Genomic DNA, 123,633 nt, shown 5'->3' with positions numbered 1-123,633 from the left:
AATTATTAGATAACCGCAACTATTATCTTCCTAACCGTAAGATTTAAAAAAATTGTTTTCTGTTTGCCTTTACATCTAATATATATATATATATATATATATATATATATATATATATATAATGAATGCATTGAAAGCGCTTTCGCTGATAAAACTTCGGGCAAAACTGTTTTATATATATATTATATATAGGTATTGCCTAACATATTATGCTTATATTGTATATAATATTGAATGTAGTTTTCATATTATAAAATGAATTTTGCCGAATATATCAGTTAATTGAACTCAATTTTATATATATATATATATACTGTATTATATGTATATAAAAAAATTTATATTCAGTACCTCTAAAAAAATTAATGACTAAAACCAGCACTAATAGACTTATGTTAACAAAAGAGAGGGATAGTATTTAATAATTTATTAACAATTTTTTGTTTTTTGATTATTAAATAACTTTTTTTGTGTACATAAATATTCATATTGTTTTTAAACATACATTAAAAACAATAACAGATTTGAAAGTATATAGAAACACAAGGGTTCGCCAAATGGAGGGATAGAGAGGGCTATGTTTTAGGAAAATCTTAAAATAGTTGCCAAAAACAATCAAATTGTTGACACTAAAGGTGGACCTCGCAAACTGGTAGGTCCTATAAAATATCATATTAACCCCTCTACTATTACAATACTGTATTTTACCAAAAAATAAATAAATAAAGTATCCCTACTGTTAAGTACCACTTTGTGCGAACCGTATTATATAAAATAATAATCTACACATACAGTACATACTCATACACACCCATTATTTTATGAATGTTTAGTATAAAATAACAGTATATAAATCCATTAGAAATAAAAATGTTGGGCTTATCTGTAAATATTATGTGAAACTACATATCATAAAAAATATTAAAATATAAATCTTAACTTTTTTTTCCTGTGAAATCACATTAATTGTGAAATATTTACATATATATAGTGCGCAATGTTGTTATGCAATATCGTACTAAGTGTCTATAATTTTATAAATATATTAAAAATAAATACATAATAAAATTTTTTAAAATATTGTATTGATTTAACATTTAGTTAAGCAAACATACAAATAACATATTCAGTTATATAATTATATTTAAAACTAATATCTATCAATCTATGTATATTCATGTGTCTGTACTGAATCAATATATGTAAAAATATATTTAATTATCGATAAAAAAATTTTATATAATTATGTTATCAAATTTGAAAAGCAATCATAACAAATTATATTGAAATAAATTAATTTTGAATTCAAAAAATCAAGTAATACTGTACTTATTTTGATTAATATTGAAAAATAGCATTTTAAAAAATATATAATTGCTGTCTAATTAATGCTATAATAATATCATTAAGGGTTTCACTAAGAGTTACATTAGAAAAATAATTTTTAACTAACTAACAACCCTTACATTAAAAACATTTAAATAAACATAAAAATAATTTCCTATAAAAAAAATAATTTCATCAATTCATCGACAACTATGTATATATTTGCATGTTTGCCCTTTATATATATATATATATATATATATTAATAATTAAGGCTAACTAGACATTGACATGATAATGATAAAATTTTCCCATCACACATATTTAAAAAAATATAACATGACTATAAGCAATAAATAATCGAAATTCATTAAAAACTATTATCATGATTGTCAAAGTCAACAGGAAATAAATAATTATTATTATTTAATTTTGAGAAACAAAAAACATTGTTTATCTGTGTATATGTTTATATATATATTTATATATATTTGTCTAACTGGTTAATCTATTTCATAGTATATAACTTGTTATACATGTGTACACAGTGTACTACACACATACTGGATATATACAAAAACTTTGAGGACAAACACACACACATACACAACAAATAGTGTTATAAATATGGTATGTGAAGTGATGAATAAATTTATTCATTTAATGCATAGACTATATAAATGTATATAAAATAAATATATACATATATACAGTATATACATATATAGTTATATATAAAAATTTTCCCTAAAGTTAAAAGGTTTGTTAAAAAAGTTTTCACATATGTTTGCCAATAAATTATTTAACACTGACTTTAAATAACATTAGGAGTGTCTTCACATTTAACAATACTATGGCAGACCCGCAAAATATACTGTATATATACTGTATAATATATACTCATATATTTTATACTGTATATGTGTTTAAATTGATTTTTAAAATACCTGTATCTTACTATCTTATATCAAAAGGTGTTTGTAAACGTCCGGCCAAATAACACAAAAGATTTATAATCACTTAGAAAATGTGATTACAAACATTAAAAAATAAAAACAACTAAAATAACTAAATTGAAATCCCATTGAAAGGGTTAGTAATTCATAAGTTGTAAACCTAATGCTATAAAGAAAATAAAAAAGAGATAATTTTTTACAACTAATGCTATTTAAAATAAAAAATTTTGTTACTCTAATGTTGTCTATTGTAAAGTAATAATATTATTCAACTATAATTTAGTGAATAAAAAATTTTTTGATTGCAGAGTGAAAGTAAAATATTTGCCAATGAAATATATAAAAAAATAAATGATAGGATAAAAAGCAAATGAATCGCTTAACTGACTATAAATGTAAAGCAAATTGACTGAAATAATAGCTTTTAACTGACAAAAAAGTGTTTTAAGTAGAGTTTTACTTTTATAAAAAATAATTTTTATATTATTATCAAATATAAATTATTTTATCGCTTATTAATAAGTATATACTGTATATATATATATTGTTTGAAAAGCAAATTAGTTACCAAAATAGCTAGCTTTTAGCTATTGAAATATACGAATCTATATTTGAATTATTTTTATATAATAAAATCGTAAGATTTTCAATATCTATTGAAATATATTTATATAGATATCAATATATGCTTTTAAGGTACAAATTACAACCCATTATTGCAAATAAATTATATACTTATATATGAATAAATAGGGAAAATACCATTAAATATGGCGTTAGAAAAATATAGTCATTTTCATCATTAAATATTTTCTTACCCATCAATAGTCAAATCGAGGAAAGACATGCTATCGTTATAGAGATTAAAACGACAGTATATGCCGAGTGCCAGGTCTTTGGTTGTGACCACCAGATCGTGATGTTGTATAACAATATCGTTGATAAAGTGTCCGGGACTGGACTGACGGACACCGCAATCGTCGTTATTATATTTCATTGTTATATTAAACTCAAGACTATTGCTAATATCATTGAGACAATGATTGGGCTGATCTCTGGCGTAAATCTTGCCATTAAATAGACGACTGGTTTTCACTTTTGTCACTATTTCTCGTGAATGACATTGTATTGTGACTGATAAGAGAAAAAAATCAAAGAAAATAAAAAATAAAAAATTTTAGAGATAAAAATTTAGACAATTTTTGTTGTAAGTGTAAAATTATTATTGTTTTTTAAAAAATAATACGTTTGATGACTGATAAATATTGATAGACTTTATATCAGTCAATGCACTGATAAGTGTTAAGATGACAATCGATAGATAATAAATAATAAAAAACTTGATTGTAATAATTATAATCAATAGACAATGCAATGCATAGTAATTGAAAGTTTTCTCAAAAATCTGACAAAAATTCATTTTTCTTTGACAAAAAAACTTGTATTTATCTATTGATTGGCAATAAAATTATAGTCTTTTACAGTAAAATATTAAGTGTCTCATTGTTTTGTCGGTATGTGTGTTGTGTTATCTGTCAATACCATTGTAACACATGAGCAACTCGTATGTTGTCTGTGCAGACACTTTGAGGTACGGGTTATCCAAATGTGTCACTGAATTCTTGTCCAAATGGCTGATCCGACAGACACTGTCGATGTAGTCAAATGAATGGCACCGGAAGCGACTGTTCAGACAGAGCTCTTTGCACTGTTTGATTGAATCGACGTTTTCGTAGACTGAGTCGACTGTCCGCAAAACTTTGCCGGCTATCGGATGAAACTCACAAAACTTTTTTGGTTCTAAAATATAATAAACACAAAATAAATAATTTAATAATAATAATAATATATTTTTTAAAAATTATTATTATTACCATCGATGCAATTATTTTCCATATAATCCATTGTCGATGTAGACGCCGGTCCAAAGTTACGGATCCTCTGGTCATCGCTAACATTAATGGTGTGTCTGTCCATATCTGAAAGTGAACAGTCGTTGCTCTGGTCATCAAAGTTGACGGATCGGCACTCAAATGTCTGTTCATTGAGACAGGAGTTCATACACTCGACCCTTGACTGTACTTTTACTGTCTTTTTGGCCAAACGTTTCAATTCATAGCCCTTAACCCTTTCAAAAGCCCATCCATTAATGCAAACTTTATTTTTGTCTATAAATAAATTAATACCATATCATTAGTATCATTAACTGTAAACTGTTAAAGATCAATTAATTCAATTGCCCAATAATAATAAAATAAAAAAAACTATAAAATGGGTTTTTAAAAAACTATTAAATATACATCAAATATATTATGATAGCTTTTTTCAAAAAAAACATCAATACTTGCCAACAGTTTATACTGTATTTATTGTATACATTGATAATTTCACTGTCGGTTAATCTCTATTATACAGAATGTATATTATTTATACTATAAATTTTATAGCAATAATATATTGATAGAAATGATTTTTTTATAATAATATATGAACATTATATTATGTTTAGTTTTGGCAATTATTGAATACTAATTGTTATTGTTATTGATAGTTATCATTTTCCTATTATTATCAATAATTTTTATCATATTATTTATAGAGATTATTGAGAGAGAGAGAGAGAGAGAGAGAGAGAGAGAGAGAGAGAGAGAGAAAGAGAGAGAGAGTACTTGAAAGTATTTTCGGGAAAAATAGATGTATTTTATGATTTATTTTATATATGATGTTTCAAAAAGATATCTCTTAAGGATATGCAATACATTTAAAATGTATAAAATTATGGCTATAATTTTTAGACATAACTATGAGATGCCCATTAAAAAAGTTAATCTCCTAACATAAATAATAATAATAATAATACAAAGTAATGTGCTAGAATTTTAGATCATCAAAATAATAACAAAAAAAATGATAATTATTTTAATTTTTTTTGTTTAAAATATACCCGGCTTTGTCCATTATTATATAATATACGGTAGATTTATATATATTATATAAAATATTTTTAGATATACAGTATATAATATAGGCATTACTATAAGCACGACCCTCTAAGCGCATACAATTTCAATGCGAAAAATTATGTTAATTCAAGCGATTTATCATTTTTTATGGCCTACACTCACTTAATTACAAGTCTCGGTACTGTAACTTCATATTTATGCCCCGAAAAAAAAGTTATCCACATTTATAACAACATACACAATATACCTGTGTTTTGATATATATATCAAAACACAGATACACTGTATGTTGCTGTTGATGTAGTAAATGAATGAGTTTATCACTATTTACCTGAAACTTATCTAAAAAGTATATCAAATTAAAATTGTTGATTGAAAAATAGAAAATAAAACCAAAAAAGTAGTTTTAATTAATTTTAATGTGAAAATAGACATCAGAATTATGAAAAACAACTTAAAAAATAAGACACCAAAGTTTTAAGAGTAGTTTTAACAGTCAATCAATTATTAATAAAAACTATTAATTTGTTTTTTTACTCATAAAACTTAAATATGGTATAAAAAAGTTTTTTAGATGAAATTTTTAACTATTGAGATAAACAAAACACTTATTTTTAATATATTGTTTTCTTAAGAAAATAATAATAAGAATAATAATAAATACTGTATTTAAGAAATTATAATATAATAACCTTTTAGGCAAACTTTCTGTGCATATATAGTAAACGTCGGAAACTGTGCCGATATCATAGCTTCGGGTCTCTGATTGGCCGATGAACTGACCAAAACACACAGTCCTGTCTCGAAGTTTACCGATTTGCACGTATCGTTCAGCAGACAGTATTGAAGACAATCAGTCAGATGCATGACACCGGTGTATGACTCGATGATATCGGCCGGTGCTTTAAATGTCTGACCCGTTATTAACTCAAATGTGATCGTACTATCACTGGGACAGATGGCTATAAAAATATGTTTATTTAATTTTTAAAATTAAAAAAATAAATTATGCGACAATCAATCAATCAATCAATCAAACAAACAATAATCGTTTATTCAAAATTTACTTACATTTTTGTTGTGCGATAACATAATTATATGAAAATAAATTAATGACCAGAATTGGGACAAATATCCGTAAAAACATGTGTTTTATTAATAAATATGTGATTAGAGATTGCATTGTAATCAATGTTATGTTACACTAACAACAACAACAAAAAAATAGTCAAACAATTAATTTTGGTCTTAAATTAGTACAAAAAAAAAGTTTTAAAATTTACACCATTGAATAATTTTACTCAAAAATTAAAAATTAAATTTGATTCTGATATACAGTTTTTTATTTACAAATTTACAAAACCAAAAATTAATTGTCACATCGACGACACATCAAAAACTAAAACTTTTCATTAAAAAATATAGTTATAAAGTATATAATAAAATAATAATAATGTAAAATATAAAAATTAATCTAGCAAAATCACATTTTATAAATTAACTAGTAATCATTACGATTGGATAAAATTATATACACAAAAATTATAGTTAAATATTATTTTTTAAAAAACCACATTTAATGAAGTTTATTAGTTTTATTTATTTTGTAAAATATCACTTTTAAAAAAATTATTTAATTTATAGATAACAAACACACCACATATTTATAAAATAATACCTTTAAAATAAATTAAATTCATAATAACTTTTATCTCTATTTTCTATTTGTATGTTTATGTTTGCACTGTAAGTATGCATTTAGTTGCGTAACTACAGGTATATGTCTGCACCGGTCGACAGCGTAAAGCATACTAAAATGTATAGCTTATCATAGCATAGCCTATTGCCAGCACTGGCATTGAAATAATACATAGTGAACCTGTTAGTCTGTCTATTGAATATATATACCGGTTTTTATTATTTAAAAACAATTAAGAGAAATAGAAAATATACATTTGCTATAATCAGAGAAAAATATTAATTAAAAAATATATTTGTATAATAAATAATATACGATAACATTGATATTTATTATAATTAAATATTTATTTTAATTAAAAAAAATTATATGAGAATATTTTTTTTAATAAAATGTTATTTCAATAACCTAGATTTATTTCTAGTTTTAATCAATTATTTTATATTATTTTATAAATATTTATTTATTATAGTAATTCATTTCTAGTCTATATTATTAAAAATTATTATTATTATTATTAGATGTAAGTTTTATAAATATGAATTTTTAAATTGAATATACAATACAATTTATAAAATAATTACATTACTGTAACTCAAGTAGCAAATATTATATATATATATAATCAGATTACAATATTTAGATAAATAATATCCACGCAATAAATGCATCAACAAAAATATTTGTTTATTAAAAAAATTGTATAGAATTTCATTGAAAATTCAATTATAATAATATAGTTTGAAAAAATATTTTATTATATAATGGATAGTAAATTTGTTTTATAATTTAGCTTCACTATTTTAATTCAATAATGAATACATACATTAAAAATTAATTTGAGTACCTAATATATAATAATAAGTTATAATATTATATTATTGTCAAATTTTTTCTATATTGATTTAATTATTGCATATTTAAATTTTTTATAATGTAAAGTTTCGCAATATTTGTAAAATGTATTAATAAACATCTTTGAGATAATTTAAAATTTTAACGTAAAATAAATTTGATAATTTTAATTACCATTTAAGTTCATTCACTCAATTCAATCCACTTTCATTAAAATTTTAAATTTTTTTACTTAAGTTATAACTAACTATAATATAACTAATAACTATTTTTTATACTTTTTATTATAGATCGAAATAAAATGTTTGACTAAAATAAAAATCATTTTTAATTCAATTGTTATTATTTTTATATTTCTTTCAATATTTCATTTATATTGATATAATCGAAAGCAAAATTAATTTTTTGCTGTAATCTCTACGTCAACAATATTTTATGTTAGTTTTTTTCGACGCAAACTTGATTTTTTTTTACAATTTTATTACATTTCATAATTGATATCTACAGTAGTTTTTATGTCTGGGAGTCAAATTTATGAGACACTATTATATGTTAGTTTTTTTGAATTCAATGTATTCTTACTGTATATGAAAAAATCAATTATAAAAAGTTATATAAATTCTCTCTCTCTCTCTCTCTCTCTCTCGCCGTCTACAGTATATAATAGTGAAAATAATAATTTCTTTTATAATACAATATACATAATATTTATAATTTAATTAAATTTTTTTATATGTGGTATATCATTGCCCAAACCAATTGTGATCAGTGAATTGAATCAACATTTAAATAATTGAAACCAACAGGTTTGGGGAAGTGTTTCAATTTTTTTATTTCAAAAAACACACTTATACTGTATATATATATATATCATATATCTGTATAAATAACACATAACACATAACACATATGATATACTATATATAACAACTTATTATTTAATAAGTTTCTCCATTACTATTACTATTATTATTATTACTGGTTTTAATACTCTATTTCCTAGTTTTTATACCGTTTGTTGAAGACATGAATCTCTCATTTTTACAGTTAATGTGTTGTTCATTAAAACCTGAAGTCACAGCTTTTTGAAAAAACATATATCATATCATATATACTGTGTGTATATTATATATATATATATATATATTATTTACTATAATTGTATTTATTATTAGCATCATTAACATTATTAACCAACAAATGATTGATGGAAATTACAATTATTATTATTACAATAATATTACATAACTAAACAATATAAGCACTCACAAGATATTATACTGTATTTTATAATTAGCCGCAAACACATATATTAATTGTATAAATTTTAAATTGTCATAACATTACTGTATAATTAATATACTTTTATATATAAATTTATATTAGAGAGTCAGCTAACATTAAATTTTAAAAATTGAGATAATTGTAAGAAATTGTGCTATTATTGCTATATATGTTATTGTTTTTTATAATTTCAGTTTAATTTGTAAATAAAAGTAACTTTATATATATTGTATATATAAGTTGACTGTTTTTATATATAATTAAGTGAAATGAAAACATATCATTAGTGATAACAACATAAAACTAAAAAAGAGGTTAATTTAATTTATTTTATTTTTGTGATTTAATTGTAAACTAAATTACTAGACATTTCCTAGTAATGACTGACTACACAACTGAATAATCTTTTACAACAGTTTATATCAAACAATTGAGAGGAAAATATCTCGAGGAAGAGAAATATGTTGTATTTTACCACTAAATATACACTTGTTTTTTCAAAGTCAACATTTAATGGCTAAATGTTTGTGTGTGAGTCTATGTTTGTGTGTTTAAAAACTTTAGCAATTTTTTTCAATATCATTGAATGGAAAATAAAGAAATGCTTTTGTTTTATTTATGTTATCAATTTTATTTGCTGACATAATATCTTTAATCTATTTATCTTATCAAATTTTTTTTATATAAATATACATAACATGGAGTGAGAGAGTGAGTGAGTGAGAGAGAGAGAGAGAGAGAGAGAGAGAGAGAGAGAGAGAGAGAGAGAGAGARAGAGAGAGAGAGAGAGAGAGAGAGAGAGCATCAAATTATAGAATAATAAAAAAAATTTTTTGAATTTACAATTTAAGACTTATGTATCTATCATAATATAAAAACATTAAATTCAAATCATTCAAACATATAACTAGTATAAACATGTGAACACAATTTTCAAAATATAATTTCAATTGCCATCGATTGGTCACAAAACGCGGAATCATTTAAACATAAAAACAAAGTATATTATTATTATTATTAGTGAATTAAATAACTTATATTGACTTTAATAACAAATGTGAAAATATCACTACTAAAACAGTTACATTGCATTAAAATACATTAAAATAAATGCGATTTTAAAATTCAAAGTCAAACGCAAACACTATTTTTTTATGAAAATCTCATCAGAAGTGGTCACATGAACTTGTTGTCTACTTTGAGGAACAGTTAGAAAAATATATATATATATTGTATATAACCATTAAATATATATAATAATAATAGAGACACACTATTGTGTTGCTCAACACTGCGCTAACTGTTTTGTTGATGTTTTCTCACAATTCAAATATTTCACTGATAAAAATGTCATTTACTTTTGTTAGACAAAAATGTTTTAACAGTTAAATCATTAATACTTCCCTCTCTCCTATTCTGACTCTCTCTCTCTCTCTCTCTCTCTCTCTTAGTCTTTGTCTCATTATCTGTGAGAACCCGATCTCTGAAACTCCCAGTGCACTCACGAAAGGTCTATCCTCTCTCTCTCTCTTTTTCTCTTTCTCTCTCTCTTTCTCTCTCTTTCTCTCTCTCTTTCTTTCTTTCTATCAAATATATACATACATTGTCTATAATTGTTAATTTACCGTATTTTTGATGCTATCTAACTCAATATAAACCCAGACTGTATTATGGCAATCTGTATTAATACAAAATACAGCAATTTGTACAACAATTTAATGATTGCTATCAAAAATAGTAGTTCAAAATAATTGGTAAAACAAAAATTAGATATTTGTTATCAATTGTATCAAATATTTTAATTCGACATCACTATTATAATTTGGATGATAAAATTTGACATATGTTTAACTTATGTATTATAAACTTAGCAAATATAATGCATATAGTTTTAAAATATAATTTATTTTTAATTTATGTATCATTAGATATAATATCATTTAAACAATTATTTTTTAAATTGGTATTTTTCATGATTATATTATAAAATTTTTTATAACTTAATTATGCTATTGATAAGAAAAATTGTAATTTTTAATTAAAAATACTTTTTAAAAAGTTACATCAATATTTGCAATGCAAATTATTATAATTTGATTACAAAATTCAATAAAAAATGTTGTTTTGTATTAAAAGATCAATAAAATTATTTATAACTTTTTTATATACTTAATTTTAATATATTAAATTAATTTTAATGTCATACAAGTTTTATATTAATTAAATTGTTAAATACTAAAGAATTATATTAACATTAATTTTACATGATTTTAGCATTAATTTACAATAATTAAAACTTAGTATCTTAATTTAATTTTGTAAAACTAATGATATAAATACAAAATAAATTTTAATGTTTTGTTTGTAAATAAATAAATTAACAATATAAAAAACAATTATAAAAATTTATTCATGTATTTTATAATCTCACATTAAAGTGTGAAATAATAAATAGACATTAATATACTGTATTGTAAACAAACTATTTTATGTATTTATAAAGTTTATCAAATTATTGTTTTTTTGGAGAAGTCATTCATTTAAAACAAATTTAATATAATTAATGTTTACATTAAATATCAACTCTAACTCATTCACTCAAACATTATCACTATTACTATATATTATTAGTATTATTATAGGTTTATATCATTTCCTAGTTTTTTAGACCATTTAAGAGATGAGAGTTTTTTTGGGCTTTTGTTTGGCTAATGTGTTGCACATTTCGAGTCGTGTCTTAGCTTTCATATAATATGTATATTAAACCATAATATGATAATATTGTACAGTATATGACTTTTATATACAGTATAAAGTATATACAAAACTATATTTATTGTTAGCCACTATTAGCTCAAGTGATTGATGGGGGTCTAGTTCATAAGATCTAAACTCATTTGACCCAAACTTATTTGACCCAAATCATTAGAACCAAACTTACTTGACCCAACTCATTTGACCCAAACTCATATGACCCAAATCACTTGACCCAAACTCATTTGACCCAAATCACTTAACCCAAATCACTTGACCCAAATCATTTGATCTAAATCATTTGACCCAAATTACTTGACCCAAATCATTTGACCCAAACTTATTTGACCCAAATATTATTTTATTTTTTCAAACTATATAATATATATAAATGATACAAAACTTAATAGTTAGAAAATTTAGAACATTAATATTTATTCCATATTCATTTTTTAACCAATTGGTAATATCTCTGGCTTTTTATATAATATTTTTAAAAATTAATATGTAATACTATTTACAGTAAATAAATATTAATAAGTTCTAAATTTTATAACTATTTAGATTATTATTTTATTAATTTTTGTATCATTTATATATATTATATAGTTTGAAAAAATAAAATAATATTTGGGTCAAATAAGTTTGGGTCAAATGATTTGGGTCAAGTAATTTGGGTCAAATGATTTAGATCAAATGATTTGGGTCAAGTGATTTGGGTTAAGTGATTTGGGTCAAATAAGTTTGGGTCAAGTGATTTGGGTCATATGAGTTTGGGTCAAATGAGTTGGGTCAAGTAAGTTTGGGTCAAATGATTTGGGTCAAATAAGTTTGGGTCAAATGAGTTTAGATCTTATGAGTGCGACCGGATTGATGGATGCATTTTAATGACAAGTGAAACCCCAGACAACAACGATCTCACTATAAATACTATAATATCATAAATAGCAACACATTTCTAGTCTAACATACGATATATCATATCATTTGCTGTAAGCATTTACCAAAGCAATTGATAATCATTATAGTTTGAAAATTGGCTTAATTTTTCCTAAATTACATCGTGTATATTACCCACACAAACACACACATATATATATATATATATATATATATATAAATTATATAATATAATATAAACATATTTAGTATCATTAAATAAAAAAATAACATTTAATAATAGTTAAATAGTTAATTAGTTTTTTGTTAGGAGGAGTATAAGAGTCGATATATACAGTAAATTAGCATAATTTTCATTTGCAAAACTCATAATTGCTTGGAATTCATATATAATATTATATTGTATATAAAATTACTATCATTTTGATATTGTTAACCAAAAATTAAATGCCACTTAATGAAAAAACATGTTTCTTATGTATTAATTTTATTTTGTAACCTTTTATACATACAATCATATTTATGTAATAATTTTATTAACCATATATACTGTGTAATTTTCAATTAATGTTTGTGTATAAGATTTTAGTATTATAATTGACTACATTAAAATAAGATATATGTGTATATATATATAAATATATAAAAAAAATTTATATAGTATATTATATTGTGTTATTAAGTATAATAAAGTGTATCTATTGTTGTAAAGATTTTACGGATTATTTAATTTAATTAAATTATTCTCATATTTTGTTTCGGTTATCAATCAAACAAATGTCAACATTTTAATTGTTGATCTCAGAAGTGAACTTAGATTTACATGAATATTGTATTTCAAGTTATTTATATTAATAAACAAAAAACTAAATAATAATAATATTTTTCAAAAAGCATTTTTTATTTGGTTAGTCGTATTATAATTGAATAAAAAATATCCAAAATACAAGTGTGGAAATGATTTATTATGAATACAACGGGACATATAAGTTAAAAAAAAATATTGTTTTTATTTTTATTTAGTTTTTAAACTTAAATAAAAAAATTATATATCAAGAATATACAATTATAATATATATTTTATAAAAAAACTTTAAAATAATAATAATAATAAATATTTTTTTGTTGAAAACTTTTTTTTTGACTGAAAAAAATCATATTTGAAATAACAAAAAATATATCTATACAATGTGTATAAATACTTTTTTCACATGTTTTTTAACGCACAAATTGTGGTGTAAAATATACTGTAATAACGGTATTAATCATAAATATATATAGATTTATACGACTGAATAAATCGTGTCTCTAATGTGTTTTTAATGTGCGTTCAATGCATATATTATTATTATTTGTATTATTATTATTATTATTATTATTATTATTATTATATAATATAATCAGAAAAACTTATATAAAACGTAACCTTCATTTCCAAACATTTCTTTTCCTATTTTTGCTTTTGTTGTGAAATGTTTTTTAGTTTTTTATTGTTGTTGTTGTTGTTGTTGTTGTGATAGCATTTGCAATATTATAGTGTAGTAATACTAATAGTACAACATTTGCCACCTAAGTTTAACTATTAAAAAACTTATCTATCTTTCATTTTTTTGTTGTTGTTGTAAACTTTATATGAAATATAAACTTTTTTTTATCATTTGTGACTATTTGTGTATATCAAATGCTTAGTTAAGTTATTATATATATAAAAAAAAGATTTTTTAATATTAATATTTTTTCCATAAAACCCATAGATTTTTATTATGTAAAATAATAAAATAATTGTACAAAAATTATTATAATACATAAATTCATAAAAAATATATTTAGTCAACCATTTATTATATATATAATGTTTTGTTCACAACACAAAAGTTAATGAAATATTTTATTGTTATTTTCATATATAAAACAATATTTTTGTTTTGTTACTACACTTTTCTTTTGTAGTATCGAGTCTTTTAACTAATTTTTAAAAAAAATTTATTTGTGTAAACATTCAAATGATAAAACACATAACACAAAATTTTATAATAAATAAAATACATTTGAATGAACAACAAAAAATTTATTCAACAAATAGAGGTTTGGGTAGAAATAAAAATGTTTTGATTTCTCTATTTATGAATTCTTGATATCATAATAAATACAACAAAGTTCAGTATATATCATATATACTTGTATTAAATTATATAAATGTTATTATTATATTCAATATACAGTACACTATAATAATATTTTGCATTAAATTTTGTATTCAAAAGGCGTGAATACTGACTGTCATTAAAAAAGCTGTGCCTTTATTTAGAGAAAAGGAGTTGTAAGGCATTTATAAGATATAACTAAAAAAATTATTTATTTTTTGTAGATTTAATTTTTTTTTATTATTCTGTATAACATATATTATTATTATTATTATTGTTATATAATATTATTCAGACCCATCACCAAAAAAAGTTATTGTTTATCTTTGAAATACCGTACGACATGAATATTATTATTATTATTGGTGTACCAAATATATACTGTATATACTGTATATGGCATTACCGTTATATAAGTTCCAAGAAAAAAACATAATAAAAAAATGTCTAAATAAAAAAATAAAAAATATTTTTTTAAATTCAAAAAATGATACTAGCAAAAATAAATTTTTATTTACTCAATTTCCTATGTGTCTAAGCATATAATTGTTAATTTAAATTTTAAAAAAATAATTTATATTTTCATTTCAAATACTTGTGTTGATTTTAAGTTTATCCCATTTTTTGTTTTGTTTTGTTTGTGTCATTTTATTACTGACATAATACTTATAAAAAATGTATCTAATCTTTAAATGATATCGCATTTTACGAGGAAACGCATTGAACACACATTTTTTAGAAAGAGTTGGATATATTTTATCGTAAAATCAAATTTTATTTTTTTTATCCAACAAAAAATCATCTGTTTTACGACTATTATATAGTGGAGAGAAATTCACTAATATTATAATGTATATCTTGTATAATGTATTGAATATTAAAATACAAATATAAATTTATATATATATATATATATATATATATATATATAAACAGTCAAAATTACATCAAAAGATGTCAAACATATTTTTGATTCATTGCATTGATTGTGAAAAATGCGGAACATTTATATCCATAAATATATTATTAATAATATTATAGTAATAATATTAACGTTCATAAAAATATATGCTTATTCTGGGAGACACACCGTTTGTGTACTTAAAATATTTATTTAATTTTAGTATTTAAGAAAATACTACACATTTATGACAAATCTAATAATCTAACGGCAAATCGCATATAAGTTATTGTATAATAATATAATTACAATTGCATAACCCTATATATATATATACATTTGTATGTGATTAAAATTTATTATTATTAACAAATGTTTATACACTCTCTTTTTGAGAAAATTTATATAAAATTTTGTGTTTTCCCATAATTGAAATTGTTGATAACAATGTCATTTAATTTTTATTATTGTACTGTACATAAAAATAACTATTTAATCAGTTTATCAGTTATAAACTTTCGTCCCTCTCTAAAAAGTATACACACTGTATGAGAACCCGATCCCCGAGAATCCCAGTACACAATCACGATAGGACTACCCTCTCAATCAAAATACACACAACTTTAATATATTTAATAATATTATTTATATTACAATATTTTTGTATACATATGTTTATACACATATAAATACTAATAATGCTAATAATATATTTGTGATTCTATCTATCAATCGACGCCCAATCATAGCTTTATTTTGATATATTCACAATAGTGTGAGAAAAATATAATGTTAATAATAATCATTGTAGTTATCAATAATGTAAATAAATTTTTATATAAATAGTAGTGAATGAGTGAGTGAGTGAGTGAGTGAGTGAGTGAGTGAGTGAGTGAGTGAGTGAGTGAGTGAGAGAGAGAGAGAGAGAGAGAGAGAGAGAGAGAGAGAGAGATAACGCAATCATAATTTAAAATTGCGAAAAAATTAAAAGATGACATTTTTATTTTGATTAAATGATAAACAGTTTGAGGGAAAGGTAGGTCATTCATGGGTTTAAGGAAAAACTTGAGTCTTCCACATTCACCACAACTTATTTAAACTTAAATATGTTTATTATTTGTTATTATTCTCTCTCTCTCTCTCTTCTCTCTCTCTCTCTCTCTCTCTCTGTCTCTCTCTCTCTCTCTGTCTCTCTCTCTCTGACATTGAATTTTCAAAAATATCATTTTTCCTGATTATGCTAAACATTAGTGAACTTCTATTTATTCATGATATATACAACACATACATTAATATTATCTTAAATTATAAAAGTTATCATATATTTTATATAAAAAATAAAAATAGTATAGACACTTGATGTTTATTATATATAACACTTTTATGCCATATGTTATAATTTGTATGACTTATAATATATGTTATAATTTAGAGTAATATATAATATTTTAACTATTATATTATATTTTTTTAGTTATCATTATTTATTTTTGTTGATGATTTTATTTTCTAAAATTGATGTCTGTTTTTTGATTTAAAATATCGATAAAATGCTGAAGTGTTAGGTCAACGCCGAGATATGCTATAAAAATTTATGTAAATTAAAAATATTTATAATATTTTTTGTTTTTATTTATAAAGTGTGTGTGTTTTAGTGTGTATATACTGTATACTTGTTTTTTTTGTTTTTGTTATTTGCTGGAGATTTTGTACAACTATTATAATAATACAGTAATAATACAGTATTATTGGTATTAGTTTTTATAAATTTAGTAGAAAACAACAACACATGAAAACATCATAAAATATTAAATATATATATATATAATAAAATATTATGTATATTATTGTGTAAAAACTTTTGTTTAATATGAGATAATAATACATGATTTTAACAAACAAAAAAAAATAACAATAAAATACAATAACAACAAAAATATATATTTTCTTGTAAATATTAACGCTTCTTTATTAGTTAATATATTTATACATTATATCTGATTTTAGAAAAAAAAACTTTTTTTTTGTGTTTAATTTGATTAATAATCATAATTAGTAAAACATTTTTTACGCTCAAAATTTTTGTATATACAGTATAATACATAGACATAGTATACAGTATTATCAAGTAATACAAAAATATTATATTTATGAATTTCAATAATTTTTTCTAGTATTTTATTTTAATAGACATTTTTGTTATTTTTACTTTTGTAATTATTATTATTATAACTTTTATTAATTATTAATAAAACTTACACTTATAATAAAAAGACAATATAACAATCTTATGTATAATTTTCTAATAAATTAAAATCATTTTAACAGATTTTTTTTCTAAACAATATATTTTTTATAATATTAACGTTAATATGCTTTTCAATAGTTGTTATTTTCTTAGATACATAATACGTATACTTATTAATGTTATATATATTATTCTATATATATATGTGTGATAATTAAAACAGTTTTAAAAATATATTTCAAAACAAAACAAAAACAGTATAAACAATCTAAGTTGTCGTAAATTTAGGGAGTGTTTCAAACTTATTTGAAATTTGTTTGTTTTTACCAATACATGCATTTTGCAAAAAACAAAACAAAAATCTATAGTAAATGCATTCATTTAATTATAGACTTTAGTTAGAAGTTTTAGTTTTATTTATTTATATAATATATAATAAATATTTCATACTATAGTTTATAATACGGTAGATCAATATACTGTATATTTCAATTTATATATTTATTTTATTTTAACTGTATTATAGTTTATAATAAATATTTTTCTATTTGCTTAATCAATGATAGCATTTTAGTTGCTATTGAATAGCTTTTTAGTATAAATCTTTATTTATAAACATTGAATATTGTCTATATTGCCATACATACAAAAATTTCATCATTTATAAACATATTAACCAATGTATAGATCATTAGATACTAAGAAAATCAAAGTTAAATGATATGCTATCATAAATAAAACTACATGTGCTGTCCAAATAGGTTTATTGATTAAATATAGTACACATTTGTCTTGTAAATTAAACTTTATATAATACTTTCCATACCTTACCAATAAAGCTAATGTAATATTTAATAGATTTTATCTAACATAACATACATACACACATCCTTAATATATGATATTATAGTATATAATATATTTTTGTAATCAAACAAAAAAACCAATTGTATTATAACAAAAAACAATATCATATTATATCAAAGAAGCTATAATAATAAATATATATTGAGGCAGCCGCCTGATTCTGAGAATCGCGGCGCCAACAATCCTGAGTTGAATGGGTCATAAAAACCCATCTACTCAGGAATGTAGGTCAACTGACCCATACTTAAGGGCAGTGCACATTGCACTGCCCAACACTCACTTTAGATGCCACGTGTGACACACAAAAGCAGTTTTTGAAAAATAAAATAAAGTGTTTAGAAAGAAAAAAGTCTATCTCTTTCGCCGGTTTACGACCAGTGCTCCGCTCCCGTCGTCCGCACCGCTAGCCGCTGGCCGTCCGCTCGCCACGCACGCGATACGCACCACACTCGGTCCCACATTTGGCGCAGTCACGGTAGGATCACCTCGCAATCAATCCATTGTTGGCATTTGTGAAGACAGTAGATGCCATCACCTCCGAACCAACGACCACAAGACGCAGACGAAGACTCCGACAAAGAAAACAAAGACCCGAACCGCGGAAGAGGACGACCACCACCACCACCAACAAGACCTCCAAGAAGAGGACGCCGACACCGTAATCGACGTAACGCCTATACACAGGTATACTCGCCGCATACAACTCTTCCCCGTTAGTGAAACAAAAGCCACACCATACCGCTCCTCCGATCCGGCACTAACACCAACGATATGGCCACAGACGTCACAACGGCCGTAGCTGCAACCACCAATGGTTGTAATAACCGACAACAACTGGCCAAATTCTCCGGTCACAAAACTGTGATCCGTGCAGACCTTTGGTGTAACCTCTTTGAGGTCGTCACCAAAGGTAAGACGGATGCCGACCGCATCCACAGTCTTATGGCCCATGTTGTTGATGACGCCCTCAACTGGTACGCAGCCGACATCGCCCCAAGTATGGATCACTTGAAATGGGCAGATGTAAGGACACTACTCATTGCCCGTTTTGGACCTGCGGCGGCCAACCCACTTGTGGAAGCACAGCATCGGCGTCTGAAGCTTACAGAAAGCGTTCAGACGTACTACGATGACAAGATGCGTCCTCTACGGCAAATCAATTTAGCCGAAGAAGACATCGTGGCTCAACTCACTGAAGGGATGCCGGCCACATATCGAGGGTATCTACTATGCGCTAAGCCAAGCACATCCGTGGCATGGCTAGCCATAGCCCTTCAACTTGAGGCCACAATTCGCCGACAAATACCTCAGCAGCCGAAGGGAGCCAATCCTCGGTTTAGTGGTAGGCCTACGGTACTTACCACAATCCCGGACAAAAGACACACCAGAAAACGTGACGTCCCGCCGACTCCGTGTCGGTTTTGTACAGAAGCTGGCGAGTCTAACTATCACTGGCATCGAGAGTGCCCACGTAGACAGTCTACGCCTCAGGAAAGCCGGAACAACGTCATGGTTTCCACTGATGAGTCGGTGCTCGCCGTCGCGACCCGTACTGGCCCGATAAAGCCGTCCCGAATAGTGGTAACCGTAAACGGCATCAAAGTCCTAGCCTTTGTAGATGGTGGCAGCACTATTGATGTAATGTCGCCGTCGTTGGCAGCGCGGTCGAATGTAAGGCCACGCTCATCCACGGCTATTGTTGTTACCAGACTGGGTGGTCAAACGCGCAGTGCTGGCATGGTCAATGTCGCGTTGAGAATTGGTGACGATACCCGACAAGTCAGCGCTCAGGTCATTGCCGGCTCTCCCTACCCCTACATCATTGGCAAGGCTTCCGGACGCCTATTTGGATTTACCCAAAATTGGGTAACCGATCAGGTGTTTCGGACAACAGCCGAAGGGAAATCGGCCATCTGTTTGGCAACAACAGAAATCACTGGATCTGCACTCAAGCAGAAACAACTGGACTCACTCATCCAGCCGTATAGTCATGTTTTTTCAACATGCAGTACTGATATTGGCCGAGTAAGTGGTACTGCACACGCTATACGGCTACTACCAAACATAGCTCCAATAGCGTTACGGCCGTATCGTCATTCAGAGAAAGATACGGCCGAAGTTCGCAAACAAATTAGCGAACTGATGGCCAAAGGACTCATCAGGGAATCCCTTTCCCCATGGGCCGCACCTGTGACACTGGCTAACAAAAAAGATGGTAGCCGTCGTCTCTGCATTGACTATCGCCGCTTGAACGCCGTGACCATTGACGAACGCCAACCGATGCCAATTGTTCAAGACATCATCGATCGGTTGGCCACGGCTCGTCTATTTTCCGTATTAGACATGGCGTGGGGCTATTGGCATCTCCCAATAGCTCCCGAATCTGTTGAAGTGACAGCGTTTGTCACATCTGATGGCCATTATGAGTGGCTCGTCCTACCATTTGGACTAAAGAACGCTCCGTCAGCTTTTCAAAGACTGGTTCGGAACGTTCTCGGGGACCTCCTATACAAAGGAGTAATCCCATACCTCGACGATATCATTATATACGCCGAGGATGAAGAAAGACATCACCTCCTACTCCGCCGCGTACTTTCTCGCCTATCCGACGCAAACATACGTCTGCGGCGTGAGAAATGTCGATTTGGCCAAAGCGAAGTTGAATACCTTGGATTCACTATAAGCCACGGTCTTCAGCGACCATCTTTGGCAAAGACAGAAGCCGTTTCGTGCTTCCCGACGCCGACATCAGCAAAGGCCATCCAAAGGTTCATCGGATTGGCCAACTGGTATCGACGTTTCGTGCCAGATTTTAGTCGAGTAGCTGAACCACTAACGCGGCTAACCCGAAAAGATGTCGTCTTTGAATGGACGCCGACACAACAAACAGCTTTTGAAGACCTTAAAAAGGCCTTAACTTCTGAGCCGGTGGTAGCCATATACCGACCCGATCGACCGGTGCGCCTACACACCGACGCAAGTTCTATCGGTATAGGTGCCATACTTACCCAAACAGACGATGAAGGCCATCAAAGAGTTGTGGCATATTATTCACGGCGACTTAATTGTCATGAAGAGCGATACAGTGCTTCAGAAGCCGAATGTCTTGCCGTGGTTGAAGCAGTGGAACATTTCCACGTCTATGTCCACGGCAAACACATCGACATCTATAGCGACCATCACGCTCTCCAATGGCTTTTCAGTATCAAAAGTCCTTCAAGTCGCCTCTTTCGTTGGTCCGTCCGCTTATCGGTGTATGATTACACCATACATCACCGAAGCGGACGAAAAAATGAGGCTCCCGATGCCCTATCTCGCTCTCCAATAGTTATGTTTATAACTAATGAAGAGATAAAGGCAGGACAGGAAGGGATGGACACATCTGCCATCAAAAATGTCGGCACAAAGGATGGTTTACTCGTCAACCGGCATCGCGGATTAGCCAGAATACTGGTCCCAAAATCCCTTAGAAGCCGTGTTATCAGTCATTTTCATGACGAACACGGTCACTTCGGGATAGCAAAGACACAGGCTCTCGTTACTGGACATTATTGGTGGCCAACCGTTATTGACGACCTTCGTCAACACGTATTATCGTGTCATACGTGTCAAATGGCTAAAACACCTAACGCGGCGCCATTGGGTCAACTCCAACCGCCACCTACGCCTACCCAGCCAATGGACACTTGGTCTATCGATACGGTGGTTATGGGTTCGTCAGCAGCCAACACTAGCGCAAAGTATATCCAACTTTTAGTGGATAATCACTCGCGCTATGTGTGGGCTTTTGCTACTCCCAAAAACACCACCGCTACGCTGGTAAACATTTTAACCCAAATGTTCAATACAGTTGGGCGGCCAGAAAAGTTGGTTAGTGACAGAGGCACCAACTTGACAGCAAAAGCTTTTCGGCGCTTTCTCTCCGAACGTGGCGTCCGCCACATCATGGCCAGTCCGTACCATCCCCAAGCAAATGGCTTGTGCGAGAAAGCCAATGGTACCATCGTTCGAGGGTTACGGTTGGCGTTGATCGACAACCCTAAACTGCGTTGGTCAACCTTATTGACACGCGTCGTCGACACGTACAACCGGACACCTCATTCCGCTACAGGCTTTACTCCGCGATTTCTCCAATTTGGGCAGCCTGGCGACACTTCTGCTGACCAAACAGAAACGGAGATCGCTCGTGATTTGGCCGTATGCCGCTCCGACGCGCGTAAATCGGCACGGAAACGACATCACGACGCTCATCACGTCCCGTCTGACTTCAAGGACGGGGATTTGGTGGTGCGTCGACTGGCAACTCATCATCCCAGTCGGCACAAACTTTCCCCGGCAAACACTGGCCCGTACATTATACGCCGTCGGTTGGGACCAGAGACGTATCTTCTTGGACTAGCCGCGATACCTGAGTACGAGGCTACAGCCCACGCTTCCCAACTTCTTCGGTTTCACCCGAGAGTTGAAACCAATAACGCCGGGGGAGTGAGGCAGCCGCCTGATTCTGAGAATCGCGGCGCCAACAATCCTGAGTTGAATGGGTCATAAAAACCCATCTACTCAGGAATGTAGGTCAACTGACCCATACTTAAGGGCAGTGCACATTGCACTGCCCAACACTCACTTTAGATGCCACGTGTGACACACAAAAGCAGTTTTTGAAAAATAAAATAAAGTGTTTAGAAAGAAAAAAGTCTATCTCTTTCGCCGGTTTACGACCAGTGCTCCGCTCCCGTCGTCCGCACCGCTAGCCGCTGGCCGTCCGCTCGCCACGCACGCGATACGCACCACACTCGGTCCCACAATATCATATTTAATATATAAGAAATAAGATTTCACAATCAATTACATAACTTATGTTACTATGTTATCCAAATATGTTTTTAAGATAACACAAATCATTTATTGCATTAATATCCGAAACACTATAAGATTGTTAATACTGTAATATAATAAATATATTTATTTTATATTTTTAAATTACTTTTATTTTTTAATATCTTATAATTAACACAAAAAATTATTTAAATATAAATTACGAATTATATTGTTTTTTTTATTTCAATCATTAATTAAGCAATTTATTGATTCTTTATTGTATTAAATACTTATTATTTAATGAGATTCAATATTTATTGCCATAAAAACAAAATACAATGTTATTATAATAGTGTTAAATAATAACCAATAGATAAATTAAACTAAGTATTTAAATAATTGACACTTGATTTATAAAGTATTAATATTATAACCAGTTTATATTGTTATAAAGCTATGCAATTAAAGTACATGTAATTACTTTTGAATATAACATACATTATTGAATAAAACTTATTTTAATTTTTTCTTTATATTATATATTATTGATAATTAATATAATATTATATCACTCGTATTAAACTTAATAAAATTTTACCATTAAATATAACTAATACTTACAATTAAAGTTTGACCAACAAATCGATAGCATAAATGTTTGATTAGATAAAGAAATAATATATGATTTTTATTATCACAAAAATGAACTTGTTTAAAAACACTTTTTTTTGTTAAATAAATAATCATATCTGACAATCAATTGGAATAACAAGTTTTTTTAAATTAAAAAATAAATATAAAGTGTATAAAAAATTAATACTTAACAGATTTAAATAAATTTTATATAAAGATAAACTTTATAGTTTAATTATTGCTTTATATATAATTTTTTAAAAATAAATAAATTCAAGACAAATAATTGATAATTGATCGGAAAAAATTGATATATCAATTCAAATTTTATTTATATTTAATGTTTTTATACATATAACACTAATATAAATTCACATATTTAAATTTTATTTATTTTAAACACTTAAATGGTTATGGTAAGTTTATTATAAATAAATCTAATATCAAATATATTGATTAATCTTTGTAATAGTTTCACAAATTGCACACACAAATCAATTATAATTAAAACTTGTTTCATACACAATATACTGTATTTTTTAATAATTTTATTGTAATATCTATAGTAAACATAATTTTCATAGATTTACTTAAAAATCTATTTATTTATTATTATTATAATTTTATAAAAACTAAACTCTACAGTAATATAATGTCTAACAATAAAGTTTTATAAAATATATCACTCTTTTTCAGTCATACATAACATCTAATTTCTTTGTTTTTATAAAACTCTTTAAACATATATTTTTAAAATTAAAAAAAATATTTAAATAAAAATAAACATTTATTAGATAAAATTGTTTACATATACTCAAACTAAAAATTAACTATTGTTCTCTTATGTTAACAAATAATTAAATTTTTATGATAATATTAATAATTTATTAATCTTTATATAAACTCTAAACTTATAAATAACTTTATATATTTACTGCTATACAAACTTTATAGCATTATACATAATAAAACATCTGTAGTATATATTTTATATATTTGTATATATCTAACAACTAGTGATAATACAAATTAAGGGTTGATTTCAAAGTTAATAATTTAGTAGAGATTGTAATCATTGTCAAGATCTCTCTCTCTCTCTCTCTCTCTCTCTCTCTCTCTCTCTCTCTCTTTATCTTATTTTCATCACTTATTTACTGTTAATATATATAACAGGTATCTGTCATCAATGAGTTCAGCCATAATTAGCCGTTTCCTTTTTCCATGCCTCGATCAATGCCAATGTTGACTGGGTTTCACCTGATATTTATAAATGTCAATAAAAATATATAGATATAAAACATTATAAAGTGTGTTGAGTTTAATCAAATTATTTATATATATTATTATATGTAGAGTATAAGTAGTATGCTTGTAACTGGTAACATGTTATGCATATTTATAGGGAAAGGGATGTTCACATTTTATGAGTACAGTTAGATAATAAGCATCAAAACTAATAAGCGGTTCCTTACTTTGCAAAAGCATTTTCTGTAAGTTGAGGTTCTCTTTGCGCAACCTATGAATACCTGACTCCTGTTTTTTCAACAATGATCTCAATTTAACAATTTCCTGTTGCAGTCTAGCAATACATGTCCACTGGGACTGGTATGCCTCGAGACTCTTATCACGCCAACGCTCCACCTCATCGTCTATGGCTGTCATAACTTCCTGACGGTTCCATTCAGTAGTACCCGGTATCGGCGGATAGTGGCCATCGAAAGGCGGCAAATAGCACATTAGCTCCCGATGACCGTAGGCCAGTGAACGGGGCAACACTTCTCGCCCATTGTCGTCGAGTATGGACTCACGGAAGCGACTGTTGAGTATTATATCGTCAGTGAAATCGTTTTTACGGAAGAACTCAATACTGTCGACGTCGGCCTGTAATACAAGTGCATCGTATGGACCCACTTGTGAGGGACGCTTCAAACGCTACAATTAGTTATGCAAACATAGAAAGAGAGGAATGCCATTAAAAAAGAGGCAAAACATTAACGATTATTATTAAATTAAGGCTTTTTATTTAAAAAATTCACATTAATTAACATTTTAAATATTAAAGATAAATATAGCAGAGAAAAAATTAATTAATTATTATTAATATTAGCTTACTTTCAGTAGAAACCTCCCGATCCCACACCTCCTATAACGGGTGCGCACAGCTATAAACGGAATGCATACTACTTTAACACCGGGAGACCTGAAATATATATATATTGAAAAAAAATTGAAATGAAATATAGTTTATAATAAATATATTCCTTAATTATATATCAATTTTAACGGCTATGACTGGCAAACCATTAATTTTGAATATCATATGATTATCATTATTATTATTATAATTTAGAAAAACATTAAATACATGTGTATATTATTAAACATATTTTTAAACTATTAATAGTATGTAACCTTTATAATTCAAAACATGTAACGCTGGAAAATTTTGTCAAACATATATATAAATAATAAAAATATATACCCCGGGTGTTTTTTGTTTCAAAAAAGTTTTGGGTTAATATTTAATATATATATTATTGGAAAAGAATTAATAAAAATGTTTTCAATTTATTATAAACAAAATATTTATATAATTTTTTTTTGAAGGGAAACCAAAATCAGACTCTTCTTTCATTTATATGATACAAGTTTTATGTAAAAACTGTACATAACATGTCAGTCCTTTTTTAAACTGGATATTATGCCAATTAAATTATAAATATTTTATGCATTTTGATATCCAAAAATTATAATTTTAAATTTTTAGTAAATTAAATAAATAACATATTTATTAAGTGAACTTTTAGTATTATATTATATACTGTATAATATATACAATTATTTACTATTAATTTAGTGCATTTTATTAAATGCCAAAATATTTACTATTATATATTAACAAACTTTTTTCTCTACAAATTGTATTTTTAATAAGTTTATTAAAAAAAATAAAATGTAGGCATAATATATATATATTTAAAAATTAAGCAATAACCTATACTAATCTATAAAATGTTGAGATATTAATTAAGATAACAACAAAAACAAGCTAATTCAATCAAACTAAACAATGTTAATTAATGTAAAAAATGTGATATACTCCTCCTATTGATAGACTAAAAATATATACAAAAAAAAATTATTCACTGAATATATAGTAAAGATTTCAAATAATTTGATAACAAAATAGTGAAACATTTATTTTCAACCAATCTTCGTGTACCTAAACATGATTTATTTTTTTAGATAATAAAAATAGGAAAATACCAGAAAAATAACTATAGTTATTGCAAATAATAAAAATATTAAAATAAATTGGAAATAAAAATACCAAAAAATGATTTTCTATATATAAAAAATTGCATAAATTTTTCTCTCTAAACAAAAACAACTTATTAAATATTAATGGCATTAATAATTCATTTCAAGTATGAGATTGAATAACAATTTTTTATTATATTTTCTCAAACAAAATTTCGGTTGTTTTTGTACTTAAAAATTATATAACATTTTTGCAAAATTTTTATGTAAAAAATCAATCAATTTTTGTTTTTTTGTTGTTGTTTGCGATGTATTACACTATTCGTACATTTTATTCATATATTACTAATGAATTATTAGATTATAATTTAGCAGAAAAATTATATATCTTTTATGTAACGGAAAAAATGTATTAAATAATTATAAGTTATAGCCTTATGGCATATAATTTCAAAATTAACCGATAAATCAATTGATTTGATTTTAATGAAAGGCTTATATTCTGTTATAAAAAGAGCACTTTAAATAAGTTGACTTAATTTATAATTTTATATATTTTTATTATATATATTAATTTAAAAGATATGTCTTAAACAAAAATACTAATATAAAAAATATATTAAAACTAAATAATTTCAAATTATTACTAATTTATACAAAAATAAAAATTCTATTCGTTTGTGTTAAAACAAATAAATTAGATTTTGATAATTAAAAAAGCAATAAAAAGAGATATACTTTTAAAAAATGATAATTTCTTTCGTAATACAAATTATTATTTTATTATAGATAAGATTTTTTTGCATTTTCATGATTAAGAAAATTTTTATTATCATATTTAAGTTGATTTTTGTTTAAACTGATGCTAAATATAATAAAATCTTAATTTAAAAAACAACTCATAAAATTGGGCATAATTTGTGATTAAGACTTAACTATACTTCAATGGCAGAGATGATCAACAAATTAATGGCTAAATGTGTTACATAACTTGGGTTTCGCCCTAAGATCCATCATTTAATGGCTTAATACATACACTCACACAGTATAGCTTAAAATTTGTTAAAAGAGGGAAAAGGAGATAAAAAAGTGGAGATGTTTGACCAATAAATTACATAACTGTAAATACTATGCTATAATATAACTTAATACACATAAAACTATACTTTGTTAACGGGAGTCATATTCACATACCGATAGCTTTTGTAAAACGTAACGCAACCGATAAGCCTGTACTCGATGCCCAACTGTGTCGATGTAATACCGGTGCCGCCGATGTCGGCGCCATTGTTGGCAATATCGCGCATTTGATTGCGCCTCTGGACTACACCCCTGAGGAATGTTTCCATTCCTTTCACAAACTCTTCCCTTTCGTCTTCCTCTTCATTCATACTGTAAAATCAAAGAATTTTTTCAGAAATATTTTTTATTTTTCAAAAAAATTGTATTATATATTATTTATTACCAGAAAAAAATATAAAATCTTAAAAAATAATAAATTTCACAATAAATTAATTGGTTTTCATTTCATTTTTTTCTCATTACACTAAAAAGATTAATATAATTATTAATTTGCTATCAATTAATAATAATAATAATAATAATAATAATATCGATGCATTTGATATATTATATAAATATAAAATATTATACAGTATTTTTATCTAATGTTAGTTTCATACTATCATAAAATATATCATATATTAATACAAATGATCTAAAAATATTTGTTAGACTCATTATGACTGCCAATCACATACCTGTGCTCATCATAATCATCATCAAAGTCATCGTTAAATATATCGGTAATACTGCTAATAGAGTTGTTGTGCTTATTATGGATATTAATATTATTATTGTGGAGAAAGTCTTTATTTTGGGAACTCCTAGACTGCGGTCGACTCCGACTCGTATAGCGATTACAATGAATAACATTATTGTTATTATTGCTATTAATAGTATTATTATTATTATTATTATTATTGTCGCTGATATAGCCATCAGTTGTGCTTATAGGCCGTGTAGTGGTCACCAAATAGTCGTTTAGGATGTCATTTATGGAACGGTATCTATCAATATATATATATATATATAGTATAATATAAAAGTGCAAATTTTCAATTATTTTTTTCAATGCATCTTTTTTTGTTTATACCTGTAATAACTACAGTATAAATACCATAAATACAAGTAGTTATAGTACTATAATAGCATATGATAAAAATGATAAGTTATAATATAACTGTTATATTATATTAAAATTAATAGTCTAACAAAATGTTAACAGGCCATGGTTATTTTTTATATTAGCAAATGTGTTTTTATTAAAGTTGTAAAGTATAGATACTTTATATTTGAAATATTTATATAGAAATATTGCACTAAAATTTAACAATAATCCCTATATAAGGGTCAACACTGACCCTACATTTTATACTTAGATATACATGTGTTTCACGATTGCAATAATAACTAAAATTGTAATACAATTTTATATTAAAAATAAAATGATTTAATAAAAAAATACAATTAGTTTTTAATCTATTAGTGCGTCAAATGAGTAAATGCCGTAAAACTTAACTTATGTTTTATAAAGTGATAATAATTATTAATAATTTTTCTATAATATATATATTAATTTTTTGAAAAACACTATTTTAAAAATAACTTTTTATGTCTAAAGTTTTAATTACTTTTTTAAGAAGTTTTATAGAAATTATTTTAGTAAATATTGTTTGTGTAATAAATCTAGTAATCATGTAATACACACTAATATTTATTATCATTTTTTTGTTGCAATTTTCTATTTTGATAACTTATACAAACTAATTATTAAAATAATTTAATACTTAATTGTATTATTCAAATTGTATGCAATTTTATATATAAAAAATATATATTTATGTAAATATTTATTTGATATTTATTTAAATAGATAATAATTTTCAAAAGTTTTTCTATATATTTAATTATAATTATATAAATTTTAAAAAATAATAGTTTAATATAAATACTGTACATATTTTTAGTCATTAATAGACAATAAGTTAAATAGCAATTAATATCGCATTTCATTCAAACTTTGAAATCATTATATTATTAGTCATATAAAACATTTTCAACAAAAGTTATTAATCATAGAATAATTTTATATACAATAAATTGAAAACATGTTTACTATTATTATATTTTATTATTACTACTGTATTAATAATAAACCGATTAATCTATTAATTAATTTAAATCTTAATAAATAATCGAATAATTCTATTATAATTCTAATACAATAATATCGTTAATCTCTCTCTCTATTTATAGGACCTATAAATATACGAATCAAAAATGTATTGAAAATTCTATTGAATAAAAATTTGAAATTTTTTTCTATCTATGTTTTGTGTCTCTAATGCTAATACTATGATCACCAAATGCTTTAGTATTTTCATATAACTTATAATAATTAGTTATTAATTTAATTAACAACTAATATATATATACAGTATATTGTTGTTCAATAATAGTAAATATTTTATGACATTTAAAGTATCTGTCAATATATTTATTGAATCAAACATTAAAACACTTATATAGTATTGACAATAGCATTGATCATACATTTTATACTCTTTTTATAACTAAAATTATAATACAATGTTTGGTCAATAACTGAATAACTGTTTGGTCATCATATATGGTATACTGTATTGTATTTTATATGGATTTCATTGACAACTTGTAGTGTAAAGCCTTTGTGTGTAATAATCAATGCAATCGTCTGTTTGATTGTTAGCTTTGAATATCTGTCAATCATTGAACTCATTATACATTCAAATACATGGATAGCATTGATGTAACAAAAGAAACGGTAATAAGTTGTGTCAAACCGATTGTGACCATCGATTAGAGTGACCATCACTGACCCGAAACACTTAATATGATGTTCATACGGATCATCACTAACAGTGGACAAGTGGCCTACAAATGTTCACAATATAACTGTCACCAACACTTCCGCACTCGACCTCAACTTCAGCGACACTTTGATCGCCAACACGCCGTCGACGGCGGCAATCGGTTGACGGTTCAGTCATTGGCCGCCCGTTTTGCACATTTCAAGACTATCAACACATCAATGATTGGCAATATTGTCCACAAATGTCGCCAAAATGGTTGTCGCCGTCAATTTCGCACAAAACTAGAGTTGGATTTTCATCGCCGACAACACCGGATTCGACAAACAATTTTGATCGAAAAAAAGGTGACATTAAATGAAAAATATTATTCAGCCATTGCTATCAAACAGGAACCGATCGACAATCATGACAACAACAACAACAACATCGACATAAATAAACCGTTAGATTTACCGCCGTTTATAGATCTGAACAACGAGAACACTAAGTGGCCACTGGCCATTGACGATAAGTTGTCAACACCGAAACAGTACCAATCGTTAAAAAACAACAACAACGCTCTGGTCAATGGTCGCGGATATCAATCGTTTAAATTGATTAAAGATTTGGCCACAAAATGCGTGTTTCTTGGCGTCAAACAATGCGTGTGTAATATTTGCGGTCATAAGACATACGGTCCCCGAGCGTCGAGTCGTATCGCTGTCCACTTGAATGGTCGCCATTTGCGTCGGTATGTGTTTCGCTGTGATATCGACGGGTGCGACAAATCCTATTTCAATCCCAATTCATTGCGTATCCACAAAATGAATCACTTGTGCGGCTTCGGGTTTGGCAATGGCCGCAATATGGACACCGCATGTGGTAATCGCAATATTAACACCTATCGGGAGCATATTCTCATAGATGATATCAAGTTTTACCGATGCAGTTACTACAGTGATTGTCAATATACGACATCCAATCACAATACCATTAAACGACACATTCATTCGCATGTCTGTCCCTATCGGCAACAGACTGATCTCTACGGTAACAAATTGGCGCCCAATTCTATTGATATCATCGGTCAGTTTGATACTTATGGCCAAAAGATTGTAGCCGACGGTCACGAGATCTATAAATGCCGTTTCTGTGACTTTATTAGTGAACTAATTCAGGGACTCATAGCGCACATCAAATGCAGACATTTTCTAATTAACGATAAGAAACAGTCGATGAAACCGGAAGCACTCAAACTACTCAAGAGTCGTAACCAACAGAATCTGAATCTATTTTATAATAATAATAACAATAACAATGAGAAATCAAAGTTATTTATTGACAAACAGATTGATAGACAGTCTGATGAAAATGACAGTTCATATGATGGTAATAGTGTTGGCGATATCGGAAAGAAAGTAAGAGTCAAAATAGAGGATCAGTCAGAAGGAGGTGTTAGGAAATATAGCAAATGGTTGGCCTTTAAGTGCGACCACTGTTCTCAACGTTTCGATGACTTGGAAGTCATGCGAAAGCATCGCTTAACTCACAAAAGATTTTGAGACTAAAAAAAATTTCCGCTAATTATTATTAAATATTTTATTTTAATATTTACTTAAATTTCTGTTTTATCGTTGTCTTATAGAGACGAGATTTTTTTTTTGATTATTTACTTAAATTTATTACTGTTATTAAAAAATATTTATTTTTAATATTTTTTGTTTACTTTAAAACTATTTAAAAAAAAGTATCTACATAATATTTACAATTTTCAATAATTTATTAAATAGACATAAAAATGACTAAGTGTTTTTTGTATCAATAAATTAAACAAAAATAAACTTATTTTTTATATTTTTGTTTAATGTAAATATTTTATAGATGTATAACTACTGTTTACTAAGTAATAAATTTTTATAAGTTGTTTTTGCGTTTTTATTAATGTAGTTATTCAACATTTATTTCAAATGATTGTTTGAGAAAATTTTTTTTACATAACGCTATCAAACAATTGAATTTTGATAGTATTGTATAAATACTGTATATTTAGAAAAAAAATTCTCAAAACATGTCTCGTGTTTTTATTTTGTAGTATGTTTTGCAAATGCAATGCAATAATGATTTTTATATTTAAATTTTTTTCACTCAATTTACTGATTGTCTGTTTGGATAAAACACACACACAGACAGACAGACAGAGAGAGAGAGAGAGAGAGAGAGAGAGAGAGAGAGAGAGAGAGAGAGAGAGAGAGAGAGAGATAACATAGCGATGATAACTATTTGTCTTCAACTAATCAAAAAACTAAGCAAAACTTGAAATCTATATATATATATACTGTATATATATATTGCCGCACACATGGAGCTAATCTACATATGCTTATTATGTAGTATTACATTTATATTAGTTTGTTTAGTAAGAATACATTTTGAATGAATTGAAATTATGATTTAAACTAATTGACTGTATAATTGATGATAAATTTAAATTTTTTAGATAGTATTTATATATTATGCATGCTATAAACCATATAATAATTATAATATATCGCCCGTTAGTCCAAAACGAGATCCGGTAGACGATAGGACTAAGGTATCTAAAGGACAGTTAGAAAACAAAGTGGTTATCTGTCGTATGGAAGAGGGATACAATCCCAGTCCTGTCAAAGTTGATATAATTGGTGTAAAAACATCTCCAAAAACTAACAGTCCGAAGACAAACATTGATAATAGTAAATCAAAAACACTGTCACAACAAACTGTGTCAACAAATGTTAATTCAAATAATATGAAAATAATATGAATTGACTATCTTATTGTATTTAACTTTCTATATTAATAATTGATTTATAATACTAATTAAATAATTAGACTATAACTTTGTTAACATAACTACTATAAATATTTAATTTAAAGATAACTTAAATATAATTTAATAAATACTGTAAATAAATATATTACTTCCTAACTACAATATACTACAGTATAGTACTCATTAAAAAAAAACTTTAATCTATTGTAATAATAAATAAAAAAATAAACGATCAATAATTGATCCAATTTTCAAAATTTTTTTATTAAAAATGATTTTTTAAAAAATAAAAAATAATAATATTTCTCTTTTATTTATAATATATAGTGTTATCAAAAATATTTTGATATGAAATACAAAAATTCTCAAAACTCATGAGAGAGAGACCTAACTATTATATTATTCACAACATTATGTTGAATACCCCTTAAATTAATATTGATTTGCATATTTAATAATAACTCTCATATGACTCCATTAATTAATAATCAATTTTAACTATACGTATAATAATACTGTTTAATAATAATGATAATAAATTGATTTTATGCGCATAGTTTGCAATAAACAAACTATTATAAATAGCAAAGGTTAAGATTATCAATCAAAATTTATAAATAATAAAAAATATTTTTATACTTAATATTTTGTATTATACACTATATACTGTAGTATTATTATATTTTTTTGTAATAATGGTGAACACACACTAAATTATATAATAAATTGTTTTACAATAATCTAAATATAAATTATTTGTGATTTTTATTTTTATTTTCTTTGAAAATAATAATAAAAATATAATACTGCAATATCATAAATATAAATTATATCATATTATAAGTATATATTGATTTATAAGAAAAAGTTTTTTTTAATAATAACCAAAACAAAACAAAATATCGAAATTAACTGATTTTTTTTCAAAAAATAAATTTAATATTTTATGCAAATTATAAGTCCAACGAAGTTATTTGAAAAGACCTCAACAAAAAACAATATGAAAAAATAAAATAACTTTTTAAATATATTATATGCTTAACACAAATTTTGCACACTTTATAATTCATAAATTTATTTTTGTTTTTTTTTTAATATAATTATTATGCTATTTTATAAACAATTAGTTTCATTAACTGTATTGTAAAACTGAAAATTTTTTATAAATTCGTATTATTTAAAAATTATTTTAAATAATATAATTATAAATTACTATCTATAATATTTTTTCATATTTCTAGTGTCAATACCAGATCTATATTATTGAAAAAAATATTGTTAATTGCTTTATTAATTCAGTGTAACATTTAATTATATTTAGTTTTGTGTCTATCAAATTAATAATAATATTAATATTATATTGACTTATATACTATCAATATATTTTAAACCAAATAAATGCAAATAAAAAAATTTTAAATATTAAATAAATATGATAATGATATAAATATATCCAAAATATAAAATGTTAGTATAATTACATATACCTAAACAGTATAAATAAATATTTCATGTTATTTGAAATAAATTTCTATAGAATTAAAGTAAATTTTTTTATTGATTGTCACAATTCCCGGCAAAGATTATCGATCGTATCGTAAGGAAAGTCATATAATAGAGTCTAACATAAGTAGACTTTAAGACACGGCTCTTAAGCTATCAATTGTTTGTTTGCCTTAGAGTATAGACTTACGCTTTAGTTATGAAAAAGTATCGACATTTAAGACAACAAACAAACAAACACAAAGTCATACAAACTCACACACACACAGTACATATAGACTACACACTAAATTTTTGTTTTTCAATGAATATTTATTGATAACATACTTAAAATGCTTTAATATAAGACACATTGAAATTCAAATTATACGAAATACTGTATATTTCTAGAATTAAATTATTTGAGTATACTGGATAACATATAAATAATACAATTTTGAAAGATTCAATAATAATAATATCAATCAATATCAATGATATAACTATTTTATTTAAATCCACTCAAAGTTTTTTTTACTACTCCATAAATACATATACAGTTTAACTTTCAATATGATAATTACTTTTATTTGAATAAACTATAATTTACTAATCTATTACTTACTTTAATAAAATAAAATACAATATGTATTATAAAAAAAAATTCAATTAATTCATAATTTATACTTAAATATTATAATATATAAAATATTCTTATATCTTGAAAACATTATTTGTCAGACAATCTATAACATATAAGAAAACACAAGTAGTATATTATGATTATATTAATATTATATATAAATTATTAATCTCAATGTTCTGTCATAACAATAAAGACACGACAGTTATGTCATATTATTATTATTATTATTATTAGCATAACTATAATAGTAATGTAGTTAACATCATGCAGTGTAGCAAAAAAAATTATATAAATTATTAAATATTATAAATTATCATAAATATAAGAGATCAAGTATTAAGATTTTAATAATGTTGACAATGAATTGAGAGACAAATTTCAATATAATCCTGAATTAAATTAAGTTTCTTATGATAATAATAATATAAAAATAAGTAATCTCTCTTTATATTAATAAATTATTAACTGATATGAGAAAATACACTAATTAATATTTAATATATTTCATATACTTAATCATGAATTAACAATATTATCCAAGTTTCATATATATATAAATTTATATTCTGTAAAGTATATATGATATAAATTTATATTATACTACTGTATATAAGTTAAAGTATTGCATACTGTATTATATAAGTTACAAATATTAAATATAAGCATATAAATCGTGATTTTAAATATATATAAAATATAAAAAAATGACAACAACAAAAAAAACAACAAAAAATGTAATATATTTTCAATTTACAATACACATGAATACAGTATAAACTATATATTATAATATAGGCAAATGAGTTTAGCCATAAAATGTGTAATACGACTACTCCCGAAAAAAACAGTTATATACCATATCTATACAGTATTTTATTTATTTATTTTTTGCTGATACGGACATGAATTTTAAATATACAACTTTTTATGTGATATTGTATAATATAATATAAAATATTTCCATGAATTCAAGTGTATAAAAAAAAGAAAAAAGAGAGATTAGTATCACACAAACTTATGGTAACATCAAAATAAATAAAAAATATTTAAGATATATACTGTATATGATATAAGTTAAACAAAAATCTATTTAAATTTAGATTAATAAAATACAAATACACAAAAAAAACTTTAAAAATATAATCCATAGTTTAAAAAATATACTTTTTATAATAAAAAAAAATAAAATACAAATACATTGTATAATAAAAAAAACTTTTTTTTTTTGAATCCGTTTAATCACATCTTTATTTTTTGTTTTGTTTGGTTCACAAAACTGTTTTAAATTCATTAAAATCAATATTCAATTTACAATATAAATCTTTAAAGGATTAGTTGTGTAAAGCTATAAAAACTCAACACAAAATACTCGGATATTTTTTTTAATATTAGAAAATTTGTTGATTTAAATAATTTATCGATTTATTCGAATTAAACTTTTGTATTATATTTATTATATATATATATTATATTATATTATATTAACATATATATTTAAAAAACTTATTAATAAAATATATAATAAAACTTGTAAAACAACTATCGAAATACAACGATAATACTATAATAATATAAAAATTAACTTTATTTAAACATAAGATCAATTTTATTCACAATTCAACTGAAAAATATGACAATTTGAATGATTGCTTTGTTATGTTTTGAACAGTTAGATAAAAATGAGTACTAATCCTCTATATAATAATATAGTGTATACGGTATATGTTTGAAACATTGCAATTTCGGGTCAGTTTTTTGTTGTTGTTTAATGTCTTTCATTACTTCCATTGCATATATATTGTATATATACAGTATATATATCATACCTTTTTATCACTTTTACAAAACAATATTTTTTTTGACCACTAAATATCTGTTTGTGTATGTGTTTAGTACTTTCTATAATGAAAAGTCATTTAATGTACACATAAAAAGTAATGACTTTTATCGGCAAAAATTCAGGTCAAATACAAATGGCTTTTGTTTATATATATATATATATATATATAATTTATATACTGTATATACAGTACACACAAGAGATATCATATAGTATTATATTTTGTTAGAAGAAAATGTTTAGACAACAAACAAACAAAAAATAAATAACAGAAAAATAAGAGATAGTATAACATACCTGTGCTGTCTGAACGAAGACACCGACCAATTGTCGCTTTGATAGCCATCGCCAGACACTACCGATGCGTTATCAATGGTCTCGTCATTAGCGGTGGTCATCAATGGACTATCGCTAACATTATTGGGCAACTCGTCCGGACTCGAGGACGACGACGGACTGCTTATAGACATGACGTTCGGGTCGTCGCCAGACTTACCGCCAAATCCACTGTCTGTAACATCGTTTTCGTCGGGAGACTGGACACTATCGCCTGTGTTTTGTCCGCTTGTTTTATTGACGGCATTATTATCAACAACTGATATATTTATAACAATAAAATAATAATAATGTAATCAATTAAAAATATTATTACAACTAAAAAATAATTATCGTAAAGTATTTGCAATTAATTTCAAATGTTTTAGTTTTAGTTTTTTTTGTGCAAAAACCATAGATTTGAAAAATTGTTTTTTACCAACAAATGTTACTAAATTTTATTTATTTTTCTTTAATTTTATTTTATTTACATTGTGTTAAATGTAGTGTAGTGTATAAACATTTTGTTTAATGTATAGTTAGACAAAATTATTAGTTTTAGTAATTTAGTTATAGAAACGTTTTTATTTATTTTATTTATTTATTTATTTTTAATATAATGTAGCTGTAAATGTAGTGATGATATTATCATTTTCTCAAAGAGTTATTTTTTAATAATAAATAATAATATATAATAAAAAGTTTTTCTTAGCTATTATATCCCGGTTTGTTATAATAACACTAATAATTATAATAATGTGTTTGCAATCATAAAACAAAATTTAAAAAAAAATAAATACATAAACCATTTTAAAAATTATTATATTATTTTTTATTGTTTTTAATTTAATAGTTAGTTTGTATATAATAATTTTCAACAAAAATAAAAACAAATAAATGACATTTTAAAGCATCGACTAAATTATGATTATTATACGGATTTATAATTATATAAATATCAGCCTAACGTTGGTATTATTGAAATCGTGATCGACTGCCGAAACGGCAAACTTAGAAAATTAAAAAAAAAACTTTAATTTTATAATTAATTTTCATTTAATACTATTTGTGTTATTATTATTAAAAAAGTCGTGTCTTATTTTTTTTATAAAAAAAAGTCTCCAAATAATTAAATTCGAATTCATTTTTAAATAATAAATAATTTTTGTTTATAACTTTTTATTAGTTAATTCAATTATTTGTTACCAAAACCAGTGGGTGAGTGAGTGAGTGAGTAAGAGAGAGAGAGAGAGAGAGAGAGAAAAAAAGAGAGAGAGAGACCAACAATTGATGATTACAAGTATTATCCAATTGTTATTGATCAAATAATAAATTTAACATTTTTGTTTTTTAACTTTTTTTATATTAAATAAAAATAACATAACTTAATTTTTTTTGCACTAAACAATCTCAGAGCACAGATAGTTCATAGACTAACTAACTAAATATACAATGTGTGTAACCCATCATAAATTTATATCAAATACAAAATAACTACAATATACTGTATTTATTATTAACTCAATAGATATATTATTGACTAAATTGTATAATATTTAATTTATAATGTATAAAACAGTTATAAATCAAACATTTGTATGATATAATAGTATATATTGTATTTATCTGTTTTATGTAACACGAAATATCAATTTTTAAAATAAAATTTTGTAAAATAAGAAATAACTTTTGAAATAAAATATTTCTATACTGTATATTAAATAAAATATCAATTTTTATTAATAAATTGGCAGCAAATTTAAATAAAAAAAACTTTAAAATATTATGATTAATACAATAATATTGAAGATATTTTTGATGTAAATACTTAAAAAAAATATTTTACTATTTTATGCCTTCAAGAATAGTACTCAATATTTAGTATCATAACTATTACATATTATGACATGTTTTATAGCTATTTATATATATATATATATTAATATATACTGAATATACTTATATATTATATAGACATAACGAGATAAGGACATTTAAAACTTATCTTTTTTAGTTATTTTAATTGTTAAATAATTTTTAATTAATATGTTATTGATTTAATCTCTAATAAAAATTATTATTAGTATTATTATTATAATTATTAAAATAAATTTAATGAATATAATGCTAAAATTAACCCAAGATCATGAAAGGCAAATTATGTAATAGTTGGTACACGTATATAATAAAAAGTTAAAACAAATATATACTGTAAGTAAAATATGATTATTGACGGACTCGCCCGACGGCTATTTTAAAATAATGAGATTTTTTTTATTATTTAATTTAAGATTTTAATAAAACACTTTAACATATACTTCATGTACAATATATATATATATATATATGATATATTTATGCTGTATATGATATTACAACATTTTTACGACTTACTATACAATATCTTTATAAAAATTATTATTATTATTATATGCAGTCATTATATTAGATGTTATATAACAAAACATAGCTTTAACTATAAGGAAAAACATATATAATTTATGCGCTGTTAGCCTATCGTTAAGAATCCAAAGAGAAATGTGATGAAAAACACAGCGAAACAAAAAACTAATACAAAAAAAATCTTAATTTATTTCTACAATAACTTTGCAATTGATTTCGTGAATCACTTTTAATGAGTTACTCACTCATTAAGTTTAGACTAAAAAAAATCATTTTCAAAGGTTAGTTACATTTTAGTGAGTCTATACTATACACTATTACATTATGGTCTGAGTATGTTAATAACCATTGTTTTATAATTTGATTTACGGTATATATTTTTTTGGGCGCTCATGAATCACTTTTATTTTAGTTATTTGATATATTATCGATAACAGATCAACAACAACAACACTAATGGTATGACCTATTGTTAGTATGGTATGGACTATGGTTTGGGTTATGGTATGATAGTTTGGTTGCGACCGCTCTATCATTAATCGACTCTAAACCCGAATCTTTAATATCGTATATATGGTTATAACAATTGCCAGATGTAGTGTTTAAACATAACTTTTAGGTTAAGTTTAACTTTAGGCAACTCTCATATACTATAAGTTATAACTGACCAGATCTATATCTATATATATATATATATAGACTAAACTATACATAAGATATAAATGGATAAAACTTGAACCATTGAAAACACATTAAGAAGTAGATTTGGTAATAGTAGTAGTAGTAGTGTAGGCGAACCTACAATTTCAATGACTCCCTGATCTTTAATACCAAATAACACAGTTGTGGTACTGACACTAAACAGTGTCATTGTATAGTATTTTACTTATAAGTTTGACGCAATGATAAGCAAATTATAATTTTCAAGTCATTTTTAAAATCACTGCTAAACCAGTGCTTAAAATAATTACTGGTTTCACATAAAACTATTTGTTAGTAGTTTTATTTAAGCTTTTCATTCACTGCGATTGACGCCTCCTTTTTTTGCTAACTGACCCTACATTTGAACTATTTTATTGTCTAATGCTTTTATGCAATCACTAAATTTCAATGGATTTTTGTTGTTGTTAAATTTCTATCTAAATTTCTATCAAAATAAATTTAAAAAATCATTTATTAAATTAAAGGGTTTTTTTTGTTATAAAAGATTATATACACTAAAACTTCAAATATTTAATATTAATTAAATACTTTAAAAGGATTGTCGTTTTTTAGAAATAACATTTGATATCTGTTTCATTATTTTATTTTATATTTTAATATTTATTAAACTTTATATTTAATATATTGTATATATTTATATAAACTTTTTATTATAAAAAATAATAGATTTATTTAACTGGTATTTGATTATTTGAGCTCTTATTTTAGTTTTATTAAATATTAAATATATAATTATTACTGAATATTTGATTTAAAAAATCCATTTATTTTGCTTATCTATTTAAAATACTTTCATTTATTTATATTTAAATCAACAAAAACAACAAAATGAAATTAACTTTAATTGTTAGCATTATTAAAATCTGAGTTATATTTATCATTTAAAATGCAAAGTTTCACATTTGATAATACAGTATAATGTCTAAAGTATATACACTGTACAGTCATTTATTCCACAAATTTCTTTAGACATTATATTAAATTTACTGTACTATATATTTATGAAAAATACAAACATACCTTCATATAAATATTTTATAGTAAAATATATAATTTAACAAAATATTAGGTGTTTAAAAAAATCAAATAAAAATATTTAAAAAATAAATTATTAATAAATTATTGAATAAAACGCTAATTTAAATCATTTATTAAAGTTATTTCCTCAATATTTTATATAAAACAAGCATTTACTAAATGCCAACTCATTATTTAAATTATTATTATAGTTATTAACAAAATGAAACTAAAAATACCGACTCTTATTTTATTCAGTGTTTTATTTAGATTTGAAATGATATTTATTAAAATATTTATCAATATTTTATTCAAAATGATATGATAGGAATTTTCTAAGTAAAACTATTTAAATTGTTTATATATTTTATTTTATTAAAAACATTTGCTTATAATTTTCAATTATTATGATTTCCTTAAAACTATTAATAAAGTTTACTGACGTTATGTTTATTAAAAAACATAAATATTTGGTAAAACACTTGAAAAAACTTATTACATATCGTAGTTATGAATATATATTAAATTTATATATATATATATATAATAAAAAAAGCTTATGAATACCTGATTTTTTGCCGCAATTATTATTATTGTTGTTATTATTGCTATTATTATTAATGTTATTATTGTTATTATTGTTATTATTATTAATATTTTTATTTTTTGTGTTGCTTTTCAAATCGTTTAAGATCTCTATCAGAGTGAGATATAAATACAGTATAAATATTAGTGGAAAAAAACAAAAGTGTTATTTCAAGTCATAAGTTATTAAATGTGATGTAAAAGAGATTTAAAGGTCAGTTTCCAAAGGGATATACTGTATATATACTGATAATAAAGCGCTTACCGGTTCCGTCCCTTAGTAGCAATAGTGTACGGGAGCCGTCCCGGCACAGAGTCTTATAGATGAGATCCAATGGATATCCGGGTAAATATGTATGATATAGGGCTACGACAGCGTGTAATAGCTCTGACGGTGCCGTCAACTATAAAAGGCACGGATTTCAACATATTTTTGTGATTAAATTTCATGAATTGAAATGAATTTATTTTATTTTTTAGTTTATAATGATTTTTGGTGTGTTTTAATATTTTTGTTGCTATTTTGTATAAATTTTTTTAGTTTAGTGTGTATTCTACGTATACTGTTATTAAACACAAACAAAAGTATTGTACAAAAAAATAAAATAAAAAATTTCAAATTACTTTCATATGAAATGTGTGCTTAAAAATCGCTTTAAATAAATATTAAGGGATAAGTCAAAAAAAGGAGTAAAATTTTATTGTTTTGTTTGATGTGTTTTTTTCAGAAAAAAAGTATTTTATTTGTATTTATTTGTTACTCAATGAATATAAATCATACATAAAAACTCAGTACATATGTGTGTTTTGATGAGATATTAAAATAAATGAAATGCATTGCAATAAAAATAAATATAATAATAATAATACAAATAAAAAAATAATACAAAATAAAAAAATTAAATTTACAAACATCAATTTAAATATACTTAAAAAACTTAAAAATAAATAAATAAAACATATGTTTTGTAATGATATTTATGATGTTAACAGTAGTGGTACGCTATATCTAATATATCACTTAAATGATAGTCTCTTAGATTTTAATGAAAATTAGTTAATGAAAAAAATTACATAATATATGATAAATCAAAAGTTCATTTTGTAAATATTTATTTTTTTAAAACTTTTGTTTCAATGAAGTATTCAATTCTAGCAAAAATTAAAAGACAAAATAACTTTTTTTTAAATATTAAATTAATGACAATATTATCTTAAATTAAAATTAAGCAAATTATTTCTTATAATTAAATTTGAAGTTTTTTTTTGTTAATTCAACAAAAAAAAATTGAAAAATAATAATAATGAATAATCATTTTTTCATAAAAAATTTTATAACATTATATTTAAATTTTGTGAATTTTTTTTTGTTATTTATTTAGAAATTCACGTTTTTATATTATATTTTTTTTGTTGACTTTAAAATTATTTTCTAACAAACACTTGACAAAAATTACAATTTTTTTTGGATACGGAAATATTACTATGTATTTAATGCCAAAAAGTCTTAAATTTTAACACATTTATCCAATAAATTTTTAGTTTCCAACTTTTGTAGACATTTTATTTCATTTATTTTCTGTAAATCTGTTTAATGGATAAATTTTCGGAAATAGTCTACAAATTTATATTGATACTGTTATAACATTATGTTATTGCTGGATAATATAACTTAAATCTTTTTATTTATTTTTTTATACTTGCATTCACAACAAATAATAACACAAAAAAAGTTGTTATTTTTCTCCTTTTATTTCAATCCTATGATTTAAGTGTTTTCCATGAAAAATGCAATAATTTTTTATTATTTATGTATTGCTTTTTTTATATAAAAAGTATAAACTTTTTAAATGTAAGAATACAGTACATAGTATATGCATTTTTCGTGTCTAAACAGTTATCATATATATATAAATTTATATATACTGTATATACTATATATTGTTTTATATATATTTAGTGTTTTTTATGTAATGTATATAAAAATCGTGTAAAGAAACAGTTTTATCATCAATACATTTGTACTGTGATTATGAGTATTCACATGTGTTGGCCATTTCTTTAGCGGTAATAAAACATCAAACATATCACAAATAATGCCAATTGAAGACAACAACAACAGTATAGTCAGGAGATGTGTTTTACACCCATTTGTCTGATGCTGTGATAATAATGGATGTTATTATGGCTGTGATTATTATGGCCTACAAATTGCATGTCAGTGTTGGTGTGTCTGTTTGAATGGAGGGATGCCATCAAATATTTATATATATATATATATATATATATATATATATGTTTTGGTATTAAACAAAATAATCAAAAATATAATAACAATAGTAATAGTAATACTATAGTAATACCCTTTCTATGTATAACAGTTCAAATTGACAATACATGTAATCTTTTAAATATGAAAACTTTTAATATAAATTGCAACAAATATATAAAGTATATAACTTTAAAGAATATATTAATTTATATTCTATTAATTATTTATATATTCAAAAAACAAATAATATTTATAAGATTTGTACTTTTCATTTGTAAAATTTATATTTTATCCCATATTTCAAAGGATAACATAATCTTATGCTTGAATTTATGATAAAAATTGAATTTACAATAAAAAGATTAAAATGTTGTACACAAACTATAAAAGCTTAATAAAAATGCTAATAATATATATTTATAAAATTATCATAATTTATATATAACAACATTTTAGCAATGTATTTCAAAAAATAATAAATTAAGAAAATATCTAATAAATATGTACTAGTTATTTAAAATTAAAAAAATATATGAAAAATCTTACAAAATTATAAAATTATATTAATATATATTATAAATTCATTAAAAACAATATATCACTAATTAATAATTTAATATACTGTATTATAGAAATATTTTGTTATTTAGTTTATAATTACCATAAAATTTTAATATAAATTTTTCACAATAATAGTATATTATTGAATTGCTAATTATATGTATAAATTTTTATTAACTAAAAATAAAATTTATTAATTATTTTGAAAGTAAAATCTAATTTTCAATTTTTATGCAAATTTTTATGTTTTGTAAAACACTTTGATTATAACATAAATCAATTTACTCTTAACTTTAATACAAAATTTTCAGTTTATTCAATGAATACATTAAATATTATAAATTCAAAAAATGGTTTTTTAAATGAAATTTTTGAAAATTATTTTTATTTCTAATACCACACACATACATGTGCTCTGAATCTATACTTTACATATTATACAAACACACACACACACAAAGAGAGAGAGAGAGAGAGAGAGAGAGAGAGAGAGAGAGAGAGAAAGACTTAATAAATTAATATATTTTATAAAATAATTAATAATTCTTACATTCATTAATATTAGCATAACTTTTATATTAAAAAAAGAGATTTTAAAGAAATTATGTTTTCAATTGTTTTCATTATAAAAATGAATTATAAATCACAGTCTTTTAATGAGAAAAATACAGTAGTTTTTTAAATATTTAATTGAATTAAAATACTAAGTTATTTATAAAAATCATCACATAATATGTTATATTTGATTTTAATAGACTTTAGTATTAGATTATAACAAAATTAAAATTATTATATTAACTATTATGTAATATTTAAGACAAATGACAAGTCAAATGTAAATAATATATTTTAATTATTTTTAATTAAATTATTTTTATTTACAGTAAAATAATAATTCATTGTCTATGTATTCAATGCATTGTATACTAAATAAAACAGATTATTTGAATATAATGATATTAAAATCATTATTTATAATATTTTATTTAAAATGTAAATTTTGTAATTATTTATTTGTAAGCAAATATTTTTTAATTTAAAATAGATTAACTAGTAAAATAGTAAAATTAAATAACAATATTTTTAATAATCATAAATTAATTTTAATATAAAAGTTTTTAAAATTAACTTCAATGTAGACACCTGTCATCATATATTTATAATTAACTAAAATGCAAAAAACATAAAGTCGTCGCATGTATAATGAAATTACTGTTAATTACATAAATAAATCTAATTATTATTATTATTATTATTACTACCACTGTGTCAACTCATTCATTAAAATTAACGTCAAAAACATCGTTAATATATAAATTCAATTATATTAAAAACATTTTTTGGGATTGAATTTTGTAGCCAAAAAATTATGCATAATTTTTGCCTCAAAATATAATATACCATATAATTATCCAGTATTACCAAAACATTTTTAATATTACCTGCAAATGACATATTGTATTTTTATATAAAATATTATCCAAATATTTTTTTTATATAATGTTAAATCGATATTCCGGGAAATAAAAGCATTTTTTGTTTGTTTTCTAGTATTAAAAATTGTTATACATTGCTGGACACAAAATACTGTATTTAACACATAATACTGTATTACAATATTTTTGACAATATTTTTGTATATTTTTTTTGTATATTTTTTGTATATTTTTTGTATATTTTTTTGTAGACGTCTACTTCTAAGTCAGCAAAATATAATATACTGTAAATATTAATATAAATTATTGTTTTTTTAAAATCTAGCTATAATTTCATATTTTATTTATTTTTATTTGTTATAGTTGTAAATTTTGACATTTAAAAAAATATACAAAAAAAACTAAACTAAATCATATATTATAGTACTATAGTTGTATAATCAATAGAATTATTTTTTTCAATAATAATAATAATAATAGGTTAATGACAAAATATTGATAAATATTGTATAAATTACTAGACAAATAAATACAAATAAAATTTAATTATACTAATATTATTTGCTTATTAATCAATTTTTTCAGTTTACAAATATTATTGTAAATGAAATTGTATATACTATTACTTGAAAATATAATCCAATAAGTTAGTAAAAAATACTATATAATTGTATGGAATATCACTTATTATATTATATAATATCAATAAAAAAATTTGAGTGTTATATTGATTTGTTTATTGAAATCTAATGGTACCTCACATATGGCATATATAGAGTATTAGTTAATTTATTCAGTACTTTATTATTATTAGATATTTATATTTATTATATAATAACAATATTTATTTATTAACCAATAGTTTTGCTCATTTATTATTCATTTTAATATTTGAAGAAACAATAAAAAAATTAATTATCAAAATGAGTAATCGATTTACAATAATGAGACATTGTATGTATTAATTAATTATTATTATTGTATACTATAATTTTGAAAAATTAATTGATACAAAAAATAACTAATATTATATAATACAAATTTATTTATAAAAAACATAATAATTATTGATTATTAAATTTTGATATAATTACTATAATTGGTATGTATTTTTGAAAAAAGAAAATAAGTTTCATTAATCATATGATAAAATAAATAAATATCATATAATACTGTACAGTATTTGACATCAAATATGTAATGTAAATAACACCAAAAAAATTATTTTTAGTAATATTGAAATTATAAACACTAATAAAAATAATAAAAAATTTAATTTAAGTAAAAATAATAATAATATATACAGTATTTACTTAATGTTTCAAATAATATACAGTATATAGCAATATATAAATTGATAATATATACATATAAATATAAAACTAAAACAAATTTCATGTAAATGCTATGTCATAAACAAAGAAATTTGTATTTATTTTCTCTAATATTCTCTATAAATATACCAATAAATACCAGACAAACAACTGTCCCTCAAAAATCATTTTTATTATAAATTTATATAATATATATATATTCAGTATATACAATATATTTATTATATAAAATATATTGTATATTGAATGGTCAATAAATCAATTTTTTATGCAAAACATTTTAAAAAGTATTTGTCTATACGTTTATATTATAATTTATTCAAAGTCATTAATTTTATTTGTTATATCATACATACTGTATATACTTTATATATATATACAATACAGTTGTTGTCTATTTATTGTAATCGGCTATTTATCTTAAGCACGAAAACAAATTTATTGTCCACTTTTGCTATGCTGTCAATTGGTTTGTTTTTACAACGAAAAAATAAAGTAAAAAAAATAATAACAAAAATACACTATTGTCTATTAAAATATACTGTAAAACTAATATGTATATATTGAAAATATCACTTTAGCTATATTATTATTATTATTATTATGTATTACTACTGAACTGTTATTATTATTATTAAAAACCATTTCAATGCACTTGCAGTTTGAATGGCAACAAATAAATAGCTTTCATGGAAATGGCCATAAATTTGAAAGTTTATGGCAAAAGTGACCCAAACTATTGGTAATTCTCTTTAATAATAATACTCTTGTAATAAATCATAAATTTTTTAAAAACTTTCTCCTATTTTATGAAAGTATTTTTTATTTTCTTTGTTTAGTTTTTTCTAACCAATAATATTTCGTATCAATAATAAGAAAAATTTTAAAGATTTATCAAATATATATATAAATTATGATATAAGTGTTAAACATTTATCCATATTATAGCTTTTTTGTAAGTTAATGGGTCTAAAAGTTTGAAATAAGTATTTGCTAAATAACTTGAAAATGTCAACTTAAATATATATAATATATATACTGTATATTATATTATTAAAAACTTAATTAACTATAATATTAGGTATTAATACTCAAACTTTTATATGAACATTATATACTGTAATACAAATTGTTTTATTTTTGAAAAATTATTATTTTTATAAATGACAAAATTATTTAACAAATAGTGCTATAAATTATTATATAAAATTTTGATCACATTAAAACATATATTACATTTTATTGTGTTTGTAATTTACTGGCAAATATGTAACATTTGGATGATATTAAAGCAAAATATTTATTATTTATTTTATACATATGTATTATATAATGGTTACCAAAACAATATTTATATAGTCTATAAACACAAACATTTTAATAGAATTATTCATCAAAATAAGTGATCCATATATTGTATGTCTATGTGATCTACATTTTGTTAGTCAACTAATTTTGTCCAATAGTTTACAACATTAGACTACAGTTATGTCTAAATTATGGTCAAAACAACAGTATAATAAAAGATACATTTAGTTTGATTGACTTTATTAATGATATATACTTATAAAATCAATATCACATTGAGATGCGTATATTCAAACAATTGAATAATAAAATCAAAAATATTTTTTTAATTATACTTTTTTTAAATAAGGTGTTTGTGTGTTATAACAATAAAAGGAAAAAATTGTCAGTTTTTATGGACAGTTACGTGACTTTAGAAGATTGTGTAGTCGGACACAAACCCAGAGCTCATATGATTTATTATAGCAATTGCATTGAATAACACATTATTAAAACCAATTTATTGGTAATAATTTGACAAACAAATTGTTTATAATAATAATAATATTTATTATTATTATTGACCTATATTTTAAACAATTTAAACTTTACTATGGTTTTATTAATTAAATTTCAATAATAATCAATTAATATTTTTATATATTAAATATTAGTTTATTTCCTACTGTTTGTCAAATCTTTTGAAACCTATTTTGAAATAATTAAGATAAATATGAAAATACATTATACAATTGATTGATAAAAAATTGCTGACATTCATAATACTCTAGAATTTTATTTTCTAATAAAAAACAACAAAATATTTTTCTTACTTTTATTTCAACTATTTTTTTGTTGCTATTATTTGGTGTTGATTTGCATGAAATTGGCGTTTATTTTGCAGAGAGTTTAATATACAGTAAAATGGTTTTTTCATTTCAATATTCATTGCCCTTTTACGGCTAATCAACATTAGAGGGACCGTTAGGTTTAAAAATTAAAGTCAACGATGCGTTTTGACTCAAAACGTTTTGCATAACAATTAGTTGACATCAATTCAAATATAGTTATATTTTTGTGATAAATGTTATTTAAAAAATAGAAATGTGTTAAGAGTTAAATGTATAAATATAATATTTTTTTAAAAGAATAAATGAATAAAATATTTATTAAACTATTATGACATTTGTTATCAAAATTAAACAATTATTTTGAAACTAAATATTTTTTTCATAGAGAATTTCATGAATTTATTTAATTAAAATTTTTGTTTAAATATTATAGTATATTTGAAATAATTTTTATAACTAATGTTTGCATAATTTTTATCATAACTAATAAAATATTAATTTTACTGTAGTTTATATCATAATTATCATTCTGTTATATAAATTATTATTATTATCTTTTTCTAAAAAATTTAAAGATTTTATTGTATCATTTATTGTAATGTATTAATAAATAATTCAGTATTAATAAATTATTATATTTCCAAAAATATTTTTATGTTATTATTTATTTGACAATAAAAATGGTAAACTTTATATAATATATTGTATTTTATAGAGTTTAATATTAAAACTATAAATAAAATTCAAAATAAATACAATATATTATTATTATTATTATTATGATAAACATATAACAAAATAATTTTCTCAAATTCACCGGAAAAGGTGGTAACCTATTAAAGTATATTAATATTACATAATATCATAGTATTTATTACACTAAATATAGCCCAATAATAAAATAGCAAATGAATGAGTTTATGAATTAATTGTTAGCCAACAAAGTACTATATTATAATCACATATAAAAATATATATTTCAAACAATATAACATTTATGCTATTTTATAATACAGTATAACACTATAATGTTTGGACATTCAATTAAAATAAAAGCTAAACTGAAAGTCCAATTTGATAAATGGCTAACATTTTTAATAATGAAAAAGACATTTTATATACCATACTATTCTGTATACAGTATGTAATGGATAGTCAATGGTCTGACTGATTACCAGTGCTATCAGTTATGGCTATTGTATTGTATTATTATTATTATAACGTAATGGTCATGAAAATGATCCGCAAATTTAGTGAACGTGTTTTCGGTGCCAAACATATTATTAAATGTGTAGTAAAAATACTGTATTATTATTATTATTATGATAAATATAATTTTTTTGTTATATATATATACAGTTTATACTTGTACTGTATAATACTGTACATTAGAATAGCGATATAATCAATTCAATGCATTGGCACAACTAGTTTATCCATTGGGTATAAATGTATTATACAGTACAGTATTATATCGTATTTTATATATTGATATAACAAATGATGTTTTTAATTTTGTCGGTTACTAAATATTCACATAATTTTATGTAACATTTTTAGCACAAAATTGCATTGATTTTTGCATAACTTTCTTGATTTTATGGCATTTAATCATATTAGGGAAAAATAATTTTTGAATTTTATTTTTTGATGTTTTAGTTTTCCTAATATTAATATACTGTTATAATGTATATTATTAAAATCAAACACATGCTATTTATATATTATATTATATTTTTTTAATTATTAAAAATTGACTCTAGAGTTTATGTGAAAAGTAATTAATAAAATTTTATATATCTGTTATCTGTAATGTGTTTTTAAAAAATAAAAACTATATTAATAATGAAAAATAAATTATATTATAAAATATATAAATACTGTATTACACTAACTCTATATATTTAATATATCGTTAAAGAAATATAACTTATAATAAATTTTTTGATATAAATATTTCGTCAAAAATTTTATTATAATATTATATAAACACTTTTATTATATCTAACTTTTTATTTTTAATAATATTATTTATAATACTTTTTAATAATATTTATATGAAATTGTTATTAATAAAGTATTGATTTAAATTGTCATTTGTATTATAGATTATTTAATATGAATCATATATTAAAATTATATTCAGTCTGAAATGTAAATTATTTATGAATAATTTTAATAAAATGTTATTATCTTGTTTTCAAAAATTATTTTTTATTTATAAAAACTGTAATCATTTTAATGTCAATTAGATTATTAAGAATATATAATTTTATTATATTTATTAATATAATAAATATAAAACTTATATAAAAATTTTATATATGATAATTATCATATTATTATTTGTAAAAATAATAAATAATAACATTATTGATTGTTTAACTTTATTTGCATATTAAAAAAATTAAAATTATTTAATTTAATTATAATATTATATAAAATTTAAAAAAATGTTAAAAACATAATAAAAAGTTAACAATTCTAATGTCAAAATAATTTTCAACTATAAAAATAACATTGATATTTAATAAATACATACAATTTGCATAAAAAATATCTATAATAATGTATAAAATCTTTTTTTTTGCTTTTATTATGCCTTTTCAACTAAATTATGATTTATTTGACGCATTTCACGTAAAAAAAGTTGTTTTTTAAAAGTCAAATTAAACTAAGATTTATATAAAAATTGTTTCACACATTGTTGATAACAAATCATTGACTTATATCAAAATATATTTTGTGTGTACTATTATTATTATTATTATTATTAACATTATAAAAACCCTTCAATTTTTAGACATCAAAAATTGTGAAAATGAATTGTTAGCTATGAAATGATCCATAAAAATATTGTTGAAAAATGCGATCATTATTTCCAATATATTTATAAATAGTAAATGTATTTTTAAAAATAGCATTTAGCTATGTTTGCGATAAAAATGGCAATTTTTAAGCCACGTTAACCATAAGTTGTGGCCAATTAGTTATTTATCATAAATATAAATAAACTATATATAGCTTTTAAAAATCATCATTTTTAGTGATAATTATAATATATGTAATTAAGTTTTTTTTATTGTAAAATAATATTTATTTATTTTACTATTTTCGGATTTGAACTTAATTAAGAAATGGCAACTAATTTTTATTTATTTTATAAAATATTATCATTATTTTCATATCAATTTAAATGTCATATCGTACACTGTTTATTAAACTTCTAAGTATTAAAATACAATAATGTATTTTACAATTTTTTTTATTGCTATTGTTATTACATATCATTATATACTGTCATAAAATATTCAATTATAAAGTTTTATTCTATAAAAATGTTAAGATATGCTAAGCTTTTTGTCTAATATTTTGTTCATCTGTTGTCTCTTTTATTGTTAGAAATTTTAATATTAATATAATAGAGATTAACCTTAAATGTGATTAAAATGTCACTCAAAAGTCTTCAAAAAAGTTTCATAATAATAATTACTCGACTCATTTATAATCTATTTTATAAAATATCATATATTTCATATAAAAAAATTCATTTAAAATCTAATTATATAAATATTTTTTAAAAAATTATTGAAAAGAATCATTGAATGTAAATTAATATTTTATATTAGTTAATTAAAAATTTAATAATAATAATAATTTTTAAAATTTTTGAATATAAAGTTCATTATTTTATTATATCATAAAGTTAATTAAAATTATTAAAATTATCCCAATTTTTTCAGTTGTATAATATTTTCATCAAAATAACTTGATTACCATTTGAGGTTAATTAATTAAGTTTCATATAATAAGTTTCAATTTAATTAGTAATATTAATTAAATTAAATAATACAAATGCAAATAATATATATATAATACTAGTACACTACATACTACTTTATAGTATGTACTTTATATAAATTAGTAAATAATATACTAAATATTTACAATGTATTAAATATATAATAAAATATTTTGTAAAAATTAATTATTTTGAAATTAATTAATAAAAATAGAATTAGAAAAATTTGTTTTTATAATTTAATTTAGAAATTAATTTATATACATATTTTTATTTCAAAGATAGAAACTAGTTATTTATAAATTAAAAATATAATTTTTTATTAATATTAAATATAAGTTTACAACCTATAAGTTTTTTATTGTACTGATAATGTTATAGTTTTCATAATTTTTAACAAAATTAAAATATAAAACTGAATGTTTAAAATATAATTTATGATAAGAAATTTAAGTTATTAAATTATCCACAATTTTTTCTTATGTACAATAGTAATTGCACTTTATCAATTGTTTAGATATGACTATTATATAACATTAACAATAATATAGTGAAAGTAAAATTACAAAAAAATAATAAATTTAAAATAAATTAAATAAAATATATTTTATTATACCGAAAAATTTTTAAAATTTAATAAAATTAAATTATAAAATCTATTTATTTTTATTATAATTCTAATAGTAGTTCACAAAAAATTATTAAATTTGTTTTTAAATAAATAAATACTAATCAAGTTATAGAAGAGAAAAATTAAATTATAAAAAATATTTAAAATAACTTAACATAAAAATATAAAAACAAATACTTATATAATACACATTTAAAAAGCAAATTGCTTTATATTAATTTCTTTATTTTAGTGGACTAATTAATAATTTTAATCAATTGATAATTATTATGCTAATTTATTTTAATTTATATAAAGTATATATATATATATATATATATATATATCACAAATACATTATACAGTATCTAAACATTTCACTAATTTTATTTTTAGATTTACATTTTAATTAAAAATATGTAATTTAAAAAAACAAACCAAATAGTAATTAATTAATTAAATTGATGGAATATTTTAAGCAAATTTAAGTATTTTAAATTATAATGAAATAACATGTAATTAGCATATAATAAACTAAATTAGATATTTTTGTAATCAATAATATCTAATTATTTTCTTAAACTACTAGAAGTGATTCACATATTACGTTCCCATTTGGGGGAACTAGAGGGTGTCGAGGAGGGGAGGGGTAGAAACCTTAAGGACGTTCTCATTTAAATAATTTAATGAATTTAAGAGATTAATTTTTATGTGACACAATATATGAATCATCCCTTTATCTATTTCTTCTAATGTTTACATTTCTAATGTCTAAAACTTTATTTTATTTATTATAATTGTTTTTTGTCAATAAAAATCGATTATCAAAACAACAATAATTGATAAAATAACAGACAAAATACACAAATAGTATTTATTATTTGTTATAATCAACTAATAAACTATACCAGCATTTATTGATTGCTAGAAATACCCTTTTAATTAAATTAGTTATTATTTGTCTATAAATAAGTTTATTAATTGTATATTTCAAGTGAAATAAAAAATATTTTTGCAATAATTTTAATATTTATATAAAATTAAATTTATTACGCAATATATATATATATAATACTAATATTAATACTCGAAATGATTTATTAAATATATGTAAAATATCGTACATTATTAATAATCATGATTTTGCAATCCTATTATTATTATTATGTATACATACAGAATAGTAGATGTATTGAATTGCAAAATATTTAATAGTATTTATTTTTTACAAAAATTAATAATATATTTGGCGTACAAAGTATATCAAACAATTGAGAAATACTTCAAATCTAAAAAACACTTTTTATATCATAAGATAATTTTTACAAAAAAAAACTAATAATAATAATAATAATGTATGATATCTGTAAGCTATTATATTGTATATTATATGTTGAAATATAAACACTTTAACATTTTATGATAGCTTTTTTCAGACTATTGGATACTCTATTTTGGTAATCAATAGTTAGTTAGAAAAATAAGATAGACTTAAGAATTTTATTGTGAAAAAATAAAGTTTATATAAACTATATATATATTTGTTTGTTTCGTAGTATTATATTAGCGATTACTACTATACAGACTTTGACAAAACAAAATAAAAACAAAAATACTTAACAATACAATTCACTACATTTTGTTTCACATTATACTATATTTATAAATGTGTCACAAACTGATAGTGATATTTATTATTATTATTATTATTATTGTTTGACTCTGTATTTTCATTTTACTTACCGGATTCACACATACATAACACTGGTGTCAGATAGCGATTGTATAGTATGTCTCATTAAAAATGTCATTAAATATATCGGTAGTGCACTAAAAATATATTGATTGCACTCTTTTTTGAAACATATTTTAATTATAACATTAAACTTTAATTATGGTCTACAATAGAGTCCAAATGTGTACACTATATACAGTATGTATTGCAAATGTCTTATCTTTCAAATAAAAAACTGTCAAATAAAACATTTATATACATAATTAAAATGATAAAAAATTAGTTTATTAATCTTTAAGACTTATAACTTATAAGTTATAAGAGAATGAATGAGTGAATTGAAAAGGATTTATAAATAAATTATAACATAAATTATTACCTCGTTTTTGATGATATTTCTCTACATATGTTATATCATTTTAATAAGTTTTTATAAGCTTTAATATGATAAATACTGTACATATATATATCTGTATATTTTTCTGTTAGTCTTAATTTTGATACTTAAATATAAAAATATAAAAAATTATTTATCTAAACATTATTGCAGTATTTATTTGAAAGACTAGAAAAATCTTGAGTTTGATTTAAATTATATTAGAAATTCTGTGAATAAAAGTAATATATATACAGTATATTAGACAAAAATATATTGTAATACTATAATTCCAGTTAATTCTAACTTAAATAAAACAAAAAAAAAACAATAGTTATTTGATAAATGACTTTTAAATTGAGTTTTATGGAAATATCAATACAAAAAATTATTTTTTTTATTTAAAAAAAATATATTAAATTATTTTAAAATGACATTTCAAATTAACTTTATATAAATATTAAATAGTATTATTATTATAATGAAAATAATAATTTAAGAGCAATATATTTACAATGTATACAATATATACAGTATTTTATCAGTTATAAAAATATTTACATTATTTTTAATAATAAAATTATTATAAATAGCTGTCAACTTATAATTTATGATATTTATCTAATTTGACATTAGATGTGCTTTACATGTTTTAAATTAAATTATATATATATATAACAAAACCAAATAAAATAGACAATACTCCAGCATTTATATCTTATATTATGTATACGCTTAAATGCATTGCTTTTAAAAAATAAATTTTATTTTCAATACAAAAAACAATAAACGATGTGTGAAGTGATGTGTGCTATTGATAATGATTTGGCCGTTAAGTGTATATATCATAAAATTAATAAAATATGACTTCCCGTTCTCTCTCTCTCTCTCTCTCTCTCTCTCTCTCTCTTTCTATTTGTCTATTTGTACGTATGGTCTAACTATAGACTTATACTATAAGCATATCTTTCTATTATTTACTTCTATAGAAAAACCAAATTATGAATACATTTTATGATAGGAAACCTTATGTCTCGATGTAACTGATGTATGACTTATGATATATAAGTTATATATTTATTATTTCTGAATGGCGTAAGACTTGATAAATATCATTTCATGTCCTAAATTGACGTCAATTCACTCCACTATATATAAAAATATTCACTTTTTAATATAATCTTTATTATTATTATATATATTTAGGAAAAAAGCATTTTTACTATTTTCTGCTATAAGTTATTTCTTATTATAACTTATATATATTTTCTTTTTTGATAAATTTTTTATTATCTATTTTATTATATATATATAAAGAAAGAAAGAAAGAGAGAGAGAGAGAGAGAGAGAGAGAGAGAGAGAGAGTTATATATGCTCAGTTATAAAATAAAAATTAAAAAATTATTAATAATTATTACTACAGTATAAATAATACATATTGTAAATAATACCTAATATAAAATCTATATTTTTCAAAGTTTAAATTTAAATAAAATAGTGAACATAAAATAACTAAAATATTGTAAATTAATAAATTTATACAGTAATCAAAAAACAAAATTCATTTTTGTATCAATATTTAAAATGTTAATCTAATAAAAATTTTATATAATTTTTGCTTCTGTATAAATTTTATCATTAAATATTCATCAAAACATATTTCAGATATATTTTATAATTTATCTGTAATTTTATTGTTATAATAACTATGCAAACAATATATTGTTAATTTATATTTTATAACAATAATATTGAAAATAAATATAGCATAAAATTTATTTTAAAATGCAACAAAAATGTAAAATATTTACAATTAAATGTCATAACAATATTATTTTCTTTGAACTTTTCAATAATTTCAATAATTTTATTTATTCTAAACATGACTATATATATGGTATAAATATATATAACATTATTTTTATTTTTAACTAGAATATTATAAAATTTATTTAAAACAATAAACGTGAATATCATATTAATCACTACTAAATTTAGTAATATGTATACATCAGATATAAACATGAATTTTATTTTAAAAGATTAAATTACATAACATTTTCAAGAATATTCTTTATAAATAAAACATAATTTTTTGATAAATTTATTTTCTAATATCTTCATAGAAATATATTTCAATGTGTTATTTATGAATTTTATAAAATTTAAAGCAATACTTATTTAAATATATTTAAACATTTCTCACATCCGAATATAAAATAAATAAATGTATTTTTTTAAATAAAAAATAACATTTGATATTTTGAATGTTTAAATTATTTCAGCAATAGTTAAATTAAATAATATTTATATAAAAAAGTATACATTGAAATAGCTAACATTTTATTTGAAAATATTATAGCTTATTATATGAATAAAATATTTTATTTTATTCATATAATAAAATGAAATTATAAATTTTTAATTAATTATTTTCAAAATCAGTATTAAGTTTATAATATTATAATATATATAAATTTTTAGTATATAATCTACACAGCATATATAGTCTCTATAGACAGCATATATAAGCTTATTATAAATATAAAATTATACGTATATTAAATTAATTGTCATTTAAAGATTAGTAACATCATGGCATTCAATTTTATAACACACACACACACCTACTGTATAGTAAAGTATAAAACGTCAACATATGTTATTTATCTTATTTATATTTAATACTATTATGGGGTTAGCCTACTGAGTCACACCTGAATAGATTAAATCGCTATCTCAGCGAAACTAAACTTTTTTTCGGCAAACCATCGATTTAGTCGACAACTCAGGCATTTTAGCCAAAATCTAATTGGATTTCAATTGAATCGATAATCAAATACCGTTTGTATTGCATAACAATCACTATAAGCACAGCAAAGGGGACTGACATCTAAACATATAAAACAAGGATTCATTGATTACGTCAAATACCCGTTCATGTGTGGGCACCAGTGATCCCATCAAATGTTTTTTTAAATCTATTGACAACTATAATAACAATTTTTATACGAATTAAAATTATTTTAATAGTCAAATACAATGTAACTAATGATTTACTATTATTTCAATAAGTTGTGCGAAATATGTGAATAGTTTAAAATGTTGAATCTTTTTAATAACAATTATCATTTAACATATAATTATTCATTTTTATTTTAGTTTTTCATTTATATTTTTAAGTCTTTAATAGAGTATGTCTTTGTAAATGACATATATTATATTTTAAGTCAATATATATATAAATGTTTGCAATTTAACAAAAATTTATTTAAGGTTTTACTATAAATAAACATAATCTTAATGGGAAAAAATCAATAGTAGTTTATAAACATTTAAACATTAGACTTAAAAATAATATATATTTTAAATCCATTAGCAATAAACTTAAATATATTTTGAACATTAGTTTCTCAAGTGTTAGACTAAATATAACATTAATAGATATATTAATAACATAATACATTATATGCTTTTATATATCTAAAAACAAATGGATTTTCATTTAATTCACATATATAAATATCATATAACATTAAAGTCAATTTTATTTGTGGTATTGATATACAGTATATACAAATGCCAAACAATTTATATATATATACTGTATATATTACTTTTTTTGCATTAAATTTATATTTTATTTCCTATTATTGTAGACACGAATCCCAATTCACTGTTTTGTCTATAGAATCGGTATATAAAGATATATATATGACTAAGTGTGCCATAGATATGGTAGACATTATTGTTAGAGACAGTGATCTTAAATTTCAGACACGCTTTTCAATGACAATTACAAACAAATGGTCACCACATAAGTGACTGTAAAGTCTGTACAAACTATAAGCAATATAAGTCAATATAATACAAATGCTATGAAATGCCATTTCAAACACTAATGTAAACTATTGATGTCTTTTTTACTAAATTGCAATAAAAAATATATAGCATTGCTATTAAATATAAACTTCATTATAAATACAATATATATATTTATATATACGATATTATATTATTTAGTTATAATAGTGTGATATATTTGAGCTTTCAATGTTTAAAAATATTTTTAATTATCACATAAAGCAATAAAAAATTTTAGTATGACATAAATTTAAAGAAAAAACTAATAAATTTTTACGAAAAATATTACTCAAAATTTTATTGTATAAAATTTATCAGCAATTTTATTTATTTTTTTTTGCAAAAACTATTTAATATTTTATATTAGGTAATAAACTACAAGTAAATTGTTGGCATATATTAAAAAAGTTAAATTAGATTCTATAGCAAAAAAACTCTATACATATATTCACTGACATTATAGTTCAATAAGCCATTGGATTACATATTGATTATAATGTTGTATAAAATAAATTAGTCATTTATTCAGTGTCTTAATTTTATTGCTATTATATACATATTGTATATTAAATTATATGAATAACTCTTAATTAGGGGACTATATTTTATTTTGTCTTTTGACTTTTACATTACACAACATAATACTGTATTAATTTTGACATAATATTAAAGTATATTATGAGTGGGAATTAAAAAAAAATAATATAAAAGTCAAACAACACACAACAACACCAACACTAACAAACAAACAAAAAATTAAGAGTAACATTACATACGATAAAAGCAGTTATATTTAATGTTTGTATGTATGTATATATATATATATATATATATATATATATATATGTGTGTGTGTGTGTGTGTGTGTGTGTGTGTGTGTGTTTTGTAAGTAAATATTAGGTGAGAGATAGTAAATGAATGTAATGTTTGTTATGATAAGACATAAAAATATATAATCATTTAAACTACACATACATTATCTGAATTGATTTGTCGGTCCGCACGAGTTGTGCCGCCGCTATTAGGTGTGCGCTTTAGCCGTCCATTGGATTGGCTTTCGTGACCACAAAATTTGCCAAATTCAACTGATTAGTTAAAACAAAATTAATGTATTTAACAAATATTTTTTGATAATATTAATAGTTATGTATTATTGATAATTCAGTTTGAATTTAAACAACTATAATAAATTCAGTCATACCTGTGACCGGCAATACCGATACTGTGCCGCACTTTTTGCTCTTAAACTTAACCTGTTCTGAGACCGACACCGATAGCATTGTTTGCCGAAAAAGCTTTAACCGATTATGACTTACAAATTATATATACTGTACAGTATATTATGATATAAGTTTCAAATACAATGTATAGTAATAACTATACAGTGAATTACAGTGAACACACACACACACACTCTTTATGCTCTCAAAATCTCTTATGAATCGTATATTTTAGAGAAATTATGGGGTTTTACACACTAAACCTAAACACATACACAGAATATTCTTTAACCTACCAGTGCTTAGTATACTTGTAATGCTAACGATAGTGAGTCTGGGATTCTGACAGTTCCGACGCCGACTCTCAATGAATCTGACAGACTGTTAGCACACAATCATACAGTATTAGACACTATTATGTTTAGTCACTAAAATAGTCTAACCAATCCATGAGAGACGACCAGCTATTTGAATGAATGGTTGTTTGTATGCTTTCAAAATACTTGTGGCATAAATATAAGCCAACAAATAATATAAATATATTATAAAATCAATACAATATTACAGTATTAGTATTATATTCAATATAAGTTTATGCATATTTTATATCATTTATTAGGCAAAAATAATCATATTATATAATTTATGCATTGAAAGTAACATTAAAAAAATATTTGTCTTATTAAATATTAATGTCATAATCTATTGGAAAATAAAGTGGTGCCAAATAGACACCGCCCTCACCCCAACCACAATGACTGATCCAATAACTGTGTCCATCGAACACCACTTCGGCGGCGTGTGAGTCGATTTCACCGATTTGCTGGTCGATCGTAAAATTGGTCGGACTTTTACTACGAAAGACAGCCGTCTTGCGGTAGTCATTGCGCGGACCAGTGAACAGATACCACCAATTGTTTAAATGTACTACAAATGGTGATTCTGTGGGTCCACCCCATGTACCAGTAGTTGGATCGGTGAACGCAATTTGTCGTTCACTCCAATGAATCAGATCGGTACTGGTTCGGTAGGCAATCACGTGGTGGCCACCGGTTGCCGGATTGTTTGCGCAATAATACATATACCAAATCTTGTCGATCTTGATAACCATTGGATCGCGTGCATCGTAGCCGTCCCTAAAAAGCGGACCACTGGCCAGTCGTGTCCAATGAAAAAGATCTCTAGATGTGGCCAAACTTAGCGAATATTTTGTATGGTCAACACCGCCGCCGTTATAAAACATATAATATGTTTCGTTGACACGTATTACGTGCGGTGCCCATAAATGTGTTTCACCATAATAGGTATAGTCAACGTCCAATGCAAACGGTTGTCGAGTCCACGGCCCGGATAATTGTGGTGCAGTCGCGTGTGCCAACTCGATCTCGTGTTCCGGATCTGCCGGCTCCGGGTGTGTGATGCCATATAAGTGCCAAACCCCGGTTGTGTCACAAATAAATGTGTGATCATTGATATACCATTTTTTGGTCTCATTGACACTTGGGTTATATATTAGCGTAAACTTTCCAGCATAAATTGGTGCGATTGATATACCTGTGCCGCACCAACATTGATCAACAATAAGGTATAATGTAATTATAATTAATTGTATATACATTTTTTTAAAACTCAATTGGTAGTTTCAATTTATTACATAATAGTTTATAAAATAAAACTTAAATACTGTACCTGTTGTACAATAAATGTGATTAAAATTTCTAGAAAATAGGATGTGAAATATTAATTAATTGTATAGTTTATCGTCTCTAAAAAAATAAAATAATAATAATTTCAAACAAACAATATGTTATTGAAAAATTTTAAATAATCAATATATATACTATTTTATGTAAGTTACTATCATTGTTTGTTATTAAGCAATTTTATAATTTATAGCAACAAAATTCTGTTAAATTTGAAGTTTTTTTTTGTATAAATATAATGTTGTTATTATTACAAAATATTTGATCATTTGTTAATTTTCTCATATTAACATTAACTTATGTTATTTGTTAAATCATAATTTTGTTTAATCAGTATAATTACTGTACAGTATATGCATTTATATGATGTGAATAATGTTTATATATTTAAAGATATTATTAGTAAGACTTTATTGATAACATATAGCGTAGATAAAACATTAAAAAAAATAATGAATTAATTTAATAATTAAAGTGCAATTAATTTTGAAATTAAATCTTATTACTATATATATATATATATATATATATATATATATATATATATTATTAGATATCATTAAGCAAAAAAAAAATATCAATCGTTAATTTTAGTTAAAATGAAGTATAAATTACTATTTAGTCAATAATTATATTTTATTAAATATTTCTAACATAATTTTTATAAGTTTATATAAAATTATTGTCTGCTTTATTTACAGTAATATTATGCTGTATTACTAATTGCATATCAATAAAAAAATAGATGATTAATGAACCGGGTAATTTCCACTTTTTATAGAGTATTTTTTTATCAATAAATAATTTACATAATAATAATAATAAAAATAAATATATTTAATCAATTTTTATTTTGATAACCATATATATATATACCGTATATTCATTCAAAAATATACCCAATCATTATCTGATTTTATTGTATTTATATTGACTTTACTTACACCTGGTTTTTATTGTTTAGTTATATATTCAATATTTCAATGGTTTTACGAGTTTTATACTTATTAAATAAAAATAGAAAATAATAAAATCTATTATAGACTGTAAATATTAAATTATTATTAATTTATTGGAAATATTAATAATAAACTATTAATATAGTAGTAAAGTATTAAAAGTATTAAAAGTATTAAAAGTAATAAAATATTATTTAATTTTACAAAAAACATTCAGATTATGCGCTAAAATACAGTATAAAGTCATATGTTTTTCAATGAAAATATTTACAAAACAAACAATAAGTTTATAAACAAATGATTGTATAGTAAGTGAAGTGAATTGAAGTGACGGTACATATGTTTAGACATTTGCAGAGAAAGGTTGTGTTGGCCATCGGTGTTGCCGTCGGGTCGGGAGCCGCCACTCTTGTCACACTCAATGCCAAGTCGGCCAACTCGGACGATACGTTAAAGGTTGACCAGAAAAACGGAGATAAAGTTTCTGATGAATTGGTGGCCAACAACTTGAAGCCAATTAACGGCAACGATAATGGACAGGACGTGAGTCGCGGTCAGGACATTATCAACTCGTGTGTTAACCGATTGAGTCAATGGCGACAAATTAATGGCATTCCTGGTATTGTTGTCGGTGTTAGTCTTCGGGGACAAAATGTTTGGGTTTATTCAGAAGGTTTTGCCGATATTGAGAATGGCGTCAAATGTAATGACAGGACAGTTATGAGAATTGCATCCATAAGCAAATCAATGACATCTGCACTGTTGGCTAAGCTGTTACAGGAGGGCAAGTTAGACTTGGATCAACCAATTTCGCAATACCTGACCAAAGATCAATTTCCCGATAAGTTCTGGGACGGCAAGAAAGTGGACATAACTTTAAGACAATTAGCCTCACATTTAGGCGGAATTAGACACTACAAGAAGGGTAATAATAATAATAATAAAAACACCACCGATGACTACAAATTGGCGGAGTTTTCTGTACCCGAATATTACTTGAAAGAGACATTCCCGTCGGTAACTGAATCACTGAAGTTGTTTAAAGACGATCCACTAGTGGCCAAACCGGGAGAAAAGTATAATTACACGACATTTGGTTATACATTGATTAGTGCAGTCATTGAAAGTCAATTGAATGGCGAAAAGTTTGAGAAATATTTGGTTAAATTTTTGCGTAATGAACTCGGCTTAGAGCACACATATTTGGACCAAAACGACCCGATTATCTACAATCGGTCACATTTTTATGTGAAAAATGAAAACTCTGGTCGTATGCAAAACGCTCCGTATGTCGACAATAGCTACAAGTGGGCCGGCGGTGGACTTCTGTCCAATGTCTACGACCTGTTAAAGTTTGGCAATATTATGCTCTATAGCTATAAAGGAGGCACTGCTGATGGAAAGCCGGGTTTCATCCGAAAAGATATTGTCGACCAAATGTGGACACCTGTAAGTGATTTGTATTGTTATTGAAAGAGTCTGACATTAGATGACAATAAATTGTATTGGGGTTTATAGAAAAAATAATATTATTATATCAGGCATTAAATTAATGATTTTTTTGGTAATACCCTTTTTTTGTTGGTGACACCTAACATCTTATAGGCAGAGAATACTACTGCTCATCGACAGTATGGAGGATATGGTTGGTTTTGACACTTTATATCTATATATAAATTACCTGTAATTTATTTTGTTAAATAATATTTTTATTTGTTATATTTTTAGGTATAGGTTGGGGTGCAGTTAGAAATATTGAATCAGAGTTTGCCTATTGTTCAGAACCACCCTTTCCTAACATGATCTCCCACTCTGGTCACGCTATGGGTGCCATTTCTATACTATTGATTGAGCCTAAGAGTGAATGTGTTGTCACCATTTTAACCAATTATAATGAGCTCAAAGAACTCGGTCCGATGGCTACATATATTGCAAAACAATTTACACAACAAAACATATCGACCGAACAGTTTGAACAACTGTTGTTGTCATCCCAGTCAACAAATCAAACAATCAATTAGTTTATACATTGAAATTGATTTTCAATCAATGTATATAAATTAGATTATTGATCTTATATTTACACAATATTTTTAGTAACTAATTATATTTTATAAATTTTGGGTCTAATGTCAAATTATTTATTTCTATTTTTCTACACATTTTCTACAATAATTTATTTGAATTTATAGTTAACAAATACGAGACTTGATTGGGACACCCGTTGGGGTGGATATGGTATGTCAAATGAGACAATTGATTTTTAAAAATAAAATTACCGGTAAATACATTTAATATTACTGTAATTTAAATAGGTTTAGGTTGGGGTGTAATTCGAGGCACTCAATCCAAGTTTTCCTACTGTTCCGAACCAATGTTTAGCCATATCTTCTCACATACGGGCGGTGCTATCGGTGCTTCATCTGTGATATTAATTGAGCCAAACAACGAGCTGGTCGTTACAATTATCACTAATTTACAACAAGTCGGTGCTATTTATGAAATGGGTTTATATATCGCACAACAATTTACTAATTGATACAAATCTAATGCAACAATTATCTCATCAAAAATATCAAAGTTTTTAAATGATATATTTATAATTTTATTGATAGTTTTAAAATATTGTATCAAATTGATATAATTTTCTAATTTTGATATTTTAATAATTACCCTAAATTAAAATTTTATAAAAATTTTTCGATTTTTTAAATTAATAAAACCATAATAAATAGCTATTTTCTGATAGTTTTGCAATATTTAATAGTAATAATAATAATAAACAATATATAAGTATGTGTGAGATTTACAAATCTTTATTTAATTTATTTAATTATTTAAAAAAATTAAATATCGTAATAGTATAATAATATATCAAATAATAGTCTCATTCATTGTTATTGTTTATTTTTCATGTATTTTAAATATACCGGTAAATGGGTATGTATTTTTATAAAACATGAAATATATTATGATAATTTATTTTCTATAAATAAATTGATTATAATTTTTATTCATTATTAATTACTGGTAATTACTAACATTTAGTGTTGTTTACATTAATTTGATTCAATATAATAATTATAAAAATATAAATTATTGTCAATTTTATATCACTATTATTCTGATAATATTGTTATGAACTTTAAGATAAAATTGGTGACCTGGATAACAATTATACTGTTCTACCAATTTATACAACAAAATAATTTATTAATATTGTATTATATAGTCTTAATTAAATTCTATTCAATAATAAGTTAGTTTCACATTCAGAAGTGTTGTAAAAAATACAATTATCAGTAATAAGTTTTAATTTATTAAATATAATTAAATATAAAAATCTACCGATAATGATAAAAATCATTAATTAAATTTATGTAATTCACAATAATATTATTTTTGAATTTTCAATATACTTTATAATGTATTAATTTATTAGATGAAATCATTTGAAACATTAGAGTTGTATTATTTCTGGGATTTCATCGACACTGTAATATTGGTGTTGAATACTGTTTTCATAAACTTTGACAACTCTGAGTCCACTCTGATCGGTACCCAATTGTCCGCCGAGTGCAGAAGTGACCACTTGTTCTAAATCTTTATACATACCGCCGGCATTACTGTGATAGTGGCCACTAAATACATATCGGGCGCCCGATTTGTGTAATTTATATAACATTTTGATCCGCAAATCTTCTTTAATGCAAGTTTTAAAGCGATCGTCTTTTTCGTAAACTTCTCGCAAAAAATACGGGATGTGTTGGAAAACTACTAAATGTTTATAATTATGTTGTTTATAGATATCCAGGACTTCATCCAACCATTTATCCTGTTTTTTGGTCAAATCTTTCACATGTGTATCGTCTTTATAATACTGAGAGTTTAATACAATAGAAAAAACTCCGCCACAAGTAAACCAATAATAATCGTCTCCAAAGTCTCGTCGATATTCATCAATGGTATCATTGGTGGGACAGTCGCCTACATCATGATTACCACAAGCAAATACCAGAGGAATATCTTTGTCGAGTTGGTCTAAACACATTTGAAAGTCACACATTTGTTGATTTCGGTCAGCATTTCCGGGCATTGAGTGCACGAAATCTCCGCCGACGACCAAAAACTTGGGTTTCGGTTGCATTCGGTTAACGGCTTTAATGGCATCTCTTGTTAATTGTATTTCTTTATCCCATTTCAACACATGTTTACCGGCCATCCTATCAATCAAACCAAACTGTGGATCTGTGCTATGGATGAACACAAACGGTTCAGTCCATTGCGATTCTTTGTTATCTATTTGATGGATAAATTAGTTATCAATTATTAAAATATTTTTTTAATAAAAAAAAATACAAACTTTTCTTAAAGTTGTCAAAACATTGCATTTTGTTCTATGAATCAGTTATTTAATATATACTGTATATTTAAATTTATATTTAAATGTTAATTGAAATATACAGAAATTCAAAATAAATATAATAATTATGATAACATTGTAAAAATTTATGTATTATTATTTTTTTTAATTACATTATATAGTAAAATTTGCAAGGATGGGTATATATATAGTGATTTCCTCCAATAGAGGATATGATAAAAGGGTAAAATGCGGGGGAGAGTCAATTAGTACACAATATACTACACAATTTGTCTATCATTGATTGCTCAATAACATTGAAATAAAAATTTTATAGTAGCCAACAAAAATAAAAAATAAGGAAAAAAGTTTAATGATATAATTTTGATTTTTATGTTATTATTTTTTAGTAATTCTTATATTTTTAAGATTAATAGTTATTTTAATTTTTATTTAAATCAAATTATAATAAATTTATATTTAAATAATAATTTATTTTTCAAAATTTGTTTGTAATTTATTTATACTCTAAATATAATATAGTTTGGTCACTCTAGTTTTTAATACTATGATATATACTTATACTTGCAACACATTTACTAAGTAAATGAAATGTCTAAATAATATTTTCATTTTTTAATATTGCATTTCTAATTAATTATATACTGTATTTTTTAAACAATGTAATAACAATCATATTAATCGTATTAATAGCTAAATATTTCCAAAATAATTTCTATCATATATTTTATTTAATATAACTAAATATTAATTTTTTCAAAACAAATTATGTTATATTGAATTATTGATCTAAAGCTCTGATTATGGTTTCGTTGGTCACATTTACATAGTATTCATATACTTATAAACATATTTTGTTAAAATTATTGTTAAAATGTTAATTGATATTTTTTGATAATCATTAATAGTTATTTATAATATGCTGTAAATTATATTAATACAAAATAAAGATATTTGATATTTATTTGATATGAATAAATGAGGGAATATTCTGTGATACTAGTGCTGGGAACTACCCTTTTGAGACATTTGTAATGAGACACCGTTTTTTGTTTGTTTGAGGTGTCGTTTCTATTAAATTTATATCTTAATTAAAACTAAATAATTTAAATAAAGGCCACCAATTGTTATCCAAAACTACAAGATATCAAACTGTTGTTCATAAATCAATTGGTAAACAAAATTCATAACTTACAAAAAAATTAGATAAAAACTAATTTTAAAACAAAAATGTTTGTTATCACAAAACTAGACAAACAAACAAATTAATAATAACTATAAATAAATACTTGTAATTTAATATCAAAATATGAAATTAACAATTTAAAAATAAAATTACATATCTGTTACTATATTGTAAATTATATAGCAATTTGGTTATACCCTAGTACAATTTTAATAGCAAATTAATTGCTAAAGTTAAATTAGTTTACTAATATTGTACAGTTTATAAACTTAATATATTAAATAAATAAACAAAAACCAGTGTCAATAAGTACAACAAATATTAGAAACAAATATTATTATTATTATTAATCAATTTAAATAATTTTAATTTAATTGTGATTATAAATACAATTCAAATGAGACAAAAGTTTTTTTTTCTAAATAAAACTTGTCGTTCAAAGTTAACCCTAAAAAGAGCTGATAATAATTTAATAGTTTTATCAATAATCACACAATAATTTCGGGACGTATTTGACTGATCCCATAACATAACACGTGTCTCATTGTAAGCCCCCCTTTACAGCATACGAGTGCGCAAACGGCACACAACTGTGCGGACGACCCTTCACTCCATGATTACTGTCTTTATAGACATACCTATCCTTTTTTGTTGCCGTCATTTTTACAGTACAGTCCATATTAATAATCGCCCCTAAAAACTGTTTTTGTGTGTGAATTGATTCAAATATAATTGCAATTCAATTATCCGATTCAAAACTATATAATTTACGGGTAAATATATTATATAATAAATATAGTATTTTTGTATATTAAACAAAAACAATAGTTTCTATTAAATTATTTATATATTTATTATCGTAACAAACGGTCGCATAGTTTATCCAAATGAGTAGTGAAATAGTAATGCAATGCTTGTGTAAAGTGTTTTAACTCTATGGTCGATATGTCCCCCAAAAAGTCCCCCAAAAAAATGTAGCGCTTATTGCAAAACGTTATCTTCAAAAATGTTTGACTTTTCATAAAAAAATAGTTTTGAAAACTTTTTTAATTTATTTGACTTTTAGTTAAAATAATTTTAATTGATTTTATTTTATCAAAAAACTTGTTTTGAATTTAAATTTTTGATTTTATTTGACTTATTATTACAGAAATCTGTGGCAACTTTTGGTCAAAACCATTACCGATAGTATACTATGGATTCGTCGGGTGAACAGCACTTTGATTTGAGTGAATATCGGGTGATCTCTATAGAGGACAACCATAAGGTGGCAATGATTAACACAATGAATGGCATTGTGACTGACCCGCCGGTCGTGGACTTTGCCGATATAAAGTCGATGATCTATAAGTTGCGGGCATTGATTCAGATGTTTGACGACTCATTTATCACTAGTTGTCTGAATGATAACAAATTGAAGACATTCGAGTCGGTGACCGAAGCCGACCTGACAGACATTAGTCAATATATCAGAAATTGGTTGATCTCTTTTTATAACGCCGAAAGTCAAAGCCTTATCGGTAAAACTCATTGATTGTCTTTAAAACAAATAATCTATTGATTAATATATTGTTTCCGTTTATAGAATCACTTAAATTAGAGGACGGCATACAAGAGGTGCTATCGATGGCCGCCTTATTGATACTAAATGTGTTTCGAATGATGAAAGACTCGATACCTGATGTAAGGGAAGCGTTGGACGAGAATTGGATGTATTTGCAAGAGTTTGACGACCAGTTAGAAGCCATGTGGAAGAGTGACAAAGCGTTTACTCTTTTGCAGACAGAGCTCGAGTGCGAACGTATACAACGGTTAGCCGATCGGCAAAAGTTGACAAAATTAGAGAAAGAGGTCAACACTTATAAGAGAAAAGTTCAACAATCAAAGGAAATGCTGGAAAAGTTGAAAAAGTTTGCCTCAAAACCGGCTCCGAAAAGCCGCAAACGTGGCGGAGGTGTTCAAACACCGTCACGAAGAGGTCGACGCAAAGGTGAACAGGGATGGGGTACGAGAACTGAAAGCGAGATTGAACCTGATTTGCCACCACTGCCCGGCACACCAGTGCTTTTGTCGTCATCAGGAACTGGTTCGTCGTGTCGATACTGTGGCAAATGGTTTAACGATTCGGCAAAACTCGCCAAACATATCATAATACACGCGGGTAGCAAACCATTTGCCTGCGATTGGCCCGGTTGTGGCCGACCATTCGACTCCAACTATAAACTACAGCGACACCGGAGATGTCATACTGGGGAACGACCGTTCGCTTGTGAGACATGTGATAAACGGTTTACCAGATCTGATAAACTACGAGAACATCAACGACTGCATCTCAGGGATAGTACAGTCGCTAACCAAAAACAAATAGAAATCAATATTAATCCTCAAGAAGTTGAACAACAAGATGAAGACGATGGAGAAGAACAACAACAAGAGGTAGAAGATGGAGAAGAAGAACAACCAACACATGACAGTGTGGAACACATTCTTATTAATACTGAAGAGATGGTCACCAATGAGTAGTGAAATTAATTTTCTAAATATATTGTAAATCAAACCTATTTTTAATCCAATTGTTTATCACATTTTTAACTATCACTTCATTATTAATTGATAAAAAAAATTACTGTACCGTAAATGTTGTTAATTTTATTGACACAATGTTTCGATTTTTTTTTTGTTTGTTTAAATAGTTTGTATTTTTTAAAATGTTTTTTTCCGAAATTGTTTTTTAAAAAAAATGATTCGTATATATTATATACATATGTATAACATGTAGAAATATTAAATATAATTTTTATAAAAGTAATAATAATAATCACTACAATAGAGATATATTATAATAGTACCGCTAATTACGATATATTTTTTCTTGTATAATGATTTTTTTTATTGATTATTATGAATCATTTTTTCATAATTTATGATAATGATAACCAATTTAATATTAGTTTGAAAACTAAACTAATGGTCATCATATGACAACCAAACAATTATAGATATATATATTAATAATAATATATAACTACCGGTAATTATAATAGATTTTATAATCTTATTTAGTTATTTGTTAATTACTGGTAAAAAAGTTTTTAATTAATTTTAAAATTTACTGAAATCGCGCCCACTTTGACTACAAGTGCCACCCATTGAGTGATTGAAATATAATTTAAACTCCAAATTATTCAGTATCTGTAGTACAATAAGGTTATCAATTATTGCAAGTTTCAGTACCTTTAGATTACTAATAAAATATATAGTCGAATAATGTAAAACATATAATATAAAAACGTACCAATTTGTTAACAATATATTAAAATAATATTAACAAAATAAATATCATTAATATCTGTTATAATAGCAGTAAATATACAGTGAATTGAATGCAAATCATAAATAAAACAACAATTGATTTGCAAATTCACAACACATTTGGTCATCAATTGTGTTATACGTTGACCACAATTACAACAACACTGAAGACATAGAGAGAAAGATATAGGAAGACAATGTCGGACAGCGAAGAGTCGACCAGAGATTCAGACAATGAGGTATTACTTGAAGTGTTTTTTGTTTAACAATTGTTTGATTGATTACCGCTTTGACCACTGCTGTGGTGATGACACCCGTGAATTGCATTGAAGTGCTATAATGTTATTTGACTATTAATAGGCCGAAGAAGTTGAAAGAGAAGAAGAAGAGGCTCCCGATGAAGAGGAACCGGAAGGCGAAGATTTGGATGATTATGACGACGAAGAGGATGAAGACGACGATGACTATAGTCGTCGGCGACGCAAACGAAAAAAGCCAAGACATGGAGGGTTTATATTAGATGAGGCAGAGGTTGACGACGAAATTGAAGACGAAGATGAATGGGAAGAGGGCGCCGATGAGATCATCGAGAAAAACAAACATCTCGACGATGGCTCACAGCGTGAGATGGACTCACATCGACGGTTGAATATGATATGGAATAGTCAAAAGGAGGACGAGATTGAAGACTATTATCGTCGTAAATATGCCGAGTCGTCGGCCGCCGAACGCGGAAACGATGGCGATTTGGATCTTCCCGACGATATTACACAACAGGCACTGATGCCTGGCGTTAAAGATCCGAATCTTTGGATGGTTAAGTGTAAGATCGGCGAAGAAAAGACCACTGTTTTGCAACTCATGCGAAAAGTGATTGCTTTTGCCAATACTGACGAACCGTTGCCTATCAAATCTGTTGTAGCACCGGAAGGTATGTCATGATTATATTGATGGCAATTAATTATCTGATTATATCTATAATATTCTGTCGATAGGTATCAAAGGTTATATCTATATCGAAGCCTTTAAACAGACTCACGTGAAACAAGCCATTCAAGGCTTGGGTAACTTAAGACTTGGTCTCTATAGACAGACAATGGTTCCCATCAATGAAATGACAGATGTGTTGCGCGTCACTAAAGACAGTCAACAGATTAAAGTGAATCAATGGGTGCGACTTAAGCGGGGTCTCTATAAGGATGATTTGGGACAAGTGGACTATGTGGACACAGCACAGAATCAGGTTCATCTGAAACTGATTCCGCGCATTGACTATACCCGACTGAGAGGTGCTCTACGAGCCGCCAGCAGTGAGAATGAAAACAAACGGAAGCGCATGAAACGTCCGCCGGCCAAACTCTTTGATATCGATGCCATTCGTGCAATTGGTGGCGAAGTGACTAACGACGGAGATTTTATTATATTCGAAAGCAATCGCTACCGACGAGGCTTTCTGTATAAAGCGTTTGCCACGAGTGCACTGCTCATCGATGGCGTCAAACCTACACTGTCTGAACTCGAAAAGTTTGAAGAACATCCCGAAGGCATCGAAATACAATTAAGTGAGAGTACTATTGCCGAGGATAAGGGCCACAGTTTTGCACCGGGCGATACCATTGAAGTGTGCGAAGGCGAGTTAGCTCATCTTCAGGGAAAGATTGTAGCCATCGATGGCAATAAGATTACAATGATTCCGAAGCACGAAGATCTAACTGATCCGCTTGACTTTCAGGCGCACGAATTACGCAAATATTTTAAAATGGGTGATCACGTGAAGGTTATCAATGGTAGATATGAAGGCGACACCGGACTCATTGTTCGCGTTGAAGACAATCAAGTTGTCCTCTTCTCGGATCTCACAATGCATGAACTGAAAGTCTTACCCAAAGATTTACAATTATGCGCCGATATGGCCACTGGTGTCGATTCGATGGGTCAGTTCCAATGGGGCGATTTGGTCCAATTGGATGCGCAGACGGTCGGTGTAATTGTGCGGTTAGAGAAAGAAAATTTTCAAATATTAAACCAAAACGGAAAGTTGGTTCACGTCAAACATCAGGCGGTCTCAAAAAAACGAGACACTCGTCGGGCAGTAGCTCTTGATTCTGAACAAAATCAGATTCAAGTGAAAGATCACGTGAAAGTCATCGATGGTCCGCATTCTGGAAGACAAGGAGAAATCAGACATCTTTACAGAAATGCAGCGTTTTTATACTCGAGACAAATGTTAGAAAATGGTGGTATATATGTCTGCAAAACACGACATCTAATTCTTGCAGGCGGTAGTCGACCACTATCTGCGTCGGGAGTACTCAATACTAGTTCTGGATATATGTCGCCCCGCATCGCTGCATCACCACAACATCCTTCAAGCGGCGGTGGAATGACTCCATCCAGAGGTGGAGGAGGAGGAGGTGGTGGTGGTCACGGCGGCGGAGGATTTAAAGGAGGTCGCGACAGATCTGATCTTGAATTGATTGGAAAGACTATTAAGATAACTCAAGGAACGTATAAGGGATACATTGGTATTGTAAAAGATGCAATCGGCACCACAGCACGTGTCGAACTACACTCCACGTGTCAGACTATTACTGTTGATAAAACACGTATTGTTGTGGTCGGTAGCGCTGGTGGCAGCAGTAACACTGGCGGAGTGTCCACTTATGCTAGAAACACGCCTATGTATGGAAGTCAGACACCAATGTATGGTACCGGTAGTAGAACACCAATGTATGGCGGCGCTAGTACTCCGTTACACGACGGTTCACGAACGCCAGCTTATGGTGGAGGTGGCGGAGCCACACCTATGCACGACGGGTCACGAACTCCAGTGCACACATCTAGCATTTGGGATCCAACTGCTTCCACAACCCCGCGTCCAGATTTTGATTACGACGAGCCGTCGCCATCGCCATCAAATCCCTATCAATTAAATCCTCCGACACCTGGCTATCAGAATCCTGAAACACCTCCGGGAGGGCCATACACACCACAAACACCGGGAATGTATGCTTCTGCAGATCATTCATATTCACCTTACAATCCAGCCGGCACACCATCACCAGGCTATGGTGTACCTGGAGCACCCAGTCCTAGCGGTTATATGACACCGAGCCCGGCCTACAATGGACCTCACAGTGTCGGTCCAACTCCTTCGCCCTCTGGTTACGGTTATTCACCGATGACACCGGGCAATATAGCATCACCCCATTTTAATCCACAAACACCAGGTGCTGGTATGGAACAGTCGTATTCGATTGAGTGGCAAACAACCGACATAGAGGTCCGCATCAAAGAGAATCATGACGACAGTGACCTGATTGGCCAAACCGGTATAATTAGAAGTATATCGGGTGGTATGTGTTCAGTATTTTTGCCGCGAGAAGACCGTGTGGTTAGCATTTTGTTGGACCACTTGGAACCAGTTATGCCACAGACTAACGATAAGGTTTGTCTCACCAGATAATAGTGAAAACAATTGAAAAATAATGGTATTATTTGTTTTTTTAATAATAGGTTAAAGTCATATTTGGTGAGGATAGGGAACAAACGGGAACATTGCTTACTATTGATGGTGCCGAAGGTGTGGTCAGTTTTTCGGCCGAAGACATCCGAATGTTACCATTAAGACATTTGTGTAAAATGAAAAAATAATTGCAACGATTGATGTTTACTATCATTACAAAGTGATTATCTTATTAGTTTACCGAATAATTATCCAAAAATATTGGTTATAATTTTTTATAATAATAAATTATGTTGTCTTATATAATAATTTTTTATTTTTCAATTTATGCTGCATTTTCACACAATTTACCCAAAAAATAGTTATATTTTAAAAATTGCTTTGCATTTCATTAGAATTTTATTATTTTTATTATTTTATAAATAAATAATATGTTTTTATAAGTATTATAATAAGTATTAAAAAATAATTTGAATCAAATGCTAACTACAATTTATATAACCAATTGATGAAAAATGTAATAATATTTGATTCAACTCTTGATTGATACACAATCTCTTTAGATTCTTGAGATCAGTTCGACAAATGGGACATCTTTTGACTCCCGAATTAAATGACTGTTCCAGACATGACTGTCAAATTGAAACAAGAGTTGAAATTAAATATTAAAATTTTTTTTAATTGAAATAATAATTATACTTTGCATATATTATGTTTGCACTGAGTAGTGACCGGCTCTCTGACGACATCCAGACAACAGACACACTTGAAGTTTAACTCAAGAGTTTCGATAAATTTCTGATATTAAACAAAAACAATATTTTTAATTATTAGTACATAATTGATAACATTTACTATAATCACTATAACTGATACCTGTTTGCCATCTTTAACATGTGTTATCACTGTTTGCCATAAAGTCTTATTAATTTTATCACATTTTATTAGATTCAAAATATTCTTTGGTATTGAAAATGACAGCAATTTGTGTTTCTTATTTGGAAACGCTTTTTCGTCCATTTTATACGACCTCTTGGCCGCCGTCTCTTTAGACCAGCCGTCAGGATATATGATTGTCAGTCCAAGTCTTTTGCATCTATTTTTGCCATCATTAGTCCAGGGAGATGGTGTCGGATCATCTCTTCTCAACAGATACCTCCACACCAGGAAACCTGATTCTCCAGTTTGTGACCAATATTTAACCACTTTATAAATGCCGTCGTAACGAACGCCAACTTTTGGTAAATACAATGACTTTTTGGCGGCGTTTCTGCCGTTACCACTTCTTAATACTCTAACCGGTTGTCCTAATTGCCAATCGGTTCCAGCATTTGCACCGGTAGTACCATTGAATGGTGCGTAACAATTAAGGGCCAGAGCTTTGTTACATCTTTTTAATTCCTGATCTTTAGTTTGCGGTCCTCCCACTCGACATTTGTTAACTGTTTTATCCTTACCACCCGATGCTGTATAATAAAACTCATTTCCTAAATCGATGTCTTCATCATAGGAACAGGAGAACACTATAGAGTAGGCGCCACTGTTTTCTTTGCCGTGAATTCCAGCAACAAGTGGTGTATGGAGACCAGCTTCAGAGGCTTGAAATCGAAATCGCCACCACATTCCTACTTCAATACCGGGAATGGGACCGAAGTGACCTTTGGGAACAGTTTCGCACACTTGTGTTCGTCCGACACAAGCCATACCGCGACCCCATTCTTTAACTCCGACCCGATTCAGACCTTTCTTGCGTTTCTCAAGTTGATTGGTCTGAATGGTCAACAATTTGTTTAGATCAGTGTTGACACAGTCATCGCAATACCAGTCTTCGTCGGGTATGACTGTCAACGGTTTCTTTAGACACCAGATATGATAAATAGCGTTACACTCGTCGCATATGATCTGCTTTTCCGGTTCAGTCTTAAGACCGCATCGATTGCACGAACACTTCTTGCATGTCGTCATCTGGTTGTCCATACAGTCCGCACAATCGGGTGCTGTATTACCTATAGTTTCAATATATTTAACCAATAGTTAGTCCAATTGTTTTTATGCATTTAAAACATTATAATCTATTATTGTCTAAAATATTATATATTGTTTAATATTTTTTAAACAAATATTTTTTAAAGCTTTTAACGATAAATATAATAAAAGCTTTAAAATTGTATTTGTATTATCAAATTATTTGTTTTTAATCAAACATAAAAAACTATTGACTTTTATTAGTTTTTCTCAATTTTATGTTTATATATGTTTTGTAGAATAATTTTCAAAATTTGTGTTGAATTGTTAATATAAGTAATTTTTTTCTTAATAAAACACTTGACATTAAACTTTATATTATAAATAAATAAGGGTTTCGTGTTATTATTGGCAATGAATCTGTTATTTTCTTGTTGTATTTGATATGAAAATTGTATGAAAAACTTGTTTCATATGGTATTTGTATGACAAACATATTATTTATTATTTAATAAAAAAAAAACAACTAAAATATTAGTTTTTGTTTTTACTATAAATAAAACAACAACAAAAAACAATAAAACAAAATTATATAGTAATTTTCAATTGCTAGACAATGGGTTACCGGACACAAACACTACATGTGCTAAGGGGTTGTTGCTGTGAAAAATGGGTTATTGGTTATGTAAGTGGCAAATACCGGTGCTATTGATATCTGTATAAGTTATATACGATAACTCAGGGGAAAGAAACACTTATAAGAAAACTATTTTTTTACTTTTTCAAACAAAAACTTACAAATAATAATTAAAAAATTAAATCCTGTTTTTAATGCATTAATTTATAAATTAATAATATAAATAAATAAAGTATTAGTAATTTTTGAAAAATAAAATAATTGATAACTATTAAAAATTAATAATACGAAAAAATATTACTGTACTAAATTAGTACTGTACTAAGTTACTAATAATAATACTGTAAATAAAAATAAATTTTTAAAACAACAAAATTTTGGTTTAATTATATTATTAAACCATTTTCACAGTTGACTTACGCTTAGTTTTGGTGCCACACTGTATGAGATTCTCTAACTCTGGGGACCGTTCGATGATCCTAACGGTGCTCTCGATTTGGTATATTTCGTTGACATACCTTATCAATTGATGTTTGAGTACAATATCCGACACATATATAGTAGAAAACAGTTTTCTCTTTGGTTTTGTTAGTTTTTTCTCGACCCGACACTCATACCAATAACCCCTTTCCTCTGGAGAATCGGCATTAAAGTTGGCCAGTACTCTCTGTCCTGCCCTGAGCTCATCAAACGATATTATTACCGATGCTTGTGGTCTAATATATGACAGTTTTAAATAAATATTTGTCCCCAAAGATTGTCTATAAAAATTAACACAATATCTATGCTCTAATGTTGAACTATTTGATAAAATTTTGCTGATCGTAGCCTCAAACCAGGCACCGGTATCAGAGTCGAGCGCATCCACGTGTTCTCCTACTCTATAATAGTCATCTGATTCTAGAGATATATCATAATTATTGTGGTTTTCTTCATCACTTAAGTTGGACTCAGTTTGATTAGTAACACCGGTATCGTCGGTATTGTCGACTTTTTTCGTGTCATAATTGAGTTGAAGATCCTGTAGTCTCACCAATACGTGTATTACATTATTTAATTTAATATTATACTCGTATAAAGTATAGCCATTATCGAGCTATTGTTATAGACATGAAAATGTATTCAAATTAATAATAATAAAAACACTCGCATTAGTTATGATATTATGTTAAGTCAATAATAATGCCTAAACATATATTTATTATTTTTTTCATATTTGCATTGTTTGAGTTAATTAAATGTTAAATTGTCGGTAAATTATTAATATAAATATGGTTTATATTTAATACTATATATGGGTTTATAAGTCATGGAAGAGAGTTTTGGGAAAGTTTGTGGGAATTGGGATATGGGTTGCTGTCTATTATTATTACTACTACAGTATTACAGGTGTATGGTATACAACAATATATTTAAGTTATTTGTATTATTATATACAACTGTATAATACATACCTCTTTGCCATCAAAAAACAGTCTAACAAGTGCTATGGTGTCACACATCCATTTTTGGGCCACTTTTTCGCGTAACTCATCGATAGTCTCATTAATAGAGCGACAATTAATGTGAAATGTCTGGGTGTCTGCACTACCCAATTGGCGTACCCTTACATACATATCTTCTATAATATTATTGTTTCTCAATTGTTGTTTTTATAATAGTAGTAATAATAATAATAATATAAAAGTGTTGAAATCTATTTAAGTGTCGGACCTATTATTTAGTTGTTCACGTGAACCGAATACACGAAAAATTATTTTTTTATTAACAAAATAAAAATACAATTGAAAAGCAAAATTTCACATTCAATTTGAAAGCACTAATTTATTTCTTTCACGAATATTTAAAAAAAAATAAATTATTTCATTGTTTTTTAGCAATTGACATAATTTTTTTTATAAAAAATTATAAATGATATTACATGATTTTTATAAATTAATAGTATAAATTTTATGCTATAAATATATATATATTTATATTTATATTACTACATGCAATATAATGTTATAAAGTGTTATAAACCATAACCATAGTTATACAGTATATCATCTACAAAACTGATGGCCAAAAAGTTTTTCACACAAAAAAACTTTTGCCATATGTTTGGCTTAGTTGTGCCCGAAAGCAAAGCGTTACCAAAAACCTATTTGATAGCTAAGGGAACTATAGCTTTGTTAAGCAAAAAGAGGGGGGACTGGAGTTTGGTAACAAAAAAAAATGGTTTGTGCGGAAAAACTTTCCTAAACTAATACCAGTGCTATAGTCAGTGCAAAAATTCTGCACAACTATCAATCGAATTGTACCTATTTTTTCCAACGAACTGTTCCCCTACTCTTCCGTCCCCCCTCTTGTCGACAACCAGGTGCCCAATTGAGGCCCTACTCCCTCAGCTGTTTTCAATGCCCAATAAAAACCCAATGGCACATACAGTACAGTATATTCATTCATCAATTATAATGAAAAACCATAAAAGGATTCAAATACAAGGACAGACACTTTTTCCGTCCATATAATCAATGGATTTACACTGGAGTTGTATATTAGGAGAGAAAGGCTTGGCCTACAAAAAGCTTTCATTTTGACTCTCAAATACAATATTATAGGTAAATGTAATCTCATATAATCTTTATTAGCATTTGCCGATCAATAGTCTATGACTATGAGTCTAATGTAATACCTGTACATAATATACCATTACTTCTATAATTAGAAACAATACTGTATTCAATGTATTGTCAATACATTAACATAAGTTATAATTAGAAATAAGATGTCATTGTTTTGTTGAAATAGGAATTTCATTTTAAAATTTTAAGTTACTATTTAGTATATGTTTAATAAATTATAATTTAAAATTTACATTAAAATAGCTAATTATTTTTTTATTGAAATAATAATATTAATTATTATAATTGTCTAATTTAGTTTAAAATTACAACAAATAATTGATCGTATCGTTTGCATAGCATTTTTATCACATAATTACATATATTTTATAAGAAGTTTTATTAACATAATAAATGAGTTCTGGTTAGTCATCACCAAAAGAGGTGATAAAAATTTGCGGATAAAATAAGAGATTTGAAATTTGATAATTTTTTTTAAAAAAAAGCAAAATAAAATGTTTATAAAATTTTGCATCAAAAAATCCAATTTAGCAAAATAATTGACTTTTAATACTATATAATTTTAGTTGTGTTAGAAAATTAAACTAAACTTTTAAAAAAACAAACTTAATAACTATTTTTTATAATCATTTAATTTATGGCATCAGAAAAAAATTAAAGAGTTAAGAGTCATGTCTATACTATACTATACCTTATATTCTGTATTTAATTTGCAGTAATATAGTATTAGTATACAGTTTAGTTAGCAAATGATTATTGTTATTATACTATAAATTTGATGAGTATTAACTAAAAAATATTACTTTATATTATATAAGTTTACTCAACTGTTCATCACAACATTTATCAAAATATTGTTTTTTTTTTGTAAATTTTATCCAAAACATTTAGCCAAAAACATATTAATTTTAACTTTAATTTAGCAAGATAAACATTTTATGTATTAAAATAAATTGTTTTTAAGTTTATTAATAATTATTTTTTATATTTTATTATTTAATTTTTTATAAATAATTTGTTATTTAAAAAAATATAGTATAAAATCAAATAAATCGTTAACCTTATAAAAAAAAAGTTAATATGAGTTTTAGTGTTTTTATAAAATACTTATCGTTAATAGTAATGAAAATATTTTGTACCAAACTTTTCAAAAAATAGTTGAATCTCATAGGAAACACAGTCATAATTTATATGACAGTAATATTATATAAATATATATTAAATTATATTTAATGAACTTTGATGTCAAATCGTATACCAGTTATCGGTCGCATTCAGAGAGTATCTTAAAATTTTTAAAAACTCTTTAAAATACAGGTACAGTCTAGTAAAGAGAGAGAGAGAGCATCAAAGGTGAGGTATATCTCAAGTAAGCGAGAAAACGGTACAATCGGTGGCACTGAAGGGCCGACTATGCAATTCAATGATCGGTATTTCTTCAATGATTATTATTATTGTGCTATTTATTTGTTAGTATCCACGGGGTATATGAAGGGATGTTACTAATTAACAACTATAAGGGTGTAGATATTGTATATATTGTATATAATTACGATATTAACCATTAATAATATTTAATTATTTTTAATAATACTACTACACTATTATTAAAGAACTGTTGCTATAAAATAAAATTGTAATAAATATTGTAAACTGTTGTATATTTCGAAAAAAGATTGTTATAAAATTCAAGTAAATGTTAAGTAGATATTGATAAGTAATATAAATTTGATTTGAAAAAGTTTTATATTTTATTTTATAAATATATATATTTTTTAATTTTGTAAACTAAACCTGTATTTTATTGACTTTTATACTCTTGAGTAGACAACTAAGTACATCTGATACTCGTAATATAAGCCTCTCTCTCTCTCTCTCTCTCTCTCTCTCTCTCTCTCTCTCTCTCTCTCTCTCTCTCTCTCTCTCTCTCTCATTGATTCAATTGATTGCTACTAATTTATTTTGGTGTACATAAACTAAACTGTTTTTGTCGTATGTTTGTATGGGTAGAGAAGTGCCTCTCCTCCAGTTCCTACCTCTCCCTTTTGTATCAGTGCTACCTCTCCTCTGCCATCCACATACCGGAACTGTTATGTTGTATAGTCCTGTGTTCGAGTCAGTACCACTGGTTTTATACTACTAGTGCGCCTCATATAAGAAATAGCCATCATTTCAATCTTTATGTAGGTTTTGTTGGCACTGAGATCTCCCGAAAAAAAACTTCAGTGAGAAAAAGACAGGAATACCAGTCATTCCGGACAGGGATTATCAAAATGAGAGGAGATTTTCAATACATAAGTCAGGGATGTCTTGTTTACACAGATATACGCTATATGTTTAGTATACCCGGTTTGGGGGTCACTGTGTGATCCATTCAAACATTGTTTTCCAATGAAAAAGTGATTCAATGACTATAATAATGAATGACTTGTTTGAACCAAATCTTTGAAAACAGCTTTACTTAAACATTAATACAATGTTATACAGAAGTCTTGAAAATAATATTAATATTATATTATAATCTATTTTAGTAACAATTTTCGCAACAAAAAAAACAAACACCAATTGTTTTCACTTCAATAGCAGTTCATTAATATAATAGAAAATGTTTTTGTATACCTATTTCACATGTTGTTATTATTTGTGTTCAATCAATTCAATTACTTTTTTTAATACATTAATTAATGGTTCAATATATTATATAAATACAGTTAGAGTATCTAAAAATTAAATTGATTGAAAAATTTATTTACACTTTTAATAACTAGTCGACAATGATGTGCTTCAAATAATGTTTAATTTAATTAGTTTTTAAAATAAAAATTTTAAATACTATATATAAACCTTTAGTAATAATTGCTATAAATAAGTTGGGATAACTTATAAATTGCATGACTTGATTGGCAAACAGTGCAATTTTTTAAAATAGATTTTTTTAGATTTGATTTTATCAATCAACCAAAAAAATTAAGTTTATATTTTAACACACGATTTTTAATTGATTGGAAAGTCCTGATTGGAAAGCAATTGCAAATGAAATGAGTTTTTAAAAAATAAATGATTTAATACATTATTTGAGATTAAACGCATAAAATGATTGATCAAAAAGTATTTTTATGTAATATTTTAAGTTCAAAAATTTTAAAGTTTGTTTTAAAAATGATTTGCTATTAATTAAACTTATATTCTATAATTTATATATAAGTTAATATAAGTTATATACATAGAAATAATGCAACTTATTTGAAAACAATTATTCAAAAACATAAATAATTTATTTTTAGTTTAATTAAAATATATAAATTATATTAAATATATAATAAGAATAATTGAAAGATATATAAATTATATATATCTATACAGTAGTACACTGTATATTAAATAATATAAAAATATTTTTAGTTGATTATTTTATTATAATTTTTATCTGTATTATTAATTGCAATAAATATTATTATATTAATTTTATATTAATGCTACCCTTTTACTGTTTGCTTGTTATTTTTTGTGTTGTTTTTCACCGGGAGCTTACATATTAATGTTTTAGGTTTAAGGACACACATCACGCGGGCATGTCTTAGGTTTGACATATACCAGCAAATTTGAGAGCCATTAATACAAATGTTATATTAATTTAATGCAATAGGAAATGCATTCAATGGATGGATGTGCACACCATTACAATTCAAATTATTACCAATATTACTGCCAATACTAATATCACTACTACTACTACTACTACTAAATACTACTTCTCTCTTATCGTTAAATAATAGCCGAAAGCATTTCCACTGATTTTTCATAAGTCATATAAACTTAATCTCATAAATAAATAGTTTTTTTCTCCCCATTTAATCGATTTTCTCAATGATCTCACCAAATATTCCTATTACCTATTACTGGTAATATAACAAATTGTTAAATTATTATTATATTATATCCCAAAAAATTTATGTATTATTCACAGCTCATGGATTAGGATTATTTGCTGAGGTTTACTCTCAAAACATAAATCAAGATATTTATAACTATTAATCAATAAAGTATTTTCTCGAAATAAAAACTTTTTGAAAAAATTGCATTTAGTTCTCAAACTACCAAAACATTTAAGTAATTTATATGTTTAGAAAAAAAACTATTGTTATATTTGTTAATTTTTTTTAAATTTCTCATTTTAAAAAATATTATTTTTATAATATTTAACCAAATTTGTAAAATGAAACAAAACCTATACAGATAGATAAATACATGACAAGAATTTTGAAGTGCAATCATATAATTATTTAACGAGAAAAATATAATGTAAATTAAATGCTAATTATTTTTTCAAAAAAAATTATTTATAATCAATTGTAAGGAAACTATGTTACATTAGGATTGATATAATTATGGGGATTAAAATCAGAAATCTCATAAAAATTTAAGCCTTTTAAAAAACATAGTATGCAATACTTAATACCTCTCACATATATTCACAAAAATTAATGTCAATGTCAAGGATAATAATAATAATGTTAAAATTATATTCAAGTATAAATGAATATATAAATGTATATATAAATGAAAACACCAGTCATTAAAAATGATTGTTAAGCAGTTGTGGCACCTATTATATTGCCCCTCAAGTGTATTACATTTTAAAGACATTATTAGATAACTGTCTGTACAGTATTTGCATGTCTTTCACTGTATTTAAATTATTATTATTATTATTAACATACAGTATATAAATAATACAGTAATATTGATTAATATTAATAAAAAAACAATATTCATAATGTATACAAATGAATTTATTTAGCATACAGTATTTTTTTAATGAGAAACTGAGACAGAAAAATAATAATACTATGATTACAATTATTGTGCGATAGTTTGAAAATTTTTGTTTTGTTTTACTATTAAGCATTTGAAGCCTAAATAAATGGTACAAATAGTTTTGTTTTGCACAAACACTTAACATAAACTTTTTAAATATTTCTAATAACTCTAAACTATAATAACAAGTTACACTTGATTTGTGTGAATATCTCACTTATATATATATATATATATACTGTATATATATAAATAGTATATATGTATCTGTATTATATATATAGGTATATATATATATATATACATATATATTGTGTATATTTGCAGCTCCGGTATGTTATGCAACCTGACGTCGTGACCCCTGTATATATAAATGTGCTCTTTATATATATATATATACGTATATATAAGATATACCGTTATACCTGTATTTGGTATACACGTGTATTTATATATAGTAAGTTAAATAACTAGTGACTGAGCCCTCCCACAAAATCGGGGGTCGGCAATACTTAATGGGGGCTGGTAAAGCAGCCTAGTTTATATATATTACAGGACATGTATTGCGGAAGGTAAACTTATTTTTGAACTTTTATATAACTGGTGGGTCTTTTACAACAATTTTTTACAAATAAACAGTTAGTTATCATTTGTTGGTGAAAGAGACGAAACAGAGAGAGAGATAGAGAGGAGAGGAGAGCACTAAAAATTGCTATAAGTTTTTTGTGCTATATTTACAACCATTACATTACATAATAATAATACAATAAGTTTTCAAAATTGTTTTATTTTATATATATATCTGACTAAACAGTACAGCGATAATAGTAATATTCATATATTAAAACTTCAATGTAATCGTATAAAAGTTTGTCTTCACTTTAATAATAATAAAATAAATCTATTTATTATTATTTCAACGAAGAGTTGTTTTGTATAACTAATTTAATGTTTAAATTATAGTACAAAACATTATTTTTTTATTAAATTATTTGTATTTCGTATCGAAAATTTTTGTGTATTTTATAAATTATTTATTTTTTAATCATTATTAACTCAATTGAATACTTCATTATAATGGATTTTCATCACCTAAAATATGTAAGTATTAAATATATCTTTTTATATTTATACATATAAAATATGTAGAAATATTAAATATTATTTAATATAGATTATTATTTATAGACCTTGTAATAAGTTTGATATGATTAGTAAAATATTTATAAAAAAATTAGTAATTTTTTTTAATCAAAAATGACAAATTAAGACTAACCATAACAATAATTATTTAACCATAAATAGTGCTTTAAATGATTCATTAATTTTTTTGAAAACTAATTGATAATTCATGTTAAAATGACAAAACAATTTTTCACATAAAAATTAAGTCCATATAAAAAATGTGTTAAATAATACTGTATTAAATTAAAGTCAGCCATACATACATACATACAGTGCATTAGTGTCGACCTTAACCTTAAACTGTAGAGCAATTAGTTTTGGTGTAACAGTTAGTTCCCATTTATAGACTATTCATTGACTTCACACACACACACACACACACAACATGTTGTCTCTCTCTTAACTAATGCCACACAAAAATACTGGTATTTTTTGTTGCAAAAGGCGTACTAAACCAGTAAAAAATTATTTTCAAATCTCTCTCTCTCTCTCTCTCTCTCATCTGTTATAATGTCCTTTTCTTGCTATTGAAAAGACATGCGACCGAAACGGAACCGGCGCTAAAAAAACATTAAAAAGCTGTTGTTCCCTAACACATAACATTGACCTCATTTCCAGAGACTACTTGATCTCAAAGTCAAGATTGGTTTCCATATATAATAAGTTTTTATGACATGTGATTTGAATCCTAAATAATGACCACATTTTTTGCTTTTCTCTCTCCTCTTAAACTTAATTCATATAATATTTTTTATTTTTCCTGTCATTTCTTTCACTCAATGGTGTTATTATTATTATTATTATTACTATCAGTACAGACATTAAGGCACTGGAAATTTCTTGCGTGAAGTTATTGCAGACAAAATTTTTGTTGTTTTTGATTATTGTCATTATTTATCAATCTTGAAACTAGATTTCAGACTTAAACACAAATAATAAAAACATTAAATAACATAAAACATATAATAAACTATATATAAAGTTTGTAATGCATAACAAAACAAAATTATCGATAGGTGTGTTTCTTATTGTTGGCCTCATTGGTGCTGACACTGGCCAGTGATCAGCAAAACCCAAATATCAGTGAAATCGATGATAAAATACCAGAGAAACCTGAACCACGACAAATAGGAGCTGCCGTTCCGTATGGTTGGTTACAACCAGCACAGGCAGTGGCAGCTCCAGTACCACCTCCAGTGTCCAACTCGTGGGCCTCATTCTCGCCATCGTGGCTTCCAAGCGGACAGTCGTTGTTAGCATTGTTGAAGCCTAATGTAATCGGAGGTCGGCGGTCATCCCTATCCAGTCGACTCAGGAATTTGATGAATGCCTTGTTTTATAGGTAATTGATTTTGTAATGTATTGCTTATTGAAAGTGATTTTTTTGAAAGTCATAAATAACCGTATGATTAGTTGTGTACAATAAATAATCGGAAACTAACTCTTTTAAAATATTAAATTATTATTTTTTCAGACGTGAGACTTCATCGCCATATATGGGTTCCGGTTCAAGTTATTCGTATGCCTTCCGTCCGCCACCTTTTGGCTTCAGCAGTTCATTCCCTAACAGTGCTCTAACCTCAGCCCTGGGAGGCAGTGGCAATATGTATGGTTCAGCCTCGTCGTACCGACCCGTAGTGTTACCCAATTATGCGGCGGCAGCAGCAGCGGCATCAGCACCAGCAGACTCGTGGAATAACTACAAACCGTTCGGACAATCGAGCGGACAGTCGTCATACTCTGGATCGCCGTCTAACTTGTACTCCGGCAACAGTGGCTCACCGTCACAGTCGAGCGCCATTTGGCAGAGCGGTTCCGGTTCTGGCTCTGGCTCTAACTCTGGCTCACAGTACTCATCGGCTTATCCGTCCTACTCGAACAGCGGTTCCGGTTCATCAAACACTGCTTATCAGGCGTCGGCCTCCAATGTCTATCCTTCCAACACATCATATCAGCGCTCATCGGTTAGCACATACAGCAAACCACAGACCAGTGTCAACACATCAGTCTCATCGTCGTCGGTGTCATCATCGGTCTCATCTGTGTCTTCATCTGCGGCCAACAATCCAAAGTCTGCCGCCGCCACCGCTTATCAATCGAAGTGAGATTCAACCGTAACCGACAAAATCCATAGCTAATAGCTAACAGCCCTCCTAATAGAAAAACAACGACACATGACATGACTTTACTTAAAAACATAAACACATATTACATGCGATAAAACTTTTCTCTTACATCACTTCAATCAAAATTTAAATGTATTTTGCTTTACATTAATTATAATCACATTTTTAAGTAATTATTATTCAATTCAAATCAATTATTTAATTAATTTATGTTAATAAAAGTTTATTTGTTATATTAATAAAAATACAAATTCTTGTAATTTTTCTCATAATTTTCCTTTAATTAATTTATTTAATTTCTTATTTTTATTTCAATATTATTTGAATCACATATTTTAGTTAATTTTATTATATAAATATTACATAAACATTATTTTTTTAAATTAAATTATTGTTTTCATTGTTTTGCATACCTATTATTATTACAATTCATAAAAATTTATTACTATTGTAGCAAATTATTTATAAATAACTAAAAATGAGTGTTTAATATATGATTTACTGTATATGTAAACATTAATCTGTTTTTTTTGAAAAAATAAAAATATACATTTCTTTTGTTGTTTTCTTAGTTATTTATCAGACAAACTTTTGACAGATATTTTACATGACTTTTCATAACAGTTATGCCTAAATCAACAAAAAGTGAGCCAAAATATTTTTCCTCCCGGAGCCAAATATCTTGGATGAAATGGTTGAACCATTGAGATAAAGATTGAAAACATATTTCCAATTGTGAGAAATATTTGCAATATTTTCTAATTATATCTAATTTAGTTAATCTCAAAACGATCTTAAAACGGGAGTCAATTATTTAAATTTATTTATAACTATTAATATATTTGAAAACAATTATATTTATAATATATTGTATATAAGATGTTGAGATTAAATGTTAGTTTAAAATTATTTTGTAGATATATTTGGAGTATAAAAAAGTATATATAATATCACACAAGAAATTAAATTTTTAAAATTTACTTTTTTTGTCTTCTAAGATATCACTTAATTAATAACAATTATAATAAATTATAATTACTTTATTTTTTGTTTTTTAATGTTGAAATATATGAAATAATAAAAGTTTTAAAGTTTATTTTAGTCTAAAATTTTTAGACTATTACAACACTGATGCAGAAAATACAGTTTAATAAAATAATATAATAAATGTTTATTTTGAGTATAAAATTTCTGTTGAAATAAAATTTAATGACTAATAAAATATTTATATAAAATTTGCAATTTGTCCTTAAGTTTAGTAATTATTTTATAGTTATTTTTATTATAAAACTCACTTACATTCCAGTAATAAAATGTTACTATTATTATCACAAGTTTTAATATTATATTTTTTATTTATATCTATAAATTACTTTTTAAGATTTAGACATTAATTTTATTGCATTGAAATTTAAAATTTAAAAAATAATTTACATAAAAATATCTGGTCTCTGCAGTAAACATAATTTTTTATCAACTATTAAACTACAATATTTGAAATGTCATTACAAGCATATAATAATCTAACAGTAATTGTTGTTAATTTGATTGATAGCCGCCTTTTTTGCTAATACTTTATGTGTTGTCAATTGATGGCATTTGGCAAAAATGTGTTTTTTAAACACATAACTTACTATATATACAGAATATATATTTACTGATAATTAATTTGTTTTTGAAATTGAACGGCGAGAGAGAGAGAAAGAGAAAGAGAGAGATTGGACACACATTTTTGTTTGCAATTATGATATATATACTATAATGGCAAAAGTTATAACATTTATGAAAAGAGAAAAATAAGGAAATTAATAAAAAGAAATTAAGAGTCAAAAAATTGGTTTTGGAGTGAATCCAGAAATAAATTAATGCTTAAGACATCAAACTATTATAAGTGGTGTACAAAACTGTAGTGTTGTTTAGTACGAGAAAAGTGAGAAAAAATAAAAAGATGAGATAATGACATCCATTCATCTTCACTCATATACCATACTTACCCTCCCATACCCTCTGTATATAACTAACAGCCGGTGCTCTTTTTCAATCATTTGACATGTATAAGTTTATTTATAACATACAGATATATATAACATAACATAGATAACATATATACTGTATGTATATATATGATAATATGATAAAATAAATTGTTTTTAGTTATGTTACATATATAAACAGTATATATCATACAAACAGAATATACGTATATATGTGTGTATTTGAAATCTACTGTTTTACTTGAAATTGCTATTTTGTTTTTAATTAATAATTATAAATAAAACTCACTTTATTTTTAGTGCATCACTTATTGTTATTATTTGGCATCAAATTATATGCCAAAAGAGAGAGAGAGAGAGAATAAATAGTTTCACAAATGACACAATTATTGCAACACTTGTAATCATCTGATAAACAAAACTATTATGTAATCCAAAAGTTTGTCTCCAAAAAACACCGATACATTGCTTTGTTTGATAGCCGCAAGATCGCTGTCCAGGTATAGTAGCATTATTAAGCTTAGCACTGGTAGCTTCAAATAAAAACTGGTTATTCTCTCTCTCTCTCTCTCTCTCTCTCTCTCTCTCTCTCTCTCTCTCTCTCTCTCTCTCGAAGTATTTGTTCTCTCCAAAGCATTGGTAGCTTTTGATAAAATACTGCAGAGCTCTCGAAACTCGTCTGTGTTTGTATGTATGTATGTGTGTGTATGTCTGTCCTCACCATCGATGCCATTGTAGTGAAAGGGAATCGTTGCGAGCGAGTCGTTGGCAGGCGTTTTGATATAAACTAACGTATATTTTCTCACACCATATACACCAAACTATATACACATAGAGAGAGAGAGAGAGAGAGAGAGAGCACAGCCATTCAAAAACATATACACACAGAGAGTGAGGCTCTGAATCAGTGTTCCATACCCTTAGTCAGTGTGTGTATGTATATGTGTGTTGTCTAACTTATAACTCCAACTAAAACACCACAGCCCTGGGAGTGTGCATTGTGTGTGTATTTTCCTATTGCTTATATATTATCACATATTGAGAATATATATATATATATAAAATTTAAATATATATATCTATTTGATATAAATAACTACATTTCATTGTTAATTGAATTGATTACATTGGAAAAATTATTGCAGCATCAAATTATCTTGGTGATATTTATCTAAAAATATTGAAAATTTTCTAATCAGTGTATTAATTAAATCATCACCGATAAAAAAATGTGCAAGTCGTTGTCAACAAAAATGTATCTTGCTAAATTTGCTATACTATTTACCTATTGTTGGACTTCAATCAGTGCGACCAATATTTACGAACAGTTATCCATTGAAGCCGACCTCACAAAAGTATGTCCACATTTTTCTTGTTTAATGTATATCTAAATATATATATAATTTATTTAAATATACTGTATTTATATGATATATAATATTTACAAGTTTTTATACCACATTTACTAATAATTATATGTATTTATCTTTCAAAAATAGATATATATATATATATATGCATTGAAATGAGATATTTGTTGTTGTTTTTTCTTTTAAAAATGACATAAATTTACATATATTTAGCTCTAAAAGTATATTAACAAATATATTATCTAAACATTAGATTTATTTTTAAACATTAATTTTTTATGTACTCATAATTTGAGCTTTTATTTTAAACTTTAATACATACAGTAATATATTAATGGAAAGCATTGAAATTTTGTTATTTTTTTCAAACAATATGTATATTTTTATTACACCACAATTTTTTTTTTGATATAATAATTAAAATACTTTTGTTGCTGTAATTTTATTATTATATAAATGTTATTATATATCTATATTATTAATATAACTAACAAAAATGATATTATTAATGTTATTGTGTGTTGGTGTTTTATAATAAAATGATGTGTTATATGATTTTTTAAAAATATAAACATTAAATAATATCGTAATTCAGTACAAAATAGCTAATAGACTATTAGGCTTACATTTAAAGCAATGTTAGATAATTTAAATTTAAATTGTTTTTTTTGTCTGTACATATTTTTTTTATTTATTCATTTATTTATACACTCACTATCACCCACTCCCTATCAATTCATTGTTTAATGAATTATATTTTAATTTATATATTAATTAAATTTTAAATGAAGTGAGAAATTGCAGAATCAAATGGATTTGTTATATGATTTACAGTATATAATGAATATTCTTTAACAAAATAATTAACAATTTTTATGTTATTATTATTATAGCAAATAACATATTGATCTGTTAATTAACAGATCAATAATATGACAGTATAAATGATATCCATATCCCCATTATATCTAAATTTATTATTATTATATTATATAAAAATAATTTTCAGTATATTATAATTTCTAATAGCATATAATTTTCACTTAAACTACACTATTTTGTGTATAATATATTTGATGTACTGTAGTAATAGTAGTAGTAGTAGTAGTAGTAGTAGTAGTTTGCCTACACAGGTTTGCCTCCTATTTTTGGCGGTTATCTCATCTCATAATGTGTTAGTGTACTGTATATAATAATAATTTAGTGCCAAATTGTAACACAATTTAATACATTATCAACTATTATATATATATATATATATATATATAATGGTCACACCTGCTGATGGATTGAGAGAAACATTTTTTTGCTACAATTATTCAGTGTTTGTGTCCCTCACATATATATAAGCCAATCCCTCTGCCGTAGTATTACTAATGAATCTACACGTGAGACACATACCGTACCAATACTTTACTATATTATATATATATATATATATATATTACAGACACAAACCTCTAGTTAATAGTCATATATCGTATACATATATATCGGGTGAACACATAGTCTTAATATTTGTGCCGACATTTTGTGGATTGCGTTTGCGTTCACTCAAGTGATTCACTTTCATATAACTTGCAGTCAAAGTCATCACAAAACCCAAACCTCTCTCTCTCTCTCTCTCTCTCTCTCTCTCTCTCTCTCTCTCTCTCTCTCTCTCTCTCTCTCTCTTCCTCTCTATCTATGAAAATATAAGAGACAACAGCGCCAAACACACGCATTGCGACCTTAGCACCGGCATATATTTAGCGCACTGGTGGGGTGGGGCTCATACCAGAAGCTGCCGTATCTGTTGTAGTGGCGGCACAGTTGTATTTCAATTGCCACATTCAATGCCATTCATTCAAAATTTTTAATTTCTTCGAAAAAAAATAATTATTATAATTTAACATTTATTTAATAAGAAGGGTTTATATAAAAAATTTTGTTTTCATCAAAACATTGTTATTATATGTATGTGTTATTCACAGCTCTTTTTTTCTGATGAAAAAAATCCTCTGATATTTGAGTCATTTGAAGGACTCGTTAGACCACAATATTAAATGTTAGATTGCATTAGTCATCAGCAAATCGTATATCCGATTCGTGATATCATTTTATATATGCAATGCTTTTATATAAACCGTATAAATATCGCACAAATACATCTAAACAAACTATTTCAATGAAAACTCATGCCATGCCTTAAGATATTTTCTCAGTATATATCAATAATTATGTCATCAATTAATGCCTCTCAGCTCTAAAATTATGACAAATGATTGTTAATTTGAAGTTAATTTTGATGAGCAAAACCTACTGACTTTATATATACTATATATGATATGCCTATCCCTTAATGTTAATATTTATATATATATCTAAATTCTATACTAATGTGCTAAATGAGGATAGTCTACCACAAGAATATTAGCACAAAATTATATTTTTTGATAAATAATAAAATTTCATTTATTGATAAAATAATTGGCAAACATTTTTTTTAAATCATTATTTTTATATTATATAACTTTATTGAATATCAATCTTATTGTATTTCAACCAAAATATTTCAAGCATTTGTAAATTTTTTGTTGTTGACAATAATTGAATAGCTATTATTATTAATATTGATATATATAATTAAATATTTTATTAAATAATTTATTTTTAAATATTTCATTGAATATATATAGTAATAAATACAATATTAACAATAAGTGGCACAAAATTATCTAAAACTAATAAATTGTTTTTTTGTATTTTAATTATTTCTATTAAAATTTCATTAGTATTATTGACAAGTATTGCCCCAATATTTTATCGTTCATTTGGCATCAAATATAATATAATTTGGAGCTCTTATTGAAATATTATTCTATTATATATATTGAATAAACTATTGTTAAAATTATTTTATTGTTAAAAATGCATGAAAAGTGTATATTTTCTCTTAACATGTATGTCCTGTTAGTATACATTTATGTTTAGTAATATTAAGTGAGAGAGAGAGAGATTGTTAATGACAAGAGCACCGGGCGCTATAAAAATGGATATTAAAAAATACCCAATGAAAAGGTCGACTAAATCTCTCTTTCAATTTCCCTGAAAACTTTTATACTCTGACTTTTCAATATATAAATGGAGAGCAACAGTGGGAAAAGGGAACGGTGTGTATATATGAAAGTCCACAACAAAAAGTCGGTATCTGTGGTGTTGTGGGGTTGTTATGTTGGGTGACTCCCTATACTTTACGATTGAAATCCAGTCGTTTAAGAATCTAATACACAGAATATATATATAATTGAAGTCCTCCACCCGTATGTCCACCTTTTTTTGGGCATTTCTCTCATTATTAGCAATCACGACACACGTAAATAGTGGCACAGTTGGGGGAAATGGAGGGCATCGGAGGGTCAACTGGAAAGTCAAAAATCGACGTTTGAGTCGAGTGTCAATTTGCTTCACCATATATTCACGTGCTTTACTCTCATGTATATACAGTACAGCACAGTATATGTATATTCATAGCTCTATCCTATTTAGTATGTTCTCCCTTTGCATCTCATATTTACAATATTGTGTCAAATAATAAATTTTAATTGAAATGACCTCCAAATCAGTAATATATACCCTCTTTGCCTAACATCTCATCTCATTAATGATATGACAGCTACCAATTGGTACTGATTTGGATGTTATATATATTTACTTAATGGTTACAAAATATATATATTATATCTCATCTCAAATATACTAGTGATTTACACAAATGAGTAAAGAGAGAGAGAGAGAGAGAGAGAGAGAGAGAGAGAGAGAGAGAGTCCATAGGATTACAGGGTATATCCATTTGGTCTCTCCTATCAAATGTTTTTCCAGTGAAACGCTTTTAATGTCAACCAAACTTTGTATTTCACTTATTGTCCATTTATTTCTATGTTTGCCTAAACCACACATAGATTTTCTTTCAAAAATACCTCTTATTGTAAACCATTTTAAACCTAACATTTTCTTCAAAATTTCATATTAACTAAAATATATTTTATAAGCACTTTTAAGCACTTTTTTAAAGGTTATTATATTTATATATAAATTTCTATATAAATGAAAAATCAATATTTTTATTAAATTTGTTTGAAAACATGGTATTTATATTATGGTTAGTAGTACAGTACAGTACAGTACTGTTCAATATTGATAATAATATTACTCTGTAATTATCTGTCATTTATTTTTATATTGAATCCATACATAAACATAATTTTGGTATAATTTAATGCATTTGATATAAATTGGATGTTTCACTAAATTATCCAATAAGAGGAGTAATGAACAACTAATGAAATATTAAATAACATTTTATATATATAACTCATAATTACAATATTATATTTAAATATATCATAAATATCAATCTTTCTCATTCAAATAATATGTACAGTATTATAAAATGCTTAATATAATTAAATTAAAATTATTTAATACAAATAATTTATTTAATAAATTAACGATTATATTCACACAATTATATATATATAATAATTATTATAAATAAATCATTATAATTATAAATTAAAATCATATATATGTAAATTTAACATCTTTATTATAATAAAATTTTTGTATATGTAAAATATGTTTTAAAGAAAAAAATTATTTTTTTTATTTATATTTAAGAATTTTATTTAAGATATTTTTTTGTTATTTTGTTTAAAAAAACTATTTTTCAAATACTTTAATTGCTTATTTAAACTATAGATTCTTCTAATTTATTTTTAATAGCATTTTTTAAAAGCATTTTTGTACAAATAATTAGTAATATTATTAATATCTAATTGTCATTTAACAAGAGATCAATAAACTTTTAAGAAAATATTTTTCTTTATCCAAATATAATTGTATTTTTCTAACTGAAACAAAAATTAAGTTTGTGTCGGAAAATAAAAATACCAAAACATGATTGTTGTTAAAAAATCATAATAGCGTGTATATGCCGGTGCTCTCAATGCCGGTTCCCTTACGACATGTCTTGTAATATCAGACACTCGACTCAGTTATGCATTTCATATATGACTTTCTTTCGTCTCTTTTTTTATTATTTGTTGGCATTCAGTTCACATACAAACAAATAATCAGACAATTTATTTGATATCTAAAAAAGGTATATACACTCTAATACTGTATTATATAATACTGTAGATATTAACACAACGACAAAAAATAGTCAACTGTTCCGTCACTTGCCCTCAGCTTTTTGGGTGAAAACATTTGGCTAAATAATAGACAAAAATTTTATGAAATAAGTATATTGAAAGAAAAATATCATTTTTCTGTGAAAACATTAACTATTAAATTTTTTAATCTAATAACTGCTATTTTTTACGTTATATATATATATTATCATTTATAAGAGAAACTAATTTCAATTCACGCAAAATATATTTTTCTATATATTTATATAAATAAATAAATTTTTGATAATAAACTCATTATTTGATACTATTTTCACTTATTTGATAATAACAATAATAAAGTAACAAAATATTGATTCAAAATAATTTACAATAGAGTTGAGTGAATATAAACAAGTGAATAAATATTTCAATACTACGATAGATATATGATATTTGTATATTTCTATACAAACCCATAGATATATCAATATTATCAGTATATGTGTCACTCTTGAGGCTCTCAGTTAGCAATCAATCGATATTTCAATTTATTCCCCTTTTTTATTATATGAATCAAATGAATTGCATGAATCATAGACAGTGGGTCTCTATTAGTGACACATGAAAAACGGCAATAAAACACTACTATTTATATTATTATCAGTAAAATGTTGTGTTTTCATTTGGGAACAGCCATCGACAACCATTACCCACCAAAAAAACTAAAAGTAAAACACCATTTACTTGACGCCATGGCCTACTACTCCCCAGACCCAACTGTGCTCTATGTTGTTTACACACCAGTATTATATCAATAGTACACTCTATTAAAATCCATAAAAATTGTATTTCGCATGACTTGACTATGAATTTTGTAAATTAACTGAAAAAAAATTTCGAAAAATAGGTATAAATCAAGTGAACAACTGTATTGACTGAGAAAACAAGTAGTTATTAATATTATATAAATTTATTTTCCGCTATATTTACATTGAAATTGTAAACCAAAAATTTAATGGTAACAAAATAAATTGTCTGCATTTATAATGATCAAATAACTAAAATAAAAATTGATGCAATTATGTGAACAAATAATAAATATTGATTTACTTATACTAAAAAAATAAAATTGTTGTTTTAGTAGCAATATTATATATAAATAAGTTTTATTTTTTTTTATAAATATTGTACTAATTATTAATATATTCAAAAATTTATTTTGAATACACATTTACTTTCAATAAAATTCTCATTATATATGGATGTATTGTTTCAATTGTAATACAAATAATATTAATATAGTATTAACAAAATTGTACAGTAATTTTTGTTTTGTTTTACGAGTATAATACATGACAACAATAATGGACGGGTAGTTATTATTGGCGTCAAATAATATATTCTCGTGTCTCATATTTGAGTACAATTTTTGTGTCTACACTGCGCTCAGACATTAATAAAAACTTTTTTTTGATGGCTTTTCTATATACTATAATCGACTAAATATAAATACAATATACACTACAAATGTCGTTATAAAAGCCATTACTGAATCCACTTATAAATGCTATACCAAAAACCCAAACTACATATATAATATATATATACTTTTTTTTGTTTTTGTCATAACCTATTGCTTTTACAATAATACCAGTGCAATACGCCTCCCCCTCCAACAAACGGTATGTTTAAATATGTGTGTGTTGTCTGTGTTTCCGCACCCTTGGCTCAAGTATTCCCTAATTTTTAGTGTCCGTTTACATTACACTCTATTGCCAGTGATCACTGTCTGGCAGTCAACTGATGGTTATCTCATATCCGACTATTATTTTAGTGTCACTAACATAATAATAACAAAAACATCTAAAAAAATAACAGCACAAACACATATACACGCAATTATATATATCTTAGTTAATATATATACATACATATTATATACTGTATTTATAATAATAATCTCTCAATGTGTTGTTTTTTTTGGTTAACATATTATCCAAAAAATAATTTACATTTAAAATGCACGCAATGCTAACTAAATAACATATCCCCAGAGATAATCTGGAGATCAGGAGTCCGAGGCTTATATCATATATAATACTAGTATTTAATAATATATTAATATATAGATAGTTTATTTGATAAATTATAACATTTTCAAAAAATAATGTAAAAAAAGTTGTTAAATAAAAATCAACTTTTTAAAGAAATTTAAATAATATTAATATTTGCAAATAAAATAAAAATAAATTAATTATAATTATTATTAAATTTAAAAAACAACAAAAAATATCTGTTAAACTTTGCAACATTTAATTAAAAGCTATTTTATTTTAATAACTTGCATGTACTGTACAATAATATTAATAATATTTTAATAATATGTTTAATCTAGCATTAATAGCGTGTCTCATGTTTTTTTATGTATACATATATATCATATATTAACTTACATATACTATAAATAAATAAATAATAAAAAAAATGATAATTTATTTTTTCTTTTATATTAACGATATATACATATATTTTTTTGTTTAGTTCAAAGAAGTGGTAGACAGGGATCCAGTAATGCAGCTATTCTTGAAGCACAAGTCAGCGACACTGTTTGCTCCGACCAACAGTGCCATCGAAAAACTACAGACTAAAAGTTTGCGCCGGGAGGTACTGGACAAATTGGCATCTTATCATATTGGTATAGTTATACATATATTTAATTATATATATATATAAATTAAGACATATATAGTAGTAGTAGTAGTAGTAGTAGTAGTAGTAGTTTTGCATATTATATGTTGTATTTGACACATCATATCATAAATCTCGTGACAGTTTCCTATAGCAATAATTTTTTATTTTTATTTATTTTTTTCTTTGAATTTATTATTATTACATTATTATTTGACAAACATCTCCTCGCCATACATATGGATTAAATATGTGATGCTATTACACAAATACATATATGTCTAGTCTATAATACATATATTTATTATATAATTTCATAAAAATTTAGACAAATAAGTCATATATTAATATATATAAAAAACCATTTCTATGTTTGTTTTGACAATTGAATTGTAATTTATAGATATAATTGACCATTTCAATAGCTAATAATGGTTATAACTTAACTAACAATAGTTTTATAATAATTTAATTTATTTAAAAAGTACAAATGTAATATACACCATAGTTCACAATATAATTCAACAATTATTTCCTTGATATTTAAGTACAATGAAATAAATATATAAATATTTGTAGCTTTTTAAAAACCACAATTTCCGAACTATTGTTTATATATAAAAATTTAATGGCTTGAAATTGATAATCAATGAAATAAAAACAATAGAAATATATTAACTACACTTAATATATGCTCAAAAATGCGTAAAAGATATATTGATACAAATGACACAAAACGTCGGGGTCTTTCCCGGAATCTGTAGTTCCCTTACGGTATAAATAACAATAAAAATAACACAAAATATGTAATAAAAAAATAGATTTCAATTCCTGTTGATTTTTGCCGTTTTATTAGTCATATAAAATAGATTTTTTTTATTGTTGTCATGTCTTTTATATTATAAAATAGCAAATTCCAGACTTGACTTTGATTTATGAAGTCAACTACAAGTATTGTATACAGTATTTAAATTATTATCTGATATAATAAATAGTTATACACATAAATATATAATAAATAATCTCTTTCATAAAAAAATAGTTAAAATATTATTCATAATATTAATAAATTTGATGATAACTAATTTGATTGAAAAGTCCATTGAAATGTTAATGGAGTGTAACGGTTATCAAACTTATTGATATGTTTTGTATATTTTGTATTAAATATAAAAATAATATAGTATTATAAAAATCAATTTAAGGATTAGTGAGGCTCTCTATCAATCAATAGTATTTAGAGAGAGAGAGAGAGAGAGAGAGAGAGAGAGAGAGAGAGAGAGAGAGAGAGAGAGAGAGAGAGAGAGAGAGAGTTAAGTTTATATTATATAAAATTTGTTTGTTTGGTTAGCCCTGACTTCAGAAATTACATCAAAAACTATTAAATCCGAAAACCCTGAGAGTGTGATAAATAGCGGATGTTTTTATTTATTGATAATTGCATTTGAAGTTGTGTTTAGTAGTAATTGTAATGATATTTACAGTAAATTGCAAATTATATGTAACACACAAATTTACTGTATATATAAATATTTATATGAAAATAACCAAATAGTTAATAGTTTTTTATGAGACAATTAACAATACAAATGACAGCAGCTGTTTACTTATAATACATGATTCCCATAGCATTGACAATAAAAATAATACATAAAATAGTTAAGTTTGTCATAACTAAACCCATATACTGTATATCAGGGTTAAGCAAGGTTTTGGATTTTAGGGGGGGTAGACCGGGGTAAAATTTACAAAATTCTCAAAAAATCTTGGGGGGGGTATTGGGTGGGGTAAGATTTTTATTGCATTTTTAAACGGCAATTTTTTCAAAAATCCAAAATCAAGGGGGGGGGGGGGGGGTCTAGAGAAAATTCCCTAAAAATTCCTTAAGTTCCCGAATATTCCCATGTAAATTCAATAAAATTCCCACAAGTTCCCGTATAAATTCCCGGGAAAATAGGTAAAATTTCCAAAAAATATAAAAAAACTTAAAAAAAACTTAAAAATTAACAAAAATTTAAATTTTAACAAAAAATAAATATTTTTAAAAAAATTTTTTTTAAATTAATAAAAACTTAAATTTTAACAAAAAAAATAAAATAATGTATTTAAGATTTAAAAATAGTTGATAAAAGCATTAATGATACACTATGAGTTATTTTTAGTATTTTAATAATTTTTAACTTTTAACATAATTAATTTTTTAAACAATAATTAATGTTTATAGTTTGTTATATATTTTTATTTTTATACAAATACTGACTGAATACTACTTATTTAACTCAAATTTCGTTAAAGTTTAATTATATTAAGTACAAAATTGAAAATATTTTTAAATTTTTTATTTAAAATTTAAAAATTATTAATAAAAACAAGTATTTATTGTTTTATTAACTTCTTAAACTTATATTTAAATTGTAATATGATTACTCTTTTCAACAAATAGGTAATTTTTAATTTTTTAGTTTATTTTAATTAAAATAATGTTATTTTTTGATGACTTTTAACGTTATTTTAACTATTTTTAATCAATAATTAGATTTTTATAAATATTAAAAACATAAAAACACTTACTAAAATAGTATCAACTAAAATTAAAATTTTTATAAATTTCAAAAAAATTTTCGGCGCCTTCGGCGCCGAAATTTTAGGGGGGGGGGGGGTCATTTCTCCTCGTTTTTAAGCGACAATTTTTTCAATTTGGTCAAAAAGTCTGGGGGGGTAAAATCCCAATTTCTCGATCTTAGGGGGGGGGGGTATTTTGGCCTTACCCCCCCCTACCCCCCCTTACTTAACCCTGACTGTATATATATATCCCAATATTATAGTTGCAATACTTGAAATGCTACTGAAGTTTTAAAAAACATATTTTTAAATGACAGATAAATGAACAGAAAAACAGAGAAACAGATATTACTGGTGTAGTCAAGTGAGAGAGCACTTGTGTGTCTGTATTGGTCTTTCATAAAAAAAATGTTTGCATCTGTATGTGTGTCCTCTGGTCTGATATGTAGTTAAATAACATTAATAATAATAGTAAAAATATTTTTGTATTGAATTACTTAACATTTATACTGTATATATAAAGTAAAGTCAATACATAAGTACTGTTATCTACAGTATATATATATATACCCGATATATAATACTGTATTACTTTAGAGAATCTCATCTCAATAGGAGAGTAGTTGTATGTGTTTTGTTGTTGTTTTTTGTATAAACATTTGATACAAACATTATGTTTTTAGACCATTTAATGCCTCGTTTGATGATTATTGACAATGCATTAGATATATATAACATATAAAAGATGAGCGCATTAATGACAACCTATTTTTTTTGTCTATCATCTCTAACACACAGTCTTTTAGTTTATCAATAATTTTTAAACAGAAACTCAATACCAGTGCTTTGTTTTTCAGGCAAATCCTCATTAATATTCCGGTTCAGAGTTTTTTGTTTTTGACAAAAAAGTTTTTTTGTATGTCTGATAATGACTTCAACGAAATAAAATAATTAATGAATTATTTGTGACAAAGCATTACATATTGAGTCGATTTAACTAAATGTGACAGTTGTCTGATGTCACGATGAGAGTGAGTGAGTTAGAGAGAGAGAGAGAGAGAGAGAGAGAGAGAGAGAGAGTTTGATGAGAGCACTGGTAGGTAGTGATGACTGCGGATGATGATGTATAGTGAGTGAGAGGACAGACAGTTTAGAGCACCAATTAAGAAGCAATTAGTATATAAAAAGCGTTTGTCATTACTATTCAAACCAACAAAAGATATATTAATGTCAGAGAGTCATAAAATTGTGATTCATTTGCTAAATAATATATTAAAATACAGTATTTTTACAAAAGGGCATGAATTTAAAAGATAAAATTTGCTTAGTTTAGTACATACCAGTGCCCTGTTCTCTGTCTCTTTCACTTTTCATACAAAACAGCTAAGTATGCATTATATAACAGTGTCCTCCCATTCCTTCCCGGACCCAAACACACACATACACACAATATTACACAATAAAATTGTCCCTCAAAATAACTTAAAGTTATATATGCCATTTAAGTGCCGTTCCCTTATTTGTGAGCATATTTGCCTGTGTTATGTGGCATAAACTCCCTGTGCTCTCACTCACTGGTGATTCTCATTGAAAATCCCAACACAAATGTCATCAATTCTTGGGAAAAGAAGAGAGAAAAGGGGAGAAAAATAATAAAATGATTTTTTGTTTCGTTAACATATATACAGACATCACAATAATAGTACTGTTTATCATTTGGCTTTCAATATGTTAACTAAAAAGAAAGTCATTGTTGCAGAGCTCCGGGATTTTATGCGATGATCTCTCATATATTCTGTACTATTGTTGAATGTTATCGTAAAATAAATATATTATATTATTATTATTGAAAATTATAATAAAAATATTTATGTCTTAGAATTTTTCATCTTATTTTATATATATATATTTATATACAGTATATACAGTGGTTTATTGTATAATATTTTTATTTTGATATACAAAAATAATAGTCTTTTGTAAATTAAAATAATTAATTTTGTTTATGCATCTGAATTTTAAGTACAAACCTAACCATAAAATTTTTGATGTGTTTGTTCACTACAGCAATAGTTAGTTATATAACAAAATAAAATCAATACTTTAATTTAAATTCATACAAAAAAATATCTAAACTTTTTAATAGCGCTAATTACTGTGTGTTTAGTCTTTTGTTTTCAAAATCGGCTTTTGTCGGTAAATACACGGTTTCTCTGAAAAATAATTTTAATTTATTGTTACTTTTAGCTAATGAAAATCTATGACTACCAATCACTATACCATCACTTATACTATAAATGACATGACTATCTAATTAAGTTTACATTTAATTAATACTATTATGAAAACCGTTTCCAATCGTTTTACAGGAAATTTGTTTTTTTATTTATATAATTTTAAAAACTTATTTTGATTTATTTGATATTCTTTTGAATCTTTTTTATTATCAATTCAATTAACAAACCGTAAAGTGAATAACCTTTAAATAAAAAACAACAAATTATTGACAACACATTAGATCATTAAAAACAGTGTTATAAAAATAACACCAAAAATGCTTATCTAATCACTTATATGACTCTTTCATATCATTACCAGTGGGTGTTGTGGTGAAGAAGGACTCGTTTCCCTATAGTGTCAGTTCATCACTACAAGAGGCGGCCCCTCTCTACCTAAGCTTTAAGGAGCGTTCATCTGTTGGTCATCACGAGTACTTCCATCAGGACAGCAAAGAGTTCTTTGTCAACAACGCTAAGATCGTTAAAGAGATCTCATTGAAGGCTATCAATGGAGATGAACAGCTCCTGTATATCATTGATGAGGCACTCGAACCATTCATACCGTCGACACCATTGCCACCATTTGCTTTGGAACTCATAAGTCAGCCTTCTATCTATAGCATTGATGAGCGATGGGATAGCTATTACAATAAGATCACCAGTAATAGCCAGGAGGCCATCTTTGAAAGACCCGGTAATCATACTTTTTTTGTGCCCATGCAAGATGTCCGACCGGATCTGTTTGACAAATATGTCGTATTGGGACACGTCATACCAAATCATGTATTGTTTCTCAACGTAATGGGCAAAGAGTCGTACCGATCGTCAGCCAGCGATCAAATTGTAAATGTGGAACTGTCTCTCATTAACAGAACCCTTAGGATTAATCCGGAACAGACATACTATGTCCAGTCAAACACTATTAAAGCTGATCCCAAACACAATAAGGGTGTAGTCATTAGTCGCGTCCTGAGAGCCAACATACCTGTCAAGAATGGTGTCGTTCATCTGATCGAAAAGCCTTTGATGATAATCGACACGTCTATCATTGATTTCTTAAGTCAAGAAAGAGACGGTCGATTGAAGACATTCAACCGATTGCTAGATATGGTTCCCGAAATCCGGTCGGAAATTGCCGGACTCGACCAGAAGACAGTGTTAGCGCCGACAGATGCGGCGTTTAATAATCTGAATGAAAACGAAGAGGACGACAAACTAAAGTATCTGATGGACAATCCGGACCAATTGAGACAAATATTGCAACTCCATGTCGTGCCGAGACAGTCGGTCTCCACTGAAGACATTCGCAGAGGAACCAAACCAGAGGTCGTGTCTCTCGACAACAACAAGAATCTTCATTTCCGAGTGTCTGGCGATGACGCTCACACCCGGATGACGGTTGAGGGCGGCGGTGTCAACGCTACGGCTGTTCAGGCAGATATTGGTGCAACCAATGGTATCATTCACATCATCGACCGGGTACTCGGTATGCCTTTCCAAAACATTTTCGACAAACTCAAGAGCGATCCCCAACTGTCCTTCTCATTCGAGTTGGGTCGACAGGGAAACCAAAACTGGAACGAACAGCTGCTAAGAGAAGACAGACGATTCACGTATTTCGTGCCATCCAATGATGCCTGGGATCAGTTCAAAAGGGAGAACCCATCGGAGTATAAACAGTTAGAAATGAAATTATTTCCATCAAACACCAGAAATGTATGTTTTTAAAAGACTATTATTTTTCTTATTTTCTATAATAAACTGTTTAATTAAAAAACAGTTTTTATTATTATTATTATTAACGGGAATTTCCTGAACTATTAATATTTATTGGTTTTGCCACTCATTTAATTTAAAAGAAAATTAGTTTAGTTTTTAGATTTGGTTTTTGAATTTTGTTTTATTTTTTGTGACAAACGAATAAATTATAATCTCTGTAATTATTAACAGACTATTTCATTAAATTATACTTTCTTTCTCTTTATCTGAAAATATTTATTTATTTTTGAGAATTAAAACTAATAAAAACAAAACAAAACAAAAAAACAATATTTAAGTGGCAATATATCTGTAATATATTTTATACAAAATTTTTCTTACAGTGGGAATCGATAAATATTTTTTTTCTTTCTCTGTGAGAATGACAAACAAAAATACATGTAGAGGTGATATATATAACCTATGTTAAAATAAGTAAATAATCTAGATAATTTATTGAATTATTATTATTATTATTGTATTTACTTATTGGTCTAAGTTTTTAGGGCTTTTCTAATTTATTTGACTAACTCACACACACACACACACACACACACACACACACACACACACACATTGATCGCCAAAAATACTTTATCTAAAAAATTTTGTTGTTTTTGTTTGTCAGAGGTTTAGTGAATTTCAAAGTCAATTAAATCCACAGATTTTAATGGTTCATATTTTTTTGTGGGTAAAAATCTGTAAAAAAATGTTGCATTTGTCAGACAATTGATTTATTTTTTTTTGACAGTAAATAAAGTATTTTTTTTCTCATATCATTCACATTATCTAAAAAATATATATATTTTACAGGTATTAGACAGACATTTAGTGGTCGGCCAACAGATCTCATCGCAACAATTGGAAACACAATTTGAAACAATACACACCGTTAAGGGAGTACTCAAAGTGGCCAAAGGTCAGGTTGGCTTCGGTATGTATATATAGTCATGTATTTTTATATCATTTAAACTCAATAATCATTGCTCATATACCAGTGCTTTCACATAAACAGTAAATCCTGTCATTTTTTTTTTGTTGTTGAGATAATATTATGTTTTCAAAAGTTTTATTCCCAAAACATTATAATTGAAATGAAAAAATACAATTTAAATTTTTTTTTTGAAAAATGTTATGTAATAAGTAAAGCACACATAAAACATATGTGACTTAATATGATATTAAGTTAGATAATACTTGTATTTCAATATATTATGTACACAACAATTGCCAAACAAATGCTGTTTAAGTCACAGTTAAGTGGTTTTCGTTATTATTATTATATTTTATTTATTACTTGAAAACATTACAAAATATAAAAATAATACAAAAATTGTTTAAAAAGTTGTATTATTGCCTTTTGTCGAATGCTATTGACCTTCAATTCTAACCGTATATGTCATGTCAACAGCCCCTTACGTTTTTATCTACCGAAACCTCTCTCTCTCTCTCTCTCTCTCTCTCTCTCTCTCTCTCTCTCTCTCTCTCTCTCTCTCTCAATATAAAGAAACAATACAAATAAAAAAACACTTTTTGAATGTATTTACTCAACTGATTCAAACATATAATTGAAATACTCTTAACCCTATCAGCAAAGGGTTGGTACTCCCGGTTCTGTGACTGAAAAACGGTTTTCAATCACTGCTTTTCATTGATCTAATTGAAAGAATCTGTTGTTATGTTACCGACATTATTGGGGAAAATAAATTTCATTAGCTATGATGTCAGGTCTCAAATGACTTTATTATCATCACTATTGCACTCGTATAGTGTAAACACAAAATGAAGTACCAATTTTCGGATCATTATTTAAGTGATGATATGATGACCGATACGCGCTTGTGGTGCATATAATGCAAATAAATATAAAATGATAAATCAATTGAACACATGTGGAGTTTTTATTGCCAACTAATCGGCTTAATATATATATATATATATACCGGTATATTGTATAAGTTATTAAATATAATAAATGCGATCCGATATTTGTTACGATAATAATTTATTATTGTTATATTCATTTATATTATATGTTTTAGAAAATTTAATCATATTTCTACACAATATATATTTGCATGTTATCGCACAGTAGTTATATTAATAAACACATAATCATAGTATAAGTTCAATGGATTAAAAAATATAAAAAATTATTTTTTAGTTAGATTAAGATTTTATTATTTGTATGAAAGGCTTAAATTATTTTCGTGAAAAGAGATTTTTATATTAAAATATAAAAAGTATAATATATTGTATTATCTCTTTTTATACGATATTATTAGATAATTTGCAAATTAGATACAAGTTGTAAATGAATTATGTATTTAAATTAAAGATTGAATAAAATATATATTTTTATATGAGTTTATGAATTTATGAATTTATAACTAAATTTAAATTATTTAAAAAATTGAGACACGAATTTACATGTAATGATAGCCGGCATACAAACATTGAGCTCATGTATTAAAAAAAATTAGGTTTTCTTAAAGAGCAGATACCGGTGTGTGTAATGTACTGCCAGTTGTTGGGAGTGATTGTAATTTAAGACTAATTGCAAGAGTGAACGCAATCTTATAATTTGTTTTTTAGGATTTTTAATAAATATATATATTTTTATAATATTTATATAAAAGCAATGAATGAATAAAATTTTCCACAAAATTATACCTTCAAAGAAAAAACACAAATAGACATAAAACAAATCATATTGAATAAGATGTTATTTATCAACACAAATGTCAATGATTTGCATAAATCAGTAATCTTTTTGTTGTTTTGCTTTATATTTGATTGCATTTTTGGAGATCGAGAGAGACACCAACCATATGGTTAGATAAGGATCGGTATAACAAACCATTATTTTTATTATAATAGACAAAACATCACTACAATAGTATTATTTTGATTTGAATACATAATTGATATTAAATAATAATAAGTTTTGTTTACCTGCAAAAAAAAGTCAATGAATTTTTAGGGTTAAAAAAGCAGAAGAGAGAGAGAGAGAGAGAGAGAGAGAGAGAGAGACAGCTGTATTATCATATTATATATGATTTTCAAAATGATATTCAATTATAATGCAAAACATTAACTATAATTAAAGGCAATGTAGTTGTATACAAATACTAACAACAGAAATCATAATAATAAAAAATTTGAATTTATGAAAGCAAAACTAAAAATCAAGATAAAAATAGAGAGAGAGAGAGAGAGAGAGAGAGAGAGAGAGAGAAATAACTTATATATTAATATATATATACAGGTTTATATAATATTATTATATGACTCAAAATCATTTCACATAACAAATCTGTAGATTTTTTTTATAAAAATAATATCTCTTTATTGCAAACAAACCTGAATTTCTTGTTGTGTGACTTTGAGAGTCCATGTCTTGTCTGTCTCTCTCTCTCACAATTTTTTTTCATATTATTACTTAAAGAGGACAGCCATCAATTTTAAACCGGCACTACCACCACAAATAATATAAACAGCAACAACAATATAAACATTATATTATATATACTGTACTGTATCTTAAAGAGTGCATTGATTTTGTTTTTTTTGTTGTAACCAAAACCGCCAATCCTTTATATAAAACCTTGATTATGACATTACGCTGTATTTACTTCATATATGTATTCAAATATCGATTGAATAAAAACAAAATTTTTATTTAGATTTTTTCTTTAGCACTTCTGTATTAAAAAACAGTGTAATTTAGTTAAGATATAATCGTTTTAACAATAAATATAATTTAAAGAACTAATGAATTATTTTCAACATATATTTGAATTCAATATCTTAGATATAATTTAAAATGAATCACTTATTTTAACTTTAATATACTGTATAGAAATACTTTATATTAACATTTTTTGACATTCAAAAGTAAAATTATCTGTATTTAAAAAGTTTTAAAACTTTTTTTTTATTATCTCATAAGCAAACTATAAGCTAGTTTATATAATTGCTACACTAATTTACGTTCATGAAAAAGCTATCTTCAAAAAACGAGTTATATAAAAGTTTTAATATATTAATATATCAGTTAAAAATATAAAATAAATAAATTGGTTGAAAAATTTAATTATTGTATCTCACATTATAAAATAAAATTTATATTAAAAGCAAATAATATGTAGAAAATCTCTCTCTCTCTCTCTCTCTCTCTCTCTCTCTTTCTCTGTTCAATTAAAAGATAGTCACCTATACTGCAGTTTAACTTCAAGTTCATGATTGTACTGTAAGTTTTTAAATCTTCTCAACCGTACATTTGAGTGAATGAAAGTCACTTAAAAAAAAGTGAAAAAAATCTGATACCACTTCAGACAATTAACTTCATTGTCTTATCTACAATATTATGTAGTAGTAGTATATCTGCTATATTATTATTATTTAGATAGTAGTGTTAGTAGTGTTTCAATATAATTAACCGTAATATAGATGAGGTCATTGCCAGGAGTAATAGTGTGGTTGTATTTTGATCTGACATATGCCTGATATACCTGACCCGTACTTTTTTAAAGTGAACAGGACATTTGTGTCCTGTGTGCTCATATAGATATGAATCACTACTTGACTAACTAAATGACCCATTATACAGATTGTAGGGTGCGATATATACATATATACATGTTTGCACCTAAAAATAATTACCATTAAATAAAAAGCCATTCAATTAATCATTGTATCGTTTTTTTTTTGTTTTGTCAGGTAATCTATACATTGAATGGGAGGGTCGACGGGCCCGTATCGTACGATCCGACGTCCAGGCCATCAATGGTGTGATTCATGTCATCGATCAGGTGTTGATGAAGAAGAGAGATCTCACTGTCAACTCATCCCAACATTCCATCGCTAGCATCACATTAACGGCACTTTTTATAATTATCGCAAAGTTTATTATTAATTAATTAATTAATTAATTTTAAAAATTTACATAATTAATAATTAATTAAATTTTAAAAATTATACAAACCATTGTGACATGCATAATTTAATAATAATTATTTAAGAAAAATTAATAATTATTTAAGAAAAATTAATAATTATTTAAGAAAAATTAATAATTTTTCTGAAAAAACCATGTTTTTTTAAAAAAAGATAAAATTTATATAAATATAGTTTTAAAATATAAGTAAATTTTAATCACCAATTATTTCAGTCATCTCTAACTTTATCTCTCTATTTGTTTCATTATTTTTTTCTATCTCTTTGACAACAATAACATCATAAATGATAAAATAATTTAAATGACACAAAAATTGTCATCTAATAACTATTATAGTTAAAACAAAATTTTTTAAAACTAACATTCAAAACATCTCATTGTAAAAAATCCCAAATACTAAATAATAAAAAGTATATACAAATTGTATATAAAATAAATCAATTCCACAAATTGGGTCCAAATAATGATAATATATTACAAAAAAAAATTTGACAAATTTTAACAACTTATTAATATACACAGTATTATCATTAATAACTAATGTCATCATCACTTATATATAAAATATCCATTAGATACTCATCAATTTATTTGCTATTATAAATAAACAAATAATTATTGTTGAAAATCATTAATGATTATTAGGGCTAATATATCTTACACCACGATTGATAAAAGATAATAATATTATGTTTTTTGTTTTGTTTTGTTTTGTTAGACTTAATATTATGTTTAATATTTAACAAAATAATACACTAATTAAAGCCTATAACTAACAGCTTACAAAAAATATATTGTATAACAATAACTTATTATGTAATTATATACAAGTAATAAGTATAGTATTTTTATAATTAATTTTTGTTTTTAATTTTGTTTTACACTAATTTTAGTCACAAAACAATGCTATTATTAATACAAAAAACAACAATAAAAATCATATTCTTGATTATATAAAGATAAGTGGTATTACAACAACAATAATAAAAATTGATTGTAATTTATTTTTTGAAACATTATTATTATAAATATTCTGCTATTAGCGCTTAATTAAAACCAAATTTATTTGTCAATTTCAATATTGTTGAGTAATTATTATTTTATTTAATGAGACAACAATTTAAGTGAAAATTATTTTCTAGTGTTTGTGATGTCAACTTATAAAAAGTAATAAATTGTAGTCTTATTTGATTTTTTTTATTAAAAAATTGTTTTTTAAAAATATGTTTTTTTAATTAATGTCAATTTTTTGAAGTGAATAACTAAATAACTAAAATCTATTAAAAAGATCTAAATTGAGTAATAATTTAGTACTCAATGTATAAAATGAAAATTAAGTATTTTTACCTTAAAATGTCATCAAAATTACTGCAAAATTTTTTTGATAGTTTACAAGTAAATTTAAGCTGCATTAAAATAAACAATAATTGTAAATATATTTATAAATAAAAAATGCATAATAGGTAATTAAAATATGCATATTTACTAATTATTACAACAAATTTATATATATATATATATATATATATATATGAGATCAGTAATGCATTGCTTTTTTTTATTGCAAACAATAAAATAATAATATTGTTTATATTTAAGACTAAATATAATATATGAATAATACGTGTTCTTATGCTTATCTAAACTATACTTATATAATATGAAAAAATTGTTTTAAAAAAAGTATTACTATAAATGATTGATTTATATAATAATCATCCCATCATAATAACCGGGACACTAACTCTCGTGTATATTAACTCTGAAAATCGTGAGTTAAACAACAACAACATCAACTATAACAACAATATCAACAATAATAATAATAAACTTAAATATAGTAACTATTCATCATTTGATTGTGATTTGATATCCAAAAAAAAAATATATTTATATTTATATACATGATATACACTGCAATTACAACCAAATGTAAATGAAAATAATATTATCTTTTAGTGCCGTCAAACATAACTGATATTATATTATATTATATATTATATACATTTTGCTTGTACTACAAACACTATTAAAATTGTATTCACTGTTCATTAAATAATAAAAACAATTTAAATGTGAATTAAAATTGATTTGTAATAATATACTTAAAAATTCATTTACTCAACAAAAAAAATATTTAACTAATTACCAAAAACAATAAAAGTAATTGTCACACAAATTGATAAAAATTGTTTTTGAAAAAAAATCAATTCAAAAAACAACAATAAAATTAAATACCAGAAACACAGTATCGTAAAAATATACTTTTTGTGATTACTTAATTCAAATAAATATAATATGAAAAAAATTATAAAACATTTTACTTTTAGCTCTTAAAAATTGTACGATTTTTAAATAATGAGATTATAAATACAAAATTTTTTGAAAAATATATATTTAAAAATCTAAATGAATTATATATTAACAACTCAATTAATGAATTAATGTCTAATATATTATAAATATAAATTTTTGTTGATAATGATAATTATTATAATTACAAGTATTTTTTGAGCATTTATTGTAAAAAGTATTGGCATTGAAAATATATTCATAATAGTAAAATTATATATAAATATATTATAAAACGTTTATGTATTTAAATTGTTATAAATTCAGTCAATTATAATTATTATTTATATTTACATTTAACTCACGGCTCAATTGATATTTAATTTTAATTTCATATTTTTGTTTTCTTTATTAAATATTTATACAATTATTATTGTAATCAATGTTTTTATCAACAAAAAAAATTAAGACATTTGTCAATAAGTCTTTGACTAAATTATTGTCAATTATTATGTTTAAAATTTTTCTCTTATTTTATCAATTAATTTATTCAAAAAAAAACTAATATACAGTATTTGTTAATACATTATAAGTATCATTAGTGTTATTATTATTACTACTATTATTGTAGTATTTGTTTATAATTTATTTTTCTTCAATTCTTATCACTGCTTATAAAAAAGCCTTCAAACTGTGTCTCTTTTTTTAGTAAAAAAAATTATAATAAAATAAAAAGTTTATAACAAACAAAATGTGTGTCTCTTTTTAATGTCAAAACATTTAAATATATCATTTGTCTATATTTTGAAAGTGTATTTTGGAAATTAATTTACTTAAGAGGAAAATATTTATAATATTACAAAATGAGTTTTTCCGACAAGTTTTTACATCAAAAATAATTTTACAAAACATTAAAACAACTGTTATTAATGATCTGTAAATTCCTTTAACATTAGGTAATTAATAGATTTTAAAACAGAGGCTATACTAATAAATAAAATTATATATAATATATAAATATATATTTTATTTATTTATTTATTTATAAAATTAATTGAGACAAAAGTACATTGAATGTATGAACGGCATTCAAATGGCACTATAAGTTATGTTAGTTAAACCATTTCCTCATTTATATTTATTAAATAAAATCACTTAAATATATTTTAAAGTATAATATAACTGAAAGCTAATTTATGATTAATAAACGTATTATACATTGTATTTAATATTTTTTTTAATTTTGTATTCCTATTTAAGTTTTATAACTTAAATTATTTAATCAGATAAATTCAATAGTAAATTAGATATACTAATTAATTAGATTACTATAGAGTATTAGAAATTATAAATAGTAACTATAATATAATAAGAACTTATTAATAGTGTATTTTTAAAAATATATTTTCATATCAATAAATTAATTTTATTTCATTAAAAATATATTACAATTAAAAACAATTTAATACATAAATTTATATATAAAAAAATGTTTTAATTTAATTCTATACAAAAGATTAATTTCTCATCGCTGATCATATGAGGGCATAATTGTTGGTAATTTTCATTATAGTAATAATTTAATTACAATTATTTCAACCACTTTTTTTGGTCTATCACTGATATACTATCAGAATTGATCGGTTATATGTAGAAGTGCTGGAAACAGGAGTTCAAAAAATTACCAAAAATTAATAAACTGATAATAATATTTGACTACTGGATCAACATTGTTATGCCATTAGTTACATACCATAATCAGTATACAAACAATCATATTTAGTTGCATAGGAACTACCTTTAGATCACATTTAGTTCTGTAGTGTTAGGTGTCATACCATGGATCCAATACCATAGATATTGAATCAATAATTTTTTCGTCTATTCGTTTTAAAAATCAATAATTGTTACTAAAATTATCTATAAGTTGTTATAAAAATCCCAAAGAGTGATAGTTTTGTCTTGAGATCCGACGGCTAACAGTATTTTCATGTTTTTTGTCGACAATTTGTGCGAAAAGTTGAGACATTCAACAGTTTTCTTGTGAATGTCGGCGACGGCTAACGGTTTAAGACTTTTCAAAGCAAACAGTCGTATACAGCCATCAGTGCCGGCGCAAGCAAACACTCGTCCATCCGATCGTATGACACAACAGGTTAGACCACTATTAGTTACGATTAGATCTTTCTTCAGCGATAAACTAACCGCTGTTTTGTCATCATTTGTAGTTAACGTCCAAACGCTTATCACATTTTCAACTGAACAACAGATACCAGTGTTTCGGTCGCGATTGAAGTCCAAACCAGTTATAATCGTTTCAAAACATTTCAATTGCGCCACCAATTGATAATCACAGACATTGGGATCAACTTTAAAAACTAAAAGTAATCCACTTTCGTAACCTATTATCACCAGAATTTTATCACATTTACTATTATTTGTATCAAATTGTGTTAAATGTACGGCCAATGGATAACCGTTCTTCGTTTTGTCCGAAATCTGTTCAATTGTTACCATTGTTTGCTTGTCTGTGAAGTTCATTATTTCGATGGACTTGTCATCACTTTTGGGCACAAATGCCAAGTATTTTGACTGACAGTCAGCACTCGTATACAGAAAACATTTGCAAAAACTCAGATCCGATATATTTAGCGATCTTTTGACTGTCATTTGTCTGTCGTAGACATCGATAAATCCATTCTTGAATTGACTTAACAACAGGTGACCGAAGTCTTCATCGTCGGTGACTATCAATTGTTGAACCCGTGAGTTGTGTTGACTGTCATAAACCAATTGTGACCGATATGTGTCCAGTGACCAGTGTATCACTTGACCACAATCGGTGCCAAAAATCATATAGCTTTCGGTGTCGATGTCGGCAAAACATACGGCCGTTACCGACGATGCTGGCGGTGGTAGTCCGCGACACACGTAATGCGGTAATGGCTTTCCCAAAGTCTGTTGTCGGCCGGTATTGTCGTCGCGTCTGTCCATTTGAATGACCGCTTTGTAGCTTTCAGTGATCTTATCTAACGTGACACCAATTATTGGTCAAAATATGGTCACAATTTGTATGAATAATATTATTACCGATAATTCAATTCAATAGTTTTATGAAAAACATTTGTTTTTTTAATATTTATTGACATTATTTGTGAACACATTTTACACACAAATATATTGCAATCAATGAGCGCTTCATTTGAATTGAATTTTTTTAATTATCGGTTAATTAATTATCAAATCATTGGGAATCCTATTGATTGGGCACTGGTATGGACTGACCATTAAATTATTTAATACATGATTTAACTTTTTTATTTTAAATTAAATTATTTATCATATAAACAGTGTATTTATTAATAGAAATTATTATTTAATTAATAATAGTAATTATACAGTAGTTTAAAATTAATTATCAAAATTGGTGTTAATTTAAAAAATAAATAATTAAACTAATACTAAATTGATAGATAAAATTTATGCTTAAATTAATAAGTTTATACTTAAACTTAAAACTGTCAAAACATTACATTTAATTTATAATAAACAGTGAAATCTCAAAATTGATTTCAATTAATTATTGGTTATTTTATAGCTAAAAGTTATAAAAATAATGTATTCAACAGTTTTGCTTATTTGGTATTATTTTTTACCACTAATAAGACAAAAAAAAATAATGATTATAAAATTTTGGCACAAAATAAGGAAAATAATTTTATTTAATATCCACTTTCATCGCAATAATAAACTTATAATATGTTATTAAACACTTAATCAGTATTTACTAAAAAAAGTGTTTTTAGCAATATTTTTAATGACAATTTAATATAATATTAATTATAAATTTCTAATTGCCATTTAATTATATATATATATATATATCACTATTTTTTCATTAATTATTTCAAATTATAAATTAATTATATAATAAATTTAGTTATTTTATGTGTAAATGTGCTAAAACAATGTTTAATAAATGTAACAATTAATTTGATCAAAATATATTGAATATAATAAATTAAATATAAAATTTTGATGGAAAAAAATTAAAGTGAGTAAATTTTATTGAACCCTAATAAACGACCTTTTATATATTGGTAATGTTAATATACAGTATATAATTTACTTATATTAATAGTACTAATAAATATAAATTTTAGTAAATATATACATATTATATTATATTATTATTATAGAAACATGTTATAATACATTTAGTAAATTTAATGTTGCATTAAAAATTTCATTTTAATGAAACATTCAATTTATATATTTTATATATTTTCATTACCTGTATTTAACATATTTTTAGATAAGTTAAATATATACAATAAATTGAATGTTAACAAACAATTAGACGTTTAATATGAAATACATGGAAAGGTCGTGTCATGAGTTAAATCAAATCATTAACTATCGATACAATACAATATTGCTTTCAAAAAAAATGATTTTTTATGACAAAATATTTTTTAAATACAGTGTAATTGTTTAGTATAGCCATTGCAATTGAATCAAACAATAGTTGACTATTTTGTCTATACATTAGCCATTTGATAATAATAATAATAATAATAACTCTTCCTATTATTATATTATTATTATACCTATAAAGGCTACTCTTCCTGTAGAGCAAAGCCATTGCCATTTGTAGTCACCGGACGGAAATCATATCACATCTACATTGTGTTTGTAACTTATTATAAATTATTTTTTAAAATAAAACTTTTTTTATGAAAATATTTTTCATATACTAAACAGACAGACGGACAGACAGATTGAGATATGAATACAATTGAAACAAACAAATAGTTTAACATTTTTTTGTAGTCAGTATTGAACGAGAATGTCATTGCTTACACCAATTAGTTTCTAGTTATCGCATAAAAGGTTAACAACTGGTTGTTTGTGTATTAATAATAAAAAGTTAATAATTTTTAATAAAACTTTCTTAAGTTTTAATGACCAGTTGATGGCCAATAATGGCCAAAAAGTTATTAATGCTTCCGATAGTGTTGTCAGTTATAGCCCGATCAGTGGTCGACTCGCAGAACTGTTTTGGCGGAGTCGAGACATTTGAGAAAACATCGGTTACAGATTACAGCTCAGGTGTCAACTCAGTTGGCACACTCCTACAACATCAAGATGTAGCCCTAACCCGTGATTGTGTCAACCTTTGCAAACAACAGTCACAATGCCATGCATTTGGTCTCAATTATGGAAAGTTTATTTGTTCGGCTTATGGCGAGACCAGTCAACGCAATCGGGATCGACTGCAGCACTCGGTCACCACCAACTTCTTTGAGAAAGTCTGTTTGAAGGGCATCCCGAGGGAGACCTTCGACCAGTTATGTGGCCAACAGAGACTATGGGCTTTTGAGAGAGTAAAGGGAGCTTTTCTGGAGGGGTTTGTCGAGAAACTGTTAGAAAATATTGGCACTAAAGAGGAGTGTCTAAAGTTGTGTCTCACAGAAAACAGTTTTATTTGCCGAAGTGTCGACTACGACGTTACCCGACGGGTGTGTCGTCTGTCTAAAGAAGACCGTCGGACACAACCACAAGCTTTCCGACAGATAGATAACAGTACCAGAGATTACTTAGAGAATCAATGCGCCGCTTCGGGTAAGTCATCAAAAGTCTTATTATAAAATTATTTATTATTTTCTGACTATTTTTTTATTAAATTCAAAAGTATTAATATTTTAATTAATGAGGAAGTTTTAGATATAAAATTATTTTTTCCTATTTTGTTAGCAATTTATTAAGCAATTTGTTAGCATTTAAAATGTATTTCAAAAAAAATCTATTTATAACAAAACTATTATTAAATTTATTATTAATTGTTCAAATAAATAGATTTGCATTTAAAAACAATTAGTATCATAATGAATGGTCCCGTTTTGCAAAAAACAGTTAAAATATTTAATTTATTAAATAAAAAAAATTAATTGTATCGCCTGTTTATGCATAATATTTGCATAATTGTAGCGGAAGTGTGCTTCAAGTGGACTGTTATCTGGTAGTGATGTACTATATGTACACATAATGTTGACTGTCCTCATCAGATAAATTAACTCTATATAACACTACATTTTATATACAGTACTATAACAGTACTCTCTAATAATTAATTTTGAACCAATTTGATAGCCGTTATAACACTTATATAATTATTGAATAATAATTTAAAAGCCTTGACTTAAATTTTATTGATTTTGATAGATCTAATATAATAGTAAATTATTATTATTATTATTTTAATTGATAATCCAGATAAATAGTGAATTTAAATAAAGAAAAATCTTGATTTATTAAACAATTATGAAATACATTTTTTCAGATTTATAATGTTTTTATGAGGTCATTATAAATTATGTATTAAAATATTTGACACGAATTTATTTATTAATTAAAAATAATTTTTAATTATTTGAAACAATTATTATAGAAATATTTAGATCAACAAATTGAATGAACAAGGTTATTTAATATCTAATGTACATAAAAATAGAAAGGGGTTTTAAAAGTATTTATAAACAGATTTTAATATTTTATTTTACATAAAAATTCAAATCTAATCAAAATTGGCTATTTTTAACATAACTTTAGCAATTAAATATACATTTGATAAGTTTGATTGAAAGTTATTTTATTTAATATAATATTATAACTATTAATAAATAAATTATTATACTTATGCTACTTACTAACATATTATAAATATTTTTAAATAAATTTTCAAAAAATTCAAATAAAAATCACGTAAACTTATTAAAACAATTAATACATTTACATAATCATAATTTACTCATAGAAAACATATTGAATATTACCTGATTTTTTTATAACAGACTAATTATTAGATTTTAAAAATTATAACTAATTATAAAAATATTTATTAAATACGTGATAAAATAAAATAAAATGTTATAAATGAAAATGCTATACAAAAATATAATAATATGATAGTTAGAGTACGGTATTAATTATAAAATAATATATGAATATATGTCTAATACGCTGATTAGGTCCGTCCTCATGTGTCTACCGTACAAAACCCGACTTTTCGGTGCTGTCAATGGACTTACTGTTGTTCGCGCACTCACCGGACGAGTGTCAGTCCCAATGCGATCACGAGTCGACATTCAATTGTCGATCGTTTAGTTATATGAATAACCGGTGTGTTCTCAGTGGTGACGATGGCGTCAGTCTTGTCGGTACAACACTTCCGACACAAAAGGGCGGCGTTTATGGCGAGAGGACGTGTGTGGCTGAACTCTGTACTAACGGTATATTCACTTACGAAAAAATGACGGGACATGTACTCCGGTCGGCAGTGACTACGGCAGTCGAGTTACCGAATATCGGAACATTGGGTGTGACTGGTTATTGTCGAGAGAGCTGCGATGCCGCTAATCTCAATTGTCCGGCATTTAGTGTTAACTATCAGAGTAATCGATGCGAAAAATTGGACAGAAATTCACAGGGAAGGGCTGGTGAACTAATACCACGTGAAGGGGAAAGTTATTT

The 123,633-nt window shown here is 25.3% G+C and overlaps 12 protein-coding genes across 15 annotated transcripts in view; 6 read left to right on the top strand and 6 right to left on the bottom strand.

The window, feature by feature from the left end:
* Window positions 1-3,096: 3,096 nt before the first annotated feature.
* LOC128960386 (uncharacterized) lies at window positions 3,097-19,139 on the bottom strand. Its single transcript, XM_054306457.1, has 5 exons — window positions 19,136-19,139; window positions 5,938-6,207; window positions 4,157-4,450; window positions 3,825-4,082; window positions 3,097-3,416 (listed from the first exon to the last, which is right to left on the bottom strand). Exons 1-5 carry the CDS (start codon window positions 19,137-19,139, stop codon window positions 3,097-3,099), a joined length of 1,146 nt encoding a protein of 381 aa, XP_054162432.1.
* A 6,316-nt stretch (window positions 19,140-25,455) lies between these two features.
* LOC128959656 (uncharacterized) lies at window positions 25,456-29,512 on the bottom strand. The gene is made up of 5 exons (XM_054305658.1): window positions 29,370-29,512; window positions 28,804-29,001; window positions 26,461-26,548; window positions 25,821-26,280; window positions 25,456-25,605 (listed from the first exon to the last, which is right to left on the bottom strand). The coding sequence occupies exons 2-5, from the start codon at window positions 28,998-29,000 to the stop codon at window positions 25,541-25,543; spliced, it is 810 nt and encodes a 269-aa protein (XP_054161633.1). The 5' UTR covers window position 29,001; window positions 29,370-29,512; the 3' UTR covers window positions 25,456-25,540.
* LOC128960385 (uncharacterized) lies at window positions 29,286-62,955 on the bottom strand. Its single transcript, XM_054306455.1, has 6 exons — window positions 62,655-62,955; window positions 62,429-62,538; window positions 43,591-43,729; window positions 38,580-38,877; window positions 29,599-29,678; window positions 29,286-29,290 (listed from the first exon to the last, which is right to left on the bottom strand). The coding sequence occupies exons 1-6, from the start codon at window positions 62,731-62,733 to the stop codon at window positions 29,286-29,288; spliced, it is 711 nt and encodes a 236-aa protein (XP_054162430.1). The 5' UTR covers window positions 62,734-62,955.
* A 2,645-nt stretch (window positions 62,956-65,600) lies between these two features.
* LOC128959637 (serine beta-lactamase-like protein LACTB, mitochondrial) lies at window positions 65,601-67,909 on the top strand. Of its 2 annotated transcripts, none has more exons than XM_054305638.1 (3): window positions 65,601-66,784; window positions 67,528-67,573; window positions 67,651-67,909. In XM_054305638.1, the coding sequence occupies exons 1-3, from the start codon at window positions 65,675-65,677 to the stop codon at window positions 67,872-67,874; spliced, it is 1,380 nt and encodes a 459-aa protein (XP_054161613.1). In that variant the 5' UTR covers window positions 65,601-65,674; the 3' UTR covers window positions 67,875-67,909. The 2 variants fall into 2 exon arrangements, with proteins under 2 accessions (XP_054161613.1, XP_054161612.1); XM_054305637.1 differs by lacking the exons at window positions 67,528-67,573; window positions 67,651-67,909 and adding exons at window positions 66,941-66,980; window positions 67,064-67,446.
* An 848-nt stretch (window positions 67,910-68,757) lies between these two features.
* Window positions 68,758-69,819, bottom strand: LOC128959654 (serine/threonine-protein phosphatase CPPED1-like). Its single transcript, XM_054305656.1, has 2 exons — window positions 69,699-69,819; window positions 68,758-69,634 (listed from the first exon to the last, which is right to left on the bottom strand). Exons 1-2 carry the CDS (start codon window positions 69,724-69,726, stop codon window positions 68,796-68,798), a joined length of 867 nt encoding a protein of 288 aa, XP_054161631.1. The 5' UTR covers window positions 69,727-69,819; the 3' UTR covers window positions 68,758-68,795.
* A 1,668-nt stretch (window positions 69,820-71,487) lies between these two features.
* On the top strand, window positions 71,488-73,475 carry LOC128959642 (zinc finger protein 189-like). Of its 2 annotated transcripts, none has more exons than XM_054305643.1 (3): window positions 71,488-71,678; window positions 72,056-72,425; window positions 72,491-73,475. In XM_054305643.1, the coding sequence occupies exons 2-3, from the start codon at window positions 72,101-72,103 to the stop codon at window positions 73,426-73,428; spliced, it is 1,263 nt and encodes a 420-aa protein (XP_054161618.1). In that variant the 5' UTR covers window positions 71,488-71,678; window positions 72,056-72,100; the 3' UTR covers window positions 73,429-73,475. The 2 variants fall into 2 exon arrangements, with proteins under 2 accessions (XP_054161618.1, XP_054161619.1); XM_054305644.1 differs by lacking the exon at window positions 71,488-71,678 and adding an exon at window positions 71,839-71,913.
* A 770-nt stretch (window positions 73,476-74,245) lies between these two features.
* LOC128959628 (transcription elongation factor SPT5-like) lies at window positions 74,246-77,955 on the top strand. The gene is made up of 4 exons (XM_054305623.1): window positions 74,246-74,456; window positions 74,578-75,148; window positions 75,213-77,665; window positions 77,734-77,955. The coding sequence occupies exons 1-4, from the start codon at window positions 74,415-74,417 to the stop codon at window positions 77,869-77,871; spliced, it is 3,204 nt and encodes a 1,067-aa protein (XP_054161598.1). The 5' UTR covers window positions 74,246-74,414; the 3' UTR covers window positions 77,872-77,955.
* A 252-nt stretch (window positions 77,956-78,207) lies between these two features.
* LOC128960384 (E3 ubiquitin-protein ligase UHRF1-like) lies at window positions 78,208-81,901 on the bottom strand (the record flags this gene model as incomplete). The annotated part of the gene is made up of 5 exons (XM_054306454.1): window positions 81,740-81,901; window positions 80,706-81,381; window positions 78,560-79,689; window positions 78,383-78,481; window positions 78,208-78,315 (listed from the first exon to the last, which is right to left on the bottom strand). Coding segments are annotated over exons 1-5 (2,175 nt in total), but the record flags the coding sequence as incomplete, so codon positions are not given.
* A 6,882-nt stretch (window positions 81,902-88,783) lies between these two features.
* On the top strand, window positions 88,784-91,127 carry LOC128959649 (protein rtoA-like). The gene is made up of 3 exons (XM_054305652.1): window positions 88,784-88,831; window positions 89,932-90,257; window positions 90,390-91,127. The coding sequence occupies exons 1-3, from the start codon at window positions 88,808-88,810 to the stop codon at window positions 91,018-91,020; spliced, it is 981 nt and encodes a 326-aa protein (XP_054161627.1). The 5' UTR covers window positions 88,784-88,807; the 3' UTR covers window positions 91,021-91,127.
* A 2,997-nt stretch (window positions 91,128-94,124) lies between these two features.
* LOC128959635 (fasciclin-1-like) lies at window positions 94,125-113,770 on the top strand. The gene is made up of 5 exons (XM_054305633.1): window positions 94,125-94,390; window positions 102,103-102,256; window positions 107,410-108,806; window positions 109,662-109,782; window positions 113,571-113,770. Exons 1-5 carry the CDS (start codon window positions 94,265-94,267, stop codon window positions 113,768-113,770), a joined length of 1,998 nt encoding a protein of 665 aa, XP_054161608.1. The 5' UTR covers window positions 94,125-94,264.
* Window positions 113,771-117,630: 3,860 nt separating this feature from the next.
* LOC128959647 (guanine nucleotide-binding protein subunit beta-like protein 1) lies at window positions 117,631-119,228 on the bottom strand. 2 transcript variants are annotated; one of them, XM_054305650.1, is made up of 3 exons: window positions 119,191-119,226; window positions 117,854-119,129; window positions 117,631-117,759 (listed from the first exon to the last, which is right to left on the bottom strand). In XM_054305650.1, the coding sequence occupies exon 2, from the start codon at window positions 119,092-119,094 to the stop codon at window positions 118,021-118,023; it is 1,074 nt and encodes a 357-aa protein (XP_054161625.1). In that variant the 5' UTR covers window positions 119,095-119,129; window positions 119,191-119,226; the 3' UTR covers window positions 117,631-117,759; window positions 117,854-118,020. The 2 variants fall into 2 exon arrangements, with proteins under 2 accessions (XP_054161625.1, XP_054161624.1); XM_054305649.1 differs by having other exon boundaries at window positions 117,854-119,228.
* A 1,833-nt stretch (window positions 119,229-121,061) lies between these two features.
* The window catches only part of LOC128959627 (uncharacterized), an 8,547-nt gene continuing 5,975 nt past the window's right edge, over window positions 121,062-123,633 (top strand). Inside the window, exons 1-2 of the mRNA XM_054305622.1 lie at window positions 121,062-121,725; window positions 123,132-123,633. The exon at window positions 123,132-123,633 is cut by the window's right edge and continues 77 nt beyond it. Of these exons, the coding sequence (XP_054161597.1) occupies window positions 121,086-121,725; window positions 123,132-123,633 (1,142 nt within the window). The 5' untranslated portion in view covers window positions 121,062-121,085. The remainder of the gene's footprint in view (window positions 121,726-123,131) is intronic.

Source organism: Oppia nitens, unplaced genomic scaffold, assembly GCF_028296485.1.
Source record: "Oppia nitens isolate AA-2021 unplaced genomic scaffold, nextdenovo-longstitch-racon4-pilon3 scaffold4_pilon_pilon_pilon, whole genome shotgun sequence".
Lineage (NCBI taxonomy): Eukaryota > Metazoa > Arthropoda > Arachnida > Sarcoptiformes > Oppiidae > Oppia > Oppia nitens.
Note: the sequence above shows the minus strand (reverse complement) of the source record. Positions and strands in the feature narration are given on the sequence as shown.

Bases quoted from the DNA above. Each gene is read 5' to 3' on its own strand.
- LOC128960386 (XM_054306457.1), bottom strand. The intron at 4,083-4,156 runs GTAATAATAATA...ATTATATTTTAG, and splicing joins GGAAAATAATTGCATCGATG to AACCAAAAAAGTTTTGTGAG. The intron at 3,417-3,824 runs GTATTGACAGAT...TTCTCTTATCAG, and splicing joins GTTGCTCATGTGTTACAATG to TCACAATACAATGTCATTCA.
- LOC128960385 (XM_054306455.1), bottom strand. From the start codon at position 62,733: ATGCTATCGGTGTCGGTCTCAGAACAGGTTAAGTTTAAGAGCAAAAAG. The intron at 62,539-62,654 runs GTATGACTGAAT...TTAACTAATCAG, and splicing joins ATCGGTATTGCCGGTCACAG to TTGAATTTGGCAAATTTTGT. The intron at 43,730-62,428 runs GTATGTGTAGTT...TGCCTTTTATAG, and splicing joins GACAAATCAATTCAGATAAT to TTGACGGCACCGTCAGAGCT.
- LOC128959635 (XM_054305633.1), top strand. From the start codon at position 94,265: ATGTGCAAGTCGTTGTCAACAAAAATGTATCTTGCTAAATTTGCTATA. The intron at 94,391-102,102 runs GTATGTCCACAT...TTTTTTGTTTAG, and splicing joins TTGAAGCCGACCTCACAAAA to TTCAAAGAAGTGGTAGACAG. The intron at 109,783-113,570 runs GTATGTATATAT...TTGTTTTGTCAG, and splicing joins CAAAGGTCAGGTTGGCTTCG to GTAATCTATACATTGAATGG.
- LOC128959656 (XM_054305658.1), bottom strand. From the start codon at position 29,000: ATGAATGAAGAGGAAGACGAAAGGGAAGAGTTTGTGAAAGGAATGGAA. The intron at 26,549-28,803 runs GTATGTGAATAT...TATATATTTCAG, and splicing joins ACGTTTTACAAAAGCTATCG to GTCTCCCGGTGTTAAAGTAG. The intron at 26,281-26,460 runs GTAAGCTAATAT...AACTAATTGTAG, and splicing joins TCGGGAGGTTTCTACTGAAA to CGTTTGAAGCGTCCCTCACA.
- LOC128959642 (XM_054305643.1), top strand. From the start codon at position 72,101: ATGGATTCGTCGGGTGAACAGCACTTTGATTTGAGTGAATATCGGGTG. The intron at 72,426-72,490 runs GTAAAACTCATT...TTCCGTTTATAG, and splicing joins CGAAAGTCAAAGCCTTATCG to AATCACTTAAATTAGAGGAC.
- LOC128959637 (XM_054305637.1), top strand. From the start codon at position 65,675: ATGTTTAGACATTTGCAGAGAAAGGTTGTGTTGGCCATCGGTGTTGCC. The intron at 66,785-66,940 runs GTAAGTGATTTG...AACATCTTATAG, and splicing joins TCGACCAAATGTGGACACCT to GCAGAGAATACTACTGCTCA. The intron at 66,981-67,063 runs GTTGGTTTTGAC...TTATATTTTTAG, and splicing joins TCGACAGTATGGAGGATATG to GTATAGGTTGGGGTGCAGTT.
- LOC128959647 (XM_054305649.1), bottom strand. From the start codon at position 119,094: ATGGACAGACGCGACGACAATACCGGCCGACAACAGACTTTGGGAAAG.
- LOC128959649 (XM_054305652.1), top strand. From the start codon at position 88,808: ATGGATTTTCATCACCTAAAATAT. The intron at 88,832-89,931 runs GTAAGTATTAAA...AATTATCGATAG, and splicing joins ATTTTCATCACCTAAAATAT to GTGTGTTTCTTATTGTTGGC. The intron at 90,258-90,389 runs GTAATTGATTTT...TTATTTTTTCAG, and splicing joins ATGAATGCCTTGTTTTATAG to ACGTGAGACTTCATCGCCAT.
- LOC128959628 (XM_054305623.1), top strand. From the start codon at position 74,415: ATGTCGGACAGCGAAGAGTCGACCAGAGATTCAGACAATGAG. The intron at 74,457-74,577 runs GTATTACTTGAA...GACTATTAATAG, and splicing joins CCAGAGATTCAGACAATGAG to GCCGAAGAAGTTGAAAGAGA. The intron at 77,666-77,733 runs GTTTGTCTCACC...TTTTAATAATAG, and splicing joins TGCCACAGACTAACGATAAG to GTTAAAGTCATATTTGGTGA.
- LOC128959654 (XM_054305656.1), bottom strand. From the start codon at position 69,726: ATGCAATGTTTTGACAACTTTAAGAAAA. The intron at 69,635-69,698 runs GTTTGTATTTTT...TCCATCAAATAG, and splicing joins TTTTGACAACTTTAAGAAAA to ATAACAAAGAATCGCAATGG.